This window comes from Macaca mulatta, chromosome 6, assembly GCF_049350105.2.
Source record: "Macaca mulatta isolate MMU2019108-1 chromosome 6, T2T-MMU8v2.0, whole genome shotgun sequence".
Taxonomy (NCBI): Eukaryota; Metazoa; Chordata; class Mammalia; order Primates; family Cercopithecidae; genus Macaca; species Macaca mulatta.
This window is the reverse complement of record NC_133411.1, coordinates 104,509,637-104,653,815: the sequence shown is the minus strand read 5'-3', so window position 1 is coordinate 104,653,815 and position 144,179 is coordinate 104,509,637. Positions and strand designations below refer to the sequence as shown.

General features: G+C 49.3%; 2 protein-coding genes and 1 pseudogene across 3 annotated transcripts; 1 reads left to right on the top strand and 2 right to left on the bottom strand.

Annotated features, from left to right (window-relative positions):
- Positions 1-15,735: 15,735 nt before the first annotated feature.
- Positions 15,736-18,609, bottom strand: LOC144341483 (uncharacterized). The gene is made up of 2 exons (XM_078005042.1): positions 18,450-18,609; positions 15,736-17,422 (listed from the first exon to the last, which is right to left on the bottom strand). The coding sequence occupies exons 1-2, from the start codon at positions 18,559-18,561 to the stop codon at positions 17,226-17,228; spliced, it is 309 nt and encodes a 102-aa protein (XP_077861168.1). The 5' UTR covers positions 18,562-18,609; the 3' UTR covers positions 15,736-17,225.
- A 38,156-nt stretch (positions 18,610-56,765) lies between these two features.
- LOC144341482 (SH3 domain and tetratricopeptide repeat-containing protein 1-like) lies at positions 56,766-108,870 on the bottom strand. Of its 2 annotated transcripts, XM_078005041.1 has the most exons (10): positions 108,648-108,870; positions 105,525-105,659; positions 82,687-82,736; positions 82,436-82,553; positions 67,460-67,640; positions 66,134-66,284; positions 62,011-62,133; positions 61,149-61,305; positions 59,992-60,188; positions 56,766-57,164 (listed from the first exon to the last, which is right to left on the bottom strand). In XM_078005041.1, the coding sequence occupies exons 3-6, from the start codon at positions 82,711-82,713 to the stop codon at positions 66,251-66,253; spliced, it is 360 nt and encodes a 119-aa protein (XP_077861167.1). In that variant the 5' UTR covers positions 82,714-82,736; positions 105,525-105,659; positions 108,648-108,870; the 3' UTR covers positions 56,766-57,164; positions 59,992-60,188; positions 61,149-61,305; positions 62,011-62,133; positions 66,134-66,250. The 2 variants fall into 2 exon arrangements, with proteins under 2 accessions (XP_077861167.1, XP_077861166.1); XM_078005040.1 differs by lacking the exons at positions 82,436-82,553; positions 82,687-82,736; positions 105,525-105,659; positions 108,648-108,870 and adding an exon at positions 68,163-68,495.
- LOC144341284 (uncharacterized) lies at positions 108,000-109,072 on the top strand (annotated as a pseudogene).
- The last annotated feature ends 35,107 nt before the right edge of the window (positions 109,073-144,179 follow it).

The following is a 144,179-nucleotide window of genomic DNA, read 5'->3' as shown; positions in this document are numbered from 1 at the left end:
TGATGCAGGTCGTAGTGGGCCGCTTTATGCATGACTGTTGGATGGCAGGCTCCCTAGATTGGGCTGAGGAGACCCGAGGTCTCACCTCTGTCAGCGACTTGCTGTGTGCGCTTGGCCAGGTGACTCATGGCACCTGGACGGAAACAGTGGCAAGTGGTGTGGTGATCACAGGGACGTGGTATGTGATTGAGGGAGAGGGCTGGGTCGGCTGGCATGACTGGAAGAGAAGACAGTTTCTTTCATACCGAGGAGTATGGACACTTACCAGGAGGCTTGCCTAAGATAGGAGAAGATCTTCCACCCTTCCCCAGGAGTGGGGAGTCTTTCATCTTTTTGGGGGGCATTTCTATCCTCCCAGCCCCTCCAGCTGTTCTGGAAGCCCCAGCTTTGTGCTTACAGCTACCATCGAGAATCCATCCCAAACTAGGAGAAGCAAAGACTGATCCCGGACCCTCTCCCCACTGTCGCCGGCTAGCCCACTCCAGTATTGCCCCTCCTGCAGGCCCGTGCATCGCACTACAGGAGATTATATGCACAGAAACAGGAGGCACATAGCCGATGTTGGAAGGGGTGCTGTGTTACTGAGGTGCAGTACACAAAAGCAGGAGGCACTCAGCAGGCGTTGGAAAGGGTGCTGTGTTATTTAGGTGCAGCACAGTACCGTGGGAAGGGCAGACACCAGGGTGAATCCTGGCTCTGATTCGGGCAGCTTGTTTCATCACCCTGAGCCTCAGTTTTTTCATCTGTAAATGAGGATGAGAATACCTCCCTCACAGGATTCTATGTGACATGATTAGAAAATGCCTAGCCAAAACAGAATAAAAAATTTAAAAATAAAAAAATGGAAAATACCTAGGCAGTAATAAGCACTCAAAAATATACATATATACACACACATTCTCATTTGCCTTCTTTAGGTCTTACTTTCCTTGTTTGTAGGATAAGGGACTTGGACAGGACAGTTCTGTTCTCTCCAGCTCTGAAATACTGGCTTCCCGGTATCATCTAACTTCAGGCAGAAAAGCCAGCTTTCTCAGTGTGTCGAAGATCACCATTTCACAGGCTATTTTGTCTACATTTAACTGCTCGTGTTTTTCTGGTTAACTCAGGTGACATCTGTTCCCGAGCTGTTCCTGACGGCCATGAAGCTCAGCCACGATGACAGAGGAGCCAGGTATTTACACCTGGCCAGAGAAGACACGAATAATCTGTTCAGGTACGTGGTGCATTGTAAGAACATGGTCTTGAATGTTTTATTTAAATCAAGGATGTCCAATCTTTCGGCTTCCCTGTGCCACATTAGAAGAACAACTGTCTTAAGCCACACACTAAATACACTAACACTAAGGACAGTTGACGAGCTAAAAAAAAATAAATAGAGGACCTCAATGTTTTAAGAAAGTGTAGGGATTGTGTTGGGATGCATTCCAAGCCATCCTGAGCATGCGGACTGCAGGCTGTGGGTTAGACAAGCTTGGTTTAAAGCACTGACTGTATGTTATGTGGTTTAAATATCATCTCACTAATATTTTTATTGACAGAGCATCTTGAAAAATAAGGAAAAGCTTACACGGACTTACAATCTCATCAAAATATAATTTTATATTCTGAATCAATGATTTACATTAAAGTTGGAAAACCCTGGGTTGGAGGATTGTGGTGTCAGAATGATTTCTAGTAGCCCAAGGTGATGATGCATCTGGGAACTGTGTCCACAGCACTAAGATGAACGTTTTGTATTCTAGTCATTCTCCTTCCCTAGCGTTCTGTTTCTCCCCGTCGCTGGCCTTCTGTTCCTTGTTCCTCCCCCTTCCTGGCGTGCCGTTCCTTCTTCCCTAGCGTGCAGTTCCGCACCACTCCCATGGACAGTACCGGTGTTCCTCACATTCTTGAGCATACCATCCTTTGTGGGTCTCGGAAATACCCATGCAGAGACCCTTTCTTCAAAATGTTGAACCGGTCCCTCTCCACGTTCATGAACGCCTTCACAGGTAAGACCAGCATCCTGAACAGAAAACCGTGTTTGGGTTTGCCAGGCACACTCACTGGAATTCAGTTAGTTTCTGAGAAGGGATGAGAGGAGTGGGCAATTAATGTTCTAGAATACTTTTTACCTCTCTCTACCTGAAGGACATTAGAAATTTCATCCTTCAGGAAAGCCACATGGTAGCGAGATTATAAAAACTAGCGTTTGAATAAAACGTACATGAACTTTTCCCAGAAAGGTTCAAAACAATTTTCTCTTGGGGATATCGCTACAATGCCAGGCCTCCAGAGTTACCACTAACGTTGATGTTTGACTTTTAGTAAGACTGACGCTAATGGATAGGGTGACGATGAACAGTGCACTCTGTGAAGGAGTGACATCGAAGAGCAAGTTAAATCCATGCTGCTACAGAATGAGGTCATCTTTGTAGACATGTAAAAGTCTCTGGAGACACTTGAGAGAGTTTAGATGTTCGCTGAAGAAAGACCTGGTGCCCGTCCAGTGCAGATCCTGAGATGAGATGGGAAAGCTGGCACTCAGGGTGATGAGCTGGGACAGCTGCTGAGGTCGGGGGCCAGAGCATGGAGCCACTGCCCCATCTCAAGAATAGCTACAACTTGCTGTCCTAGGACAAAGGGGAAATGAGCCTTGAGATTCAATAATTTTAGTAGAAATCTGTTAAATTTTACAATTTCACTTTTCATTTTTAACCCAGCTAGTGATTATACTCTGTATGCATTTTCCACACAAAATCCCAAGGACTTTCAGGATCTCCTCTCAGTGTATTTGGATGCCACCTTTTTCCCAGGTTTAGGTGAGCTGGATTTCTGGTATGTCATAAGTGATTAACTAGTTGATACAGACTTTAGTGTTTAAGTCACTGTCAGCTTATAATTATTTGTCCTCAGGCAAGAAGGATGGCGGCTGGAACATGAGAATCCTAGCGACCCCCAGATGCCCCTTAATGGAGTCATCTTTAATGAGTCTTTAAAGGAGACATCTTTAATGAGATGAAGGGAGCGTTTGTAAGTTTTCTTTTTTATGTTGTGTTCAGTTTACCTTACCCATGTACCGTATCATGATATAGACACATCTGGAAGATGGTTGATTTTTCTTCATTATTCGCATTATAGGTGACATGTTCTTGGATTAGCTGGGGTCAGTGCTGTGAGCAGAAGCCAGGGGGTAGCAGGGCTACTGTTCTTCCCAGCAGGTCTCAGACCATGTCTGACGACCCCCGTGTATGATCTACAGTGAGAGAAAAGCTATTTTCACACCACTATCAACACATTGTCTTTTTCACTCATTCTTGCCCAAGTACATGGTGTACTTTCTAGAGGCTGCGTGGTGACGTGTGTGATACACAGCAAGCTGGATACAGAGCAGATGGGGGAGTCCAGCTTCACCTCTGAGCCAGACACTACAGAGATTCGCAAAAAAGGCAACACAGCATCACTCTAAGTAGTCAGTGTTTTACTTTGTTATGAGAAGTATTTTTCAAACATATTTATATTAACATGTAATGATGGCTTACCTTAATGCATAAGTATTTTTTAATGCTTTAATTTTTTAATCAACTTTAATTTAGAATATAGAAAAATTATATAAACACACACAGGTACCTACACAGGCAAAAAAAAAAGCCCACATAATCAAAAGCTATTTGGGTCCTCATTAAAACCCAACTGTGCCTAGTGTTCCATTACCGGAATCCTAAGCTTGTAGGAGTCATTTATATCCTACAGCTCAAGGTTATTGCCAAGGTCTGATTTTTACAAAAAAAATTGCAACCTCAGGCATAAATGGGTTAATTTTTCAGAGTGTAAAGGAGTCTTGAGACCATTTTGGATTAAGAGCTGCTGTCCTGCGTCTGTGTCTTCATGTCCCCTTGTGACTTTGACAACCTGCCTGTGCTGGTGTCCCTGAGGCTCATGGGTGGCCTGCTCTCTGATTTCCATAGCCCCCCTCAGCTGGTGAACTATTTCTTACCTTTTCATTCTCAATTTGGTGGTCTCTTCTTCCAAGGAGTCTTCTTGAAACTCAAGTTGGGGTGACAGCTTCTCACCACTTCCCTCGTGGCTGGTAGGCAGACCTGGTGATCCCTCCGATTTACAGCCCTCGGCTATGAGTTTGTTGCAACACACATCAAAAAGTCCATTGTTCTCAATCCTTGCGTCCTGTGCAAGGGTGATGGTGATTGAATACAGTGTTAAACAATGCCTGCAGGGTGTCTCTTTTTTTTAATTTTAATACCATTAGAACAGTTTTATTTGCAAAGTATTACAGGCATATGCAACAGAATGTGATCAATTGGCTATATTGTAAGTAATGTAGCGTGTGTGTATTATTCTATATGTATATATTCTTATTTATTTACTTCACATTTCAAGACAAACAATGAGAGGATATTCTCCCAGCACCTTCAAAACAGACTTCTTCCCCTCCACACGTACTCAGTGGTCTCTGGGGATGACCCACTCTGCATCCTGGAGCTTACATGGGAGCAGCTTAAGCAATTTCATGTCACTCACTATCACCCAAGCAATGCTAGGTAATATTTTGTTGGAAAAGTTTGATGGTGGATTGTGAAAAGTTGACTTGTTTGTGTTCTTACATTTTCATGACATGGCTTCTCTCACATTTAGCGATGCTTAAGAAATGTCTAAGTGTAGGTAAAATTCTTGGCCTAAGTTTGCCTATCTTACTTGGACATTGATTTTGGACATTTACAATGATAGTCTTCAGTGGGCTCAGCATGGTGGTTACAAACACGGTGTTTAGAGAACCCCAGAGAAGGGTCCTGGTCCCCAGCTTCTTGCCTCACTTCCAGCTTTGTTGCATGGAGAGTGGGGGTGCATGGATAGTGCCCACCCCGACCCAGGGTGTGTGAAGCTTCGAGTCTGTCCTTGGCACGGAGAAGTGCTCTTCCGATAGTGGATGCAGTCACAGAACCTTAATTACATCCTCACTTTCTGATACATCGCTTGTTTCTTATGTCACTAATATAAGGTCATTATCATAATAATATAGTAATATGTATTATATAAAATACTAATAATTTCCATATAAATGCTAATGTAAAAACATATTTGCAAGATTATTTTACGTAAAAAGAATTATGAAAACTTTCAAGCATACAGAAAATTAGACTAGGATAATGAGCCCCTAAACACTTATCACATAATAGATATCCTTTTCCTTGTGAAGTTTTTGGAAGTAAATTATAAACGTCATCATCTACCCCTAAATATTTGAATTTGTGACCCTAAAACATGAGGATTATTTCTTACATGAGCTAATGCCATTTTCAGTTTTAATAGAATAAAACATACTTTCTTAAAACTGCCTATTTCTTATTCCATATTCAAATTTTCTAGTTGGCCTCAAAGTGTTTGTGGCACAGGGTCCCACAGATCACAGCTGATCAGCCCGGGTCTCTCCTGGGCACCCTCTCAGACGGCAGCGGAGTGTGCAGGCCGGGTTTCCTCCGGGCGCTCTCACTTTCCAGGTGACCTGGCTGCTTCTGTGTGGTGTTGGGTGCCATGTTCCTGTGTTTCCTGAGAACTGGAACTTAGATCCAAAGACTTAGTTTGAGTCAGGCTGTGCCTTTTGAAGCAGAGTCCCTCGTGGGGAGTTCTGCATAGATGGCCACATTCTACCATCCTGTGAGGCCTGCTTGCCTCCACTGGGGGGTCTCACGCCAGCGGGGTGCATGCTGAGACTCGGCCACTGTCTTGTGAAGATCTGCTTTCTCCCTTCAGCCACGGAGCAGCTGGTGCACTTGAGTTTCTGGTGTCCTGTGATAATGAGTTTCTCATCAACCTATTAATGGTTTTCATATTCATTGAGGATTATTGTCTGAATCATTTATTAGAGTTTGTGAAGTTTTCAAATTCTGTAATTCTTCATTCGTTTGCTGGACTTCTTCAAAGAAGAGCTCCACATCAGCTGGGGCTGTCGGGTTATCTTGAAATATGGTTCTGTGGAAAAGGCAGGGGCGGCTGCTCTCCCTGGGAAGTCCAGTTTGAGGAGGAGGGGTGGTGCAGGAACTACCTCTAATGATGACAGAAGAGGCTGTCTTTTGTTTTTTTTTTTTTTTTTTTTTTTAAAGACAGGGTCTGGTTCTGTCCCCCAGGCTGGAGTACAGTGGCATGGTCTTAGCTTACTGCAGCCTCAGCCTCCTGGGCCACCTCAGCCTCCTGAGTAGCTGGGACTACAGGTGTGCACCACCATGCCCAGCTAGTGCTTATATTTTTTTTGTAGAGACAGAGTCTCGCCGTGGTGCCCAGGCTGGTGTCGATCTCCTGAGTTCAAACAATTTGCCCACCTTGACCTCCCAAAGTGCTGAGATTACAGGCGTGACTCATTGCGCCCAACATGGAGAAGAGAGTTCTTTCTTTTCTTCTTTTCCCCCCCAGTCTTTTGTTTTGTTTTTTATTACCCCTGTGACCTCACAGAAATATTTCTGTATATGTACATATTTGAGACTATGCGATCAGATGGAATTTAGTTTTATTCCCACATTTGCCACAGCTGTTGGCCCATTTTGGTCTCACTCCTTTGGTTTCTATGCCCCCACTCCCACCTCCCTAAAGCATGCACAGCCAGGCCCTCCCTGCTCCAGAGGCTCAACTGTCTGTTTCCCAGGGAGCTCTGATTTCTGTGGCTAGTGGGGAAGGGCCTTTGGAGAGTAGCATCTGGAAACTAGGGGTGGTGACTGCTTCTGGATTCTGTCAACCCCGAGAGTGTAAAGTTTGTTTCTAAATTCTAGAATGAGAAATTTCTGAAGGTTCTTTAAGATACCAGTTCCCCAAACCTTAACCATAGCTCAGGCAACATAGTAAAGAAAAAGATAAATTCTATCATCGTAACCTTTTTCCTCTGGTTGAATAAATGTTATCTTTATTAACATGTATAACCTTGAACTTGTTGCCAAAAATTGAGTTTTGTGAAATTGTCAGTTGGATTACTCTATTACTGTACTAGGGTTATAAAGTATTTTAACAAATACCTCTTTTGGTTTTTGCCACATCTCTAGATGAAGTTTAAAATGAAAGATCAATGTTTGGCTAGGTGTGGTGGCACATGCCTGCAAATCCAAGTACTTTGGGAGGCCAAGATGGGAGGATTGCTTGAGGCCAGGAGTTTGAGACTAGCATGGGTAACAGTGAGAACCCATCTCTAAAACTTAAAAATTAGCCCAGTGGGCATGGTAGCTCATGCCTTTAATTTCAACACTTTCGGAGGCCGAGATGGGGAGATCATCTGAGGTTAGGAGTTCAAGACCAGCTTAACCAACATGGTGAAACTCTACCTCTACTAAAAATACAAAATTAGCTGGGCATGGTGGCAGGCACCTGCAGTCCCAGCTACTCAGGAGGCTGAGGCAGGAGAATGGAGTGAACCCGGGAGGAGGAGCTTGCAGTGAGTGGAGATTGCACCACCCGCACTTCAGCCTGGGTGACAGAGCGAGACACTGTCTCAGAAAAAAAAAAAAAAAGGCTGGACATGATACACAAGGTGACCCCAGGAGACTCCTGTGCAGAGTAAAAATGAACCCCAGCACTAAACTCAGTCCCTGAAGTCCCTGTGGGATTCACCCCACCTCCCACCCCTGGGTCCACCTGCACCCTCCCGGAAAGAACAGTGACATCACCCCACAGCAGGAGATCACCAGCAGTGGCCACCGCACCCTGGGTAGCTGGGCCACCCCCAGGGTTTCACAGGTGGAGAGGGAGCCTGGGAACTTGCATTTCTAGCAATTTCCAGGTGACAGGGCACCACACTTAAAAATACACAATACTGGGTCCTGAAAGGACTTCTATTCACTTGCACATTGGTGGGATGGAGCCCTACATTGCGAAGGGCTTTTCTTCACGTGTCATCCTTGAGCTCAGGGGCTGGCAGCACTTGGTGGGACCTAGTAGGGCGTCCCTTGCTGACTGCACACCCACAGCCAGAGCCCTCACCGGGATAATTCTCACAGGAAGCCCGCAGAGCTCCTGACACCTCGCTGGAGGGATGAGAAAGCTGAGGCTCTGAGGGGGATAAACTGATTACTGGAAGGTAACGACCTTAGTGAAGTGGTGAAGCTGCAGTGTAAACCATAGTCTTATTTCATTTTAACTTTCAAGACTTCCTGATTTCCTCTATTACAATGCCTGTGCCTTAGAGTCACCAATGGGAACTTGAAGGAAAATAATGCCTGCTGAGGCCAGATGCTCACTTAATTGCCTGGGGGTGGAGCCTGTGTGGTTCTAAGCCCTCCTTCTGAAATTCTGAATGGTGAGGACTGCAAATCAGCTGCCTCCTGCTGGGCCCTGCAGGGTGAAACCTGAGGAAGCCCCAGGAACATTCAGTGAGGGGTTAGGTTGGAGGAGAACATGGTTGGATGAAAAGTAAGAAGGAAATGCACCAACATTTACTGGCAGGCTCTGTCACCCACAGGACAGGGAGGAAGACATGCACACTTGCAGTGCGGGCTTTCACAGCCTGGCAATGAGTGCTTTCAGCCTCACAGGTAAACGTCACCTGTTTCACCATCTCCTTAGGGCTCTCTAGAGCCCCAGCACACAGCTATTTGGGACAAAGGGCAGTTTCAGTGTCTTTCACTCCACACTCAAGCTACAGATTGTCCTTATAGCTCAGGTATCCTGGGGATAATCCATCTCGTTTCGTTTTGGCTTTGGGAGCCCAACCCAAGAACCGAATAACTTTCCTAAGGATTTCCAGGAGAAAACATCTTCCCACCAAAGAAGAACCTTACCATTTGGAAAAACACCTCTTCGTCATTTGCAAAAACCCCAGTTTTCAGGGAAGTGATAATCTTGTCATGAGAACCAAAGATAAAGTTGGAGATAACGAGGGAGTGGTTACATAGGAAATACGTGGTCATTACTCTGACCAATTATTAAATCACTTTCTTCACATGACACACTTTTTAACAGCTTCTTACTAAACCACAGTGAGGGTAAGAGAGTCACAAGACCGCTTCTTCCTTGAGTCAGAGTCATTCACGGCCCACACCAGGGTCTAGCAAGAATGACTGAGGTCACCCTTATTTCCTGGCTACTTGGAGGAGCTGGATATCCCAGTTTACAAATCTCAGTTTCCTGGGATTCGGCTCTGATAAAATCTAAACTGTATTTAAAAAAAAAAAAAAAAAAAGGAAGGAATAGGCTGGCTGCGATGGTTCATGCCTGTAATCCCAGGGCTTTGGGAGGCCAAGGCAGGCAGATCACGAGGTCAGGAGATTGAGACCATCCTGGCTAAGAGGGTGAAACTCATCTCTACTAAAAATACAAAGAAAATTGAGCCGGGCGTGGTGGCATGCGCCTGTAGTCCCAGCTACTTGGGAGGCTTAGGCAAGAGAATCCCTTGAACCCAGGAGGCGGAGGTTACAGTGAGCCGAGATTCCACCACTGCACTCCAGCTTGGGTAACACAGCGAGATTCCGTCTAAAAAAAAAAAAAAAAAAAAAAAAAACCGAATAGATGAAATCTAATGAAATAATCCAGTTCTATCCTTTTACCTCCTCCGTTGTCTGGAGTAATAAAGCTCCCTGCCTCGCCCTCTCTCACAGCACTGAACTGCTTTTCCTGAATTTTCCCACACTACTGATCACTCACTTGTTAATTTCGATGATACATTCTTTTTGAGAAATAAAGTCAGTTTGCTGACTGCTGCCACTGGTTTGTCAGAAAATTAGCTTACACTGCGCTGATCTCACTCCTGCTGCCAAAGCTCCTTCTAGGGGTCTCTCCTTTGACAATGTAGGGATTATGTAGGCATGGGGAGGTGGGATACCAAGGGGGGATTCTGTCAACGTGCTCTTCCCCCCTCCCCACCCCCGCCGGGTCAAAGTTACCCAGCCGGGGGCCTCTCTGACTATCTGGACTGTGCAGACCACCGTGTCTTCCGGTAGGGTCAGGGGAAGGCTTGAGATAAATCTGTAGTGCCCTTCACTCAACCACCGGCTCACTGTCCACCTCAGGTGTCCCCAGCGCCACCGCTGCCAGGCGCTATGTGGATGTGTAAGTGACAAAATGGAAAGTCTCTGGTCCTGGCGGAGCTTGTTCCAATCAGGAGACACCCGAAAGCAAGAAACACAGTGAACAAATGCATGATGCCCAGTGGTGGATGGCCATAAGCACTAAGGAGAAAAATAACAAGTGGGGTGAGGGTGTTAAGAGGGTGGGGATGAGGAAAGGCTGCCATTGACAATCGGAGAGCCTGCAGACTTGCCTGAGAGTGACGTTTGGGGAAAGAAGGAAAGGGAAGAAGGGGAGGGAGGTTAGTTAAGTGGACATCTGGGAAAGAGCTCAGGCAGCAGAGGGTCTGGGGCAGGGGCGCGCTGGCAGCGTGCTGCATTCCAGGGTCCTCTGCGTGGCTGGGACGGTGTCGGCCCTCCCCTGCACATCCCTCAGGGCCTTCGCAGAAACACCCACATGGGGACCTTCTACATACAGGCAGGACACGCCACCCATCGCCGTGACCACACTGTCCCTCAGAGGAGTCGCTGGCCAAGTGCATCCCGTCCACATGGAGATGAACTTTAAGATTCTTTACACAATGGATTTCAAAGACTTAGTATGGAAAACGGTGTAAAATATTAATCAACACAATAACTGATTGTTATCAAAATAGTGGGCTGAATGCTGAATATAAAACAGTTTTGTTGTTTTTTTTTTACTTTTTTTCCTTTAGATAGGGTCTCACTCTGTTGCCCAGGCTGGAGTGAACCTGTGCAGTCACAGCTCACTGCAGCCTCCAACTCCTGGGCTCAGGCAATCCTCTCACCTCAATCTCCCACGGGGCTGGGACTGTAGGTGTGCAACGCCACATCCGACTAATTGTTTTGTATTTTTGGTAGCGACTGGGTCTCTCCATGTTGCCCAGGCTGGCCTCAAACTCCTGGGCTCAAGTGATCCACCTGCCTTGGGCTCCCAAAGTGCTGGGATTACAGGCATGAGTCATGGCACCCAGTGTCCCCCCGTCCCGGCCCGCCTTTCTTTAATGTGGCAACTAGATCATTTAAAATGGCATATATAACACAAGCCACCCACGCAGGCCCCAATCCTGGGAGATGCTCCCGTTGGAGAAATCTCCAAGAAGGGGATCTGCTTGGATTTGCAAACGGCCCCTCTGGCCCCAGGGGGATCTGCTGTGCAGAGCTGCTCTGGATTCGGCTCTTCAATACTGCCCTTGAGTGTACTGTGCATCTCTTGACTTTCGACCAGCACAAAGCTCCTTATTAAACGCTGACAATAATTCCTTCCATTCCAGGTGCCATAATGGATTCATTAATCTCCTGTTGATAGTTTTTTGCTGGTTTTCCCAGTTCCTGCTATTCTAAGCACTGCTGGGAAGACTCTCCTTTTACCCCCATCTGCCCGTGTCTGTCGCAGCTCACACGCTCTGCCTTCCGGCTGTAGTAGCTGAGTGCCCATTTACCCCACGCCCTGACACACTCAAGTCCCTGGGTCTCCTCGGCAGGGTATGTCTGTGGGCACAGGGCTGCCCTGCCACATGCCCCACCCCATAAGCTTCCATCTGTGGCCGCTCCTTGTGAGACCCTAAACTCACAACCTCCCCTCCTGTCCTCTCCTCTCTACAGAACCACCATTATCGGAGACAGTCAGTCTGCTTCCCAGTCAGTCTGCTTCCCTCCACCTGCTTCCCAGTTTCCTGAAGGCAAATCCAAAGTCCTCCTCTGGGTCACCCTCCTCTACCGACTCCTCTCTCACCATGGGGTCAGGTCAAAGGGCCCCAACTAGAGGCTCCCCTGGGCCCTTTCATAAGACAGGAGTTTTTCTTCTCAGGTCCAGCTACAGGCACATTGTACCCACGCCTCGATGCAGGAGTGAGAGCTCCAGGGGCATAAAGGGCTTGGTTCTTTTGCCTAAAGCCTGCCCTGACTCACCGAAAGCACTCCGTTAATGTGTGAAATGATTACAGAAACACAGAAATAAGGCTAGGTGTGGTGCCTCAAGCCTGTAATCCCAGCATTTTGGGAGGCCAAGGCGGGTGGATCACTTGAGGTCAGGAGTTCGAGACCAGCCTGACCAACATGGTGAAACCCCATCTCTACTAAAGATACACACACACACACACACACACACACACACACACACAAAACCCAGGTGGGCATGGTGGCGCAAGTCTGTAATCCCAACTACTTTGGAGGCTGGGACAGAAACATCGCTTGAACCCGAGAGGCACAGGTTGCAGTGAGCCCAGATCAAGCCACTGCACTCCAGGCTGGGCAACAGAGGGAGACTCCATCTCAAAAAAAATCCCCCACACACAGAAACAAAATCTTAATTGTAGTAAGACACAGCTGAAAAGATATGAAGGAATGACTCCCCAAGTCTACTGCATGCCAACCTTTCAATCATTTTCCATTCAGAAAACTTCGGATCAGATCATTTACATATGTACGTTAAGACAAGGGGTCCTATATTAATGAATCTTCTCCGTCAAAATCCTGGTCAAAGTCAGAAAACAATCCCACAGGACTCCTGGGAGCATCTCACGTTGGAGAAACCTGGAGAAGTGGAGAAGCTGATCTGCACGATTTGCAAACCACCCCTTTGGCCCCAGGGGGACCCGCAGCACCGGCGCCCTCCCCCTACCGGTGAGAGTCGGAGCCTCACTCAGACCCACACAGTCAGGATCTGTACCTCCGAAGGCTCCCCCAGGCGGCTCTGGGCACATGGAAGCTGGGAAGACAGCAAATGGGCCCTGGGGTTGGGGGACCCAGCACAGTCTAGCCTTTTCTCTTTTGCCTCCTGAAGACTTTCACTGTGGATGTGTGTTAGGGAAGAGGGGAGTGAAGAAAGAGACAGGGAGAGAAGACAGAGACCGAGTGATGCCTCCATTCTGCAGAGGAAAACACCGAGACCCTATCTCAGCACTCCAGACTGCAGGGCCAGGGCAGGACTTATAAGTCTCTGCCTCTCAGTGCTCTGGTCTGCCATGTGTCTGGCTGCCTCTTCCATCCTGAGAAGCACAATGACTAATTCCAAACAAAGGACTGGGAATTGGGGGTGAAGATGGAGAGAACCGAGGAGTGGAGAGGGAAACGGCAGCCTCTGGCAGCTACTCTCTAATACTCTCTAATAAACACAAACACAACAGCAGAAAGGGCTTGTAGAAAAGAAACACAAAAAGCAACCCAACTACTGACACATGGCCCTCTGTTCCATATTCACCCGCACGTTCTTAGCAGAAAGGCAACTGTGAACGTGCAATCTGGTATCCTGACGTTTGCCCTGACCACGTTGTTACTGTATCTTCATCTTTCTAATTTTAATTGTTTCTGATGGCCCATCCGATTGGTAGAGCTTATTTAAAGAGCCCTGATTCTCCCTGATAAAAGGTTGGAGTCCTGTATCAAAAGCTTTTAGTTTTCTGTAACCAAGAGGGAAAGCTGCTTCTTTTGAAAGATGACAAAATGTCTAGTTTCGAAGGATCCTCCGAGAATGGCACACAAAGCGGTCTGCATTCATAGAAAATGATGCCATCACATAAATCTCCCACTGTGCCATGGGGTGACACCATCACTCATCGTCTGCCTCCCAGATCCAGTAATTTCTGCAAAATCAATTACTGCACTTTACACTGAAAAGATCCCATCAAAGAATGTGTGTGCACAGGATGGTGAGGGGCGCCGTAGCTGTGTGAGGCGAAACGGCACTGTTCTCAGTTTCCCCTTCCATCCGACTGGGCTCCGAAGCATTGCTTCAGAGATTTCCATTTTATCTTATAATTAAATAATATGAACTCTACTGGGGGAAGAAAAGCAGCCCATCACATTGGTACTAAGCCTTGATATCATTTTTGCCATCTTGACTCCTATCGCTATAAAAAGTCATTTTCCGTTGCCCTCACAAAACCACCCAAGGAATATTGCTTCAGACACCAAAGGTGCCCATGTGGGGATCAAGCCTGGTGTCCAATAAATATGTATGGCATTGACCTAATGCATGTCCAGTCAATTGAAACCTCACACTTCTGACTTCGGTTTTAAGGTACTAATCTTGAAGTCTTAACAGTGTATACATATTGACCTGAGGATGTTGGGTACTTTTGATTAGAGAGGGTTGAATTCCTCTAAAGGACTTCATGAATGAAGAAGACAGCTAGAAGCCCTGGTTTCCTGCTCCTCACTGGAGATTCCAGGCGGGAGGCAGGCAGCAAACATTTGTGTTCCTGTCAAGCGCCAGGCGTGGTGCTGGGCACGGGAAAGTCACAGCGAAGACACAGCTACACGCAGCACTGAACATCCCTGCTGCAGCCACAGGGCCTGGCCACACCACGGAGCTCTGTGAACTCAGGGAAGCTGGAACACCTCGGGCATCCCTTGCTCATGTGTAAAGTGGGGATAAGTCAGTGCCCAGCATCACTGAGGGCCTGCCACATAACAGAGAGTCACTAAACGCTAGCTATTCTCACTAGGATTGGAAAGGTTGATACTCAATTTATATGAACTTTCTATAAATACTGTATTGATGTTCCTGTCACCACAGGCAAAAAGGACGCTGCTTTCGCATCCAGCCCACCCTAAGGATGCACCTGGACTTCCCAGTACACTCAGCTCCACCAGGCATCAGGCCCTGCAGAAGCCACAACCTGTGACTAAGACAATGAGTCACTCTTGGTGTGTGGCACAGCGTGACGTGGCGGTGGGCACTTAGTCATGATCAGTCCGTGATCAAGAGCTGGGGAGCTTATTTTAGATTGAGTGAAAATCAATTTAAGTTTCCAGACATGTCTTGGGACAACAGAAGATACCCAAAGAAGCAGGGGGAAACAAAAAACAAAAAATCCCACAGCCTGAGACAGAAGATACCCAAAGAAGTAGGAAAAACAAAACAAAACAAAACAACAAAAAAAAAAACCAAGCCTGAGAAATACTTTCTTCATTCAAGGCCTGGGGAGTCAGGAATACAGGAAAGAGATTTTCAATTTTACCTTATAATTAAATAATATGAACTCTACTGGGGGAAGAAAAGCAGCCCATCGCGTTGGTATTAAGCCTTAATATGATTTTTTGCCACCTTGACTCCTATCGCTATAAAAAGTTATTTTCCATTCCCCTCACAAAACCACCCAAAGAATATCTGTGTAATTTTGAGCAAGTTGGGTTTTGTTCACTTTTGAGCATTAACTAGATTAAGGAGCTTCGCCAAGAAAGTCCCATGAAAAGTATGGTGGAGGCCTGACATGATGGCTCATGTCTGTAATTCCAGCTCTTTGGGAGGCCAAGGCAGGAGGCTCACTAGAGGAGGCCAGGAGTTCAAGGCCAGTCTCAGCAGCATAGTGAGATCCTGTCTCTACAGAAATCATCATCATCATCATCATCATCATCATAACAATTAGCTGGTCATGATGGTGCATTCCTGTCTTCCTTGCTACTCAGAAGGCTGAGGCAGGAGGATCACTTGAGCCCAGGAGTTTGAGGCTGCAGTGAGCTATGATGGCACCACTACACTCCAGCCTGGGTGACAGAGCCAGACATAAGCACTCTTCATGGTCTAAGGGAGAGTACAATATTTGGAATTAGGATCTGTTTTGCTCCTACCACAATCACGTATGCCCCTCATGCCCTTACCTAAGTTATTTTTCTTTGTGAGTCTTTCTCCCCACTTCCAAAATGAGGGCATGCCTCTCTTGGGATCATGTATCTAGGCTTGGAGATAAGAATTGTAAAGCTCCTAGTATACAAAATATTTTCAACAAATGGTAGCTATGGTCATTTTAATATATGGAATTTTACCATAATTTCACATCTGACAGATAATTCCCCTGAAATTAATACTCGAATGTGAATATGTTCTCTGATCTCTAGCTACAGGCAAGTCTTCTATGTCAGGGAAAATCAAGTACTAATATAGAATCAGAATAAAATGGCAAAAAGAATGGGGGCACAACAGATAAATTCTCGAGGAATAACCTACTTACTGTAAGAATTTGTAAATCTGTGGCAGCTAAGACCAGGCCGTCTGAGCACATCTGGAGGTGAACTTCCTTAAAAGAAATGCGTCCAAATGCTCCAAAAGATTCAAGATCATATCTCGGAAGGGTAAAGCTCTTTAGAGTCTACAAAAAAATTGTGACTTCGGCTCTGCCAGGGAAAGAATGCCCAGGTGACCCGCCGTGGCGGGCTTCCCCAGGGACAGCCCAGGTGTGACCCATGTGGGCTCGAGGCCACCGTATTTGATGCCACCTGCAGAGCTGAGGGCAGCTGTCTCCCATTAAGCCAAGGCTGTACCAACCAAGCCACGTTCCCACATAATATTGGTTTCCAAAGTACCTTTTTCCCCAGAAGAGAAGAGGCGTGGACTTACTAACCTTCAATATGTGTAACTCCTCCCGGGTGGCAAAACCAGGATAACAGAGAACACCGCGATTCTGCCAATGTATCCTAATCTCACATGCCTGTACACAAACTCCCAAGCATTTTAGCAAGCTTTTGGACATGAAGCTCAAAAGAATGACCCATCAATATTTTCCAATACATACAGCATCTTAATGTGTTTTTCTTTCGTGTTTTTTTTTTTTTTTTTTTGTAGACACAGAGTCTCACTATGTTGTCCAGGCTGCTCTGGAACTCCTGGGCTCAAGCGATCCTCCTGCCTTGGCCTCCCAATGCACTGGAATGACAAGCATGAGCCACCGTGCAGGAACCACAGCACCTAAATTCCAAAATAACCTTGAACCCCTGACCTTCCACCCGCCCTGGTGACTTCCAGAGATCGGTTCCTCTTCCCGTGCCAAAGGTTTCTTGTCTTTCGCGGCCCGGGTAAAGTCACTCAAGATGTTCCCTCTGCTTCTGAAGGCCTTTGACTGAGAAGCCACTCTGGGTCCTATCCCGACCCCAGGCGGTTCCACTGGTACTTGCCCATCTCCGGGCCGGTTTAAGTCACGCTGGCCAGACTATTTCCACTTCACTCTGGTAATTTCTCCAATCCCAGCGTCTGCTGCATCACCTTTTCTTTCTCTGAGAATCCAACCCTACAGGAGGAATGCTGAGGCTGGGGGGTCCTTTTACTAGAACGCTAACGCCAGAGCACTTCCCAGGGGCGCTGGGGGTCGGGCTGCAGGGCGGAGTCTGGCGCTGCCACTGGGGTCTCCCGCGGGGGGTGCTGGGCCTGGGGAGGCTACGCTGCGGGCTCGGGGAGTGCGTGGCAGACGGATGTCCCGGCCTGGGCGCAAGGAGACTACGGGCCCGGCATCACGTAGGCGCCCGCGGCGGGCCGGGCGGGGCCCACAGCGCCCCAACCTGCAGCACCCGCGCCCGCCCCGCGCGCTCAAGGGCGAAGGGAAGGTCACCGGGGCCGTGGGCTGGGGGCCCATCCCGGCTCCATCCTTGTTCAGTGCGCGGTCCCGAAACGGGAGGAAATCCGCCATCCGGGCCTTTCCACGCATCTGCTGCAGGAGGAACCGGGAAAATAAAAATCAAAACCCAGCTCCGGGCGCGTCGCGTCTCCAGCCCGCGCGATCGCTAAGGCTCCCAGGTAGCGTTCGCCTGGGAAGCGCGGATCTACCATCCAGCGGCTGCAAGGATCGGGACGCTCCACCGTCGGGGCACTGGCGCCCCCACGTGCACCCGGGGCCTGAGGCGCACAGTCTCCACCACCTCCGGCTCGTCATTGTTAAATGTCCTCCCGGCGCGCCCGCGTCGTGGGCCCAGACTCGGGCCCCTCCTGGAGAGCCGCTTCTACATTGCAGGGAAGGGGAAGCCCAGAGCCCGCGCCCCGGCTCCGCTGACGTCCCCGAGTCCCCGCTTCCTGGTCCTTCCCGTCCGCAGAGGCTGGCGGGGAGGGCCTGGGACCCATTTTAGTTTTCGGTATCGTCACTAGCCGAAAAGCAACTAGTGCAGGAAACCCTTTTTTTTTTTTTTTTTTTAAATCCTTTTAGGAAACCCTTTTTTAAACTCTTCCAACGGAAAAGCGACATGCTGGGGGATGACGTGGGGCGGAGTTAGGGGGCGGGGGGCCACTTAGCAAGTGATCGCGCTGTACTCACGCTTCGGAGGGGAAGCCCGGCCCTGTCCTACAGCTCTGAGGGAGAACGTCCCCCAAGGGCGCTCCAGGCGACCCCCTCTGCCAGGCTCAATTTAAAACATAAACCGGAGGGGGTGGAAACCTCACTCTCTTCCGGACGGAGGTTCCTACCGCCGTGTCCCTTCCTCCTCCGCCCCACCCGGCAAGGACCCCGGGGCTGCCTTGCCGGCTCACGCCGCCCCGCAGGTACCCCTGCCGCTCCGGGTCACGGGCTTCTCTCCAGTTCTCCCCATCGCTTCCCCGCTCGTCTCCCCGGTTCTTCCCATCGCTTCCCCACCTTTCCCCGGGTCCTCCCATCGCTTCCCCCTCTTCTGCCCCGTCGCCCCATCCACTTCGCCCTGTTCTCCCTCCTCCGTCCGTCACTCCCTCGCCGCCGGGAGGGGGGCGCGCACCTTGAGCATCCCCGCCGCTGGTCAGCACGCCGATGGCCTTGCGGGCCCCGAAGAGGTGCTCCAGGAACTTCCGCAAGGAGCCCTTGGGGGCCCGGGAGTCGTCCGCGTCCATGGCGAGAAGGCGGAGGGCAGCCCCTAGTCTGGCTGCGCCGCTGGCAATGGGAACCCTGCCGGCACGCGCCCGACTCGGAACCGCCGCCAGGCCGGCGCCCCTGAGCGGACCCAGGGCCAATGGGCGGTGACGGGATGGGCCCGAGCGCACGGGAGGGGCTGCGGGGCGGGGGCGGGGGGGGGCTAGGGGCGGGGTCACGGCTAGGGGCTGGGGCAGGGGCTGGCGAGGGGGCGGGTGTGGGCAGGAGGACCTACGCGGGCGTCGTCCTAGGTGGGGGCCGCGCTAGCGGTGGGGGAGGCCGCAGAGGCGGGGGTAGAGCCACAGGTGGGCGGGGTCCCTGCGGGCGGGGCCGCGTTGCTGGTGCGCGAGCCTCGCGGGTGGGTTGGAGGACTCTGGTTGGGGGCTTTAGAGATGCCCCGAGCACCACAAGTGGGGACGGGGGCAGTGTCCTGGGGAGGGGAGACCGCAGCGGGGCGGGGTCACATCGTTTACCGGGCGCGCCAGAGCGGGGCGGGATAGAAAGCGGGGAGCATCTCCCGGGGGGTCGAGGGAGACCCTGAGTGTGCGGGAACGCCGGGGCGTGTGGAAACCCCTCACTTGCGGGGAGCGCCGATGCGGGGCGGGGTGGAATTGGGGCGCGGAGACCCCACCTGGACGCGGAGGCTCGCGCCCGGCCGCGCGCACAGCTTTTTGTTGCCGGCAGGATTCCTCTTGGGGCTGTGCTGGGAGCCTCGGGGCGCGGCTTCCTCGACCGCCGCCCCCAAGTTTTCTCTGCAGCCTGAGGTCGGGAAGGACGGACGGAGAGTGGATCCCCAAGGTGGTGAGAAAAGCTGATCGCGGCAGGCTTAGCTTTGACCAAGTTGCGATTTCCGGGGCCTACGGAGGCTGTGACGCTCCTGGGTCCCCAGCCCGGCCCTTGGGGAGAAGAAGCCTTGGGGTAGAGGAGGGTATCGGGCGCGACCCTCAGAGACCCCTGGGCGCGCGAAAGTCAGAGTGGGGCAGGAGGAGGCGCAACAGGACTGGCCTGGAGGGGAGGCGGGACGACCCTTCCTCCCCACGGACAGGCGCGCTGCTGTACGCTGTGCCGACATCGGCCGGCTTCACTGGCCAACTCCACGTGCTGAAATACGCACACCCAATGGGATGTGCGGTTGCCTATCCACAGCTTAACAGCCTGGTGCCAGGTACCCTGAGATGGGAGAGGGGGCAGCCCCGACAAAAGCACGGGCTTATGGGGCCCCGGTTCCTTCAGTGCTCACCCCACGAAGAAGGGCTCCCAAACGGCCCCACTGGACGGCTTACTGGAGGATGGTCCTGCGCAGTGGGTGTTTGTTGAACAGATAAGAGACAACTAAAGAGACTAAGAAGAGGTTTGTTCTGTGAACCGGGGAAAGTGAAGCAGTCGCAAAAGAGAGTCTCACCAAAGGGCAATCCTGGGGAAAAGATGGAGAGGCATGGATTTTTCTTTCATGTGTGCCTCATCCTGGGGCTCATCCCGCTGAGCATCAAATATTCATTGCAAAAGAGGAAAAAGAAATATGCTGCAGACAATGCTGGATGGTCTGATCTCTCCATTGGCCGGAATTAACGGGGCAGTCCCTAACCCCTCGTGGTCCTCAGAATCACCTGGCCTATGCACACCCCCACTAAACCACTGAAGTCCAGTTTCTTCGAGCGCAGCCAGGGAATGTGTATTTTTAAACAAGCCATCTAGGTTACTCTGATGAATGCAAAGTCGAAGAGCGCTGCTCTCATGCACTGAGCCTGAGCTTTATTCTATTAATAAAAAAGAAGAGGAGAATCCTGGGTGTCTTAAGGTGGCAGTTGAGTGGCCTTTGCCTTTTGGCGGGTAGGAGAGCAGACCGGGGCTCTAAGCACCCGCACCCACCGCTGGGCTCAGGATCTGTGCTGGAGAATAGAAGGGCTAATTTAATTATTCATGCCTTTTTAGAGCATATTACATGTGGAGAAGGTGGGGCACGCTGAATTGTATTTTAGCCAAATACCCCTTATCTCCTTATACACTAGATATTTGTATATTGAACATTAGGGGATGGGTCATTTGTCGTCAAATTGCCTGTAATACAGAAAACGAGAGATACAACCGAACAGTTCAACCATGACGAGTTAAATAAATGATGATAAAAATAGATGCTGCAATAATATTTAATTGCTGTTACCGCTACGAGGATAAGTGTCTACTGACATGGAAATATGTTCAGGACATACCAATAAGTGAAAAGGCAGTCCTAGACACAGTGCGAGCCTGTGCGTGTGTGTGTGTGTGTGTGTGTGTGTGTGTGTGTGAGTCTGCATACATATGTAAATGTTTCTGAGCATTTTATTTCCTTTCTTTTGCTTAGTACAGGTAATGCTATTTTTCTCTCCAATGAACAGGTATTGTTTAGGGAAAAGAAATAGTTAATTAAAAACAATAAAATTTAGAGTGTCAACACCCCCAAGGTTACGGATTATGTTGAAAAGTTTGTCTGTATGTAAGGGCTGGGGTCAGGGTGGTCACTGACAGTCCTCACACATCTGTTCTCATGAGTTTGGCCCATTGCTCAGTCAGTCAAGGAATTAGCATATATTAATATATGCCTGTAGCTAAGATGGAAGAGAATAGCTATAGCTCTCTTTTTTTTTTTTTTTTTTTTTGCACGTCATGTATTTTAATGGTGCTACAACTAGAGGTATTTTTTTTTTAATCGTTAGCCTTAGCAATGAATCTTCTAATTCAAGAGGAAGATATTACATGCCGTGCTGACCGTACAGCTTCCACCCAGTAGGACCTGAGGTGTGTGTTTGTTCTTTATTGTCCCTTAACAGGTTAGTCTAAACTGTGGCCCACACCAGCACACAGTTAAACCACAGGTATGATTACTCCTTGGGCCAGGAGTGCAGGCTTCACTGGGCCCTCTGCCCCAGGGGCTCTCCGCGGCTGCAGCAGGTGTCTGCCCAGGGCTGCCGTGTCTTCTGAAGGCTCAGGCTCATCAGCGGAGGAGATGCTTCCATGCTCGCTTCTGTGTTGCTGGCAGGATTCTGTTGCTTACAAACTTGGACTGAAGGCCCCAGTCTCTCCGTGGCATCAGCTTCAGGCCGCCCTCTGCCCTGGGCGGGTGACTGGCTTTGCCAGAACTAGCACCTATCAAGAGCCAGAGGGAGAGTTCCAGTGGACGGAACCTGCAGCCCCTCCCAATCCAATCTCAGGAGAGACCGCCACCTCTTTTGCCTGGTTCTATTCATTAGAAGTGAGCCACTGAGTCCAGCCCTCTTCGAGGGTCTGGCTGTGAACACTAGGGGCAGGGGCCAAGGGGAGCCACTTGGGAGGGGAGGTGCTGCCTGGGACCTGCCTAGGACAAAGTGAAAGAGAACATGCATAGGGACAGATGCCCTTCCCACTTCCCCTCTGTGGTGAGCGCAGGAGCTGCCGATGTGCCCTAAAGGAGTTGTGGCATCCCAGGATGGAAGCATCCTCCCAGCCATGAGGGCGCCATGACCCAGTGCCCCAGCATGTGGGGCTGCACATTCCAGGGCTACCTGAGCTGCAACCTCTTCCCCTTCCCTGCCGTCTCTGCCTGTGCATGGAGTGGGCGTCTCAAATCTGCAGGGACCGAACTGAGCTCAGGCCTCTGCACCCCCGCACAACCCCCCACCACTCAGTCTTCCTCACCTCAGCTCCTGGTGACTCCATCCTCCCAGGGACTCAGGCTGAAACCTTGCAGTGCTCCTCCACCCCGGCATCTAAGTCCCTCAGGAAAGTCCCTCTTGGCTCTTCATTGCATCTGGAGCCACAGGGGCCAAGCCACCACCTCTGACCTGGACTGGCACAGGCTCCCTCCCCATGCCCTGCTCTGCCCCCACATCCACCCCACTTCCATGCCTCGGGTGTCCTCAGCTTCAAAGTCAGGGTGCACCTATCAGGATGTAATTCAGGCATATTCTCTGCTGGCTCGGAGTCACAGGCCCCACACATGGCCCACTGGCCTGTCCTTTGGTGCCATCAGATCCTGGTGCTGCCCAGAGGCCCATGCGGGTACCCAACAACCTCAGGCCCAGCCTGCTCTTTCTTGAGGCCACGCCCTCCTCTCCCTACCCATTCTGCCCACCTTCCTCAGGTCTGTCCTGAAAGGTCTCCTGCATGGTGAGGCCTCCCCCGATCACCCTCGCAGAAATTTTGGGCTCCATGCACACTCCTGTTCCCTCCCTGCTTCTCTTAAAACATCCTCCTCAGTGTCACACATGGGGCATTTCACCTATCTGCTGAGCTTCTCGACAGGTCCCCCTGCTGAACTCTGAATGCCGTGGATTCAGAGCTCTTTGACTATTCCCTGCTGCAGGCCCAGGGCAACAGCAGAGCCCAGGACAGAGTGAACCTGTCATGGGTGCTGCTGAATGAATGAATGAAGGAGTGAGTGAGTGAGTAAAGGAGTAAATGAGTGAGTAATAGACTGAATGGGTGAGTGAGTGAGTCAGTGAATGAGTGAGTGGATAAGTGAAGGAGTAAATGAGTTAGTGAGTGGGTAAATGAATGAATGAGAGAAGGTTAGTGAGTGAGTGAATTGCTGAGTGAGGGAATGAGTGAATGAATGAATGAGTGAGTGAGTGAATGGGTGAGTGAAAAAGTAAGTCAATGAATGAGCAACTTAGTGAATGAGTGAGTGAATAAGTGAGAGTGAACAAGTGAGTGAATGAGTGAGTGAGTGAATGAGTGAGTGACTGAGGGAATAAATGAGTGATGAGTCAGTGAGTGAATGAATGAGTGAGTGAGTGAATGAATGACTTAGTGAATGAGTGAGTGGATGAATGAGTGAGTGAGCAAATGAGTGGGTGAGTGAGTGAATGGGTGAGGGAAAGAGTGAGTGAATGAGTCAGTGAGCGAACAAGTGAATGAGTGAGTGAGGAAGTGAGTGAATGAATGAACGAATGAGTGAATGAGTCAATAAATGAGTGAGTGTGTGAGTAAAGGGTGAGTGAATGAGTGAGTGAGCGAGTGAATGAGTGAGTGAAGAGGTGAATGAGTGAGTGAAAGAGTGAATGATGGAGTGAGTGAATGATTGAGTGAACAGGTGAGGAAATGAGTGAGTGAGTGAATGAGTGAGTGAATGAGTGAATGGCTGAGTGAGTGAATAAGGGAGTGAATGAGTGAGTGCATGGGTGAGTGAATGTGTGAGTGAATGGCTTAGTGAATGAGTGAATGAGAAAGTGATTGAGTGAGTGAATGGGTGAGTGAATGAGTGAGTGTGTGAGTGAGTGAATGTGTTAGTGAATGAGTGAGTGAATGAGTAAATGAATGAGTGAGTGAGTAAAAGGGTGAGTGAATGAGTAAACGACTGAGTGAATGAGTGAGTGAGCGAGTGACGGAGTGAATGAGTAAGTGAGTGAATGAGTTAACGAGTGAGTGAATGAGTGAGTGAATGACTGAGTGGGTCTCTCAGAGGAGATGAGGACCGGAGCTGCCCTCTGACTGCTACAGTAGACAGGAGCTGAGGGAGGAGTCTGAAGGGTGGGATGTGCCCACTCGGTACATATACCCTGCTCGACACATCCCCAAAGAAACCCAATCTCACCAGAGTGGTCTCTGGAGAATTATTAGTAACAACCTTTTTTTCCAATATTTCACATATGCAGGATGATTTCTTACTTTCCTTTAAAATGCCAATCGTTTTTTGGACTTGGAATTCTCCACTGCTGGTCCACGCCACTGTATTCTCCCATAGGGGCATCCCCCGACTTGGAGAAAGAGTCATTCCCAGGAATGGATAAAAGCAAGAAGGGCATCATCAGGTGGGGAAGCTTCTCCTATCATCCTCCCCTTCCTGCTTGGGTTAGCCTGAGTGACTTTGTTTGGAGGTCTACAAAATGCGGACGCATCAAATTTGGATAAAAACCTAAGCAGTTTAAGAGGTTGCAGTGCTAGCAGGAAGGTCTTTGGCTCCCAGCACCCTCCTCCCCTCCAGTCTCTGCTGGACCCAGTACTCTGACTCCACCTTCGTCCTTGGGGGTTTCCTTCCTTCCTTCCCAGTCACTGAGCCGCCTTGGGCTAATCTGCAACCTCAGAGGCGCAGCCCTCCCCCTTTCCTCCTGCCTCTTCCTCCCTTCTCACTTTCCTTCTGCTTCTTTCGGGACTTTGGAAAGTCCAAGAATAAGCAAAACCGTAGACCAGAAAACGCTGCCTTCAGCCCATTCCCCTCCCACCAGCTTCCCTTCAGACTCCTTGATCTTTCAAAATTAGTTTGCTTTGTATCTAGATGCTAAACTTTATATAGAAAACAGGTGGGGTTGGATTCTTGGCCGGGTACAGTGGCTCACACCTATAATCCCAGCGCTTTGGAGGCCAAGGCGGATGGATTGCTTGAGGTTACATGTTTGAGACTAGCCTGGGCAACACGGGGAGACCTCGTCTCTACAAAATTCAAAAAAAAGAAATTAGCCTGGAGCGATGGCACATCTGTAGTCCCAGCTACTTGGGAGGCTGAGGCAGGAGGATCACTTGAACTCAGGAGTTTGAGATTACAGCGAGATACGATTATATCACTGCACTCCACTTTGAGCAAGAGAGTGAGACACTATCTCCTAAAAAAATAAAAATAAAAAGGGCTGGAGTCCATATCCAAGCCCACCGCCAATTGCGACATGCGGATATTTTATTTTTATCATCCGCCTCTCTTGTCTAAGTGCCAAATGACACTCACATCGTGTGTAACTCCTTCCACCTTTGTCTGGCTTCTCTTTCCTTATGTATTAAGAATCAGGTTGCATAGAGTTCTGAGAAAATAAAATAATAAATCAGCTGTGTGCCATGCTCATGTGTATAATCTCAGTGCTTTAGGAGGCTGACACAAGGACAGCTTGAGACCAGGAGTTTGAGACCGGCTTTGGCCACATAGCGAGATCCTGTCTCTACAAAAAATAAGAAAATAAAAATAAAACATTTGCAGGACATGGTGGCACACCTGTAGTCTCTATATACACTACACAACACATATAACACAAAAAATGTGCGTTAACCGACTCTCTGCGTGATCACTGAGGCTTCCACCCAAGAATAGGCTATTAGTAAATTCTTTTTAGCGTAGTCAAAAGTTATTGTACGAATTTCAACTGTGTGGCGAGTTGGTGCCCCTAATATCTGCATTGTTCATGGGTCAATTGTATTGCTTAAGAGGTGGCCATTGGAACACTCCTTAGGGGCTTTTTTTTTTTTTTCTTTTGAGATGGAGTCTCGCTCTGTCGCCCAGGTTGGAGTGCAGTGGCCGGATCTCAGCTCACTGCAAGCTCCGCCTCCCGGGTTTACGCCATTCTCCTGGCTCAGCCTCCCGAGTAGCTGCGACTACAGTCGCCTGCCACCTCATCCGGCTAGTTTTTTGAATTTTTTTAGTAGAGACAGGGTTTCACCGTGTTAGGCAGCATGGTCTCGATCTTTTGACCTCGTGATCTGGCCGTCTCGGCCTCCCAAAGTGCTGGGATTAGAGGCTTGAGCCACCACGCCCGGCCCGAGGGGCTATTTTTTTGTTAAAAATTTTTTGCCACAATGGGCGACTCATTTAAGGCCCTAGGATTCCTCACTTCTGAGCTCCTGCTGCCATAGACCAAGTGCTGATCATTTTTGGTGCTCAAAATACTTGTGGCTTCCATCCATCACAGGTCTCACTCTGACCTTCCAGGAGCTGCTCCTTCCACTGCCTGTGATCCTGAGGGTCAGCACGTCCAGCCAGGCCAAGTAGCGAGATCAGTCCTCTCCTCTGCCCCAGTTCATGGATGGGCACAGGATGCGGGTGGTGGGGGTAGTCCACCCGGTTCCTGCTAATCCCACTGGATCATCAGGTGGGGAGAGTCAGCTTGCATAGTGAAACCAAAGAGAGCTGCGAGATGGAGAGTGAGAGTGAGATGCCAAGAAAGTGGGACACACACACACACACACACACAAAGAAAAAAAGAAAAAGAAAGAAATAAAGAAAGAAAGAAAGAAAGAAAGAAAGAAAGAAAGAAAGAAAGAAGGAAAGAAGGAAAGAAAGAAAGAAAGGAAGAGGGAGAGTGAGAGAGACAGAGAGAGAGACAGAAAAAGTCAGAGAAGCAGAGACACAGAGAGACATAGAAAGATGGAGAAAGAGATGAGGGGAAGAGAGAGACAGAGACACACACAGAGTCTTAAAAAGAGACAGAGAGAGACAGAGCAACCAGGAGAGAGACACAGAGAGGGAGAAACAGAGACAGACAAAGTCAGAGGCAGAGAGAGATGGAAAGAGAGATGGGGAGAGGGACAGAAAGAGAGAAGCAAAACACAACATTCCTTGAATTGCTTCTCCCTGAAGTCACCATTCTATTTCTGCACTTCCAGTTGCCACCAAGAATCTTTCTAAGTCACCTGTCCTCCTTCCTTCCCCATCTTCCTCATGCACTCTTACTGAAGCCTCCTGAAATCTGCCTTCCCAATGACAACTCCTCCTTGAAATGTCACCACTGACTTCCAAACAACCAGCAAATAAAAAAGATTTTTAAAACAATTACTTCCACCAGTTTCTCAGTTTCACTAAAAGTTATGGTGCTCTTTCTTAATACCTCTCTCGAAAATCTTTCTCTTTGTTTTTTATTTCTTTGCATGAATTAACATGAAAATAGAGCACAACATATTATAGTGAATATAGACTATAAATGATGTTTTGTGCATACCTTATTATCAGTGATAAACACTGTATAAGTAATTTATTTTTGCCATTGTTTTCTTACTATGGTTTGAAATTGTCCCCCAAATTTCAAGTGTTGGAAACTGAATCCCCCATGCAGTAGTGCTGAGGGGAGGGATCTTTAAGGAGTGATCAGGTCATGAGGGTTTCGCCCTGGTGAGTGGACTAATGTTGTTATTGGGGGAGTGGGTTCCTTATCACAAGAGTTGGTCTGTTACAAAAGTGAGTAACAATGTAGTCCAGCTCAAGACACTCTCCTGGAAAAGTTTTCAGAACACAGCCATTCCTGGGGAGCATCACAGCTTTTAGACTTCACAACAGGCACCAGAGAGCAGTCAGAAGACCATGGAATATTTTGCCTGAATTCCTTCCAGCATTGTGTTCCAGGAACCTTGAAACTCCCACCCCTGCACGCGGGTCTTAGGTTTCTCTTCCCAAACCCAAACAGACTTGTTTTTAAACAATCCCCAAGGAGACGATGTCTTACCATTACATATAATTGAATTGTAAATCTTCTAAATTCAGAAAGAAAAAGTATGGAAATAATTCAGAAGCCCTTGAGTTTTTAGCAGGAAGAATCTGCAGTGAGGGGGAGACTCTCTTTATGCTGCGAATTCCCAGCATGCTTCTTCCACACACGATCCTTGCTTGTGTGTCTCTCCAAGCCTGTCTGTAAATAACCCACTCATCCTTCCAAGCTCAACTAACACGCCATGTGAGAGAAACAGTTGCTTCAACATCCATTTCCTCCTCCGCTTCTGACCAAGGCTCTGCACTAAATGCTTCATTCCCCAGCTGTCTTTGTGCACCCACGTGGCCATGTGGGTCCATTCTGGCCTATGTGATATAAGTGGAATTGTTGAGCAGGACGTCCAAAAGGACTCCTTAAAAGGAGCCAAACTACTGAGTATGGGGTTGTTTTATTTTTTCTTTTTCCTGCTGCTTTGAATGCAGCGGTGATTGCAGGAACAAAGCTGCTATCTTGGGGCATGAGGTGATCTAGAAGATACAACCACCTTCAGTCAAAGTGCCTGAGGCAATGATAAGAGAAGCTGGGCTCTCTGATAAGATCACAGATCCAGTGCACAGGGGAGGATTGCCTGCCTTCAGATTCCTTTCATGTGAAAAGACAGGCCTTTATATGTGTGAGCCTCTGTTAGCTTGAATCTTCTGTTTTATGCAGCCAAACTTAACCCTAACTGCCATACACCGTCTACTTCTATTTTATGATGCTCTCTCTAATCTCTTAGGTAATTGTGGCCCCCCAGAAACCTATGGAGAGCTGAAGGGGTTTTAGGATCATGGAATTCACCCTCCTCCTTTGGTAAAAGAAGACAAAGGCCAGAGAGCTGTGTGATGGCTGAGGCATGCGATTGTAAACCAAAAGGTACCTGAGACCGATCTCAATCCATTTAAAAGTTAATTCTGCCAAGGTTAAGGACGTGCTTGGAAGGAAAAAACACAGGATCGTGAAACACTCTGTGGTCTATGCCTTCCTCCCAAGATGATTTTGAGGGCTTCAGTAGTTAAAGGGGAAGGGTGGGCTGAAGAGGAAGGGTGGGCTGGAGGGAAGGGTGGGCTGGAGGGGAAGGGTGGGCTGGAGAGGAAGGGTGGGCTGGAGGGGAAAGAGGGAATCTGTGGTGGTCCTCAGGTTGCAAGAGAAAGAGAGCAGATGGGGAATGATCAGTTATGTCTTCATCTCGCATGCGGTAAATCAGTCCTTTACATAAGATAAGGTGAACATAGACCAGCTTCCTGTGGAGATATGTAACCCTTTATCTGAGCTATCTGCTTAGGAACAAAAGGAAAGGCAGTTTCTTGCATGATTCAGCTTCAGTTTAATGTTTTTTCCTTTTTGGCTGTAAATTGGGGTCCTGAGGCTTTATTTTTCCCTGCACACTATATTGTATGTGAAAATTGTTGTTCAGGACCTAAAGTTGTTTACTTACTCCAGCTACGTCCCTTAGCTCAATTTCCATTTAGAGTGGCTTCTGGAAGGCTGGAATTGAAATCCACCAGTGCCCATTTCAAGGTGTTCCCAACATCACCTAGGAAAAAGGAGCCCGGATATGCTTCCCTATGGATGCAGGTCAGTCATCATAATGCGCAGAAACAGCATGGACCTCAGCCTGGAGCCATTGTCCTGAAAGGGGATTCTTCCCAGCTTCGGCCTGCGACTGATCCCTGAGAAGCGACCGCTCCATCCCTGAACCCTTCCTGCTTGTGTCTCCTCACTTCCTAGTGATCACGGCATTCAGCCTCAGAATGCCGCAGGCCTATCCCACTGGAAGCTGCCGAGGTGCCTCCTGCCACCCAGGACGCCCGGCACAGCAGCAGGATCAAGGGACCAGCAGGGAAGAAGCTGCAGTGATTTGGGGGAACAGCCTGAAAATCACCTGGAGCCTGGTGGCAGGTGGTCCCACCTCCTCCCCAATATTAGGTACCAGAGAAAATGACAATATGAGCAGCTCATGTCACCATTATTAGTAGAGTCTTTTTATTCTTTCCTTAATTTTTTGCCATGAAATTGAGCACTATAGGCCCATTTCCTTTTTTCTTTTTTTTTTTTTTTTTTCTTTTTTTTCTTTTTTCTTTTTTTAGACAGAGTCTTGCTCTGCTGCCAGGCTGGAGTGCAGTGACACAATCTCGGCTCACTGCAAGCTCCGCATCCCAGGTTCACGCCATTCTCCTGCCTCAGCCTCCTGAATACCTGGGACTGCAGGCGCCCTTCACTATGCCTGGCTAATTTTTTGTATTTTTAGTAGAGACGGGGTTTCACTGTGTTAGCCAGGATGGTCTCGATCTCCTGACCCCGTGATCTGCCCGCCTCGGCCTCCCAAAGTGATGAGATTACTGGCGTGAGCCTCCCCACCAGGCCTATAGGCTCATTTTCTGCTTTTAATGCCACCAATACATGAAATTCCAGAGCTGCTTCAGTAAAAAAGTTTCATTTTCATTATTCTATTATTCATTACATTAATTCTATTATTTTATTCTCTTTGTTTTTTTTAGAGGAACTTCAGCGTGAGAGGGGCTATCCCTGCTGCCTTGTGGCTGCAGAAGGAGAGAGAAGGAACTTCTCCAAAAAGGGGTTTCATGAAAGCCCTGAGGCGAGATACTCACTTCAGAAGGTTCAGGACAAGGACACTCACTTTGTTCTGTGCGGTGTGGAGACACGGGTGAGCGTTCCTCAGTGGCACCAACTGTTTCCCTCTTGTCCTCAGCTGCCAGTGCCCTGGGATATGTCATTTGGACAGAACACTTTTCCATGTCCTGCCATCCATTCCACGGAGGCAGGAGAAAGGGGTCTGGAGGCAGGAACATAAGGCCGATTCACCCTGACTTCAGAGAACTAATCAAATGGAAACTCTTGGGCTATGACAGGAAATATCCTCTCCATTTACACAGGGCGTACACTGAGAACATGACTTTGTAATTGTACTTCCTCCTCTTCATTTACATAGGGTGCACACCAAGTAACCGATGGAAACCTCTAGAGGGGATTTAAACCCCAGAAACTTCAGTAACGGGCTCCCTCTGCTCAGGCGTTCCCACCCTGTAGAGTGTGCTTTCATTTTCCGTCAATCTCTGCTTTGCTGCTTCATTCTTTCCTTGCTCCACTTTTGCATTGTGTCCAAGTCTTGGTTCAAGGCACCAAGAAGCTGGACACCTTTAACCAGTAACATTATCTTAATATCTTGTTTCAAAACTGAATTCAGTTTTTCATCTGTTCACCTAGCTTTTAGAAAATTACAGTGAAATACAACTTGGAACTTCCACAGCTTAATGCGAGGGTCACTATGAGCTATACAACAGGTTTGATGTTTAAAAGTTTGTAACATTTTTTGCTGCTCTTTCATTTACAAACTACAGTAAATATTTTATTTCTTATGTTTAATTATGAAATATATGACACGTAAGAGTCTACAAAATTTGGGTGGGCACGGTGGTTCATGCCTGTAATCCCAGCACTTTCGGAGGCTGAGGCAGGTGGATCATTTGAGGTCAGTTGTTCAAGACCAGCCTGGCCAACATGGTGAAAACCGTCTCTACTAAAAAAATACAAAAAGTTGTCTGAGCATCATGGCAGGCACCTGTGATCCCAGCTACTCGGGAGGCTGAGGTGAGAGAGTTGTTTGAACCCAGGAGACAGAAGTTGCAGTGAGCCGAGATCATGCCATTACACTCTAGCCTGGGCTACATGAGCAAAACTCTGCCTCAAAAACAAACAAACAAACAAAATTGAATGTATAATCCGATAGATTAATAATTGCACTGATGTCATCATCCATTAGCATCGAGTGTCTTGAAAGGCTACAATATGCCCTTCCTTGATCACCTGGGTCTCCCTTCCTCACCCAGACATAGGACTGATGTGTTAATGTTTGTCTTGCTTTTCATAAGGTTTATCATTTCTGTGTATATTATTAAGCAATGTCATACATTATGGTTTGTGAACTGTATATGGAATAGCAGCGTATTTTTCAGTAATTTCCTTTGTTCACTGTAATTTTTCATTGTTGATACTTCTAACTGCAGTTCATTTTCACAGCTGTATCATATTCCACAATGTGACTGTGCCAGCTTTTTTCCTTGATAGAGGTGTGTTCGGATGGCTTTCAGGTGTTTTCTATTTCTTCAATCACTGCCTAAATATTCTTGCCCCGTATGTGTCTCTTGAAGACAGTGCAAGGGCATTTCTGGGGCAGACATGCCTGAGAAGGCAAGTGTGAGGCCACAGAGGGGCGTGTCTAGCTTTTTGTGAAATACAGTCTCTTAACAGGAGCAACAGCAGTGCATACTTTGCCAGCAGTTGATCTTTTCCACCTTTTGGATTTTTGTGGCTCTACTGAATGTGTTTCTTGAATTATTGGATGTATCCGCAGTACTTTGTTTACTTAAGTTTTGTAACTTTTTGCACGTGGACTTATCTTCCTTGGAATTTTATGTGGGGAGATATTTTGAGGACAGGGTTGCATTGTTTCAGCAAAGATGTTCACTCACATGGGGTAGAGGTGAAGTGAGCAGCCGCGTGGTGCCACGTCGATTTCACCCATGCTCTCAAGGTCTTCCAGCACAAACTCCTGGAGGACTGTTTCTCATCGGTTCCCAGGGTCAGTGGTTTTCCCTCCACCCAGCACCAATGCAGGGACAGCTGCTCTCCTTGCTGCTCCTGCTCTGAGGTGGGCTTTTATTTTAAGTCTAAGATGTCAGATTTCTGGCCTCATTTTGGAGAGACATACAGTTTTGTTTCTGATGCCACATCCTCTGTGCAACTGTCTAAACTGAAAAAAAAATTCCACTTTGGTTCCCGCCAATTCTTTATTGACTGCTGTGGATTCCATCCTTCAATGCGAGCTCAGTAATGCACTTACAAAGATGCATTTTTGTAGGTTTTACCCAACATCTCAGTTTTTGTTGGGAAAGCTATTTAGTGTCCCTTATGTTGAAAGTTGGAAGTGCCTGGCTGACACCATAGGTGAGAGAGCGGCTCTTATCCCTTTTCATCATCTTCCTGCTGGGTCCAGGCCTTCTTTTCCTCTGTGATTAAGCTGCCACAATGGGCCGGGTACGGTGGCTCATGCCTGTAATCTTAGCACTTTAGGAGGGCAAGGTGGGTGAATCATCCGAGGCCAGAGGTTCAGGACCAACCTTGCCAACATTGTGAAACTCCGTCTCTACTAAAAGTACAAAAAATTAGCCCAGCATGGTGGTGCATGCCTGTAATCTCAGCTATTCGGGAGGCTGAGGCAGGAGAATTTCTTGAACCAGGACCCGGCAGGTGGAGGTTGCAGTGAGCCGAGATCATGCCGCTGTACTCCAGTGCGGGCTACAGAGTGAGACTTCGTCTCAAAAAAAATAAATAAATTTTATATATACATATATATATATGTATATGTATATGTATATTTGAAGTATTATCCAATGAGAGCAGGTGTTCCGGAAGACCTTATCTAAATACAGAATCTGAATGGGGGTCCATGTCACACCTGCCATTTTTTCATCTTCGCAGCTGGGCTTTTCGCCTCTTCTCTGCTGGACTGTGCTGTTTCCCACAAGGTGTTCAGAGAGTCTGCCCTGAATCGTACAACCAGGAGATGAGAAGCCCAGAGTGACACCAGCAGGAGAACATAAAGATGCGGTGACAGTTATCCTCCTCCTGCAGAGTCCATAGCAGTGCACTCCTACCGCTGGTGCCCTAGCTAAGCCTGGGGGCCAGCATGCCCGATGATAGTCTGGGTGTGCTGCAGTCAGGGTCCCCACAATGGGCACCCAGCCTGTGCCCTTGCAGTCTGCATGAGCGTGGCCATTGTCACCTCAGAGCCCCTGGGTACAGATCAATGCATCCTACCAGAGCTGCATGTGAGGAAGGACCATGTGAGTCCCGGGAAAGAGCTGAGGCCCTGCAGGGGGAGGTGGCCATGACCGAGACCTGATGCCTGTCTGGAGAATTGTCTGTGGGTGTGAGTGGCACTGTGGGGTCAGTGCCCAGGTTCTGCTGCTCCCCCTTCTCAAAGATCAGGGCCTGAGCAGGGGCTGGGGTGTGTGTGGCACCCGGAACTGCAGGGCCACCACCCATGTGTGAGGCCGTCATGGGGACCTGAACACGGTGTCGTGTGCAGACCCCACCCATCCATTGGCCCCAATTCCTGGCCAGCTTCTACCAAGGTGAGAGGGTGGAATTTGGAAGGTGGGTGTAAGCTGAAGCCTGTCCCCCAGTGGCTGACATACAGTGGTGACACTCTGTGTGGGGGAAAGAAAGAGAGATCAGACTGTTATTGTGTCTGTGGAGAAAGACGAAGACATAAGAAAGTCCATTTTGATCTCTGTACTAGGAAAAATTCTTCTGCCTTGAGATGCTGTTAATCTGTAACCCCAGCTCCAACCCTGTGCTCACAGAGCATGTGCTGTATTGCCTCAAGTTTTAATGGATTTAGGGCTGTGCAGGATGTGTCTTAGTAAAAATGTGTTTGCACCTCCTGGGCTCCAGGCTGCCAGCTGCCTGCCCAGGGTCTGAATGTCCTATTGTGACCTGTTTCCTCACCTGGCCCAGAGGACAGATAGGGAAGGCTTGTTTTGAGGATTGGGCAGGGTAATCCCAGTCAGCCCTCATTAGCTTGCCTATCCTCCAGGTCTTTTTGATTTCTTTTTACTCTTCTTTGTTATGAAACTCTGGAGAACTGTCCTCCAGCATGTCTTCAGCTGGGGAGGTGGAAAGGCTGGACCATGCCCTTGGCTTCAGGGCCCCTTCTGGGTGCCCTCTCCTCCTAGGGTTTTTAAAAGCATATACTTAGCAACATACCCTGTACCTTAGGGAGCTGCAGAGAATGTCCTGCGTGTCATAACCAGTTCCCTGACCCCAGGCCATCATCACACCCCAAAGCCCAAATAATTTCACGTGGCCAGCTTCAGACGAGAGTCTGAACTCAATGCTTGTTTTCTGGGGTCTACACAGCCCCGTAAGATGGGGCTACCTCCATTCTACCCCGTGGCTGCCCCAATCCATTAGGGACCTCAACTCCAGTGATTCCTAACTGGGAGTAAGGTTCCCCAGGCAAGGAATGCAGCCCTCCCCAGGATGCTGGCCTGGCCAAGTCCCAATGGACATCAGTCCTGGAGCAAGAGGTCCAAGGCAGGGAGTTTCACCCACCATTTCAGCAGGTGTGGTGATCTTCCTGGGTTCCTAGCCTTCAAGATGGAATTTTTACACTGTGCCACAGTGGGGGTAACAGAGGCACAGGGCCGGTGAGCAGTAAAGAAAGAAAACCTCTGTGACTAGGAAACGTGTCCCTTGCCCAGCACAGCCGCTCCAGGATAGCACCCTTTGGGATGTACCGCTGAGCTGTTCCTGGCACATGGCATGGCACTGGGGTGGAGGTCAGCAGCTTGTGGAGTTGGGGGAGGGGGTGCTGGCAGGAGCAGGTAATTTTGGTCCCACCATGGGGAGGAAGAGGACATTGCCCCTTTCCCCACACCTTGGGCACAGCAGCAATTTTCTTCTCTGATGTGTGTGGGCACCAATGCCTATGTGGGTGTGGGTGCGTCCTCCCGTTTTGTTGACGAAGAACCTTCTTGCAGCCATCGGTGTGGGTATGGGCACCACACGTGCCTGGCAGCAGGGTGGTGCCTACGGAGGCTTGGCTACTATATGTCTCACTGCCACCTCCCCAGGGGAAGCAGACCCTGTGCCCTAGTGCCCCTCATACCCAGTCCCTCACATTCTTCACTTGGCATTTCCCTGCCAGATTCTCCCAACTCAGCCCCTGCCAGGTTTCTCCAGGCACTGTGGGCCCTGGGATGGGCTCAAAGGAGGCAGCAACTGTGCTGTCTGCCTCTGCCTGAAGTCAGGGATCCCTGGCCACTACTGGCCTCTGGTGAGCAGGGTAGGTGGGGAGGTCAGGGGTCAGCTTTTCCACTCCCTAGCCTGCACTGGTGAAGTCACCACGTGTAACTGGCCTGGAGGCTGATCTGTGTCCTCCACAGTCCCTTGATGCATTATATTGAAGCCAATCCTTGTGTGAATGACTTGACCTGTTGTTACTGCCCAGATCAAACCAGAACCGAAAGACTCTTGCACTCGGGCCCAGAGCCTGGGGCTGAGGCCGCCATGACCACCCTGTTCTCTTCCTTCTGGGGTCCCTAGGAAGCTCCCAGGACTGAATGATCCCCACAAAACACAGTGTCCAGGATGGGAGGGCTGGAGGTCAACTCCCCCCCACCTCTACCACCACAACCAAGAGGCCCCATGGAGGTTGGCCCTGAGCTGTGGGTCCCTGTCGGATGCAGGTTTCCACGGATACTTCAGGGGGTGAGCATGGGTCCTCCTGGCTGACAGGAGTCTGGTGGGCACTGGGTGTGTGGGGCCTGTGTAGGTGGGTTGGACAGCACTAGCCAGGGAGCCGGGGACTGGTGTGGCCAAAGTGGGCAGCAATATGTTGCCAGAACAAAACTACAGTGCAACCAGCACAGCTGATAGGGAGAAGGAGGCCTGCCTAGCAGGACCATCCACCCCTGTCCTGGCCCCAAGCCCAGACTGCCTGCCTGTACTGGACATTGCGTGGTCCAGGAGGCCTGGGCATGAGGGTCAGGTGGTGTGTCCCTGGGTTCCAGACTTTGGTGGTCTCTTGGGAGCTGAGCATCCTCTGGACAGGAGGAGGACTCGCGGTCCACTGTTTGTATCGGCCCCTGGGGGTGTGCCCCCACCCCAGCTTCTGAGCCTACACAGGGACGTGGCCAGCGCTCCTCCCCTGCTCTGTGGCTCCAGCTCTGAAGAGCTCACTGGTGACTCTGACAGCTTTCTCCCCAAAGCTTGGGTCCTCGTCTGTGGTAATGGGGTGTCCCAGGCCCCCTGCAGGCAGGAACCCACCCCCAGCTCCTCTGGTGGGCCCTCCTGGGCTTTCTTACCTACTGGCTTGTGGGACCCGGCTGACCAAACTTGGTGTCCTATTTTTATTTTGGCCTTTTTCTTAGTGTGTGTTTTCTTTAACTACTGCTGTGTAGATCTTCTATTGGAGTTTTAGGTAGAGAATCTTGCCCATCCAGAGGGCCTCCACCCCAGAGACCCTCCACTATGGCTCCCCCATCCGCTGGTCCTGCCTGTGCTCCGCTTGGTGTGAATGTTGAGTGTGATGGAACCACACGGCTGCTTGACCCTGCATCTCCTTACTTCTTGTTGCTGAGGCCAGTTCTGTTCTCTCTTTCAATAATGTTATCCTCTACCCCCGGCTATTAGGAATAACATCATAGAGGGGTGTACACTTTCTTCGATGTTAGGAGTAATATCCTCTCCCCGCCGGATATCAGGAACAAGTCTATTAATTACTAATATTAATAAATATAATAAAAATTAATAATCATCAATATTAATAATCATAATAAAGACAGTAAAAATTAATATTGGTTAAAAATGTTAACGATTAGTATTAATAATGAATAGTAATATCACTATTAATAATAAAATAATGATATCGGCAATTAATGTTGTTTAAGTAAATACTAAGAGATGTTGGTAATAAAAAAAGATTAATATTAAGAATTAATAATATTGTTAAATGACATTAATATTAATAATTAATTTTAAATGTGCGTAATTCTATATGTAAAATAATTATCCATAATTAATAATGTATCCTATTAATTAAGTGTCATTAATAATTATTAAAATCGATCATTGATGTTTAATAATTAACCATATTATTACTCCTAATACCACAAGGGGTGTACACCTACCTGTGATGTCGTTCCTAATATCCAGGGACAGAGAGCATGATATTAGTTTTAATATCGTAGCTGGTGTACACTCCCGCTGTGACACTGATCCTGATATCTAGGGGGATAGAATATGACATGACTCCCAACATAGCAACGAATGGACAGCCACCTGGTGATATTGCTCCTAATATTCACGGAAGAAGCGTATGATATCACTCCCCATATCGCAGGGAGGGTACAGCTCTTCTGTGATATGGATCCTAGTATCCGGAGGGGGAGAGGATGATAATAATTCCAGTATCGCAGGCTGTGTTCACCCGCCCTGTGATAGTGTTATTAATATCGTGGAAGGGAGAGGATGATATGACTCCCCATAGAGCAGGAAGCGTACACCCAGCCTGGGATATTGTTCCCAATATGCATGGAGGGGAGAGGCTGATATTACCCCAATGTGGCAGGGGGTGTACATCCACCCTGTGATATTCTTCTTAATATCTCAAAGCCGAGAGGTTCATATTACTCCCAGTATGGCAGACACTGTACACTCCCGCGTGATACCCTTCCTGATATCAGGACGAGGAGAAGATGGTATTAATCCCCATATCGCAGGAGGTGAACACCCACTTGTGATATCTTTCCTAATTTGCAGGGGGAGAGAGGATCATTTCATTCCCAATATTGCAAAAGATGTACACGCTCACCGCGTGATATTGTCATTAATATTCCAAGGCACAGAAGATTATGTTACTCCAAATATCGCAGAAAGTGTACACCCCCCAGTGATGTTGTTCCCATGATCCGGGAGGGAAGAGGATGATATTACTTTCAATGTCGCCGAGGGTGTACATGCCACCGGTGATACTGTTCCTAATTTCCACCTGGGAGAGGATGATATTACTCAGATATCTCAGGGGTTATAAACACTCCTTTGATATGGTTCCTAATATCCAGGCGGGAAGTGGATGATATTCCTCCCTACATTGGAGAGGGTGAACACCCGTCTATGATACTGCTCGTAATGTCTACAGGGGGAGATGACATTACTCGCAAAATCTTAAACACGCTGTGTGTCCATCGTGGATCCTAATACACAGGAATAGATATAACACCTCAAGTCGCGGCGAGTGTCTACCCTGACTGTCACATTGTATCCTATACCTAGTGAGGAGAGGATGATTTCGCGACCAATATCCAGGAAGTTAACACGCCCCCTGTGATATGGTTCCTAATATCCACGTTGGCAGAGGATGATAAGACTGTCAATATGAAAGGGGTTGTCCAACTCGCCTGAGATATTTTCTCTACTATCCAGAAGAAGAGAGAATGATAATACTCACAATAGTGCTGGGTGTATCTTCCGCCATGTGACATTGTTCTCAACAGCTAAAGTGAGTGAAGATAATAACATGCATTGTACTGCAGGGGGTGTAAAAAAACAGTGACATCCTCGCAGGGGGGTGAGCCACCCCCCGCGAGGTGGGGACCAATAGCCACCCCCTCTCCCCCCCTTGGCTATTGGGAGCCACCCCGCAGGGGGGTGAGCCACCCCCCGCGAGGTGGGGACCAATAGCCACCCCCTCTCCCCCCCTTGGCTATTGGGAGCCACCCCGCAGGGGGGTGAGCCACCCCCCGCGAGGTGGGGACCAATAGCCACCCCCTCTCCCCCCCTTGGCTATTGGGAGCCACCCCGCAGGGGGGTGAGCCACCCCCCGCGAGGTGGGGACCAATAGCCACCCCCTCTCCCCCCCTTGGCTATTGGGAGCCACCCCGCAGGGGGGTGAGCCACCCCCCGCGAGGTGGGGACCAATAGCCACCCCCTCTCCCCCCCTTGGCTATTGGGAGCCACCCCGCAGGGGGGTGAGCCACCCCCCGCGAGGTGGGGACCAATAGCCACCCCCTCTCCCCCCCTTGGCTATTGGGAGCCACCCCGCAGGGGGGTGAGCCACCCCCCGCGAGGTGGGGACCAATAGCCACCCCCTCTCCCCCCCTTGGCTATTGGGAGCCACCCCGCAGGGGGGTGAGCCACCCCCCGCGAGGTGGGGACCAATAGCCACCCCCTCTCCCCCCCTTGGCTATTGGGAGCCACCCCGCAGGGGGGTGAGCCACCCCCCGCGAGGTGGGGACCAATAGCCACCCCCTCTCCCCCCCTTGGCTATTGGGAGCCACCCCGCAGGGGGGTGAGCCACCCCCCGCGAGGTGGGGACCAATAGCCACCCCCTCTCCCCCCCTTGGCTATTGGGAGCCACCCCGCAGGGGGGTGAGCCACCCCCCGCGAGGTGGGGACCAATAGCCACCCCCTCTCCCCCCCTTGGCTATTGGGAGCCACCCCGCAGGGGGGTGAGCCACCCCCCGCGAGGTGGGGACCAATAGCCACCCCCTCTCCCCCCCTTGGCTATTGGGAGCCACCCCGCAGGGGGGTGAGCCACCCCCCGCGAGGTGGGGACCAATAGCCACCCCCTCTCCCCCCCTTGGCTATTGGGAGCCACCCCGCAGGGGGGTGAGCCACCCCCCGCGAGGTGGGGACCAATAGCCACCCCGTCTCCCCCCCTTGGCTATTGGGAGGCACCCCGCAGGGGGGTGAGCCACCCCCCGCGAGGTGGGGACCAATAGCCACCCCGTCTCCCCCCCTTGGCTATTGGGAGGCACCCCGCAGGGGGGTGAGCCACCCCCCGCGAGGTGGGGACCAATAGCCACCCCGTCTCCCCCCCTTGGCTATTGGGAGGCACCCCGCAGGGGGGTGAGCCACCCCCCGCGAGGTGGGGACCAATAGCCACCCCGTCTCCCCCCCTTGGCTATTGGGAGGCACCCCGCAGGGGGGTGAGCCACCCCCCGCGAGGTGGGGACCAATAGCCACCCCGTCTCCCCCCCTTGGCTATTGGGAGGCACCCCGCAGGGGGGTGAGCCACCCCCCGCGAGGTGGGGACCAATAGCCACCCCGTCTCCCCCCCTTGGCTATTGGGAGGCACCCCGCAGGGGGGTGAGCCACCCCCCGCGAGGTGGGGACCAATAGCCACCCCGTCTCCCCCCCTTGGCTATTGGGAGGCACCCCGCAGGGGGGTGAGCCACCCCCCGCGAGGTGGGGACCAATAGCCACCCCGTCTCCCCCCCTTGGCTATTGGGAGGCACCCCGCAGGGGGGTGAGCCACCCCCCGCGAGGTGGGGACCAATAGCCACCCCGTCTCCCCCCCTTGGCTATTGGGAGGCACCCCGCAGGGGGGTGAGCCACCCCCCGCGAGGTGGGGACCAATAGCCACCCCGTCTCCCCCCCTTGGCTATTGGGAGGCACCCCGCAGGGGGGTGAGCCACCCCCCGCGAGGTGGGGACCAATAGCCACCCCGTCTCCCCCCCTTGGCTATTGGGAGGCACCCCGCAGGGGGGTGAGCCACCCCCCGCGAGGTGGGGACCAATAGCCACCCCGTCTCCCCCCCTTGGCTATTGGGAGGCACCCCGCAGGGGGGTGAGCCACCCCCCGCGAGGTGGGGACCAATAGCCACCCCGTCTCCCCCCCTTGGCTATTGGGAGGCACCCCGCAGGGGGGTGAGCCACCCCCCGCGAGGTGGGGACCAATAGCCACCCCGTCTCCCCCCCTTGGCTATTGGGAGGCACCCCGCAGGGGGGTGAGCCACCCCCCGCGAGGTGGGGACCAATAGCCACCCCGTCTCCCCCCCTTGGCTATTGGGAGGCACCCCGCAGGGGGGTGAGCCACCCCCCGCGAGGTGGGGACCAATAGCCACCCCGTCTCCCCCCCTTGGCTATTGGGAGGCACCCCGCAGGGGGGTGAGCCACCCCCCGCGAGGTGGGGACCAATAGCCACCCCGTCTCCCCCCCTTGGCTATTGGGAGGCACCCCGCAGGGGGGTGAGCCACCCCCCGCGAGGTGGGGACCAATAGCCACCCCGTCTCCCCCCCTTGGCTATTGGGAGGCACCCCGCAGGGGGGTGAGCCACCCCCCGCGAGGTGGGGACCAATAGCCACCCCGTCTCCCCCCCTTGGCTATTGGGAGGCACCCCGCAGGGGGGTGAGCCACCCCCCGCGAGGTGGGGACCAATAGCCACCCCGTCTCCCCCCCTTGGCTATTGGGAGGCACCCCGCAGGGGGGTGAGCCACCCCCCGCGAGGTGGGGACCAATAGCCACCCCGTCTCCCCCCCTTGGCTATTGGGAGGCACCCCGCAGGGGGGTGAGCCACCCCCCGCGAGGTGGGGACCAATAGCCACCCCGTCTCCCCCCCTTGGCTATTGGGAGGCACCCCGCAGGGGGGTGAGCCACCCCCCGCGAGGTGGGGACCAATAGCCACCCCGTCTCCCCCCCTTGGCTATTGGGAGGCACCCCGCAGGGGGGTGAGCCACCCCCCGCGAGGTGGGGACCAATAGCCACCCCGTCTCCCCCCCTTGGCTATTGGGAGGCACCCCGCAGGGGGGTGAGCCACCCCCCGCGAGGTGGGGACCAATAGCCACCCCGTCTCCCCCCCTTGGCTATTGGGAGGCACCCCGCAGGGGGGTGAGCCACCCCCCGCGAGGTGGGGACCAATAGCCACCCCGTCTCCCCCCCTTGGCTATTGGGAGCCACCCCGCAGGGGGGTGAGCCACCCCCCGCGAGGTGGGGACCAATAGCCACCCCGTCTCCCCCCCTTGGCTATTGGGAGCCACCCCGCAGGGGGGTGAGCCACCCCCCGCGAGGTGGGGACCAATAGCCACCCCGTCTCCCCCCCTTGGCTATTGGGAGCCACCCCGCAGGGGGGTGAGCCACCCCCCGCGAGGTGGGGACCAATAGCCACCCCGTCTCCCCCCCTTGGCTATTGGGAGCCACCCCGCAGGGGGGTGAGCCACCCCCCGCGAGGTGGGGACCAATAGCCACCCCGTCTCCCCCCCTTGGCTATTGGGAGCCACCCCGCAGGGGGGTGAGCCACCCCCCGCGAGGTGGGGACCAATAGCCACCCCGTCTCCCCCCCTTGGCTATTGGGAGCCACCCCGCAGGGGGGTGAGCCACCCCCCGCGAGGTGGGGACCAATAGCCACCCCGTCTCCCCCCCTTGGCTATTGGGAGCCACCCCGCAGGGGGGTGAGCCACCCCCCGCGAGGTGGGGACCAATAGCCACCCCGTCTCCCCCCCTTGGCTATTGGGAGCCACCCCGCAGGGGGGTGAGCCACCCCCCGCGAGGTGGGGACCAATAGCCACCCCGTCTCCCCCCCTTGGCTATTGGGAGCCACCCCGCAGGGGGGTGAGCCACCCCCCGCGAGGTGGGGACCAATAGCCACCCCGTCTCCCCCCCTTGGCTATTGGGAGCCACCCCGCAGGGGGGTGAGCCACCCCCCGCGAGGTGGGGACCAATAGCCACCCCGTCTCCCCCCCTTGGCTATTGGGAGCCACCCCGCAGGGGGGTGAGCCACCCCCCGCGAGGTGGGGACCAATAGCCACCCCGTCTCCCCCCCTTGGCTATTGGGAGCCACCCCGCAGGGGGGTGAGCCACCCCCCGCGAGGTGGGGACCAATAGCCACCCCGTCTCCCCCCCTTGGCTATTGGGAGCCACCCCGCAGGGGGGTGAGCCACCCCCCGCGAGGTGGGGACCAATAGCCACCCCGTCTCCCCCCCTTGGCTATTGGGAGCCACCCCGCAGGGGGGTGAGCCACCCCCCGCGAGGTGGGGACCAATAGCCACCCCGTCTCCCCCCCTTGGCTATTGGGAGCCACCCCGCAGGGGGGTGAGCCACCCCCCGCGAGGTGGGGACCAATAGCCACCCCGTCTCCCCCCCTTGGCTATTGGGAGCCACCCCGCAGGGGGGTGAGCCACCCCCCGCGAGGTGGGGACCAATAGCCACCCCGTCTCCCCCCCTTGGCTATTGGGAGCCACCCCGCAGGGGGGTGAGCCACCCCCCGCGAGGTGGGGACCAATAGCCACCCCGTCTCCCCCCCTTGGCTATTGGGAGCCACCCCGCAGGGGGGTGAGCCACCCCCCGCGAGGTGGGGACCAATAGCCACCCCGTCTCCCCCCCTTGGCTATTGGGAGCCACCCCGCAGGGGGGTGAGCCACCCCCCGCGAGGTGGGGACCAATAGCCACCCCGTCTCCCCCCCTTGGCTATTGGGAGCCACCCCGCAGGGGGGTGAGCCACCCCCCGCGAGGTGGGGACCAATAGCCACCCCGTCTCCCCCCCTTGGCTATTGGGAGCCACCCCGCAGGGGGGTGAGCCACCCCCCGCGAGGTGGGGACCAATAGCCACCCCGTCTCCCCCCCTTGGCTATTGGGAGCCACCCCGCAGGGGGGTGAGCCACCCCCCGCGAGGTGGGGACCAATAGCCACCCCGTCTCCCCCCCTTGGCTATTGGGAGCCACCCCGCAGGGGGGTGAGCCACCCCCCGCGAGGTGGGGACCAATAGCCACCCCGTCTCCCCCCCTTGGCTATTGGGAGCCACCCCGCAGGGGGGTGAGCCACCCCCCGCGAGGTGGGGACCAATAGCCACCCCGTCTCCCCCCCTTGGCTATTGGGAGCCACCCCGCAGGGGGGTGAGCCACCCCCCGCGAGGTGGGGACCAATAGCCACCCCGTCTCCCCCCCTTGGCTATTGGGAGCCACCCCGCAGGGGGGTGAGCCACCCCCCGCGAGGTGGGGACCAATAGCCACCCCGTCTCCCCCCCTTGGCTATTGGGAGCCACCCCGCAGGGGGGTGAGCCACCCCCCGCGAGGTGGGGACCAATAGCCACCCCGTCTCCCCCCCTTGGCTATTGGGAGCCACCCCGCAGGGGGGTGAGCCACCCCCCGCGAGGTGGGGACCAATAGCCACCCCGTCTCCCCCCCTTGGCTATTGGGAGCCACCCCGCAGGGGGGTGAGCCACCCCCCGCGAGGTGGGGACCAATAGCCACCCCGTCTCCCCCCCTTGGCTATTGGGAGCCACCCCGCAGGGGGGTGAGCCACCCCCCGCGAGGTGGGGACCAATAGCCACCCCGTCTCCCCCCCTTGGCTATTGGGAGCCACCCCGCAGGGGGGTGAGCCACCCCCCGCGAGGTGGGGACCAATAGCCACCCCGTCTCCCCCCCTTGGCTATTGGGAGCCACCCCGCAGGGGGGTGAGCCACCCCCCGCGAGGTGGGGACCAATAGCCACCCCGTCTCCCCCCCTTGGCTATTGGGAGCCACCCCGCAGGGGGGTGAGCCACCCCCCGCGAGGTGGGGACCAATAGCCACCCCGTCTCCCCCCCTTGGCTATTGGGAGCCACCCCGCAGGGGGGTGAGCCACCCCCCGCGAGGTGGGGACCAATAGCCACCCCGTCTCCCCCCCTTGGCTATTGGGAGCCACCCCGCAGGGGGGTGAGCCACCCCCCGCGAGGTGGGGACCAATAGCCACCCCGTCTCCCCCCCTTGGCTATTGGGAGCCACCCCGCAGGGGGGTGAGCCACCCCCCGCGAGGTGGGGACCAATAGCCACCCCGTCTCCCCCCCTTGGCTATTGGGAGCCACCCCGCAGGGGGGTGAGCCACCCCCCGCGAGGTGGGGACCAATAGCCACCCCGTCTCCCCCCCTTGGCTATTGGGAGCCACCCCGCAGGGGGGTGAGCCACCCCCCGCGAGGTGGGGACCAATAGCCACCCCGTCTCCCCCCCTTGGCTATTGGGAGCCACCCCGCAGGGGGGTGAGCCACCCCCCGCGAGGTGGGGACCAATAGCCACCCCGTCTCCCCCCCTTGGCTATTGGGAGCCACCCCGCAGGGGGGTGAGCCACCCCCCGCGAGGTGGGGACCAATAGCCACCCCGTCTCCCCCCCTTGGCTATTGGGAGCCACCCCGCAGGGGGGTGAGCCACCCCCCGCGAGGTGGGGACCAATAGCCACCCCGTCTCCCCCCCTTGGCTATTGGGAGCCACCCCGCAGGGGGGTGAGCCACCCCCCGCGAGGTGGGGACCAATAGCCACCCCGTCTCCCCCCCTTGGCTATTGGGAGCCACCCCGCAGGGGGGTGAGCCACCCCCCGCGAGGTGGGGACCAATAGCCACCCCGTCTCCCCCCCTTGGCTATTGGGAGCCACCCCGCAGGGGGGTGAGCCACCCCCCGCGAGGTGGGGACCAATAGCCACCCCGTCTCCCCCCCTTGGCTATTGGGAGCCACCCCGCAGGGGGGTGAGCCACCCCCCGCGAGGTGGGGACCAATAGCCACCCCGTCTCCCCCCCTTGGCTATTGGGAGCCACCCCGCAGGGGGGTGAGCCACCCCCCGCGAGGTGGGGACCAATAGCCACCCCGTCTCCCCCCCTTGGCTATTGGGAGCCACCCCGCAGGGGGGTGAGCCACCCCCCGCGAGGTGGGGACCAATAGCCACCCCGTCTCCCCCCCTTGGCTATTGGGAGCCACCCCGCAGGGGGGTGAGCCACCCCCCGCGAGGTGGGGACCAATAGCCACCCCCTCTCCCCCCCTTGGCTATTGGGAGCCACCCCGCAGGGGGGTGAGCCACCCCCCGCGAGGTGGGGACCAATAGCCACCCCCTCTCCCCCCCTTGGCTATTGGGAGCCACCCCGCAGGGGGGTGAGCCACCCCCCGCGAGGTGGGGACCAATAGCCACCCCCTCTCCCCCCCTTGGCTATTGGGAGCCACCCCGCAGGGGGGTGAGCCACCCCCCGCGAGGTGGGGACCAATAGCCACCCCCTCTCCCCCCCTTGGCTATTGGGAGCCACCCCGCAGGGGGGTGAGCCACCCCCCGCGAGGTGGGGACCAATAGCCACCCCCTCTCCCCCCCTTGGCTATTGGGAGCCACCCCGCAGGGGGGTGAGCCACCCCCCGCGAGGTGGGGACCAATAGCCACCCCCTCTCCCCCCTTGGCTATTGGGAGCCACCCCGCAGGGGGGTGAGCCACCCCCCGCGAGGTGGGGACCAATAGCCACCCCCTCTCCCCCCCTTGGCTATTGGGAGCCACCCCGCAGGGGGGTGAGCCACCCCCCGCGAGGTGGGGACCAATAGCCACCCCCTCTCCCCCCCTTGGCTATTGGGAGCCACCCCGCAGGGGGGTGAGCCACCCCCCGCGAGGTGGGGACCAATAGCCACCCCCTCTCCCCCCCTTGGCTATTGGGAGCCACCCCGCAGGGGGGTGAGCCACCCCCCGCGAGGTGGGGACCAATAGCCACCCCCTCTCCCCCCCTTGGCTATTGGGAGCCACCCCGCAGGGGGGTGAGCCACCCCCCGCGAGGTGGGGACCAATAGCCACCCCCTCTCCCCCCCTTGGCTATTGGGAGCCACCCCGCAGGGGGGTGAGCCACCCCCCGCGAGGTGGGGACCAATAGCCACCCCCTCTCCCCCCCTTGGCTATTGGGAGCCACCCCGCAGGGGGGTGAGCCACCCCCCGCGAGGTGGGGACCAATAGCCACCCCCTCTCCCCCCCTTGGCTATTGGGAGCCACCCCGCAGGGGGGTGAGCCACCCCCCGCGAGGTGGGGACCAATAGCCACCCCCTCTCCCCCCCTTGGCTATTGGGAGCCACCCCGCAGGGGGGTGAGCCACCCCCCGCGAGGTGGGGACCAATAGCCACCCCCTCTCCCCCCCTTGGCTATTGGGAGCCACCCCGCAGGGGGGTGAGCCACCCCCCGCGAGGTGGGGACCAATAGCCACCCCCTCTCCCCCCCTTGGCTATTGGGAGCCACCCCGCAGGGGGGTGAGCCACCCCCCGCGAGGTGGGGACCAATAGCCACCCCCTCTCCCCCCCTTGGCTATTGGGAGCCACCCCGCAGGGGGGTGAGCCACCCCCCGCGAGGTGGGGACCAATAGCCACCCCCTCTCCCCCCCTTGGCTATTGGGAGCCACCCCGCAGGGGGGTGAGCCACCCCCCGCGAGGTGGGGACCAATAGCCACCCCCTCTCCCCCCCTTGGCTATTGGGAGCCACCCCGCAGGGGGGTGAGCCACCCCCCGCGAGGTGGGGACCAATAGCCACCCCCTCTCCCCCCCTTGGCTATTGGGAGCCACCCCGCAGGGGGGTGAGCCACCCCCCGCGAGGTGGGGACCAATAGCCACCCCCTCTCCCCCCCTTGGCTATTGGGAGCCACCCCGCAGGGGGGTGAGCCACCCCCCGCGAGGTGGGGACCAATAGCCACCCCCTCTCCCCCCCTTGGCTATTGGGAGCCACCCCGCAGGGGGGTGAGCCACCCCCCGCGAGGTGGGGACCAATAGCCACCCCCTCTCCCCCCCTTGGCTATTGGGAGCCACCCCGCAGGGGGGTGAGCCACCCCCCGCGAGGTGGGGACCAATAGCCACCCCCTCTCCCCCCCTTGGCTATTGGGAGCCACCCCGCAGGGGGGTGAGCCACCCCCCGCGAGGTGGGGACCAATAGCCACCCCCTCTCCCCCCCTTGGCTATTGGGAGCCACCCCGCAGGGGGGTGAGCCACCCCCCGCGAGGTGGGGACCAATAGCCACCCCCTCTCCCCCCCTTGGCTATTGGGAGCCACCCCGCAGGGGGGTGAGCCACCCCCCGCGAGGTGGGGACCAATAGCCACCCCCTCTCCCCCCCTTGGCTATTGGGAGCCACCCCGCAGGGGGGTGAGCCACCCCCCGCGAGGTGGGGACCAATAGCCACCCCCTCTCCCCCCCTTGGCTATTGGGAGCCACCCCGCAGGGGGGTGAGCCACCCCCCGCGAGGTGGGGACCAATAGCCACCCCCTCTCCCCCCCTTGGCTATTGGGAGCCACCCCGCAGGGGGGTGAGCCACCCCCCGCGAGGTGGGGACCAATAGCCACCCCCTCTCCCCCCCTTGGCTATTGGGAGCCACCCCGCAGGGGGGTGAGCCACCCCCCGCGAGGTGGGGACCAATAGCCACCCCCTCTCCCCCCCTTGGCTATTGGGAGCCACCCCGCAGGGGGGTGAGCCACCCCCCGCGAGGTGGGGACCAATAGCCACCCCCTCTCCCCCCCTTGGCTATTGGGAGCCACCCCGCAGGGGGGTGAGCCACCCCCCGCGAGGTGGGGACCAATAGCCACCCCCTCTCCCCCCCTTGGCTATTGGGAGCCACCCCGCAGGGGGGTGAGCCACCCCCCGCGAGGTGGGGACCAATAGCCACCCCCTCTCCCCCCCTTGGCTATTGGGAGCCACCCCGCAGGGGGGTGAGCCACCCCCCGCGAGGTGGGGACCAATAGCCACCCCCTCTCCCCCCCTTGGCTATTGGGAGCCACCCCGCAGGGGGGTGAGCCACCCCCCGCGAGGTGGGGACCAATAGCCACCCCCTCTCCCCCCCTTGGCTATTGGGAGCCACCCCGCAGGGGGGTGAGCCACCCCCCGCGAGGTGGGGACCAATAGCCACCCCCTCTCCCCCCCTTGGCTATTGGGAGCCACCCCGCAGGGGGGTGAGCCACCCCCCGCGAGGTGGGGACCAATAGCCACCCCCTCTCCCCCCCTTGGCTATTGGGAGCCACCCCGCAGGGGGGTGAGCCACCCCCCGCGAGGTGGGGACCAATAGCCACCCCCTCTCCCCCCCTTGGCTATTGGGAGCCACCCCGCAGGGGGGTGAGCCACCCCCCGCGAGGTGGGGACCAATAGCCACCCCCTCTCCCCCCCTTGGCTATTGGGAGCCACCCCGCAGGGGGGTGAGCCACCCCCCGCGAGGTGGGGACCAATAGCCACCCCCTCTCCCCCCCTTGGCTATTGGGAGCCACCCCGCAGGGGGGTGAGCCACCCCCCGCGAGGTGGGGACCAATAGCCACCCCCTCTCCCCCCCTTGGCTATTGGGAGCCACCCCGCAGGGGGGTGAGCCACCCCCCGCGAGGTGGGGACCAATAGCCACCCCCTCTCCCCCCCTTGGCTATTGGGAGCCACCCCGCAGGGGGGTGAGCCACCCCCCGCGAGGTGGGGACCAATAGCCACCCCCTCTCCCCCCCTTGGCTATTGGGAGCCACCCCGCAGGGGGGTGAGCCACCCCCCGCGAGGTGGGGACCAATAGCCACCCCCTCTCCCCCCCTTGGCTATTGGGAGCCACCCCGCAGGGGGGTGAGCCACCCCCCGCGAGGTGGGGACCAATAGCCACCCCCTCTCCCCCCCTTGGCTATTGGGAGCCACCCCGCAGGGGGGTGAGCCACCCCCCGCGAGGTGGGGACCAATAGCCACCCCCTCTCCCCCCCTTGGCTATTGGGAGCCACCCCGCAGGGGGGTGAGCCACCCCCCGCGAGGTGGGGACCAATAGCCACCCCCTCTCCCCCCCTTGGCTATTGGGAGCCACCCCGCAGGGGGGTGAGCCACCCCCCGCGAGGTGGGGACCAATAGCCACCCCCTCTCCCCCCCTTGGCTATTGGGAGCCACCCCGCAGGGGGGTGAGCCACCCCCCGCGAGGTGGGGACCAATAGCCACCCCCTCTCCCCCCCTTGGCTATTGGGAGCCACCCCGCAGGGGGGTGAGCCACCCCCCGCGAGGTGGGGACCAATAGCCACCCCCTCTCCCCCCCTTGGCTATTGGGAGCCACCCCGCAGGGGGGTGAGCCACCCCCCGCGAGGTGGGGACCAATAGCCACCCCCTCTCCCCCCCTTGGCTATTGGGAGCCACCCCGCAGGGGGGTGAGCCACCCCCCGCGAGGTGGGGACCAATAGCCACCCCCTCTCCCCCCCTTGGCTATTGGGAGCCACCCCGCAGGGGGGTGAGCCACCCCCCGCGAGGTGGGGACCAATAGCCACCCCCTCTCCCCCCCTTGGCTATTGGGAGCCACCCCGCAGGGGGGTGAGCCACCCCCCGCGAGGTGGGGACCAATAGCCACCCCCTCTCCCCCCCTTGGCTATTGGGAGCCACCCCGCAGGGGGGTGAGCCACCCCCCGCGAGGTGGGGACCAATAGCCACCCCCTCTCCCCCCCTTGGCTATTGGGAGCCACCCCGCAGGGGGGTGAGCCACCCCCCGCGAGGTGGGGACCAATAGCCACCCCCTCTCCCCCCCTTGGCTATTGGGAGCCACCCCGCAGGGGGGTGAGCCACCCCCCGCGAGGTGGGGACCAATAGCCACCCCCTCTCCCCCCCTTGGCTATTGGGAGCCACCCCGCAGGGGGGTGAGCCACCCCCCGCGAGGTGGGGACCAATAGCCACCCCCTCTCCCCCCCTTGGCTATTGGGAGCCACCCCGCAGGGGGGTGAGCCACCCCCCGCGAGGTGGGGACCAATAGCCACCCCCTCTCCCCCCCTTGGCTATTGGGAGCCACCCCGCAGGGGGGTGAGCCACCCCCCGCGAGGTGGGGACCAATAGCCACCCCCTCTCCCCCCCTTGGCTATTGGGAGCCACCCCGCAGGGGGGTGAGCCACCCCCCGCGAGGTGGGGACCAATAGCCACCCCCTCTCCCCCCCTTGGCTATTGGGAGCCACCCCGCAGGGGGGTGAGCCACCCCCCGCGAGGTGGGGACCAATAGCCACCCCCTCTCCCCCCCTTGGCTATTGGGAGCCACCCCGCAGGGGGGTGAGCCACCCCCCGCGAGGTGGGGACCAATAGCCACCCCCTCTCCCCCCCTTGGCTATTGGGAGCCACCCCGCAGGGGGGTGAGCCACCCCCCGCGAGGTGGGGACCAATAGCCACCCCCTCTCCCCCCCTTGGCTATTGGGAGCCACCCCGCAGGGGGGTGAGCCACCCCCCGCGAGGTGGGGACCAATAGCCACCCCCTCTCCCCCCCTTGGCTATTGGGAGCCACCCCGCAGGGGGGTGAGCCACCCCCCGCGAGGTGGGGACCAATAGCCACCCCCTCTCCCCCCCTTGGCTATTGGGAGCCATGGTGGACTCATAGCCTGGTTCCTATATTTTGAGTAGTATCATCTGCCTCTCTGGAAATAATGTACTGTTTCACAAACGGGTGTACACCCTCAGTGTATTGCTCTAGGAGCAATAATATAATTAATTATTATGCATCAATGATCGATTTTAATAATTATCAGTAATACTATCAATTAATAATTTTCTATTAATTACTGATAATTGTTTGAAATAGATTATGATCTACTCCAAGAATTATTGTTTAATATTAATGTCATTTATCAATATTATTATTTCTTAATATTAATTATTAATTTTTTGCCAACATCCCTTAGTATTGATTTAAGTCACATTAGTTGTTGATATCATTATTTTATTATTAATTGTGTTAATATTATTAATTATTAATACTAATCGTTAACATTTTTCACCAGTGTTTATAGTATCTTAATTGTGATTTTAAATATCTGTGATTAATATTAATTTTTATATTTATTAATATTAATAATTAATAATCTTGTTTCTGATATCCTGCCAGGAGAGGATTATATTACTCCCAGTGTCGCAGAAATTGTAAACCCCTCTATGATGTTATTCCTAGTAGCCAGGGGGTAAAGCATGACATTATTGAAACTACCGCAGTGTGTGTACATGCCGTCGGTCAGCTTTTTCCTTCTATCCAGGGTGGGAGAGGTTTATATGACTCCCAATATCACCGTGGGCGTGGACCTCCACCGTGTTATTTTCCCTGACATCCAAAGGTGGAGAGGGTGATGTTTCTTCCGATTTCGCTTGGGTTGTACACCACCCCTGTTATATGATTCCTACTATCCAGCTGGCGAGAGGATGATATCAGTCTCAATATTGCAGGAGGTGTACACTCCTTGGTGATATTGTTCCTAATATCCAGGGACGGAGAGGATGATATCACTCCCATTAAAGCAGGGGGTGTACACCTCTTCTGTGACGTTGTTCCTAATAGCCAGCCAGGGAGAGGAAGATATTACCGCCAATATCGCAGGGGTGTACACCCCCTTATGATATTGTTCCTTATATCCTGGGAGAGAGACGATGATACTAGTGGCAATGTCGCAGGGGTTGTACACACCCACTGTGCTATTGTTCCGAATAACACGATATGACTCCCAATATCACAGGGGGGAGGTACCTCCTCCTGTGATATTGTTTCTTATATTCAGGGGGAGAGGATGATATGACTCCCAATATCACAGGGGTTGTACACACCTCCTACAATATTGTTCCTAATATCCCGAAGGGGAGAGCATAATATTACTCTCAATATCTCAGGGGGTGTACACCTCCTTTGTAATATTTTTCTTCATATCCATGATAGGAGAGGATGATAAGACTCCCAGTATGGCAAGAAGTGTACAGCCGGCTGTGATATAGTTCCTTATATCCAGGTAGGGAGAGGATGATGTTGCTGCCCATATCGTACAAAGTGTAAAACCCCTTCCATATTTTGCCTACAATCCTGAGGGGAGAGGATGATATTACTCCCAAAATCGAAGAAGGTGTACACCCCCCTGGGACACTGCGCCCAATATTCACGTTGGGAGACGATGACAATATGCCCAATATCGCAGGGGATGTACACCCACCCTAGGATATTGTTCCTATATCAAGTGTGGGAGAAGACGCTATTACTCCCAATAACGGAGGGGCTGTGGCTGTACACCCCTCCTGTGATATTGTTCTTTATATCCTAGGGAAAAGAGGATGATATTACACCCAATACTGCAGGGGGTGTACACCCACTCAGTGATGTTGTTCTTAATGTACTCCACCTCCCACCACCAGGGATATCGTTCCTAATATCCAGGGGAAGAGAGGATAACATTATGCCCAATATTGCTGGGGAGTATACACACCCTCTGTGATGTTGTTCCTAGTATCCAAAGGTAGAGACGATGATATTACTGGCCATTTCGCAGGGGGTGTACACCCTTCTGTGATATCGTTTTTGACATTCAGTTGGGGGAGACGATCACATTAATCCCAATATCGCAGAAGGTGTACAGACCCCTGTGATGTGGTTCCTAATGTACAGCGGAAAGAGAAGAATATTATTCTCAATATCGCAGGGTATGTAACCACCCTATCCCCTGTATATTGTCCCTAATATGCAGAGGGGTGGAGGCTGACAGTACTCCCAATATCCCAGAAGGTGCACACACACCTGTGATATAGTTTCTAATATCCAGCGGGAAAGAGGCTGATTTTACTTTCGATATCACAGTGGGTGTACACCGTCCCCAACCCCGGGGTATCGTTCCTAATATCCAGGCGGGAAGAAGATGACATTGCTGACAATATCGAAGGGGGTGGACAACTCTTCTGTGATATGGTTCCTGATATCCAGGGGGTGAGTGGATGATGTGTACACCCCGCCTGTGATATGAATCCTAAAACCTAGAAGAAGAGAGAATGACATTGCTTCCAAAAACACACGGGGTGTACACCCCCCGCTGTGATATTGTTCCTCATAACTTGTAGGGGAGAGCGTGATATTACTTCCAATATGACAGTGGCTTGACACCCAGTCTGTGATATTGGTTCTGCACACCAACTCTGTGCCCCTCTTTTCCATGCGTTCTCTCCTCACTGTTGGAACCTCGGGGGAGGCTTTATCTCTGGTTACAGATGAAGAGACGAGGGGTCTGAGAGGTTAAGCAAGTTTGTTACTGGAAAGGGGTCCCGATCCAGACTCCAAGAGAGGTTTCTTGGATCTCACAGAAGAAAGAATTCGGGGCGAGTCCATCAAGTGAAAGCAACTTTATGAGGAAAGAAAAGGAATAAAAGAATGGCTACTCTGGCCGGGCGCAGCGGCTCACTCCTGTAATCCTAGAACTTTGGGATGCCGAGGCAGGTGGATCACCTGAGGTGAGAAGTTCGAGACCAGCCTGGTCCAACATGGCAAAACCCTGTCTCCACTAAAATACAAAACATTAACGGTGTGGTGGCAGGTGCCTGTAATCCCAGCTACTAGGAAGGCTGAGGCAGGAGAATCGTTTAACCCAGGAGGCGGAGGTTGTAGTGAGCCAAGATCATGCCATTGCATTCTAGTTCGGCCAACAGAGCAAGACTCCATCTCAAAAAAAAAAAAAAGAAAAAAAAAGAATGGCTGCTCCACAGGCAGAGTGGCCCCAAAAGCTGCTGGTTGCCCATTTTCATGGTTATTTCTTGATCATACGCTAAACAAGGGTTGGACGATTCATGAGTGTTCCAGGAAAGGGGTGGGCAATTCCCAGAACTGAGAGTTTCTGCCTTCCCTTCTGAGACCGTGTAGGGCAACCTCCAGATGTTGCCATGGCATCTGTAAACTGTCGTGGCGCTGGTGGGAGTGTCTTGTAGCAGTTAAGGCATTATAATTAGCACATAATGAGCTGTGAGGGCAATCAGAGGTCACTCTCGTGGCCATCTTGGGTTTGGGGCTTTGACCGACTTCTTTACTGCAACCTGCTTTATCAGCAAGGTCTTTATGACCTGTATCTTGTGGGGACCTCCTATCTCATCCTGTGACGAAGAATGCCTAGCCTACTGGGAATGCGGCCCAGCAGGTCTCAGCCTCCTTTTACCCAGCCCCCATTCAAGATGGAGTCGCTCTGGTTCACGTGCCTCTGACAAGCTGGCCTGGGTTGAGTGTCCCCTAGTGTGTGGTTGTTGGAGCTGTTCCTAGGAGTAAGAGGGATTGTCAGTAGGAAACAGGCCTCGGTTAGCCCTGGGGCTGGCACTCTGCCCCAGTATGTCGGTCTCATTTTAGTGGTGACAAAACTGGGGCTCAGAGACATCAACTCCCTCACCCCGAACCCCCAGACTGTGCGTGGTGGGCTGGGGTTTGAATGTGGGGCTTGAAGACCCATCATCTCCTCTGGTCCCCCAGTCTCTGCTGCCCAGGAGAAACAGGATCCCAGGATCCAGGCCCCTCATGGCACCAGCCAGGGTGGGTGGAGATGAGGAGGCACAGTTCCAAAGACCCCCGGACTCTGAGGCAGGTCGGGGGCCGAGAGCAACCCGGACCTGCGGACCCCACCCCGAGAAGAATGGCTGCAGGCCCGGCCCAGCGGGCAGGAGGTCTGTGTCCTCAGTCAACTTGACGGCGCTTCCCGCTCCTCCAGCCAGGCCGTGCCGTCTTCACGTTTCCAGTCATGCGGCCTCCTCTCCAATTCCCAAGCCCAACCCACAGAGACAACGATCTGGGGTCAACGTGAGGTTTGTCAGCAGCTCTGACCCGCTGCTTCCCGCCAGCCCCGCGGCCCGTTCTGGAAAACTCTCTGCTGTCCCCTGGTGGGGAGGCTCGGGGCAGGGCTCTGGTTGCAAGCATGGGGTCCCAGAACCTCCTGGCTCTGTCACCTCTGCTGGGTGGCAAACCAACCCAGGACTGAACCAGTGACACCTGTGGCGCTCCCAGAACCTCCTGGCTCTGTCACCTCTGCTCGGTGGAACACCAACCCAGGACTGAAGCAGCAGATGGGTGCCTGATTCCTTATTATCAGAGCTCCGCCCACTGGCAAGTCCCTCTCCGGGCCTCAGTTTCCCCTTCCATTAAACAAGGGGCTTGGGGGATACAAAGGAGAGGTAACAGCTTAGTGAGGATGGGAGGTTTCTTCTGGGGAGATGAATACATTTATGAAACTTGATGGCGTGAGTGGTTGCACAGGACTGTGAATGCACAAATGCCACATTATTTGCGTTGAAATAGTTCATTGCATGCGATGTGAAAGTCACCTCATTTAAAGTGTTTAAAAGAGGGGCCTGGGAGAGTGCAGTGTATGTGAGAATCACGTGGGACACCCACAGTCTCTAACCTCGGTTTCCTTGCCGTAAACTGGCAGAGACCGTGTGAGCTGTGTTCCTTGGGCCAAGATTCCAAGAAGGAAAACCTGGGTTTCCAGGGACTGGGATGAGGGCCGGAGGCTGGAAGGGGAGGGGTATGTGGGGACGGCTGGGGGGCAGCCCAGATAAGGCTTTCAATACTGGGTAGCAGCGTCTACACAGGCGGAGATCCCCGCATCTCACTTCCCGCAGGGCTGACCAGTGGTCAGAGGTGGGACTGGCCAGGCCCGGCCCAACCAAGTCTGGGAGCAGAGGACACTGAGTGAGGGATCCCTGGGGCCACCCTCACTGGCCTGTGGCTCTCCTGACACCACAAGAGAGGTCCAGGAGCTGACCTTGGGTCCTAATGGGGGACATCTTCCTGGCTGCAGGCTGGCAGGGTGGTGTGGTGGTCAGTGTACTGGGCTCTGCGTCTCCGCCCCTACCTGCTGTGTGACGGTGGGCCAGACACCTAACCTCTCTGTGCCTCTATTTCTTCAATGGCGAACAGGGACACTAGCAGCCCCCACATCCAGGCACAGTGGCCTGAAGGTTAAAGGCAAGGGCGGCACGAGACCTACAGCAAGAGCTCTGAGCAGGGAGAGCAAGGAGCTGCCCAGAGTTCCACCACCATCTCCCCTCTGGCCGCCGAGGAAACCGAGGCTCATGATGACCTGGCCCAGGTCTGTTGGACTCACAGTTGTTCTCATCCCCAAGATCAGCGGGCTGCCACCAGGGAAGGAGATGGCCCCCAGACACAGCCCAGGAAGCACACAGGGAAGGATGCCCTGGGGACTTCGGTATGTTATTGCAAAAAAAAAACCATTTATTGCTATTTGAACCCTGCTTTCATGCCTCCATTTCCCAGAAAATGAGCCACGGGAGACACCAGGAGAGGGAGGAGACCATCCTCCTTGCACAAAACCCACTCCCTCGGATGCTGTCCTCAGCGAGGGTGGCTGGGGGCCAACCAGGGGGCCCACCCGCAGAGTGGCAGAGGAGGCAGGTTGACCCTGCGGATGTTGAGCTCTGTGGCGAAGGTCCTGGCCTTCTGGTAGAAGAGGAGCGACTTCTCACGGTCCAGGAGGAAGTTGTGGGAGATGGTGGCCGGCCGCGTGTAGATCTTCAGCTGTGCCTTCTTGTTGCCCAGGTCCACGGCGGCTGCCAGTGCCAGCTGGTAGTACCCGGCTGCATCAAACGGGTCCTGAAGGGGACAGGTCATGCTCAGCAAAAGGGGGACTCGGAGCCCGTCTTCCCAGAGGCCGTTCCTGTCTCCAGGTCATTCCACATGTCCAGCCAATGCTGGCTCACCCCATGATCCCTGAAGCCTGTGACACTGCTGTGGTCTCAGCTGCAGGAGGTGGGGATGACCCTGACACCCCTGGAAGCCTTCCTGACTGCCCCTACGCCCCACTCACCCCAAGTCTCCTGCCCCAGTGCCACCCTCTCTGCAGGCAGTGGCTGCTTTCCCCATGGGCTGAGGTCAGGGCAGATCCTGCCTGCTCTGAGAGTTCCATGCAGGGCCCGTGGCTCCAAGCCACAGCAGGGGCACAGCGTTGAGTGACCCAGGCTCCCCTCTGGCCCCTGTCCATGCTGACCATTTCCAGGCCCTCCACGGGACAGGCCAGGTACAAAACCATCTCACAGGTGTTCTCTCTGGCAATGTTCCCTGAAATATTGACGGAGTGTGACTCCCCAGACATCCACTCCCATTTTCAATGCATCTTTGGCTCAAACTCACCATCCCTGGGTTGGGATGCCGTCTCCCAGACCTCCTCCTTGACCCTCCCATCCCCCACCCGGCTTCTCCCCAGGCGCCTCCTCCACATGGGGTCACCCAAGGGACCTCTCTAAGACCCATGCCTAGCCTGTCCCTCTTTACCATCTCAAGATGACTCCCAGGGCCAAGGACAAAGTCCAAGATGCAGCAGTCCATTCCCCCACTGCCCCGCCCCACACACGGCGCAGGGGCGTGAGAAGGCCCCGAGTCACCGCCACTGCTCATCCAATGCCCCCCGGCCCAGCCGAACACTGGACTCTGTGCTGGGTACGTGGCTGAGCCTAATGTCCTTGCTCCCAGTCTGAGGGACCTGGGAGTGAACACTGACCACACAGGGTGGCCCGGGCTGTGGCAGAGGGAAGCCCAGGAGCCTGTGGGGGGCCCAGGAGGCCCCAGACTCAGCCAGGGGTGGAAGGCAAAGGCTTCCTGAAGGGGTGGGGGCATCCCAACTAAACAGGAAGGAGCCAGCCAATGCATATGTCTCTGCGTGTGCCTGTGCATGTGTCTGTGCATATTTGGGTGCCTGTGTGTCTGTGCGTGTTTGTGTGCCTGTGTGCATGCCTGTGTGTGTGTGCGTGTCTGTGTGTGCGCGCCTGTGTGTGCGTGTGCCTGTGCCCGTGTGCATTTGCGTGTGCATTTCCATGTGCCTGTAGTGTGTGCAGCAGCTAGTGAGTGGCAGGCTGAGCCAGGACACACCTAATCCTACCTATTCCAGGGCTCGCTCTCACGTGTAGACTAAAGGGGACCCCTTTTTAGAGGCAATCGGCAAAGATGCCCATTTACCCCTGCCTCTCTGCCAGCCTTCCAGGCCCCATGCAGCCCGGCTTTTTCTCCTACTCCTCTGGGCCCTGGGTCCAGAGCCTACTACACAAGGAGGAGGGTGTAGCCTTGGAAAGACAGCCGCCCTTGGGGAATTCCAGGGGGGCCTCCCTGTGGGAAGCTGGCCTGCGCTGACAGCATAGTCACGATGAGGCCCAGAGGGCTGTGCATGGGAAGGAAGACTGTGCATGGGAAGGAGGGCTGTGCATGGGAAGGAGGTGAAGGAGGCCTCTGCCCCTCAACCCCAACCGTGGACTTTGGCCTCTCAGGTACTACTTGGCCCTTTCCTTCCTCCTGGGCAGGCGGAGTGGGCGGCAGGCTTGACCAAAACAGAGAAAGGCCTCTTCTGGGAGGCCCGTCCACCTGGGTCCCAGGCGAGCCCCTGAGCGGTGAGCAGCGTCCCTCTAGGTCTGACACTTGGCACCTCCCTGTCTGGCTGGGACTTGGGAGGCCACAGGGACCACTTCTGACCACCAGGTGTCGTCAGCACTGGGCGGGGGCCTTCCGGGCAGCCCCAGGCCTGCGGTGGGGGATATGCGGCGGGGTCTTAGGGCTGCCCCAGCTCCTCATGTTGTTCTAAGGCCCCCAAGATCTCGGCCGCAGGACTGGAGTGCCCTGGCCCCTCAGCCCATAAGGAGCACTGACGCGGTGCCGGTGCGATGCTGAGGAGGGGCGGTGCCTGCTGGGCAGAGGGGTGGAGACACCCCAGGTCTGAGTCTGACAGTCCCAGCTCTCCACCCCTGCAGGGCTGGGGGCAGAGGGAGCACAGCACCTCCCCTCGAGACAGACCCGACCCAGCAAGGCCTCAGCCTGGCTGGCTGGGGCCCCGCCCCACCGCACCTGCCCTGAGCTGGGGTTTCCCTGTCTGTGAACCCAATGGTAAGACACTGGTCCCACCCCACCCTTCCTGGGTGATGTGAAAATTCAAGGTGTCTTGGAACTCCAGGAAGGAGTTGCTCAGTGCAGGCTGGCACCCTGGGCAGGCTTCCTAGACGAGGCGCCAGGATTTGGGTTGGATCTTGCAACGTTGATTCAATGTGAGGATGATGCCGTCCTCCGAAATGTCCTTCTCCCGACCCTGTTTTCTTTGTTAAATGCAACTTGACACTTGACTGTCAAGAATCAGCTTTGGTGTCATCTCCTCCAGGAGGGCCCCCCGACTGCAATCCTCCTTCTTTATCCAGAGGACACCATTGCCTACTCATGTGTCAGCCTCCCTGGCTGAGACTGAGTTCTTGAGGGTGGGGCCTGGCCAGCTTGGGAGCTAGGTTGTATCTGCTGACCTTGCCGGCTCCTCCAGCCACTTGCAGAGCTCCATGGAGGCCACTGGGCCATTCCTAAGGAAGGCTGGAACCCAGGCCTCTGGGGTCTGGGTGGAGATCCCACTCCAAGGGGGCCGGGAACACCCCAAGCCCTGCCCCTCCCCACCCACCTTCAGGTCGTAGAAGATGATGTCACCGAGCACCTGGTACACATTCACGTAGTGGAGGGTCTCCTCGTCGAACTCCAGCGGCGAGTTGCAGAGCTATAGGGCCTTGAGGTAGAAGTGCTCTGCCAGCTTGCCATGACCCAGCTGATGGTGCAGGGCGGCCAGCCGGTGGTAGGCCATGCGCTCATTCAGCTGGTCCCCTGGGGTGGAGGCCAAAGGGGCAGGTGTGAGGATGTGGCTCCCTGGGGCAGGGAGGGCACAGGCCCCTCTGGAGCAGGTATGCAGACCCCAGGCAGTACACCTGGCTTGCCTGCAGGCACCTGCGGTCACCTGGGCAGCTCTGGCCGGTCCCTTCTGGGTTCCCAGACTCACTTTCCCATCTGCAAAGCAGAATTAATAAGGCCTGCCCCTGTCTACTGTGAGGCTTTGGCAAAGTCGGACTTGGATGGCCCAGCTCTGTGCCTACACATAGCCACCTGCCTATGCTCACTGGTTTTAACCAGGGGAGCCCAAAAGCCATGCAGTCCAGGTGCTCCCAGGCACCCCGGCTCCAGGCAACCCACAGACATAACATCCGACTCCTCCTGGGTGTGTCACAATCGGAGCCCCCTACTTTGGGGAGTCAGCTGCACACCTACTGTGTACTGGGCCACAGGGCACAAGGCGCTGGGGCATGCGGCCTGCCTAGGGTTCCCTGTCTCTGGAGGGGGACAGACGACCCTGGCACAGCACCAGGGGATGCCCGGCCTTAAGGGGCAGACTGTTGGAAGGGGAATTGGGATTTTATCAGCCAGAGAGCTGGGTGGTTGATGAGGGTGGGAAGGGTACAAGAGAAAGGGAATATGCCACTCAGCCTGGCACATACAGGGACCAACGAGATGCCTGGCATGTCTGGAAGGCAGAGGGCACACTGGGCGGCCCTTGTGGTCAGCAGCGGGAACAGGCAGAGGAAACAGAGCTCAGTCAGGCAGGGAGCTCTGCACTGCGTGAGACCTCGGGCTGTGCCGCACAGCTGGACGGGGAAGCCAGTTGGGCAGATCTGCCTGCCAGGACAGGAGACCAGGAAAATCCAGCAGCTGTTTCAGCTCCTGCCCTGCAGTCCTGGAGGCTGGGCTCTGGCAAAGTGTGGGTCCTGGCAGGGTGGGGCTCAGGGGACTTACCCAGAGTGATGCTGAGTGCTAGGGCCACGTAGGCAAACTCCAAGCACTCCTGGGGATTTTCCAGTGTGGCCAGCAGTGCCACCAGCTTGTTGCACAGCTGTAGCTGCAGCTCCGCCTTGCGGTTGCCTGTAGTCATTGCCAGGGCCAGGACCCGGTCCTACCACACAGGCAGGTGGGGTCAGGTTTCCCGTAGCACCCACCTTGCCCAGCGCCCTCCTCAGAGCTCAAACATGTGCTTGGAGCTTCCCACACCCCAGCTACACCTGTACCTCCACACAGCTCTGTGCTCTGGGATAACACACAGTTCAGACACCCAAGTTGGGGGCTGAAGAGTCACCTGAGGCCCATCCAGCTACACCCGGCAGCCTCAGACCCGTATTTCCCACCTGGTCACCGGGGGTCTGACTCGGGGGAGCCAGCACTCCTCTCTGCTCTAAAAACACCACATTTATCTGTGCCCAGGGCTGAGCCACACCGTGAGCTCAGAGGAAGGGAGAAGCCGTCCCACTTCGGGGTGCATGCAGACCCGGGCCTCCCACTGACATGCTGTGTGTCCTCTGACATGTCCCTGTGCCTCTCTGAGCCTCAGTTTCCTCATCTGAAAGATGGGGACAGAACTTCCCGCTCATGGTTGCTTGAGATCATCAGGTACAAGGGTAGAGCCATTGTCACATCCAGGCCCCGAGCGTTTGTCCCGGGCAGGGGCACGGTCAATATCATGCCCGGTGAGACCACTTGGAAACTAGCATGTGCATGGGTGGCCCTGCCTCCAGGTGGGAGGCCTCTGCCCTGCCACACCTGTGCCTCAGCCCTCCAGGTGCCCCCCTGAGGCCCACCCACATCAGCCCACAGGCCAGCTCACCCAGTAGAAGGACACAGCTTTCTCCTGCTCCCAGGCCCCACTGAAGAAGATGTCTCCAGCTGCCTCAAACAGCTCCGGCCCCAGGTTGGGGTCACCTGTGTACAGGACCACATTCTGTGCCACCTGAAAGGAGACAGAAGTTCCCTCAAGACCCACACCTGGTGAGGTGGCCATGCCCACCTTTTCCAGCCTCCTTCCTCTCACACACTACAGGTACACCTGAGCATTTTTCAGACCCTGTGCATTAGGGCTGCCCCCACCACTGGCATGAGGACAATGAACTGATGCACCTGAGTGCCAGGAGATGACTGAGCAGCTGCAGCCCAGGAGCCCGACACCTGTGAATCCTACCACCAGGGCTAGCCCTAGCCCACTCCCCCTGCACTCAAACCAGTCTCCGTGGCCCCCAGATTGCTGGGAGCCCATCCCCTGGCTCCTTTCTGCGTTGCCACATCCCTGCCACATCAACAGTGTTTGTGGGTGGGCCTGGTCCCCTCTTGGCCATGAGCTCTTGATCCCTCTCCTCAGCTCAAGGAGGTATACAGCAGGTGCTCAGTAATGAAAGCTTCACCAGGCTCGTGGGCTTCACAATTTGTTCCGGACCACACTGTGTTTGGGAAAGCCTCTGAAAACAGCCACTATGATAGATTCATTTTGTAAGGAGATGTGCCACGTGTTGCTTGGAGCAAGTTCTTCTGTGTGTTAACTGAGTGGTCACATTATTTGAGCATGTGCTGTATTTGAGCAGGTGCTGGGCACTGTGAGGGGCTGCGCCTCTGCCCTCAGGGAGAAGATGCTGGCCACTGGGGGAGGATATGAGGGAACCAGTTGGAGGGAGGAAAAAGGCACACAACAGGTGCTCAGCAGTGGCTTAGGAATGAGTGGATGGATGGATGAATGGATGAGGAGATGTAGACACATGGATGGATGGATGAGTGTGTGGATAGATTAATGCTGGGATGGATGGATGGACGGATGGATGGATGGATGGATGAATGGATGGATGGATGGATGGATGGATGGATGGATGGATGGATGGATGGATGGATGGACGGACGGATGGACGGACGGGTGGGTGGATGGATGGGTGGATGGGTGGATGGTTGGATGGGTGGATGAGTGGATGGATGGATGGATGGATGGATGGATGGATGGATGGATGGATGGATGGATGGCTGGCTGGCTGGGTGGAATGATGTGTGTATGTCTGTATGTATGTATGGGTGGGTAGATAATGTATGGATGGGTGGAGGGTAGATGATGTATGTGCATATGGATGGATAGATGGTAGATGAATGTATGGATAAACAAATTGACAGATAGATGAATGGAGGGATGGATTAATAGGTAGATTGGTGGGTGGATGGATGAATGATGGATGGATGGACGAACAGTGAATGGATGGATGGGAGAAAGGATGGATGGAAGGATGGATGGATGGATGAATGGATGGGTGAATGGATGATGGATGGATGGAAGGATGAACAGGAGGATGGATGGATGATGGAAGCATGGATGGATGATGGAAGCATGGATGGATGATGGATGGATGGATGAATGGATAAAAGGATATGTGGATGGATGATGGATGGATGGAAGGATAAACTGGTGATTGGATGGATGATGGAAGGATGAACGGACAGATGGATGGAACAACAGGTGAATGGATGGATAGACGGGAGAATGGATGGATAAAAGGATGGGTGAATGATGGATGGGTGAATGATGGATGGATGAATGGACAGATGGATGAATGGACAGATGGATGGATGAATGGACAGATGGATGGATGATGGATGGATGGATGGATGGATGGATGGATGGATGATGGATGGATGGATGAACAAATGAATGGATGGATGATGGAAGGATGGATGGATGAATGGATAAATGGATAGATGGATGAATGATGGATGGATGGATGAACAGGAGGTGAGTGGATGGTCGATGGAAGGATGGATGGATGACAGATGGATATATGGATGAATGGATAAATGGATGAATGGATAAATGGATGAATGGATGAATGATGGATGGATGAATGGTGGATGGATGAATGATAGATGGATGGAAGGATGAACAGGTGGATGGATGGAAGGATGGAAGGATGAACAGGTGAATGGATGGTTGATGGAAGGATGAATGGACGGATGGATGGATGAACAGGTGAATGGATGGATAGACGGGTAAATGGATGTATGATAAAAGGATGGATGATAAAAGGATGGATGGATGAATGGACAGATGGATGGATGAATGGACAGATGGATGGATGATGGATGGATGGATGGATGGATGATGGATGGATGGATGAACAGATGAATGGATGGATGATGGAAGGATGGATGGATGAATGGATAAATGGATAGATGGATGAATGATGGATGGATGGATGAACAGGAGGTGAGTGGATGGTTGATGGAAGGATGAATGGATGATAGATGGATATATGGATGAATGGATAAATGGATGAATGGATAAATGGATGAATGGATGAATGATGGATGGATGAATGGTGGATGGATGAATGGTAGATGGATGGAAGGATGAACAGGTGGGTGGATGGAAGGATGAACAGGTGAATGGATGGTTGATGGAAGGATGAATGGACGGATGGATGGATGAACAGGTGAATGGATGGATAGACGGGTGAATGGATGGATGATAAATGGATGTATGATAAAAGGATGGATGATAAAAGGATGGATAGATGAATGGACAGATGGATGGATGATGGCTGGATGGATGATGGATGGATGGATAAATGGATGGATGGATGGATGATGGATAGATGGAAGGATGAACAGATGAATGGATGGATGATGGAAGGATAGATGATGGAAAGATGGGTGGATGATGGAAGGATGGATGGATGGATGAATGGATAAATGGATGGATGGAAGGATGAACAGGAGGTGAGTGGATGGATGATGGAAGGATAGATGGATGATAGATGGATGGATGAATAAATGGATGAATGGATAAAATGGATGGATGGATGGATGAATGATGGATGGATGGAAGGACGAACAGGTGAATGGATGGATGATGGAAGGATGGATGGATGAATGGACGAACAGGTGGATGGATGGTGGCTGAATGAATGGATGATAAAAGAATGGATGAATGATGGATGGATGAATGGATGGATGGATGGACGATACATGGATGAATGGAAGGATGAACAGGTGAATGGAAGGATGAACAGGTGAATGGATGTATGATAGAAGGATGGATGGATGGATGGATGGAAGGATGAGCAGGCGAGTGGATGAATGATGGAAGGATGGATGGATGATGGATGGATGGAAGAATGAACAGGTGAATGGATGATGGAAGGATGGAAGAATGGACAGAGAGATGGATGAACAGCTCAATGGATGGATGGATGATAAAAGGATGGATGATGAATGAATGGATGGATGGATGGACAGCTGAATGAAAGCATCATGGATGGATGGAAGACGGTTGGATGGATAATGGAAAGATGGATGGAAGGATGGATGGAAGGATGGACGAACAGGTGAATGGATGGACGAAGAGGTGAACAGAAGCATGATGGATGGACAGATGGATAGAAGGATGAACAGTTGGATGGATGATGGAAAGATAGATGGAAGGATGGATGGATGGACGAACAGGTGAATGGATGGATGGACAGGTGAATGGATGGATGATAAAAGGATGGATGGATGATAGATGGATGGATGGACGGAGGGATGGATGGATGGACGGAGGGATGGATGATGGATGGATGGATGGATGCGTGGAAAGACAAACAGGTGAATGGATGGATGATGGAAGGATGGAAGGATGGATGGATGGATGATAGATGGATAGATGGAAGGACCCACAGGTATATGGGAAGATGATGGAAGAATGGATGGATGATGGATGGATGGATGGAAGGATGAGCAGGTAAACAGATAGATGATGGAAGGATGAATGGATGGGTGGATGGACAGGTGAATGGATGGATAGATGGGTGAATAGATGGATGAGAAAAGGATGGATGAATGATGGATGGATGGATGGACAGATGGATGGATGGACAGATGAATGGATGGGTGGATGGACAGAGAGTGAACAGCACAGGGGTCCTCCTGCATCCCTTGCCACTCACCTGGATGTACAGGTCCACCAGCTCGCTCTGCTGCAGGCTGTAGTAGATCTTCCCTGCTTGCAGGCAGGCACGCGCCTCCTTCTCTTTCTTCTGAAGATCAATGAAAATCCCCAGACTTCATTTAGTGTAGTCCAGAGTGGATTTGTAGGCCCTGGAATCAGACACAGGTGTCAGAACAAGGGCTTTCATCCTCCTGGAACCAGTCTGCCTCCTCCTGTGGGTCTGGTGACAGATGAATCTGGAATGTGCGGACTGGGAACGGCCCTCTTGTGTGTGCAGTGTTCTGCCCTTCCCAGGCTACTGGGAGGGCCAGGGTGAACACACACAGCATGGAAAAGATGAAGGATATCCTTCTGAGGGAATTGAGCATCATGCTGCCCTGTGGCAGGAGGAGTGTGCTAGTCCATCTCCCCTGCCTTCCAGACATGGCCTGTGTCTTCTCCAGACGCACCAGGAGCCGTTAGTGTTCAGAGGCTATCTGGGCCGATGGTTCTCAAGGTGTGCAGGTATCACAGTCACCCGGAGGCCTGTCCCTATAGCTTGCTGGCCCTGCCCACAGAGCTTCCGGCTCCACAGGCCTGGGGCAGGCCCTAGAACTCCCACTTGCCACAGGCTCCTAGGTGACATGGATCCTGCTCTGCTGGTCCAGGGACTACACTTTGAGAAGCATGGCTCTAGCACACTGGCCCATTTTCCTTCTGTGAACCTGAGGCCAAGACTGGAGCCAGTCTCCCAGGTCCCCATGGAATCTGGCTCCTTCCCTGCTCTCTCAGTAAGTCTGACACTCGAGGGGGTGTGACTGCAGCAATGTCACTGGGCCCTGTGGGTGGAGTGGCCAGGGCCATGGTTACCCCACCAGGTCAGGATGCTTGGGGGAAGCCGAGTAGGCCACATATGGGATGTGAGACCTTGAAACCCTGCCCCAGGGAAGCAGGTGACACAACTGGCTCTGTCTTCTGTGGGAGAGAAGCCACAGGTGGCTGCTGTGGTCACATTTAAGGGGACAGATGAAGGCCAGGAGTAAAGATTCGGGGCAGTCAGAGGTCAGATGACAAAAGCCACCATAGTAGGAAGAACAGCCCGAGTGCACGTACTGCCTCTGCTGGGGTGGAGATGACCTTTGACCCAACAAGGGAGGCTCAAGCTGGGACTCACGGGCCAGCAGCAGCCCTGGAACGACCCCAGGCCCACCAGCTCAAAGCATCTGATGCCAAGGAACCAAATGATCAAAAGGAGAGGGGCTGCTGGGGTCCTGGGCCAGATTTCTTGTGCCCCCCTCCCTGCCCTGCCCGTCCCCACCTCCACCACTGCAAAGCCAGCCCTTACCGCTCGGTACCCAGGGACAGGTAGAGCTGACTGATGGTCTCCAGGAGCTGCCCCTCCAGCACCTTGTCGGCCACCTTGCGGGCCAGGGAGAGCTGGAGCTCATGGTAGATGACACACTGGGCCTCACTGGGCATGACAGTGCCGTAGAAGTAGCACAGCCGCTGGAAGGACCGCAGCTGGCCTGGGCAGAAGACAAAATGGAAGACGTTAGTCTCCCAGCATTGAAGCGAGGCTGGCTGGGCTCGGAGGACCCTGCGCCATGCTTGCCTCTTTCACACCTCTGTGAGCCTGGGCCCCATAGGTGGGGAGACTGAGCACAGACAGGCCATGCACCCATTTCAGGACAGATTCCGAACACACAGTTACATGGGCACACCTTGGTGCAGATGCTCATGGTAGAGGCCGGCCTTCTTTACAACTCCCAGGGCTGAGGTCCTGGCCAGGCTCGGCCCCTGCACCAGGCCATCTATTTCTGCTTCACAAAGCCTCTCTGGCCAGGACCAGGGCCGCCTTCAGCCTGAGCTGATGAGGCCAGGGGCACAAGTAGCCCCTGTCGCAGATGGAACCCTGAGAGAGCAAAGCCAAGAATCATGTCTGCCACATACGGCATCATGTTGGGGGAACGGGGTTCAAAACTGGGCCCTGGCGTTCCCACACATGCTTCTCTCATGCAACCAGGCTCCCAAGCCACAGGCTCACTGACCTCTCCCAAAGCCAGGGCGCTGGGAACAGTGGAAAGCTTCTGATTTTCTAGTGCCAGAAACATTCCGGAGATTAACACAGGAAACCAGGTACGCCAAATGGACAGCTGTTACACACACCACCCAACAACAGCTGAATACACAGGCCTCTCGAGCACCCATGGGACATTCCCCATGACAGACCATGTGCCAGGCCACAAAATGAGCCTCAGTGAATGGAGAAGGTCTGAGACCAAAGCAGAGGTGTTCTTCAGCTGTACTGGCATGAAACTGGAAATCAACAGTGAAGGAAATGTGAGAAATTCAAAAATATGTGGAAATTACACACTCCTAAACAACCAGTGAGTCAAAGAGACCATCAGGGAAACTGAAAACTAATTTGAGAAGAATGCAAACAAATGCACAGCCCGGGCCAGCGCGGTGGCTCACGCCTGTCATCCCAGCACTGTGGGAGGCTGAGGCGGGAGGATCGCTTGAGTCCAGGAGTTTGAGAACAGCCTGGGAAACATGGTGAAATCCCGTCTCTATAAAAAAAAAAATATAAAAATTAGCCGGGTAGGGTGGTGCATGTCTGTAATCCCAGCTACTCGGGAGGCTGAGGCATGAGAATGGCTTGAACCTGGGTAGAAGTTGCAGTGAGCCAAGATTACACCACTGCACCCCACCCTGGGCAATAGAGCAAAACTCTGTCTTTAAAAAAAAAAAAAAAAAAAAAGCACAGTGTATCAAAAATTCCAACATGCAGCTAAGGCAGTGCTGAAAGGGAAATTTATAACTGTAAATGTCTACATTCAAAGACGAAGAAAAATCTCAAATCAAAAACCTAACCTTCCACCTTGAGAAACTAGAAAAAGAATGAACTAAACCCAAAGCAAATAAAAGGAAGAAAATAATAAATATGAGAGTGGAAATGGGAAGTAAAAATACAGAGAATGGAAAAACAAAAGAGATAATCAACAGAACCAAAAGTGGGTTTTTTGAAAATAATAACAAAATTGACAAATCTTTCACCAGACTGACCAAGAAAAGAAAGAGGGACACAAATGACCGAAATCAGAGACTGAGCACCATGGCTCACGCCTGTCATCCCAGCGCTTTGTGAGGCCGAGGTGGAAGGATCGCTGAGGCCAGCATTCAAGACTAGCCTGGGGGAACATGATGAGACCCCATCTCTAATAAAAAGAAATAAATAAAAAATTAAAAACCCAAGTTTCTAAAATGAGAAATGAAAGAGGAAACATTATTGCCAACCTGACAGAAATAAAAGGATTCCATGAAAACACTACGAACAACTCTACACCAACAAATCAGACCATCTAGACACAACAGCCAAACTCCTAAAATGACACAAACTACCAAAAGTGACTCAAAAATGACCCCAAGTAAGCATGTGGGGTATCAGCGCCGCCCTCGGTCTCCTTGACCATTCAGGGCAGGGTAGGGAGATAGGGAGGCATGATCCCCGTTCCCTGGCCTGCATTTCCAAGTCTGAATCCCCCAGCACCCTGGGGAGGGCCTCGTAGGAGGAGGTGCCACAGGCTATTGTGCCAGGAGCCACGGGAGGCTGCAGTGGGGGTTGGGGCGCTGGATTCCTGGAGGGTCTCCTTCCAGTCAGAGAATGCCCCTGGGGAAGAAGCCTGGGTCTGAACCCCCCACCCCTCCTTGGGCAGATATGTGGGACCGGGGCCCCTTCACATGGTCCTTCCCAAAATCTCATCCCTCCTAGGGCCAGGAGTGGGTGCCAGGCCTGTGCTGGGAAATGGGCAGATTTGGCCACAGCCCCTGGGGCTCTGGTCCAGGCCACAGGAGGCAGCTCTGAGTGCTCTCACTATGCCATGACAAAGCACTGCAAGGCAGAGGGGACCCACAACAGTATCCCTTGTCTCGGCCATTTCCCTGGACTCAACTTCCTCATCTATCCTCTGCGGCCTAGATTTCGGACAGCCCTGCCCACCTACTGTCCATTCACTGCTCAGTCTGCAGTGACTGTTGGATAGCACTCCATGGCTCCCCAGTGCTCTTGGGGAAAAGGCCAAGCCACAGCCTGAGGCCCCAGGCCCTGCTTAGCTCTCCAGAAGAGCTTCTCACCATCCAGCACCCAACCCACGCACTCCTAACTCTGCACCTCCCTGCATAAGCCCTGCTCACTCACCCCCGCTCACACCCCACTTATCCCCGCTCACACTTCCGCTCACTCACCCCAATCACACCTCCGCTCACTCACCCCCACTCAGTCATCCCCGCTCACACTCCCACTCACTCACCCCATCACACCTCCGCTCACTCACCCCCACTCACTCATCTCCACTCACACTCCCGCTCACTCATCCCCACTCACTCACCACCGCACCCCACTCATCCCGGCTCACACTCCTGATCACTCACTCCCATCACACCTCTGCTCACTCACCCCCACTCATCCCCGCTCACTGACCATCACACCTCCGCTCACTCACCACCACTCACTCATCCCCGCTCACTCACCCCCACTCAATCACCCCCACTCACTCACCGCCCCTCACACCCCCTTTGTCCCCGCTCACTCACCCCCACTCGCTCACCCCTGCTCACACCCCACTCATCCCCGCTCACACTCCCACTCACCCCCATCACACCTCCACTCACTCACCCCCACTCACTCATCCCCGCTCACTCACCCCCACTCACTCACCACCACTCACCCCCACTAGCTTATCCCTGGTCCTTCACACAGGCTACACCACCAGCCCCTCCACCACCACCTATTACTTGACTAAATCCTCTCAACCCTCTGGTCCCAGACTAAGAGGCTTCCCTAACCCGGGGCCAAGTGCTGCCCCGCCATCACGCCACTCACCCTTTTGTGGCTTCTCTGGCCTAAAACTCACATTCCCACGCTCAGTCCCTGCCACCCGAGGACCCCACAAGCCCCATTTATGGGTGGGGCCTGGCACACACTGCACAACGAGCTGCTTTTGCATGAACTGCTCTGTGGCTTCGGGCAATCACCCGCCCCGTGTCCTTTGTGAAGTGGGATGACAGGTGCGCAGCCTGCCAACACACCAAGCAGATAAGACGGGCACAAGAACCGGCGTTCAGGGCCTGGCTCATGGAGGGGCCCCAAGTCCCAGCTCAGCAGAGCCTGTCTTGATCCCAGGGTTATGGCTAGGGATTCCCAGCACGCAGGACTTTCCGTGCTCAAGGCAGCATGGTCCCTGGGCAAACTGGGAAGAGCTGGCTGCCCCAGTAGGGCAGAGGGCCTGGCCTTGCATGGGAACCGCCTGTCTCCAGGGCGCTTGCCAACATCTGCTGCTGGCCATGACTCAGCACTTTCGATGGTGGAAAAACCACCACTTGTTTCTGAATCACAAACCCCAGGTGTGCCCTGATGCGAGTGGCCCCGGAAGGTGCACAGGAGGAACCGGGGCACTCACTCTCCACATGGCCCATCTCCACAGCGACTGGAAGGGCCCACTCATAGTAGCCCTTGCCCTGCTGGGCCGGACCCTGGTGGGTGCAGAGGTGGCCCAGCTGCAGGAGCACGTGGGTGAAGTCCCGGCCACACTCCCTGCAGGGCAGCCTTGAGAACAGCCGCACGGCCTCCAGGAGGTGGTGCTGGGCCAGCCTGCTGGCACCCGCGTGCAGGCACAGGGTCCCGAAGTTGGCCAGCACCACTGCCTGGTTCCTCCGCTGGCCCAGGTCCTGAGCCGCCCGCAGGGTGCGGTAGTAGCCCTAGGCTGCCTGTCTCATCCGGCCCAGCAGGGCAAGGGCTACTATGCCTTCAGAGCCACGTCTCTCTCTTGTCATCTAACCCATTTAAACTCTCCTTTCAAACTATATGCCAGACCTAACCACTTCTCACCTTTCTCATCATTTCCAACCAGGTCCAGCCCTCATCACAGCGCTCTGGGTTACTGCAAAAGCCTCCCAATCGCCAGGCACAGTGGCTCATGCTTGTAATCCCAGTACTTTGGTAGGCCAAGGCAGGTGGATCATCAGAGGTCAGGAGTTCAAGACCAGCCTGGCCAACATGGTGAAACCCCTCTACTAAAAATACAAAAAATTAGCCAAGCATGGTGGTGGGTGCCTGTAATCCCAGCTATTCGGGAGGCTGAAGCAGGAGAATCACTTGAACACAGAAGGCAGAGGTTACAGTGAGCCGAGATCGTGCCATTGCACTCCAGCCTGGGTGACAAGAGCGAAACTCCATCTCAGAAGGTTTAAAAAAAAAAAAAAAAAGCCTCCCAACCTACCTCTCTCCTTCCACCTTTCACCCTACCCTGCATTCTACCTTCCACTCTCAAACATTTCAGAAAAAAAAAAAAAATTATATCCACAGAGAGAGAAAGAGAAAGTACAAATGGGGTGAAATGTTTGGGGAATCTGAGGGAAGAGTATATGGGAATTCTCTGTACTATTTTTGCAACTTTTCCATAAGTCTGGATTATTTTGAATTCAAGAGTTAAACAAAGAAAAAACAAAAACCAAAACAAAAACAAAACACTATCTCCATTTGTGAATCCATCCTGTCTTTCCCCTGGCAACTGAAGGATGCTCTCAACTAAGCACATCTATTTTTTCATGAACACTAAAAGAATCCTTGCCTAGTTTTGACTTTCTGTGCTTGGCAGTAGAATTTCATATATGTGTGTGTGTACATATATGTGTGTGGTGTGTGTGTATATACAGAAAGGGAGAAATATATATGTGTGTATATATATAAATATATTGTAAATTTATAATGGTAATGTGTATATATATAAATATATGTGTGTGTTTAGATATATATAATACATACCCCATAGGCTGTCCTTAACCAGTTCTAAACTTAGTCAGAAAAACACATACCTAAGCAGAGAATTTCAAAATAATAAGATGAATATTTTGATAGAGGGATGTGTTGCTATGGAACATGCTGCTAAGACACAAAACCTCCTAGATGGGGCAAAGAATGAACGAAGTTTTGCACCTATAGGCACCCCCTCTGATATCCCCTCAAACGTTTATATTTATATGCATTTGCTTCCCCCAGGACCCCCGTTTCATAAGGGTTAGTCCTAGAGCCTAGCAAGTTCCTACTACAGCTGGCACACATATGCCATTCAAGAAACAGTGGCTGAGTGAATGACGAGTTAAGAACCATTTGTCAGCCAGTGCTCAGTAATACAAAATGCACTGGTATGCAAACTATATTTTTGTTGAAAGCAAGGGCAGGTTCACAAATTATCTTTCCAGAGAAACCAAACCTCAAAAGCTTCTTTACCCTACTAAAGCACGTTATAAGAAGCTCCCCTTACATAAAAGAAAACCTCCTCATTCGTTATCAATGGCATGGAAACCTAATAAGCCTTCACCTCTGATGACATCTCTTCCATCCCCAGGGCTAGAAGAAGGAGGTTCTGGAAACCCTGGTAGTTGTGAAGGTGGCTCCCAGCTCTGACAGTCTTGAACCCTGCGGGTGCGGAGGTCACACAGCAGAAGAACAACAGAGGGAAGCATCATCAGGCTTTGAATATGTTTGAACCAGAGATGGCAAATAGGCTGCAGCCAACTGAAAACACCAGAGATTCATGGTGGCCACCTGAGGGGTTGTGCTCTTAAAAAACAAAAATAAAAATTAAAAATTAAAAAATTAAAAAAGGAAGGGGTCAAGAATCCATCAGGTCTGACTGAGATGTGTATCAGTGACTAACACCTCATATGGCAAAAGTACTCCGGTGCGCTTTGGGTACTCACAGCTTCAGCAGTATTCAAAGGCGTGTGCTTCCCTAAGACTAAGCCACGGGAATACCCCCAGCAACAATGCCAGGAGAAACGTCTAACATGGATTTGGCTAGAAATACAGTTGTCTTTAACAAATTAACACTGAATAAATCCTGACTTATTAGAGCCTGCGAGAATGACATTCTCAATAACAGTTATCACTACAATCTCCAAACATCTGCAATCCTGCAAGGAGGAACTGTGACAGCGCAGGCCACGTGTCCAGACGGCTTCCCAGACTGCCTGTCACAGAATAAAAGAAATGAAACCCCCCCTAAGAATGTCTTCACTCTCATTTAGCCAGTTGTTCCTTTGTGTGCATCTCTTTGCTAAAATGGCCATTCTTCCCCACAGCCTGAAGTCATACACTAAAATAAATGAGACTCACATGAAGCCAGAAACGTGCAGATGCCAAGGAAACCAACACAAACGAAATGGGCTGGAGAGTGTGGCCAGGAGGATGGTACTTCCCAGGAAGCAATTACTTCATCTCTGCCCATGAAGCAGGCAGCTGTCACTGTCCCCCAGGCCCACGCCAGCCACTCGAAGTAGGTTCTAACCAAACTACCTCCAACAATCAACATAAATACACCACACAATTGGCTTCTGAAAGGACACCTTGCAACCAACAAGAAACTGCTAGCACAGCTTTGAAAAACTGTGCAACTAAAATCCTTGGAAAGGGATCAACACTGCCACATTTTGACTCAAATACTGTTTCGTGGTAGCACTGCAATAATTCACTGAAACAAAAGAATGAATGAGGAACATTATATAAATGAATATAAAAGAATGAATGAAGAATGAACATTATATAAATGAATGTTTATATAGGAATCAGAGGAAGCATGACTAATCATTTAAAGAAATAGGTCAAGAAACTGCTAGGTTCAGATGCTACCGTGAGACACTGTCAGGGCCTTAGGCAAATTCACTTCTCTTGGTCCTGTTTCTAGGTTCATCAAAAATCAGCTTCGGATTAGGGAATCTGTTGCTTTCCAATGCCTTCCTTCTGCGATTCCAGCCCAGATTTTAGGACTGCTCTCCCACTTGGTATATGAAAGCACTTTCTATGTACAATAGCAAGAGTACATTTCTGTGTTGAATGCGGTTTGGGACCTACTCTATGAGGCAGAATATCATCATGTAATTTTAAGCATGACAACAAGGCACACTCTAGATAAGGATAACACATAAGGCATGGCCATACACCTGTGTGTGCCTGGCAGGGAGATGGGGAAGTCTCATTTAATGAAGCCGGGGTGCCTGTTGCACCTTAACATCCTCAGTCCACATCAAGTTCACAACGTCCTTCTGACATCAAACCACAGGTATCACATACTTTTCCATACTTTCCACCCAAGATTAAAATATGCAGAGCACACCGTGATAAAGACGCCTCCATCCCCAGCATGTGGGCTCACATTCTGTAGAATTACATACTTTCAGGGCAAAATGGTGACCAGGTTGTAGTGGCAAGCAAGACTGGGCCCCGTGGGGACAGCAGGCCCTGCAGCAGCCACCACTCCAGTTGCCACAGTCTGATGCAGCTGCAGAGAAGCTGTGGCTGAGGCCATTCACTTTGTGAGAGAACCGCACAGGAGGGAAAAGGTAGGGAAGGTAGGGAAGAGGGCAATGTCAGGCTTCTGAGCCCAAGCCAAGCCATCGCATCCCCTGTGACTTGCACATATATGCCCAGATGGCCTGAAGTAACTGAAGAATCACAAAAGAAGTGCAAATGCCCTGTCCGGCCTTAACTGATGACATTCCACCACAAAAGAAGTGAAAATGGCCGGTTCTTGCCTTAAGTGATGATATTATCTTGTGAAATTCCTTTTCCTGGCTCATCCTGGCTCAAAAAGCTCCCACACTGAGCACCTTGTGACCCCCACTCCTGCCCACCAGAGAACAACCCCCCTTTGACTGTAATTTTCCTTTACCTACCCAAATCCTATAAAATGGCCCCACCCTTATCTCCCTCCACTGACTCTCTTTTAGGACTCAGCCCGCCTGCACCCAGGTGATTAAAAAGCTTTATTGCTCACACAAAGCCTGTTTGGTGGTCTCTTCACACGGACGTACATGACAGGCAGGTGCAGAGCCAGGGAAGGATCTGTGATGAGACCAGAAAGGAATGCGCCTCCCTGTACACACACTCGGAGTTTATGACAATGTGGGTAGGGGGCTGAACTGGATGCCTGAGAACATTCCTCCAAGTTCCTTTGCTGATTTTCTAAATATTGGTGTAAACTCTGAACTCAGAAAATTTTTTTAAATCACTTCAATCAACATCTTTGTCTGGTGCTCAGCATCATCATGTCTACATGATTATCTAGAAAACCAACTTCAGTTCTAAGGCTCACGTCCTCCTACAGTGTCCCAGGGATTTTACAAGGGAATGCACCTCTCATTCGCATCAAGAACACACACAACTACCATTAAATAAATGCTTAATTTGCTTACACAATTTTTTAAACACCCAGATTTGAAATACAATAGAGAAGACAACTTTTTGATAGCTCTGCTTGCCAACTGGAGAAAATAACCTGCCATGATTTCTAACCAGTCAACCACCTGTCTTCCCTGGCTGCAGTAGGAGCAATCTTTCTGAGCTCAGGATGAAAAAGAACCTAGCTGGTTAAGGGACAGATAATCATCAGTTCTCAGCAGGCCTCCTGGGTCCCAAATCCCCATGTGATACGTGGAAGTAAAAAGCTATCAATGACCAAGCATCTGGACGCTTATCCCACCTTGCCATCTGCTTCTCCTGCCATGCAAATATAAAATTAATAAGCCTGCTATTAGAGAACAGAGTTGGTGCTGCATCTGTCTTCCTAAAATTACGGATAATTACCAGCCCACAATGGCTTCTAATCAGATTTGAGTGGTCCCTTAGACAGGAAGCTAAAGTGCCTCAGCCCTAAACTGAGAAGAAAACAGAAACTGGAATGTTCTAGGTTTGATTTTTTTCGCCCTTGTTCTAAAGTTGCTGTCCCCAAATCTCCTTCTACTGTCTTGTTTATAAAATGTATGAGAAACAGGGAAATTTAAAGACACTATAGAAATGGCCACTTTTTCTAGGTACAAACTTCGTCAACATGATTTTCAGCTGCTGGGCTTTTTCTCCACAAACTGTGAGCCTGGAGTACATTTTTCTCCCTCGTGGTTACACATTCAGAGTCAGGGAAAGTGGCTTTAGCAGTAAAGAGGGGAGTGCAGTGAGAAGTGACCGGGCACTGAGAAGGGCAGACAGGGACTCTACCTCGGTGGCCTGCAGCATTCCTGGGCCTCGGCCTTTACTTTTCTATCTGTACAAGGGATCTAAAGGCCCGTGATTCTAGGCCACGACAGCTCTTCATACACACATACGCAAATATCACACGCCTATGTGAAAAGCTGTGACACTTGGCTGATTTCCTGAAGAAGTTATCTTGTATCATTTCTACTCAAGTACTCCACCTCCTTCCAGACAAGTATCTGAGGATGATGGGCGATCCCACAGCAATGTGTGTAACCTCTCCTGCTTATGATCCCTGTTCACATAGCATTTTCCAAAAGCATTTGGTGTGAAGTGCCAGAAGAAAGAAGAAGAAGGTTCTTTTAGCCCATTCATTCATTCAACAAATATTGACTGACTAACTACGTGCCAGGCACTGGTGATATAACAAGGAACATACATATTTTTGTAGGTAGAGACAGACAACCAAAAAGTATGTTAAAGAGTGATCAATGCTGTAGAGGAAAATACACCAGGAAACAGGAAAGAAGAATACCCCTAGCCACCCTACACTGGGGTGATGCTAGCGTTACAAAATGGAAACAGCGGCCGGGCACGGTGGCTCACACCTGTAATCTCAGCTCTTTGGGAGACTGAGGCAGGCAGATCATCTGAGTTCAGGAGTTCAAGATCAGCCTGACCAATACGGCGAAACTCTGTCTCTACTAAAAACATAAAAATTAGCTGGACGTGGTGGCACACACCTGTAATCCCAGTTACTCAGGAAGATGAGGCACAAGAATCACTTGAACCTGGGAGGCAGAGGTTGGAGTGAGCCGAGGTCGTGCCACTGCACTCCAGCCTGGGTGACAGAGCAAGACTCTGTCTCAAAAAAAGTAAAAATAAAAATAAAATGTAAACAGAGAATAAGATACCAAAAGAAAGAACGTGAACGATTAATTGTAACAAAAGCCTTTGTAAGCTGATACTTTCCTTCCTGGATCCTTTTACCTTACAAATGGAAAAAAACGGTGGGTAGGGGTAGCATCAAAATTATGGTGATGTTTTAAGATGGCTTTGGGTTTCAGATATCTGACAGCCATACTCATGTACTTCAAGGAGAAAGCTCTAGCTCTGTAAGCCATCTGGGCAATGGTTTAATGTCTTTTTTTTTTTTTTTTTTTTTTCCCAGAGGATTTTTAAAGTACAGGAAAACGTGTGTGTTTATTTGGCTGCTCTGTGCCCGCACACGTGCAAACTGTGCTAACAGGTTTTTCCATGTTTTGCTGAATTTGCCAGCTTGCCATAAACAGGCTTCCATGTCTTAATTGTCTATAAATAGCACGAACACACAAAAATGCAAATCAAGACAAGCTGTCCCTTCAACTGCTGCTGCCATGATGACAGCGAGCGACAATTGGCCAAATCAATACATGGAGACTGAAGCTGTCCGGCAGAGAGCACAGGGCCGACTGCTTTTCCCATAGCATTTAAAGAAACAAGCGGAAACAGCTCTCCACACAGGACAGACACGTCCTTTGTTCTTTGAATAAATGCTGCCAATGCCCAAAATACTTTCTCCATCACACTATCTATATGGAATTCAAGTTCCTTCCAATACCATGAGTAACACCAGTGATAGACTATGTTTAGCCATAATGACCCATTAGCATTCTTTTTCCTCTAAAATGTTGAAATAATAACATTGAGTGTGCACTCACGAGGTGCCAGGCTCTGAGTTTGATCTCGTTTAGTTCTCATTGAAATCCGGTAAGATCAGTACCATATTCTCTCATTTTTCATAGATGAGGAAACTGAGTCATAGAAAGGCTAAGTAAGTTGTCCATGGTCACAGGTTATTTAGGAACTTTTCTCCAAACTTTCAAAAGTTAACTACTGCCACTATTACTAATGGGTTTCTGTTTGTTTGTTTTTCTTTTTTTTTTTTTTGAGACAGGGTCTTGCTCTGACCAGACTGGAGTGCAGTGGCGTAATGATGTTTCACTGCAGCCTCGACTTCCCGGGCTCAAGTGATTCTCGCACCTCAGCCTCTCCAGTAGCTGGGATTACAGGCATGAGCCACCACACCTGGCTAATTTTTTAATTTTTATTTTTTGTAGGGATGGGGTTTCACCATGTTGCCCAGACTGGTTCCGAACTCTGGGCTCAAGAGATCCTCCCAGGTCGGCCTCCCAAAGTGCTGGGATTACAGGTGTAAACCACTGTGCACAGCCCTACAAATGCGACTTGTACAAAGTCAGAGCAGTGAGCAGGAAGAGAACAGAGACTTCAGTGAGTCTCCTGGCTGTTGCAACACCATATCCCTCCTCCATACCGTAATGTGTCTACACCCACCAAGCTCCTAGATGTTGAAGGCAGGCCAGCTCAGAGCCGAAACAGCAGTAAAGAAAGAGAAGATGCAGACATGCGTCTTGATTTCAGTTCGAGCGTGCGTCTCTCCCCTGCAGCTGCACAGGCAGAAACCAGGGGCCTGAGTCTGAGGCAGTGTGTTTGGTTCCTGGCAGGTAATCTTTTGGGAGACCATCCCATACAATTAGTGTTACACTTCTCAAAAAGGAAGTGAGACTTTTATAGAAAAATCGATTCCATTTGGGAGAAAGGTCTAATAAAACTACAAAAGGATAATACAACAACAAATTAAATTCATCTGTCCAAACTGAAATCCCAAAGCCCTCTGGGCACACAGCTGCTTTTCTGAGCTGAAATTCAGCTCCAGCTAAGAAACAGGTCAACTTTTCTAAAAAGATTCTTTTTCACAAGCCTTCAATAAAAATTCCTTTCCCTCACTTGTCATTTTCCAGATTTAATGGCTCCGTTGGCCTTCCTCTTATTTAGGCCATGAGCACTGACTGCATGTCTGCTATGGCTGGGACTCCAAGGGAGGCACCCTAGGGAACACAGATGACGGCAGCACAGCGACACCCTCAAGGAGCACACACGGGGAAGGCAAGATGATACCATGGCAGCCTTCAAACAGAAAAGAACTTGGCCTCCATACCCCGTCTCATTTCTAGAAAACAACGATGCTGAGTCAGTAACATTTACCGAACAGCCTGCAGTGTGAAGGCAGGCACGAGGGGGCTCCATGCGGGGAAGAGCACCTTCAGAAGGGGGCATGCAAGCAACGTGCAGGCAGGAGACACTCCCACTCACAAGGGCCAGCCTGGGGGCCTGCAGAAATGCCCATGCATCTGGGAGGAGGGAGAGAGGACAAGATACTTAAATGCTCCAAAATGAATAGAAGCATCCCAAGAACCTCCCCCAAAATGGGGCAGGGATTTACGAAAGACCAAACCGAGCATGCGCAGTTACCTGAGCATAGCGCCACCAGAGCGAGCTATCAAGGAAGAAACAGGGTCACTAGAAGCCTGAGCCTCTACTCCCAGCTCTGCAACTCATTCACCCTATGACCTTGGTGAAGGCTCTTAGCTTCTGTGAGCCACAAGAGAATCACGGGAAAACAGAAGATATGAAAACTGCTCTGCCTTTTTCACAGAACTGCTGAGGGAATAAAATCAGATAATGGATTTTTAAATTCTCTGTGAATTACGAAGCAAAATACAAACGTATGAAATCATTCTTACCATTAATAACAGCACTGTAAAATTAAGAGCAGAGTTAAGACCACAGCATTTTCCACCCCCCGACTCCCGAGAGAAATAGTGAGTCCAGCTGATGTATTTGGGCAACCCCAGTATCTAGGCTTTGAGAGCCTCAAACAGCTCAGGAACTCTGACAGTATCACTCCAGCCCAGTGCTCATTAAGTTCTCCAAGACAGCCACTGACATAAAATACTACAGCTTTTTCAGCTGGGCTTGAAGCCCTCCTCCAAGCTCACAGCACAGCTAAACAATGAAGAAGAGGCTTTCTGCTACTAGGCTCAAAAGCTGGCTTTTGTAGATTCCCATAGAAAGAACATTCAAGGCCAGGCGTGGTGGCTCATGCCTGTAATCCCAGCAATTTGGGAAGCCGAGGCAGGAGGATCACCTGAGGTCAGAAGATCAAGAACAGCCTGGCCAATATGGCGAAGCCCCGTCTGTACTAAAAATACAAAAATTAGCCGGGCATGCTGGCGGGCACCTGTAATCCCAGCTACTCGGGAGGCTGAGGCAGGAAAATCGCTTGAACTCAGGAGGCCGAGGTTGCAGTGAGCTGAGATCACGCCACTGCACTCCAGCCTGAGGGACAAGAGCGAAACTCCATCTCTAAGAAAAAAAAAATAAAGAAAGAGCATTCTTTTTTGCTGATGTTTAATTTCCTGTGCTTAATACAGAGAAATCATACAACACTGAAATCCTGAAAAACATATCATAAAAAGCATTTAGTGACTGAAAAGACATTCAATATAACCTGTAACAGTGAGTTCCCCTCCTCTTTCCAGCGAGCTCCACTAATGCTGTGACCCTTAACAATGCTTTCACTAACACAGAGAAAATTTAATAGGACCGCTTACCCCTCTCAGCTGACAGCTAAACCAGTGCTTCTCCCTGGGCTCACTAAAGATTGCCTTTACCTACAACCAGGCTGCAATGACCCTGTAGATGTTGACTAACAATTTCAAAATTCCCATATTCTTTGTCCACTCCTAAGGAAGGTGAACTGAAGCCAGGTGTCTCCAAGTCAGAACTAACAGAGGCCTTAAACATCAATGGCCCATCCCCTTCTTTGACAACCAGGGGATCTAAAGCTGAGATTATGGAAGAAAACAGCCTGCTTAGGAACAAAGCGGAAACCAAAGCCTAGTCACTTAACCTCTGGTCCAGAAATCCTGTGACAATCCAGCACCCATATAGGATGAGTCTCCCTAACCAGAAACTCCGAAATCCACAACTTTTTGAGTGCCGACGTGACGCTCAAAGAAATGTTCATTGGAGCAGCTCAGATTCTGGATTTTTGAATTCAGGATGCTCAACCAGCAAGTGCAATACAAATATTCAAAAATCCAAAAATGCAAAAAAATCTGAGACACTTCTGATTCCAAGCAGTTTGGATGAGGGATATTCAACCTGCATTTTTTTTTTTCCTCTAATGAAGGAAATTAAAAATGAGGACCGAGCAAAGTCATTCAACCCATACTAAAGTCATTCAATAGTTTAATTAGTACCCATTTAAAGTTAAGTGCTACCCGCAGATATTTAAAAGGATGAACACATACATGCCTATAATCCCAGAACTTTGGAAGGCCGAGATGGGAGGATCACCTGATGTCAGGAGTTCAAGACCAGCACGGCTAGCATGGTGAAACTCCATCTCTACTAAAAATGCAAAAATTAACCAGGCATGGTGGTGCACACCTGTTATCCCAGCTACTCGGGGGGCTGAAGCACGAGAATCGCTTGAACCTGGGGGGAGCACGTTGCAGTGAGCCAAGATCACACCACTGTACTCCAGCCTGGATGACAAAGCAAGACTCTGTCCAAAAAAAAAAAAAGAAAAAAGAAAATTAATTTAAATTGTGTTTTCACATGCAGCCCATGTTCCCAGAACACAAGCCCTGCTCTGTGCTCCAAGGGCACACAGGGTGCCCCTTTATCTTAATACTCACCATATTCCATGGCAGCCATTGGCACATGTCTGTCCATCACACTAGACTTCCTGTGCATGAGGCAGGGATCATATATTATTACCTTTCTGTCCCCAATGTCTGGCCTAGAAGACACTCAGTAAATGATTACTGAACTAAGTCAGTTACTAAGACATGTTAAACTTGTATTAACAAAAATGTCTGGCCTAGAAGACACTCAGTAAATGATTACTGAACTGAGTCAGTTACTGAGACATGTTAAACTTGTATTAACAAAAATGTCTGGCCTAGAAGACACTCAGTAAATGATTACTGAACTAAGTCAGTTACTAAGACATGTTAAACTTGTATTAACAAAATTAATTCAATAAGTTTGCCAATGCAGCGTTCATACCACACAGCTTAAATCTCAACCTGCGGATTTATCTTGTGTTCTGCTAGATTATCACCTATTAACATTCAGGAGGCACCTAGTATGTGCTAGGCATTACTAATTGCTGGGGACCTAGCAGTGACAAAACAACATTCCTTGTTCGAAGAGGAGTTCTAATAGAAAGAGGAATAGAAGGAACAGGCTAGATTGATGAGAGAGCTAAGAAAAGGACAGGCTGCCATGGGAAGCACCTGGTCTTGTCTGGATGGTACATAGTTAACGACGTCTGAGTGCTTCATATGGCATAAGATCATCTCCTCCAAAGAAGCGAATGAAGCTTTGATTCCCCAGTACCGGAAGTCACCATAAAGATGCACACAGCCACATGCTTAGTGTAGGAAGTGAAACCAACCAACCAAACAAAGCTCCAACTTCCAGAGGCAACAGTCCAATTATGAAATCCTCTGGCTACGTTCAATTGAAATTCAAGGTATTCAAGAGGCTAATATTTAAGTGATAAATTAACCCAACCACTTAAAACTAAACTAGTCTTTGGTTCAAGGCGTAAGGGTATATACTACCTTTACAAATTTATTAGCTCTTAATATTTACATTTAAATATGATGATGATGGTGTAATAATAACTTTACTGAGTAGTTACTATGTGTTAGGCACCAAACTAAGCACTTTACACACACATTTGCACAATCCTGTGAGATGATAATGACTCCTTGTCATCCCATTTCATAGCTGAAAGTCAGGTTTATATAAGCTTAAAAACTTGCCCCAGATGACACAGCTAGTTAGCAAGACGCAGGCAGCCTGACTCCATAGGCCTTGTTTAAAGAAGGAATATTTATAAACTGTCCAGCACAGCAGTGGTACAAACAAGAGTTCAATAAATGCCTAAAGAGTACTTCATACCCAAAATTGTTTCCCGCCAATCAAACTACACTTACTCTGGTTCTGCATAACCAACTGTCAAATCATTGTTCCATGAAGAAAAGGTGGAACGGGTAGAGATCAGAATAGAGTGAATAACTGGTAAATATACTTCATGGCAGGTAGTAACAGGAGGTGGCATTTAGGCTATTTCCACATTTGTTTGCATAACACTTTTTTTCACAGTTCTAAAGCACAAGAACCATTCTAAGCTGGTGAAAGCATAAGGCATGTCTATGATCCAGGACTCCAATTCACTGTGGATCAGTGGATCTCAACCTTTATGGTATATCAGTTTTTAACAGCACTATAGCTGCCCAGGCTCCATTCCTGCAGATTCTATTTCAACTGGTCTGGAGTAAGCACGCATGCTTTTTTCACAGCCCCCCAGATGCAGCTAGGTTTGCAAACCACTATCCAAGATGTTCTCACACTTCCGCTCAGTTCAACACACACTCACTGAGATTCTAAGCACTACGAATCGGGCTAAGTTAACAAGTCAGGCTCGACTCCCTAATAATATTGGCAAAGAAACCAATATCAGAGATTTATTCCAGTCCAAACCAAATAAATTGCCGGGTGAAAAAAATGCCCAGGCAAAGTTTGCCACACAAAACAACTTCCTGTATCTTCCCGGTCCGTAGCCTAGAGACTGACTCTGAGCCATGAGAATTCAGAATCAGGGGAAAATGCCAGTCTGAGGCATCTGCCACACTCCTAACACACCCCCAAAAGTGCCCAGCTACATTTCACATCCACTGTCCTAACAGGGGTCGAAATAGGGAAGAGCAGTGCAATACAGAAAACAGAGCCTGCTGGGTGCCAAAAGGCTGAGGAATTCCAGTCCTAGCCCTGCTACCAATCGGTCTGGTCACTTCTCTCTGGTCCTGGTGTGGCCAACAGTTACGCGAGAGGGTGAGGCATAAAACCACAGATGTCAGGCAAGCTCCAGCATCCAAAATACATAGAAATTAAAAAGCATTAAGGTGATATCAAGGAATATATGCCATCAACCAGAAAAGTAACTGAAGTATTCCTTTTCCCATTCATAAGAAATCAAATGTGGAAGCAGAAAACTGAGCAATCAGCCTACCAAGTTGACTGGGGCAACAGAATACACTCACGGATTCTGTTCAAAACAGCGGGGGTGACAGGCCAAAAGGAGAATGGCAGAGCGTCCCTCTCTCCTCTGTCCACCCATGCCACCAGCACGTGAGTGCGTCCACACGCAGCGCCCAGTCTCCTGTTCCACTGACGCCAGCGTCCACTCATCGCAAGCCTACTAAGTGCCACATCTGCTATGATGCTCCCTCATCTCATCACCATAGACATCCCTGCTGGAGGTGAGTATGTGACAGACGAAAATCACGGAGGCCTAGGGAGGTTGAGACCTGCATTCCCACTGCGGTGAGGGCGTGCTTGAGAGGGACCCCACGGCTGGGCTCTCCATGCTGCTCTCCTCAGTAACCACTCCCAGAGCAGAGCAGCGAGGGGGAATTTTCTTCCTCTCACTATTTTCAGCCCCTTGGCTGACCCAGCATTCCCCCAGAAAGCTATCGAGTCCTGACAGCTCTGAGGCCACAAAGCCATAAACGCAGGGGACACACAGCCCATCTGTCTCTAACGGGTCTTTTACTTGTCATGCTGGTCATTTCTAAGAGCAGATGGGTTAAGAAAGACGTGGCAGGTTACCACGAAATGACCCCTCCACTCCTCCCTGGGGGAAGGCTGACTAGCGAGCAGTCAGGCCGGCTTTCTCCCCCCCACTCCCTGCATTCCTGTCCCTAGGGAACCACAGACAATTCCACCAAATATAGGCAGGAGACAGCCACCTCCTTCCTACAGCTGGAGGGGGGAAGGGTCCTCTCGGGCCTTTCTAACTGCATGAAAACCAAACTGTGAGCCGTACTGACCCGGGCCTCACTCATGTTGCAGGCATGTACAACACAGGTGCCCAGTGGTATCATCAGGCAGAAATATGAATGTGCTTTCCATCGTTTTCATACAGTGATTCCAGAACCGCTATTCACACAGCTCCACTTCTCACACATATAACGGGCTTCATGGATTACACAGCATTTTCACCAAGCCCCTCATCCGCTCCTCCCAGCAGCCTTGTGTGATCCCTTCAGTAAGCTTCCTCATCTCCATTTCTTAAGAAATGGAGTTTCTGAGGTTATGAAACCAAAACTTTCCCAAGAACATCCAGCTGGTGTTAGAACCAGGATATGAGGGCTTCTGATTCTACAACCAGTATTTGTGCCAATATTCCACATGGGCCCCTCCAGGGATTTCTGCCTGATCTTAAAATGCAGACAGCAAATCCGTCTCTCTAGAGTTCTGGGGTTCCCTATAGACAAGAAGTAAAACTTCTAACAGAAAGCTTATACTTATTTGGAAGGCTACGTGGGATATTCCTTTAAGTTAGTTTGTTCATGTTTTGGAAAGATTGTTCCAATGACAATGCGGGGCATCAAGTGTAGAAAGGATTCCATGATGAGGCAGAGAAACAATTCAGTGGCTCTTACAATAGTTCAAATGAGGCATGAGGCGCAACCAGAAAGGACAGAGGGAAAATGCATTGGAAAGAAATGCAAAATGAAGTCCACTCAGACCCAGGATGGAAAAAAGGGGATTAAGCATGATAGTGGTTTCTAGTTTGAAAGACTGATGAACAACGATGTCATTAACTACTGCAGAGTGGTATCTGGGGCCTGGGTGCACCAGTTTGTTTAACCATTCACCTGCTGAGCAGTTTCCAGGCTGTTTCCAGTTTCTAGCCTTTATAAATAATGCTGCTATGAACAGATACATAAAGGCTTTTGTGTGAACATAAGTCTTCATTTCTCTGGGATAACTGCCCATGAATGTGACTGCTGCATCCTATGGCAATTGCACATTTAGTTTTTTCAGAAACTGTCAGCTGTTTTCCAGAATGGCTGTACCATCTTCCATTCCCACCAGCCAAGTGTGAGTGATCCCATTTCCTTGCATCCTCACCAGCATTGGTCTTGTTACTACCTTTTATTTTAGGCATTCTGATAGGTGTATAGTGATGTGGCTTTAGTGTGCATTTTTCTGATGGCTCATGATGTTGAACATCTTTTCCTGTGCTTATATGTTATCTGAAATGCCTCTTCAGGTCTTTTATTCATTTTCAAAGTAGATGATTTGGTTTCACTGCTGAATTTTGATAGTTCTTTATATATTATAGATATGAGTCCTTTATCAGACATCTGGTTTGCAAATAGTTTCTCCCAGTCTCTAGCTCCTCTTTTCATCTTTATTTTGCACTGTACATTTTAGTCCATGATCCATTTTGAGTTAATTTTTGTACGAGGTATAAGGTTTAGATCAGAGTTCAGGTTTTTTTCCTATGAATAATCAGGTAGCCATTAACATTTTTTAAGAGACAAGGTCTCACTCTGTCACCCAGGCTGGAATGCAATGACAAGAACAGAGCTCACTGCAGCTTTGACTCCTGGGCTCAAGTTATCCTCCTGCCTCAGCCTCCTGGAGTAGCTGGGACCACAGGCAGGTACCACCACGACCAGTTAATTTTTTTAGTTCTTGTAGAGACAGGGTCTTGAGCCATGTTCCCAGGCTGGTGTGGAACTCCTAGGCTAAAGTCATCATCCCACTTATATGCGGCCAGGCAGTGGCACATGACTGTAATCACAACACTTTGGGAGAATGAAGCAGGAGAATCACTTGAACCCAGGAATTCCAGACCAGCCTGAGCAACAGAGGGAGGCCCTGTCTCTGAAAAAAATTTTAAACATTAGCTGGGCATGGTGTTGTACACCTGTGGTCCCAGCTACTTGAGAGGCTGAGGTGGGAGGATCTCTCGAGCCTATGAGGCTGAGGCTGTAGTGAGCCATGATTGCACCACTACATTCCAGCCTGGGAGAAAGTGAGACACTGTCTCCACAAAAAAAAAAAAAAAAAAAGAAAAAAGAAAGAAACAAACAAACAAACAAAACATGCTAGAGCATCACCCATATGAGACAGGTATTGTCTTTTTGAAAATTTAATTACAGTTATATAATAGACATGTAAAATGTCCACTTTGAAAGCTTGAAAAATATATAACTCTAAGTATTCTTACCTTAAAATTCTGATTCCTACCTAAGATATCACATACTGTTTACATAAGTATCACAATGCCTGGACAACAACTAAAAATGTGTACGAGGGAGAAAAATGAGCATGTATGCCTATTAATTAAGGTATATTTCCCCCTCATTACACAAAAAGTCATCACGGCAAACCCCTGTGACTGTATCTAAAGCAAGCCTACAGTTTTACTTCTCTGTATAATAAAATGCAAGGCTAAAATTCAAATACTAAACATTTCCTGAAGCCAAGGGTAGTTTACTTAAAATAAATGCCCCGGGTCTATATCAAAAATATGAAAAAGCTAGCTACTTAGCCATTGCAATCTAAGTTCAGCTTTTTCTTTTTAAATTGACACATAATTGTGCACTCTACATATGTATGGAGTACACATAGTGATGTTATATTACATGTAATTTATGTGATCAGCGTAATTAGCATATCCACCATCTCAAACATTTATCATTTCTTTGTGTTGGTAACGTTCAATACCCTTCCTCCAATTATCTGGAACTATATATTCTTTTTTTTTTTTTTTGTGAGACAAAGTCTTGCTCTGTTGCCCAGGCTGGAGTGCAGTGGTGTGATCTCAGCTTACTGCAACATCTGCTTCCCAGGTTCAAGCTATTCTCCTGCCTCGGCCTCCCTGGTAGCTGGGGTTACAGGCACCCACCACTATGCCCGGCTAATTTTTGTATTTTTAGTAGAGATGGGGTTTCACCACATTGGCCAGGCTGCTCTCAAACTCCTGACTTCAGGTGATCCACCCACCTCAGCCTCCCAAAGTGCTAGGATTACATACATGAGCCATGGTGCCCAGCCTGAAACTATATATTCTTGTTAACTATAGTCATCCTATGTTATAAAACACTAGAACTTACTCCTATCCAGCTATAATTTTGCATCCTTTAACAAATTTCTCCCTATCTCCCTCTTCCCCCACCCTTCCAATGCTCTAGGATCCTCTGTCTACTTTCAACTTCCATGAGATCCACTCCTTTTGCCTTCCACATAAGAGAACATATGCTGTGTAACTTTCTGTCCCTGGCTTATTTCACATAATATCTTCCAGTTCCATCCACATTGTTGAGAATAACAGGACTTCATCCTGTGTTATGGCTGACTAGTACTCCACTGTGTATAAAGACCACATTTTCTCTATCCATCATCTGCTGTTGGACACCGAGGCTGATTCCATACCTTGGCTATGGTGAACAGTGCTGCAGGAAACACAGAGGTGTGGATGCCCCTCCAACACTGATTTCCTTTTCTTTGGGTATCTACACTGTAGTGGGACTGCTGGATCACACTGTAATTTCATTTGCAGTTTTCTGAGGGACTTCCATACTGTTTGCCATAGTGGGTGCCCTAGCTTACTCTTACTCTTTTTCATTTTTCTCTTTGAGACAGAGTCTCACTGTTGCCCAAGCTGGAGTATAGTGGTGCAATCTCGGCTCGCTCACTGTAGCATCCGCCTCCCGGGTTCCAGTGGTTCTCATGCCTCGGCCTCCTGAGTAGCGGGGATTACAGGCGCCTGCCACTGCACCTGGCAAATTTTTGTATTTTTTAGTAGAGATGCGGTTTCACCACGTTGGCCAGGCTGGTCTTGAACTCCTGGCCTCAAGTGATCCGCCCACCTCAGTCGCCCAACAGTGCTGGGATTACAGGTGTGATCCACCATGCCCAGATAATTTTTGTGTTTTTAGTAGAGACGGGGTTTCACCATGTTGGCCAAGCTGGTTTCAAACTCCTGACATCAGGTGATCTGCCCATCTCGGCCTCCCAAAGTGCTGGGATGTCCGCGTGCACCCCGCGCCCAGCCAGCTGCTCTAGTTTACACCCCCCTACACCCTGTAAGAGCTCCCTTGTCTCCATATCCTTGCCAGCACTTGTTATTTTTTGTCTTTTTGATAATACCCATCCTAATCGGTGAGATGATACCTCACTGCGGTTTTGATTTGCATTTCTCTGATTGTAAGTGATACTGAACATTTTTTTCACATATTTTTTGGCCATTTGTATGTCTTCTTTCAAGAAATGTCTGTTCGGTTGGGTGTGGTGACACAAACCTGTAAGCCCAGCACTCAGAACGCTAAGGCAGGAGGACAGCTTGAGCCTAGACCAGCCTAGGCAGCAGAGCAAAACCCTAGCTCAAAAAGAAAAAAAAAAAAAAAAAAAAAAAAGAAATATCTGTGTCTGTTCAGCTTTTTGACCTCCAAAAATTAAGAGCCCATTTTGGAATCGGACGACCTGCCTGATTCAGAGACAATCTGTGTTTGGTTCTACTCTGCTACTTCCTATGTGACTTTGGGAAGTTCCCTTAGCCACTTTGAGCTCAACTTCCTCAACATTAACCAGGAATAAGTACCACCTGCCTCTGCTGGTTAACGCTGAGGACTGAAAGGAGAACCTCAACGCCACTTGACGATGCTGCCTGGCGGAAGCCCCTCAATGCGGGACTGGTAGGATCATCTGAAGCTAAGTACAACTTTCCTTTCCACTGTCCTAGGCTCACTCTGCATGCGATTAGAAAGGAATAGCGAATAAAGGAAACCAAAATAATTGCTTAATTTTTAATAAGAAATTTTTAAAAAGTGGGGGTGGTGGCAAAATAGGAGGGAGAGGAGGGGAAGGAAAAAGCAGCCAGTCCCAAATTCTAGTCCAGGGCTCATCCCCGGCCTCCTCACTCAGGCAATCACCAGTCCCCACCTCCTGGGGAGGGGTACTTTCTCCGCTGGATTCACCTACAGGGAAGGCACTGCCACAGGTGTTCAGAAACCAGGAGCACCTTGAAATGGGCAATGTGCTTTGGGTAGGAGACCTACAATTTACCCAAAGAAACCACGGCACAAAAGTGACCCACATAGGAGGGACCAATGGCTGTAAATACTTGGTGGCAAAAACTGATGTCATACCGTCTGTAAAGGAGACACACACCCAAATAAAATTTGCCAAAATAGCATGAAAAAAATTCAGCAGACATCCAGTGCCATTCTGTTACTGAAATATGTATATCCCAAAGCCAGGGACCTCTCTGGAACACTGTCTTTATTTCCACGTTTCATGGAAGATGTTTGAGTGCACTCACGTGTGTCTCAACAAACCTCCAGTCCCTGCTCTAAACCCTGTGACTCCTCAGCAAAACCCAAAAACAAGTATCAGTTTTCCTTCCAAATGGGAAATTTCCTGACCTAGCGAAACCAGCATCAAATCCACTTATTATGAGATAGCTGATTACAGGCAAAGCCCTCTAGTCCAGGATGACTCCCCTCCTGCAGGAGCGGGAAGGATGGGCATAGCACTGGCCTTCCAGACCACATCTCCAGGCAGTTTGAAACCATGGCTGCTCAGGTGAGCCATGATAAAAATCAAAACCAAGTATCTCTGAAAAGTGTACATGTCAAGACCCAGACCTCGGACCAGACTCAGCAGAAATGGATGTTGCAAGGTTTGTTCAGAGACCTCCTCTCCATACCCCCTCTCCCCGGGACCTCCCTCCTTGCACTAGCGGTCCAGGGCCAATGGACCGCTCCCTTACCTCTAGCCCAGTGCATTTTCAGGACCAGCTCCCAGACTGTACCAGACCCTGAAATGTATTCGCTGAATGCACTATTTCTTGAAATGATCATAAATCACCTGATTATAGCAACAATTGTTTTAAAAGTGTTCTCTCTCTCTCAGGAATCATGCCATGAGTTTGAGCAAGCAGCTTTGCTTCTCTCTACTGCAATTCTATCATTTGCAAAATGTTAACAATTACTGTGTTCACCCATAGCATTGTTGTAAAAAGCCTTAAGACCCACTTCATGTAGCCTGCCCGGAGCACAGACCCTGTCACATGGTAAATGCCCACTGAAGGTGAGTTATCTGTAGCTATTATTACCTGCCCCTCCAGCGAACAAAAGGAGTCGATCAGGTCTCATCGTATCACCATGAAAGGATGTCCATGTAGACTGTGCAGTGGGAGTAGGGGAACTCAATGTTTATCAGGTACTATTTTGTTTTTTACAAAGTGTACATATATATTTGTAGGTACACTGGAAAAGATCTGGAAGGAAATACACCCAGTGTTAATAGTGACTACCCCAAAGACACATTCATCCAAACACACAACAGAAAAACACTCACTATCTTTCTGTCTTCCATATCATTTGAACTATTTTCAATAAGCATCTATGGCTTTTGTAAAGTTTTTGAAAGCAATTTATTGCATTTTTTTCTGGAGAAACAAGCAGGAGCACGAAAAAGGTGGAAACAGAAGGTAAAATGGAATGGGACTCAATGGAATTGAGTCCCAGCCAGGCTCAGCAGGCACACGAACCACACACCTCTCACTACAACTCAACACCAGCTCTCTCTTCTCTTGGTCCAATGGCCCAAGACTTAGAGATAAAATGTTTATTGTGATCACATCAATCACACCAAGGAACTTGGAACCACCCTTTCAAACTCCTCTCGTTGTGTGTACCTGCCCAGGGCTGTTAGCTTTCCTCCTGTGTCTTTGGCTGGCCTGTAATCCCCTAGCAGTGGAAATGCATCCTGACACTTAGCCATCATCCCCACAACACTCAGCACCGCATAGAGACCAGGGCAGTGATGCCCACTCGGACTGCGATTCACTTATAAAGCAAAGGACCAGGGGCCAGATGCGACTTGTCTTTGGTAACTCACCAGCTGTTGCTTGAACCAGAACAAAGCCAGGTCTCCTGATGCCCAGAAAAGAGCTAGTGCCTGTACCGCTAGAAAAGTGGTGAAAATGTTTTGCTTGCTGTGAAAAGACGCACTACTGGAGAAGATGGGTGCAACTTCTCATGGAGCCACTCAGCCCAGATCACCAGGAAACAGGGCTGCCGGATGACACACTAAGCCCAGATCACCAGGAAACAGGACTGCCATATGAGACACTAAGCCCATCCACTGGAAAGGAAATCTGGCTGGGCAGTAGAAGGAAATTCACACAGGTTACCCCAGCCCAACGGCAGGAACAACATGAAGAAAGCAAAAAATAACTGACTGGAAAGCCATAGCCTGGCTAGCAAATTCAAAACAGAGCCACAATCCTAGCAGCACATATCACTGCAACACAGAGCTTCAGTCAGTGTGCTCACACTTTAAGTAGAAAGGTAAAAATGTCCATGTTTTTGGAACAAAGGGCTATTTTTATGTGTGTGTGTGATGTCAGAACAAACTGTTGGCAAGGAAATAGAAATAGGCGCCCTTACACATTGACAGTGAGATAACAGTATGGCCCTAACAGAAGGGAATCGAGCAACACCCATCAACATTTAAAATGTGCAGAACCCTGAATCCCACAATTCCATTTCTAGCAATGCATCCTATGAACATATTGATGCAAATATGGAAGAATTACGTACAACTCAGCATTGATTAATCCAAACGGTTGGGAATAACCTAAATATTTACCAGTGGGGAACTGATGGAGAACACTGTTTATCTTATGCCAACATCTGTGTTTTAAAAAGAAGATACATAGGCTGGGTGCAGTCGCTCACACATGTAATCCCAGCACCTTGAGAGGCTGAGGCAGGTGGATCAAGAAGCCAAGATATCCAGACCATCCTGGCCAACACGGTGAAACCCCGTCTCTACTAAAAATACAAAAATAATCTGGGCATAGTGGCGCGCGCCTGTAGTCCCAGCCACTCAGGAGGTTGAGGCAGGAGAATCGCTTGAACCCAGGAGGTGGAGGTTGCAGTGAGCTGAGATCACGCCAGCCTGGTGACAGAGCAAGACTCCATCTTGGAAAAACAAACAAGCAAACAAACAAACAAAACTGGCAACAGTGGTCACAGAGCAGTGATGGGAGTAGGACTGCCTTTCACTCTCCAGGACCTTTTGAATGTCGCTCATATTACATACTCAAAATATATGACTACAGTAAATATTTTCAGAGTAACTATGAAAAACTGGGGAAATAATAATATCTAACACACAGGACTGCTGCATAATTAAAGGATGAAAAACATTAATCACTATCAGAGTTCAAAGGAAGAAAGATTAATTCTAGCTTGGATGTCAGAGCGGGGATCATGTAAAGGAAGTGAGTATTTCAAGTCTTGAAGGATGGAGAAGATTTAAAGAGGCAGAAGTGTGGAGATGATGTCCCAGATGGAGATAAGAACATAGGCGAAGACGATGTCCCAGACGGAAATAAGAACACAGGTGAAGACGATGTCCCAGATGGAGATAAGTACATAGGCAAAGACGATGTCCCAGACGGAAATAAGAACACAGGTGAAGACGATGTCCCAGATGGAGATAAGAACATAGGCAAAGAAGATGAAGAGATGAGAAGGTATAAATTCTAAATGCAGCTCTCAGGCTGGGCTTCAGAACAGCGCTTAGGCAACAAGTTGGAATGCAAGGCTGATGGCGGGAATGGAAACACTGAAACCCAACTTGCATATCACGCCCAGATCATGAGCCTTGAATGCCAAGCCAGGGAACCCGTCCTTGATCTTAACAACAAAAAATCACTGGGCTGGGCGTGTGGCTCACGCCTGTAATCCAGTGCTTTGAGAGGCTGAGGTGAGAGGACTGCTTGAGGCCAGGAGTTTGAAACCACTCTGGACAACACAGCAAGACTCTGACCTTACAAAAAATTTAAAAATTAGCTAGGCAGTGCTGGGATTACAGGTGTGAGCCACCACACCCGGCCTGGTTTCTCTACTTCTAAGGGCACTAATCCTGTCAGACCAGGGCCCACGCTCATGACCTCATCTAACCCTAATCACCTCTCAAAGGTCCTATCCCCTAATACCATCACACTGGCAGTTAGGGTTCCAGTACAAGAATCTGGAGGGGACATTAACATTCAGTTTATAACAATGTCTTTTCAATCCTGTTGAAAAAAACAACCAAATGAGTAGGCAAAGAAGTACCTTATATGTAAACAAGTCAGAACTTTTCATATTTCTGCGAACACATTAAGGTCAATTTAAAATGTCTGATAACAAGAGTCAGAAGCAGAGATAAATGAAAGTTAGTTACTCTGCATTTTAGGCCCACCTTGAGTTGTCTTCCAATGACATTGTGGCACAAAGAACACTGCTTTCTATTCCTGGTTTTGCCACCAAAGAAGCTGGAACATTTCCCTGTATTTCTGTTTATCTTGAAAATCACTGGGCTGACCTAGCAGACCTCCAAGGTCCCTTCCATTCACAAATTCCACAAATAACTTCCTACCAACAGAGGCTACACAAATAAACTACACTGACGAAGGGGAAAGCTAACACTAGCAAACAATGAGATGCACACAAGACAAGACGTATAGAGAAGTGGATCAACCACAAACTGGTGGACGATGAGCCGGCGGGGGATAAAAACACATTCCCTAACGATGGACAGACAGGAAATGGCGCTGAGGTAGTATTGTTGAAGATTTCCTATTTTACAACTTCAAGATAAATGGCCCAATTGTTTATATTCATTCTGATTAAATGTGAACGTGAAAACTTCCTCCAGGGGACACAGACATCTAAAAAGTTCCCAATGTATCCAATTTGTCATTTGATATTTTTACTGACAAGAAAAATGAGGGACTGAATATACAAACAGAACATGCCTGATCATATGTATAAAGACAGAACTCAGACCACAACCTGTAGCTGCCCACCCAGGAAACCAATCCCCTATCTACAGTAAACAGCTAGGAGGCCAGCCAGGCTAGCACATGAGACAGGAAGCCAGACTGCTCTCTCTCCACAACCCAGAAACTAAACCACGATTCTGTCCGTGGCCAGGACTTGACTCAAAACTGACAGCCACCCTAATTTTGGCCCCTATTTCCATTTAGGATAATTCAAAGAAAGCCAAATACACCCCTAACGAATCACATAGGACACCCCACTTCTGCACAGCCGCCTCCAGCCCCCACAACAGCCTCCACTGAGAGCCATTCTTTTCCATCCTGAAGCTTCCCCACTCCTCATCTGCCACTCACTTGCATGTCAGTCTCTGCCACACGCAAGTGATGGTGCCGACTCCCTTGCCACAGCAGCTCTGAGAAAGTCATCTCTGCCTGTCTCATGTGGGCGGCCTTCCTTTATTTCCCCCAAAGAATAAGTCTTAAATGAGGGGCTTCTCTCTATATGGCCCAGCTACACAATTCAGAAGCCCAGCATGGCAATTCCAAGCCTGGAAAGACCATACACCCCTCAGGTCTTCTTTCCACAAAACACAACTTCCTTGAGTTCTTCAGTCACTCCCCACTAACCGGGGAAGGAACCATGTGTTATGGAAAGATCAAGGGCTTTGAAGTCAAACTTCTGAGTTCATCAAGTACTTCATCTTTCCACTTAAATTACATGGCCCTGCCCAGGCGTGGTGGCTCACACCTGTAATCCCAGCACTTTGGGAGGCCGAGTTGGGCGGATCACCCAAGGTTGGGAGTTCAAGACCAGCCTAACCAACATGGAAAAACCCCGTCCCTACTAAAAATATGAAATCAGCCTGGTGTGGTGGCTCATGCCTGTCATCCCAGCTACTCGGGAGGCTGAGGCAGGAGAATCACTTGAACTTGGGAAGCAGAGGTTGTGGTGAGCCAAGATCACGCCATTGCACTCCAGCCTAGACAAGAAGAGCAAAACTCTGTCTCAAAAAAAAAAAAAAAAAAAAAAAAAAAAAAAAAAAAAAACAAATGACGTGACCTTGAACAATTTTCTTAACTTCTCTAAGCTTCTATCTTCATCTTCAATAAAATAATTTTACCTCTAAGATTGCATTAAATGGAATCCCACATGTAAAACAGCTGACAAATATTAGGGGCCCAACAGCTGTGTGCTCCTACTGCCGCCCCACTTTACCCCAAGGGAGAAGTGCAAGATGTCCAGAAAAAGCCTGTTGATCCCTACACCTCAGCATCCTGTGTTCACACAAGGCGCAGTGGCATCCAGACTTACCTGGGTCACCCAAAGACAAGCCATGTTTTGATTTGTCAACTTAGGTACACATGGCTTCTAACGTTCACCATATATGATCCATAATTTAGAAGAGATTTTCCTACACTACCCCGCGGTTCTATTTTAGCAGACTTAGATGTGCCATAATAGCTCACTCTCTTAAGCCCTCTTCAGTATCAAAAACAAAACTTTAATCTGTAACACAGTTATCAGCCGTGAAAGTGGAAAAGGTACCTATGAGTCAAAATGACCCTCTGCCCCGCTCCACCCCACCCTACAAAAAGCTGTTCAGGAGTATTTGGGCTGCTTATGAGAATGCTGTCTGTATTCCCAGGAACAGACAAACGCCTACCCTGGTTAGAAGCTGCACTGCTCAGCCTCCAGGGTAGAAAGCTCCCCACACCCTCTACCCAAGGAGAAGAGAAGCAAATGGGGTGGCCAGGCTCCAGGACGTGGACTGTTTAGTGTGGTTTCTGCAGTCCAGGTCACCGCCATGGGTGAAGCTTTTCCTTCCTTCTTTTCCAACCAAGTGGCCAAGGTCCTACGGCTGCTGTAGGGCCTCTTCCCCAGGATGAGACAGCCCAGCCATTCCCCTTCCCTCTTTTTTTTTTTTTTTTTTTGAGATGGAGTCTCACTCTGTCACCCAATCTGCACTGCAGTGGTGCAATCTTAGCTCACTGCCACCTCTGCCTCCCGGGTTCAAACAATTCTGCCTCAGCCTCCCTGGTAGCTGGAGTTACAGGCGCCCAGCACCACGCCCAGTTAATTTTTATATTTTTAGTACAGATGGAGTTTCAACTTGTTGGCCAGGCTGCTCTCGAACTCCCGACCTCAGGTGATCCACCTGCCTCGGCCTCCCAAAGTGCTGGGATTACAGGCATGAGCCACCGCATCTGGCCGAGTCAGCCCAGCCATCTTGACTTTTTGTTCTGGCAAAATTACTCTCTTCCACGTCTGCCTTCCAAGTAGCTAAATCAGAGATCTGGCCTTGGGGCAGGCTTGAAGAACCCCTGTTTTTTGGTCCTCAAGAGCTCCTACCAGGGTCTGGGACAATTCCAAGACTTGTGTTCTTAAAGAGGAAAGAAACCTCACATACACGGCTCTCGCAGAGCTCAGGCAGAGCTCAGGCAAGGCTTGGGAGGTGGCCCTAAGGTTTGGGTGTGCCATCTATGATCACAGCTAAGAGATCTGAAGCCAGCTGTCTGGGTTCCAACCTCAATTCCAACAGCACTGGCTGTGTGATGTTAGACAACGTCCCCAGCCTCTCTGTGGTTCAGTTTCCTCACTGTAAAAGGGACACAACAATAGAGCTTCTCTAAAAATTAAGTGAATTGGTGCATATAAGGTATTCAGAACAATGCTTGGCACATGGGGGAGTTCAATAGACACGTAATGAACAGAGTAACTTAGCAATTAGTAAATATACTCATCCAGGACAGGCGCGGTGGCTCACGCCTGTAATTCCAAAACTTTGGGAGGCTGAGGCGAGAGGATCACTTGAGCCCAGGAGTTTGAGACTAGCATGGGCAACACAGCAATATTCCATCTCTAAAAATGTGTTTCTGTAACATATATGTATATATAGACTCATATATTCACAGTGTATTTATAATACACAAAATAGCGGAATACAGACTTAACTGTTCACAATGGTTACTTCTAGAGAAGGGGAAATGCAAATTTCAGCTTTTTATGCTACACATATATTCTTGTATCATCTGAAATATTTAAGCAAATTGTATGTATAAATTTGCCCCAAAACACATAGCAGAACAATGTAGTTTTGACTCAAAAATCTTCAAATCATGATGGAATTGTCCTGTGAAAGTAAAGTTATAGAGATGAAAAGTCTCCCTCCAGCCTAAATGCTCTTTCATATGACCTATATTACACACACCAATGCAGACGCCCCAATCCTTTCCCCACGGTCATAAGAATTTTTCAGTGAACTGTATTCCCCTTTACAAACTAGATGATAGTTAGAGTTACCAGGCAAGAACGTGGATCCAGTTCTGCTTTTTCAAAGCCCAATGTTCCTCACATAATAGCAATGCATTCTTCAACCGGTCAACTGCCCCCAACACCTGAGCTCTCTGTTGTACACAACTCAGCGAGGCCTGGGAGAAAGCAGGTGCAAATTTCACTTACTCAGTAACAACACATCCCACCTGATTCCTCTGCTGGGCTAGTTCTCAAGTCATCTTTTTCTAAGCTTTCATTCGGCTCTACCACATGTACCTAGGCTGGGTAAAATACTTTACCAGGTTTTTTTTTTTTTTGAGATGGAGTTTCACTCTCTAGCCCAGGCTGGAGTGCAGTGACACCATCTCGGCTCACTGTAACCTCCACCTCCCGGGTTCAAACGATTCTCCTGCTTCAGCCTCTCAAGTAGCTGGGACTACAGGCACACCCAGGACTACCACCACACCCAGCTAATTTTTGTATTTTTAGCAAAGATGGGGTTTCGCCATATTGGCCAGGCTGGTCTCAAACTCCTGACCTCATGATCCGTCCGCCTTGGCCTCCCAAAGTGCTGGGAATACAGGCGTAAGTCACCGCACCTGGCCTACTTTACCAGTTTTATTCCTGAATTAAACCTGTTATTACTATCAATAACGTCAATCAGTGCCATTTCATTCACCGTATGACACACACACACAAAGCACTCCATACTCGCTCCACCTATCTGCTTTTCTGCAATGGCCACAGTGTTCCCCATCTTACATGAGAGGCACACACAAAGACAATGACTTCTCCAAGGTTTTGTAATTCACAATCAGTGGCAGAACCAACATGACCAACCACGTCTGGCCGAGGCCTGTGTTTCAGCCACACCATCTGGTTGCTGCCCCAAGGCTCAATGGGCAAGTAACAGATCACTCCGATTGCAGAGGCTTCAGAAATGCCTTCCACCATGGTACAATGGACGGTTCGCTCTCAGAAGGGGAGGCAGGGGTGGAATCAGCACACAGTTCTGCTAGGTTTCTCATGCAGGGCACAGACTATGTGTATTTTGTGCCTTGCTTTGCAGTTGAAATGTCTCCTGCCCCCTGTACAACAGCTTTCTTTGTCCTCTCCACATAAAAGTACAACTGAGGTCCTCAGGGGAAGGCAGTGATCACTGCCCTGTGCCACACCTGACTGATGTCCAAACAAGTGGACACACAGGCTCTTCTCTTATGGCCCAGGCTGCCCCCATCTGCTAAGCATCAACAACTACACATAGGATTTGCAGAACATGAATGACATGGAGGTGACTGCTTTATCTCTGTTGAAAACTTACTGCACTCTCTTAAAAAAGGGAATTCAGGAAAAACTGAACATTTGAGGCTGGCTGGCTGTAATCTTCAGCTGCTGAGAAAGCCTCAGCTGCTCGGTTCCACTGTGGAAATCCAACTCCTCCCTCAAAGTCCAACTCAAGTACACCTCCTCTGCGGTGACTGCCCCTTCCTCCCTTTCACAAGCATGTGTTCTCTCTGCAGTCCCAGAGCATTCTATCGCCACCTCTGGAGCCACACTGTCCCAGCCTACAGCCAGCTCAGCGCACAGCTGCCTCTCCCTTTGTGTACCTGCAGGCCCCACCTGGGCTGGAAGGCTGCCTCCTTCTCCTCCGCACAGAGGCGGCACTCAGGAACTACTGAATGAGGGAGGGAGTGGATGAGCAAGATCAGCCAAGGGCTACAGGGAGTGACCTGCAGCTCCCAGCAGGAACAGCCCCTGCCCTGCCAATCCGGAGGTGCTGGCTCTGTTCTCAGCAGGGCCGCTAAAAGCTCCCTTATAACAGCTCTAGGCCACAACGGTCAACTTGGTGTCAGGCCCTAGAGACACCGAAACTCCTAACAAATAAAGAGGCCGCGTATGCAGCATGCTCGTTAAAAGCACAGGCTTCGGAGTCAGAGCTTGAATTCCGCTTATTATGTGACCTTGAGCAAGTTACTCAATGCATCAGTCTCATTTTGTCACCGGCAAAATGAGGACATTATCTGCCACACAGTGTTGCTGAAAAAGTAAGAGAGGTGACAGACGCAAAGTGCTTGGCACTTACTTACTCTTATTGGTTTATTACAAAGAAGAGAACACGGGAACGGCCAAATGCAAGAGAGGCACAGGGCACACCACGGGGCAGAGAGGTCGAGGCTCCCATGCCTGGAAGTGCCACCTCCCCAGCACCAAATGAGTTCACCAAACCAGAAGCTCCCCAAACCCAGTATTTAGAGGGTTTTATGGAGTTTTAATAACATCAACATGATTAAGTCACTGGCTACCCGTGACTAGCTCAATCTCCAGCCTGTCTCATCTCCCCTCCCAGAGGTAGGTGTGGGGCTGACATGTCCAACTCTATAATCATGACTCATCTTTCTGGCAACCAGCCCTGATCCTGAACCTGTCTAGGGGCCGAAGCCCCCTGTCATCTCATTATCATACAAAAGACACTCCTATCGCCCCAGAGATTCCCAAAGTCTTAGAAGCTCTTGTGTCAGGTATTGAAACCTAAGACCAAATATTATAACCAATGATGTTCCTATCACTCAGGAAATTACAAGGGTTTTAGAAGCTGTGGGCCAAAAACCAGGAAGAATACTAAATATATACACTATTATACTATGTATCCCACTATCACAATAATTTTTTTTGAGACAGAGTCTACCTCTGTTGCCCAGGTTGGAGTGCAGTGGTGCAATCTCAGCTTATGGTGCGATCTCAGCTCACTGCAACCTCCACCTCTCAGGTTCAAGCAATTCTTGTGCCTTATCCTCCTGAGTAGCTGGAACTACAGGTGTGCAACACTACAACTGACTAATTTTTGTATTTTTTAGTAGAGACGGGGTTTCACTGTGTTGGCCAGGCTGGCCTTCAACTCCTGGCCTCAAGTGATCTGCCCACCTCGGCCTCCCAAAAATCTGGGATAAGTCACGAGCCACCGTGCCTGGCCTCACTATCACAATAATTATACTGAGAGGATGGGGGAGAAAAACGTGGGCAACAGGAGGAGCGGGGAAGGTAAGCAGCCTGAATCCTTGTCTTCCATAGTAGGACACCTCCCTGTCTTTCACACAATCTAGAAGAACGAGCTAAAACATAAACACAGTAACCTCCAAGGAGCAGGGATCAGAGTGGAGAAGGGTAAGGTGGGGGATTGCTGGGTTTTGTCCTAAGCCTTGTTAATTTCTGACTCTTAGAACTGTAGGCCTGTACAACTTTGCTAAAAATGAGTATTTACCTGTAATCCCAGCACTTTGGGAAGCCAACGTGGGCGGATCACGAGGTCAGGAGATCGAGACCATCCTGGCTAACACGGTGAAACCCCGTCTCTACTAAAAATACAAAATACTAGCCAGGCGTGCTGGCAGGCGCCTGTAGTCCCAGCTACTCAGGAGGTTGAGGCAGGAGAATGGTGTGAACCCAGGAGGCGGAGCTTGCAGTGAGCTGAGACTATGCCACTGCACTCCAGCCTGGGCGACAGAGCGAGACTCCATCTCAAAAAAAAAAAAAAAGAGTATTTAGTTTTTAAACAAAATCTGATATTTGACCAACAACAATAGTATATTAAGTGATATGGTTTTTTGTTTTTGTTTGAGAGAGGGTCTTGCTCTGTTGCCTGGGCTGGAGTGCGGTGGTATAATTCTAACTTACTACAGCCTCAAATTATTGGGATCAGGTGATCAACCTCTCGAGCAGCTAGAACCACAGGTGTGCACCACCATGCCCAGCATTCTTTCTCTCTTTTTTTTTTTTTTTTGGTAGAGGTGGAGGTCTTGCTATGTTGCTGGTCTTAAATTGCTGACCTCAGTGGATCCTACTGCCTCAGCCTCCCTAAGTTCTGGGATTACAGGTGTGAGCCACCACACCAGGCCAAAGTGGTGTATTCTAAAATTTTTTGGAATCCAACCACTTTGAAAAAGTATGGAGAGCTATAAATCATCTCCCCATAAACACACATGGATGCAGATACACAAAATTGTTGCACAGGATTTTGGGGACTTCATAAAGTCCTGAAAGCCAGGTTAAAAACCTTAGGACTATACATTCTGGTTTCTTTTTTTTTCTTTTTTTTTTTTTTTGAGACAGTCTTGCTTTGTCATTCAGGCTGGAGTGCAGTGGCGTGATCTCCGCTCACTGCAAGGTCTGCCTCCCAGGTTCACGCCATTCTCCTGCCTCAGCCTCCCGAGGACCTGGGACTACAGGCGCCCGCCACCATGCCCGGCTAATTTTTTGTATTTTTAGTAGAGGCAGGGTTTCACCATAGCCAGGATGGTCTCAATCTCCTGACCTCGTGATCCACCCTCCTCGGTCTCCCAAAGTCTGGGATTACAGGCGTGAACCACCGCGCCCGGCCCTAGATTCTGGTTTATTAAAGGAAATGCATTTCAAGTCAGAGTTTGTCATTTATTGCACAGGAAAATAAAAACTTAGTTAAGAAAATCAAAAACACCCACATGATAAAATGAGGTCCTACTTGGTTTTAAACTACTTGGTGACCACCATCAGCTGTTGCTTGACCACAGGATGCACCTAATTCCTAACTATGAATAAAGGTACAAACATTGTTTATTGGGCTTTTGGCTTCAGCCTTGAAACAATCAGATTCTCTCAAACTCAGGAATGTGAATCGCTGTTGGGTTGATGCAGCTGTTTCCATTCTAGAAATGGACCTGGAATCATGTACTTTTCGCCCATGAAGAGTCCTTTGTGCAAAACTTGAAAAGGGAAGGTCCCAAATTCCCCATATGGTATTTCTTCCAGTAGAGGAATTACTCTAATGACTTCTTAGCAAAACTTACATGATCAGGGCAGGCCATCAAAATACTCCAGAAAACAAAGTTTAGCTCCATTTCTGATGGACCTGTCTCCACTGCTATCAGTCTCACCAACAGCCTCACATCAAGTCAGAGGAACGGTTTTTTCATTTAAGAAGGATCTTCATGGCTGGGTGTGGTCGCTCACGCCTGTAATCCCAGCACTTTGGGAGGCCAAGTTGGGTGGATCACGAGGTCAGGATTTGGTGACCAGCCTGGCCAACATACTGAAACCCCGTCTGTACTAAAAATACAAAAATTAGCCAGGCTTGGTGGCACGTGCCTGTGGTCCCAGCTACTTAGGAGGCTGAGGCAGGAGAACTGCTTGAACCTGGGAGGTGGAAGTTGTGGTGAGCCAAGACTGCACCACTGCACTTCAGCCCGGGCAAGAGAATGAGACTCCGTCTCAAAAGAAAAAAAAAAAAAAAAAAGGACCTTCATGTTCCTGCCAATTTGCAAAAAAATTAAATAAATAAATAAATAAATAATTGATATCTGTTAACCAGAGGTGACAAAAAGCACCTCCCAGGCTGCTGTAGTAAGTGGATCCGTAACTGTGGTGGGAGATTCCAACCCCCGAGACCTGTGACTATGTCGTGCAGCAAAAGGGCTTGGCCACAGGCCTTAGGAAGAGTATCCTGGGCTATCCAGGGAGGTCCAATCTAATCCCATGAGCCTCTAAGAGCATAGAACTGGCCAGGCGCGGTGGCTCACACCCGTAATCTCCACACTTTGGAAGGCTAAGGCAGGCAGATCACGAGATCAAGAGATGGAGACCATCCTGGCTAAAATGGTGAAACCCATCTCTACTAAAAATACAAAAATTAGTTGGGTGTCATCGCGGGCAACTGTAGTCCCAGCTACTCAGGAGGCTGAAGCAGGGGAATCACTTGAACCCAGGAGGTAGAGGTTGCAGTGAGCTGAGTTCATGCTACTGCACTCCAGCCTGGGCAACAGTGCGAGATTCCATCTCAAAAAAATATTTTAAAATAGGGAATAGAACTTTCTCCGAGTGCAAGAAGAGAAATGCACAAAGGGGAACGGGAGAGCCTGACCAGGTCCCTGGCCTACCTAGTCCTGAGCTGATGGGACCACGTACAAAGACCAGATAGAGGCCTCAGGAGCTGAGGGCAGCTCCCAACAGATGGAGAGCAAGGGAACAGACACCTCAGTCCTGCAACCACAAGGAACTATATTTGGCCAAAAGCACTTGGAAACAATTCTCCAGTGAGGAATGCAGCCCAGCCCACATGGTGATTTTTGCCCAGTCACATCCACGTCAGTCTTCTGCCCCATAGAACTGTGAGATGATACAATTTCAATTGTTTTAAGCCACTAAATTTGTGGAAATGTGGTAAAGCAGCAACAGAAATGAATACAGTGATTCACGTGGAAACCCCTAGAAGAGTTCCTGGCACAGTGTTGACACCTGACAAGCGTTTCCTGATTTCCTTACATCGCAAGGCAGGGCTGGCCACACTCCATCCAAAACAATAAATGATAGACTTGTTCTGACAAAACAGATTCAGTGAATTATAAATGGCCCAGAACACCTACAAATTTTAGGTTTCAGGTAAGTGATTGCCTTTCTTTTCACTTAGAAACCTCCCAATGCTCATCTTACTGATAAACTCTAAGTACCAGGCAGGAGACTAAACACCAGACAAACCCAGCCCCAGATGCCCCAAGGGAGCCCATCCCAGCACTCACTCTCCGCTGCACTGAAATGATGTCCAGGTCAGTTTATCCCACTAGACCAAGAACTCCAGCTCTCCACGTGTGAGTCACCAGTGCTGCCTCTTCATCTCTGCTTCTAGGATGGTGCTTCTGCACTTCACAGGAAATCTGTATCAATGTTTGTCAACACTATATATGACAGTGTCACTTAATATCTGCACAGAAAACATAAATTCTTTGAGGACCAGGGCTGGGTTTATTAGCCTTTGTAATCCCACTGCCACTGTCTGAGACATCAGAGGCACTCGGTAGAAGTTGGTGAAGAGAAAGAAAAGGCAAAGGAGAGACAGGAAAGCAGGACCAACACCGCAGACACAGATTCTGAGGTGGCCGGAGGAGAGGCAGGGCAGAGAAACTTCCTGGATGCTGGAATGGGGTTCACTGTGATATCTGCTGCTGGATTTCAAATGTCAAAGGTGACGCTTTGCTGACCTTGACCTCTGACTGCCCTTTAGCTTTCCCAACCTCAACACAGGGCACTTAGAAACTGCAATGTCAAGAAATTATGCTTCATTAAAGCATGGGAATGTTATTTACATGGACGTTCATTACTGAATTTTTTACATGGGAATGTAAATAATTGAAGAGATTGTTAAAGATTAAATCATGCACATTCAATAACTTTGTAAAATATTAATGATAACTGAAACACAAATTTTGATGTTCCCCAAAAATGCTAAAATATAAAAAAATACTGGCCAATTAAAGATAGAAAACAATCCTAATGCAGCTCCCCAACAGACACATTAAAACTTCTCTATACATTAAATATTTCGGATTTCAAAGGAAAACCCAGATTCATTCCATTCTTAATATGGCGTTAAAAACAAAAAATCTTAGGTAATACAATATTTCATTTAAAATTTACAAAATTCCATTACATTCATTATTTCATTGGATCCTCAAAACAATCTCCTGAGTTAGGCAGAACAGGTATTATTAACAACTAACTCCATTTTACAGGTAAGGGAACTGAAGTTCAGCAAGTACTTGGGCTTAACAAAAGCTTTAATAGGGCCACATATCAAAACCAAATCCTCTGCTCAAAAGAACTAGAATAAGTTATCTTTTACATATTATTCATACTTATATCCTGTCAATATCCAAAAATGTTTTCAGGTAGCCTGCAATAATAGACACCTATCCAATAAAAACATTAAAACGAAAAACAGGGGGAAAAAAAACAGCAGGTGACATGGGAGACAGACGAAGGTAGATAGCAAAGACTGAGACTTATAATCTAAGAAAACTTCATCTCTGACCTTCCAGTTCCAGGGAGATAACGCTAAAGGAAACAAGATGGTTTATAGACTCATAAACTGACAAAAGAGAGGTTGCATCAGTTCTTAACTCTGAAACACTCCTAGCAGCCACAGCAAATCTCTAGGACAACATACCAATGGCATCAAAGCAAGAGTATACTTCGGGATAGAGTGAATTAAGTTCCCTGTTTGGGACCCAGGCCAGGGCTAGAGAAAAGAACTCTGAAATGTAGAGCTCAAAAATACATCCTCTGTCGGCCAGGCGCAGTGGCTCACACCTGTAATCCCCAGCACTCTGGAAGGCCGAGGCGGGCAGATCACGAAGTCAGGAGATGGAGACCATCCTGCCTAGCACAGTGAAATCCTGTTTCTACTAAAAATACAAAAAATTAGCCGGGCATGGTGGCAGGCGCCTATAGTCCCAGCTGCTTGGGAGGCTGAGGTAGGAGAATGGAGTGAAGCCAGGAGGCGGAGCTTGCAGTGGGCCAAGATCCTGCCACTGCACTCCAGCATGGGCAACAGAGCAAAACTCCGTCACCAAAAAAAAAAAAAAAAACCATATATATATATATACATATACCCTCTGTCTTCTCCATACCCATGTGTCCCCTTCTGTGAGAGACTTCCTTACACCATTGCGGGGAAGAGAATTTTTCTCTGCTATATTTGCTTGAAAGAATTAAAGGTGTAGGGCAAAAATTCTTGGAAATTATGTAGTTTACGATCCTCAAAAGTGAGAAAAATGAAGCCCAGAAGAGAAGGCCTTCCAGGAAAATTCCAGAGCCAGAGGTAGACCCAGTACATTGTTTTTGTTTTTGTTTTGAGAGGAAGTCTCACTCTATGGCCCAGGCTGGAGTGCAGTGCAGCCATTTCACTCACTGCCACCTCCGCCTCCTGGGTTCAAGCTATTCTCCTGCCTCAGCCTCCTGAGGAGCTGCGATTACAGGCGCCCACCACCACACCCAACTAATTTTTGTATTTTTAGTAGAGACAGGGTTTCACCATGTTGGCCAGGTTGGTCTCCAACTCCTGACCTCAAGTGATCCGCCTGCCTAGACCTCCCAAAGTCCTCGGATTACAGGCGTGAGCCACCGTACCAGGCAGACCTGTTAAGTTTTAATCAAGTACTCTGAACTATGCAACAAACCTAGGAAGTAATAGAAAAAAAATTAATCTAAAAACCCTCTGGAGAGTCAAAGAATTGCAGATTTAAAATAGCACGAATACTTGGATTCACGGTATTGAAAAAGGACCTCGCATTTACCCACGCGCGCGGGTCCACGCAGCCACCTATATAGGTGACAAAACACTCAGGAAGCCCTCATGCGGGGCCGGGAAAGAGCCCCCACGCAGAGTCACGGACTCCCTCGTCCGAAGGTCCGCGCAGTCCCCTCGGTGAGTCTAGGGAAGCAGTCTCGCTGCGAGGGAGGGCGAGGAGGGCGGCGGAGTCTCCCTCTCGCGGTGGCCCGGACCCCGCCCCACGAGTGGGCCCTCGCAGGGCCCCCTCTGCTGCACGCGGGGACCAGCCACGCTGCGGGGAACCGGGCAGAAGCCAGCGCCTGGGTCCATGCAGTCCCCTCCGCGGCAGACGCGGGGAGCCGGGGAGCAGTAGGGACCGGCCCTCACCCGCAGGGCGACCAGGACACCCCGCGGGCCCACGAGGTACCGCAGCAGGCGCTAAGCCCCCGGTGCCGCCCAAGGCCGAGACAAAGCCCTGGAGCAAGGACCCCGGATCCCAACCTCAGACCCTGCGGAGCCCAGCTCGGAGCCGCCAGGCGCGGGGCAGAGACCCCCGCCCGGTCCGGAGACCCCGTCGCCCGTCGCGCCCTCTCACCTCAGGCTGCCGCCTCGCAGCGCTCGCTCCTCGCCGCGGCGCCTGGGCCGACTGGAGCGCAGCTGAGCAGCCGACAGAGCCGCGGCAGCCTCAACAATGGAGCCCCGGTGCGGGGCCGCCGCCGCCGCTTCAGCCCGTGTTCCCCGCTCAGGATCCGGCTCGGATCAAGGAGCTGCAGCTGGCGCGGGGTTGCGGCCGGGAAACACACCGCGCAGGTGCACACGGCCCAGCCCGCCGCCCGCAGCCCCGCCCCCAGCGGAGCCGGGCGCCCAGGGCCCGCCCCCCGGGCAATGGGGAGCGAGCTGCGCGGAGAGGGCGGGGCCTGGGGGAACAAAGGCAGGTTGGGCGGGGCGGCGCTGGGACTGGGCGTGCGGTGTCCCGCGGGAGGACCGGACCCAAGAGCTGGCCGGATCCTGGCCTCCTAGAAGACCCAGCTCAACGTCCACCTGCAGTCTGCCCTACAGGACGCGCTCATCTCAAGCCCAGAACTCAGGCTTTTAGGGCAGAGAGCGAGAGACAGGCTTGCTTTACAAAAAAGGAAACTGAGGTTCAAGGAATAGGATTGCCTGCTGCCCGAAGTCACGTAGTCCCATTCATTCGTTCACCTTGTCATTCAGCAAACATTTGGAAGCACGTATGGTGGGCGTTAGGAGTGAAGTAGGGCCAGGCGCGGTGGCTCGCTCCTGTAATCCCAGCAGTTTGTGGGACGGAGGCAGGTGGATCACTTGAGGCCAGGAGTTCGAAACCAGCCTGGCCAACAAGATGAAACCCCATCTCTGCTAAAAATAAAAAAACTTAGCCGATCGTGGTGACGCGTCCCTATGGTCCCAGTTACTGGGAAGACTGAGGCAGGAGAATCGTTTGAGCCCGGGAGGTGGAGGTTGCAGTGAGCTGAGATGGTGCCACTGCATGCGCTCCAGCCTGGGCGACAGAATGAGACTCTGTCTCCAAAAAAAAAAAAAAAAAAAAAAAAAAAAAAAAAAAAAATTAATAGAGGGGAAGTAAAAACGAACTTAGGCCTTCCCTGAAGGAGCTCGGCCAAGGAGTACCTGAAATGTCTCTGCATCTCTTTAAGGTCTGATAAAGGAACCAGGAGCAAGCGCTAATCACTTCCCTTTCCTACCTCAGAACTTTCATGTGTTTGCTGTTCCCCGCCTGAAATGCCAAGTACCAATGGTATTTATTTATTTATTTATAGAAATGAGGTCTCCCTATGTTGCCCAGGCTGGTCTCAAACTCCTGGCCTCAAGCTATCCTCTCGTCTCAGCCTCCCAAAGTATTGGGATTGCAGGCATGAACCACTGTCCCAGCCCTGATCGTCTTTAAAACGTCTTTCCTCATCTTATTTGAGTTTCCTGCTCCATGTGACCCCACACCCTTGGTTTCCCTGTACTTCCATAGCTGCTCCTCGGTGGGTCCTGGGGACCCACCCCCTTCTCTGCCCAACTTGTATATGTCTGGACTCAGGCCAAATGCCCTTCCATTTGCAGTGGGCACTGCCACAAGAAATCTCATGCCTTTCCAGGCTTCACAAACCATCCACATGCTCTGCTGCCTGCCAGAGACATCCATCCCAGTCAGATGCCCAGCCCTGACCTTTCCCAAAGGCCCAGCTGGACACAGGGAAACATCTCAAATTTTCCGCGGGCCAAACAGAGTGCTTTATTAGTGCCCTAACCTGCTCATCCACATTCTTGTGATTCTCAGTGAACAGCCCCTCCATCCACCCAGCTGCTCAGGTGAAAATCTCAAATCCTCCTCCAGTCCTTCCTCCTGGAACCTCTCATGCAGCCCTCTGCCTTCCTAGGACACTGAGCACGCCTCACTCCCAGTGCCAGCTGGGGTGCTGTCTGAGTGGCTGCCACCCACTTGGCATGAAGTGTGACCTCTCGCCCGGTGTGGTGGCTTATGCCTGTAGTCACAGCACTTTGGGAGGCTGATGTGGGCAGATCGCTTGAGGCCAGGAGACTGGGACCAGCCGGGCCAATATGGTGAAACTAAAATACAACAATTAGCCAGGCATGGTAATGTATGCCTATCATCCCAGCTACCCTACCCAGGAGGCTGAGGCAGGAAAATTGCTTGAACCTGGGAGGCAGAGGTTGCAGTGAGCCAAGGTCACACCACAGCACTCCAGCCTGGGCAACAGAGCGGGACTCTGTCACAAATTTTAAAAAAGAAGAAGGAGGAGAAGAAGAAGAAGAAGAAGAAGAAGTGTGACCTCTCTAAGGCAAGGCAGTGTCCCACTCTGATTCACTTCCATGTGTAAAACAGGACCTGCGCCCTGAAGGCACTCACTCAGGAAGGCTGCTGGGATGGGTGGATGCACAGTTAAGGTCTTCATGGTGGCTGGGGCTGACCCCATCCCCATCGCTCTTCGCACACACACCTGCACACTCATCACTCCCACGCTCACACCCACCACTGAAAGCCTGGCCCCTAATCTGATTTGCCTAACAAGGTCCCTGGATGAACAACACATGCTTCCCTACCTCTCCCCTGCTAGGGCCCCACCGTGTTCTGGGATGTACTCAGGGATCAGGAGAACAAAACCTCAGGGAGTGAAAGGACATTCCAGGGTGCAGGCCTCTGCATCCCCCTCCATGCCCTCACCCCTGCCTGACACACCCTCACCCCTGTACCTGGCCAGCTCCTACCAACCCTTAAAGTCTCACCAAGTTCAGTGGTGGCAGCCACACCCTAAAGTGACTGACCCCCCCAATGACCTATGCCGTTGCATAGTCTTCCTGACCTTGGGTACGAGCAAAACCGGTGACTGGCTTCTAACCCATAGAGCCTGGCAAAAGCAATGGGATGTCATTGTCACAGTGCATCACCTTCGCACACTAGAGAGAAAGGTTCCGCCTGCAGGCGCTACAGGAGGGAGATGCTGTGCTGAGAAAGGACCTTCGGAGGGGCCCTGTAGGCAAGGAAGCAAAAAACTGGGTCCTTGCCAAGCGGGTCCGAGGAAATGAATTATGCCAGTAACCTCGGCGGACCTGGAAATGGATTCTGCCCTGGTGGAGCCTCAGATGAGGATGCAGCCCAGCTGCTTAGCGTGAGATCCCAAGCACAGGACCCGCTAAAATGAGCTCAACTCCTAGCTTGCCAAAATTGGCTTAAAGGTGTGTGTTGTTTTAAGCTTCTAAGTGTTTAGTTATTGCCTATGAAAGTGGTAAAATATGAGACAATAACTTAGGTCCCCTCCCCATCACACACATTCTTCTTTCTGGCATTCATCACAATTATACTTATTGATTTAAAATCTCCCTTTTGACTGGGTGCAGTGGCTCAGGATTTCCAGACCAGCCTGGCCAACATGGTGAATCCCCATCTCTACTAAAAATACAAAAATTAGCTAGATGTGGTGGTGCAATCCTGTAATCCCAGCTACTCAGAAGGCTGAGGCAGGAGAATTGCTTGAATCCAGGAGGCAGAGGTTGCAGTGAGCCGAGATTACACCATTGCACTACAGCCTGAGTGACAAGAACAAAACTGTCTCAAAAAAAAAAAAAGAATTGTCTCTTGCCACTAGCATGAAGGTCCCATGAGAAGAAAAATGGAAACTCTTGCTCATAACAGTGCCCCAAATGCCCAGCACGGTGTAGCTCTAGGGCAGTTAGTCGATGGTGGACGCTGCTGGTTGGAGGGCCCTGCTGGCCCTCCCAACTGCCTTCTCTCTGGTCACATTCCATTAGAGAGAACAGAATAGTTTCTTGCCTTTCCAGAGTCCCTCTTAGTGGGGATTGGCCAAGTGACATTGTCCTGCCCCGGGAGACATAAGTGGAAGTTGGCCGAAAGGTTTCTAGCCTTGGTGTGCTGGGACAATTTGAACCAGGACATGACAGCTGACCGTCCATTGTTCGGGAATTCTGCAAGTTGGTTGTTCAACACATTCGGTACTTCAAAATATTAAATAATATAAACTTGCAAATTAAAAAATGCATTAGACCAGATGCAGTGGCCCACGTCTAACACATGGGAAGCCTGAAGCAGGGAGATCACTTGAGCCCAGGAGTTCAAGACCAGCTTAGGCAAAAAAGGAAGACCCTGTCTCTACAAAAAATTTTAAAATTAGCTAGGCATGGTGGTGTGTGCATGCAATCCTAGCCACTCAGGAGGCTGAGGTGGGAGGATCGCTTGAGCCATCTGTTCAAGGCTCCAATGAGCTATGATAGTGTCACTGCACTCCAGCCTGGGTGACAGAGCCAGACCCTGTCTCAGAAATAAATATATTTCATATATTAATAAATTTATAATAAATGTATATATATACACATTTATGTATTATAATTATATATTTTGACATAAATATCTATTTCTTGTTTTATTTATTTATTTATTTTGAGATGGAGTTTAACCCTTGTCACCCAGGCTGGAGTGCAATGACACAATCTGGGCTCACCGCAACCTCCACCTCTTGGGTTCAAGTGATTTTCCTGCTTCAATCTCCTGAGTAGCTGGGATTACAGGCACGCACCACCACGCCTGGCTAATTTTTGTATCTATAGTAGAGATGGGATTTCTCCAAGTTGGTCAGTCTAGTCTCGAACTCCTGACCTCAGGTGATCTGCCACCTCAGCCTCCCAAATTGCTGGGATTACAGGTGTAAGCCACTGTGCACAGCCTATATGATATATTTATATATTATAATTATGTATATTAATTTTATATAATATATACAAATATAAATATGAAAACTTTCCTTGCCTTCTCTTGTTTCTATCTACAGTCAGTCCCATGACTTCAAATACTATCTACATGTAATAATTTTAAATGTATATTTTATATATATTTATAATTTTGTTGTTGTTGTTGTTGTTGTTGAGACGGAGTCTCGCCCTGTCGCCAGGCTGGAGTGCAATGGCACAGTCTCAGTTCACTACAACCTCTGACTCCCAAGTTCAAGCGATTCTCCTGCTTCAGCCTCCCAAGTAGCTGGGCTTATAAGCGCCCACCACCACGTCCAGCTAATTTTTGTATTTTTAGTAGAGACACGGTTTTGCCATGTTGGTTAGGTTGGTTTCGAACTCCTGATCTTAACTGATCGCCCACCTCAGCCACCTAAAGCTCTGGGAATACAGGCGTGAGCCACCGTGGCCAAACTATTTTTCTGTTTCCAAACATTTTACATGAGAGGAAAGCAGAGAATAAATCATCTAACACTCTACTGTAAAAAAAATCTTTGTGCCTCTCTTCTTTTCATCTTTCCTAAGTGTACATATTACCAAAATGTCTTTAGGTTGAGGTCCCCCCGTGAAAACTCTACAGGGTGTTGTGTCCTCAGCCACCCTCCTGTCTTTTCCTAGTCCTGGCATTTTAGAACTGTCTGGGGATGACCCAGGATACGCATTGTGGCCATGTCTATTGGAGGGTCTAGTGAGTATCAGCCCCGGGATCATCTCATCCCCAAGGACAGCCTGAGGTAGGGGGTAGTGTCTCTCAGGAGAGCAGCTGGATGCTCTTGGCCTTAGAGGAATCTCCTGGTATAGTTTCATCTAAAATGGTGACCCCTTAGGGTTATTAAAATTTTAGGACATTAAAATGAATGGACAATACAACGTAATGTCATTAAAGCTAGGTCATTAAAGCTGTTCCTCCAGCCGGAGCTTTTATTCCTCGGAGACACATTGACGGTCTGCCAATGGAATACTGATATTGAGAGGAAAAGGCAGAAATGATTTCAGCTCTCTAGATTGTCTCAGACTTGTGAAGAGAGAAAAACTGTCCCAAAGAACAAGGAAAACCCACCCCAGAGAGGATGTGCAAGAACCTGAATATGAAGATGCTTTTAAGGCACACAGGAGGACAAAGAGCAGTGCCAGTGCCTCCTAGGTGGTGACTGAGTGCTTTACTGAACAGGATGGGTGTCCCGAGGGATAGAATGGAATGCCGTGACACTTAGAAAGGTCTGTGTTGGGGTCAGCACTGCCTCTCCCTGAGTTTGTTATCTTGAAAAGGCTTGTCCGCTTATTTGAGTTTCAGTTTTTCATTGACTGTAAGATACATTTTGTCAGTACAGCTTGAAAGATAAAAATACTATTTCCAAAGAGGCAAGCTAAAATGATGCATTTTATTTGCTAAAAATTCATATTTATTTCTTCCTCAGAGTGAGTGTAGTAGGTTTTAAAGGTCTGTTCTTTTTAAGGGTAATTTCAAACGGAATTGTAGGACTTAGCTTTGTCAGTGCTACTGGTGAAATAAAAGTGTGATAGATAAATTGATGATTTACAAAGATTCACCAAAATGTCAGTTCCCCTCTTGTAGCATGGTGAAGAATTTATGAAAGTGGACACATCTGCATCCTTTATCTGGATATCTGGGGTTTTCGTTTGTTTGTTTGTTTTTTCGGAGACACTGTCTTGCTCTGTAGCCCGGCTGGAGTGCAGTGGCGCCATCTCTGCTTACTGCAACCTCTGCCTCCCGGGTTCAAGTGATTCTCCTGTGTCAGCCTCAGAGTTACTGGGATTATAGGCCCACCACCACACCCAGCTAATTTTTGTATTTTTAGTAAACACGGGGTTTTAGGCCTGGCACGGTGGCTCATTCCTGTAATCCCAGCACTTTGGGAGGCCAAGGTGGGTGGATCACAAGGTCAGGAGTTCCAGAGCTGCCTGGCCAACACGGTGAAAAACTGTCTCTACCACAAATACAAAAAAATTAGCTGAGCCTGGTGGCAGGCACCTGTAATCCCAGCTACTCGGGAGGCTGAGGCAAGAGAATTGCTTGAACCAGGGAGGTGAAGTTTGCAGTGAGCCAAGATCTTGCCACTGCACCCCAGCCCAAACGACAATGGAAGACTTCATCTCAAAAAACAAACAACAGCAAAAAGGCGGGGTTTTGCCATGTTGGCCAGGCTGGTCTCAACCTCCGGACCTCAGGTGATCACCCGTCTCAGCCTCCCAAGGTGCTGGGATTACAGGCCTGAGCCACCACGCCTGGCCCACTCTATTTTCTTTTTAGTCCCTAAATTTTAACATGTTTGAGTTTGTCTGTTCCTTTATCACTGTTTTCTTACACAAAAGAAATTCTGCCTAATCCTTCGTAAAAAAAAAAATCTTCCTGTGACTTCTGAAAGTGTTCTGGTTTTGTCTTTCATATTTGAATATATAATAAGTTGATTATGGTTCATGGAATAGAGAAGAATGCAATGCATTTTCCCAAGTAGATGCCAGCCTGGTTTGCCTCATATTTTAAAGTGCATGTGATTTCTTTTTCTATTCTACAGTGCCTAGTCTATCATTCATCACCTTTCCATATAAATGCTGGGTCATTAAGACTTTTCTTCCCCTTGGTCTGCTTGCTCATCTCTCTGCTAATACTGTGCTGTCCTGAGTATTTTCATTTGAAAATCTTAGAAGTATGTTAGACAAGCTATCACTCTTTTTTTAAGTGACAAAAAAGCATTAGATATTTGTCATTTTTACTACGTATGAAAAAGTAGTTTTTCTTGCCTAAAACAACCTGATTTGGGAATTTATGTGATTTCATAGGAATAGCATCTGGAAGTGGTGACATTAATGTCATTTTAAAAACCATGTGTCATATTTCCTCTTATTCCTTTCTGCCTTGACATTGTGCAATAGAAATTTTAAAAATTGTTGTATTAATGTTGTTAAATACCAATTATTGGTTTTATTTATTACTCAATTAAATTTAATAAGCATACTCTGTCTTGGTGTAATCACATGGAATGGGCTCAACTCCCCAGTTAACAAGTGACAGCACATGTAAAATATTGTCTACCAGGGAAACTCATTGAACACTTAGTGTTCAGACTGTGTTTTGGTGTCTGGTTCCCTAAGCACCACTGCAGTGACACAAAATAATAGACCTTCAGCAGAAAAAGTTTTGGCAAATATATTGCATAAGCCATTTAGATGCAGTGGGTCATTCTTATTACTTGGGTTGGTGGAATCCCTTTCAAAATGTAAGTTACTAATACAAAGATGGAACTTTGCCAGCAGGTGTTTTTAAGAATCAGTAGTCTCAGGACTGATAATATTAACTCCCTTATGCACATCAGGTAGGACTTTATTATGACAGATACTAGAAATGTACAAAGTGAAGTTAAAAGGTAACTCCTAGCAGCACATCTTACTCCCTGGATTCTCTAATGAGATGGGTGTTTCTACTTTGCTGTTACCTTTTTGAATAGTTCAATTCCAGCATTAATACTGCTGTGTGGGAGGGAGTATGTGTGAACAGAGTAAGAGTTGTGACAATCACGTCATAGAAGAAATGCTTGAAAATTTTAGAATCATGTAAAGAGCTTATGGATTGAGTATAAATTCCCAGTGCTGTCAGTCTCACCCGTCCTTCTATCCACATGTGTGGAATGTTCTAGGACTCCATGGCTTTTGAGGATGTGGCTGTAAACTTTACCCAGGAGGAATGGGCTTTCTTAAATTCTTCTCAGAAGAATCTCTAGAGAGAAGTGATGCAGGAAACCTGCAGGAACCTGGCTTCTGTAGGTAAGAATGACAACACATTTCACTTAATTACAGAAGTATTTCCCTATCATCAGTGCTATTTGTGATTTGGAATGTGGCAAGGGAATGATTTGGTGAAGAAATCAGGCATGGGCACTGTGTACAATGAACATAAATCTAGTAACGTTTCTATAGTTTTTAATAATTCGTGATAATTTTGTGGGTCTGCATTTTAGGAAACTAATGGAAAGACCAGAATATTGAAGATCACTTTGAAAAACCTGGGAAAGATATAAGATAACTTGCACTGAGAAGAGGAAATAAAGTCCTTTGAAGGAATCTTAGCAAGTCATATGAACTTAAAAACAAGTAATCAAAACAAATAAGAGTCACTTGAAATTTATTTTGTTTTAGAAAAATTTCACCCAAATGTAACGTACTTCAGTGTAGCAGTCAGTGTTTGGAAAACAGTTTACTTGAAAATAGCACTACAAAATTGTGTATATGAATGTTACTAATTTCGTCATAGTCACGTAGGTGGTAGCTGTGTTTTCAGTGGTAACCCATTTACTTTCAAATAATTCAATCATGGCCAAAAAAAAAATAATAATAATGCATTTTCCTTGGTATTGGTAGCAGTGTAAGTCCAAGACCTATTAATAAGTATAAAGTTATTAAACCAACCAATAATAATGTGCTTGTCATTTTCTTTTTACAGAAATCATGTGTTACAGAGACTGTGTGAAAGCAAAAAAGGTAGACAGTATGGACAAGTTGTCAGCCAAATTCCAAATCTTGATCTGAATGAGAACGTTTCTACTGGATTAAAACAACGTGAATGCAGTGTTTGTGGAAAAGTCTTTATATATCATTCCCTCCTTAATAGGCACATCCTAGCTCACTCAGGATACAAACCATATGGAGAGAAGCAATATAAATGTGAACAATGTGGGAAATTCTTCGTTTCTGTTCCAGGTGTTAGAAGACACATGATAATGCACAGTGGAAATCCAGTTATAAATGTACGATATGTGAGAAAGCGTTTTATTTTCTCAATTCATTTGAAAGACATCAGAGAACTCACACAGGAGACAAACCCTGTAAATGTAAAGAATGTGGTGAAGCGTTCACTGTTTCCAGTTGTTGTGTAATACATGAACGAACTCACACTGGAGAGAAATCCTAGGAATGTAAGGAATGTGGGAAAACATTCAGATTTTCTTGTTATTTTAAGACGCGTGAAAGGACTCACACTGGAGAAAGACCCTATAAAGGCACCAAATGTGATAAAGCCTTTGGCTGTTCCACTTCCCTTCGTTGTCATGGAAGCATTCATACTGGAGAGAAACCCTATGAATGTAAACATTGTGGCAAAGTCTTTAGTCCTTTGAGTTCCCTTTGTAACCATACTGGAGAGAAACCCTATGAATGTAAACAATGTGACCAAGCCTTCAGTCGTCTCAGTTCCCTTCACCTCCACGAAAGAATTCATACTGGAGAAAAACCCTATGAATGTAAGAGATGCGGTAAAGGCTACACTCGTTCCAGTCACCTTACTCACCATGAAAGAAGTCATGATATAGAGGCTGGGTGTAGTGACTCAGCCTATAATCCCAGCACTTTGGGAGGCAAAAGTGTGTGTATTGCTTGAGCCCAGGAGTTCATAACTAGCCCGGATTAAAACAATGTGAAACAACCTGGGCAACATGGTGAAACCCTGTCTCTAGAAAAATAAAATAATGCCGGGCACGTTGGCTTACGCCAGCTACTCGGGAGGCTGAGGCAGGAGAAGGGTGTGAACCTGGGAGGCGGAGCTTGCAGTGAGCTGAGATAGCCCCACTGCATGCCAGCCTGGGCGACAGAGCGAGACTCCATCTCAAAAAAAAAAAAAAAGAAAGAAAATAATTAACTGGGCATGGTGGCACATTTCAGTTGTCTTAGTTCTTTTTCAAGGACATAAAAAGCCACGGGGGATTGGGGGAAAGCCCTGTGCATGCGGATCACAAAGTCAGGAGATCGAGACCATCCTGGCCAACATGGTGAAACTTCGTCTCTACTGAAAATACAAAAATTAGCTGGGTGTGGTAGCATATGGTTGTAATCCTAGCTACTCAGGAGACTGAGGCAGGAGAATCGCTTGAACCCAGGACGTGGAAGTTGCAGTGAGCCGAGATTGTGCCACTACACTCCAGCCTGGTGACAGAGTGAGACTCCCTCTCAAAATTAAAGAAAATAAACAAACAAATAAATAAAGCCCCTTGAATGTAAGAAATGTGGTAAAACATTTACTCTTTCCCATTCCCTCATAAACATGAAAAGGCTCACACTGCATAGAAACCATAAGAATGTTAGGAAATGTGGTCAAGCCTTCAGATTTTCCTGTTTTTGAAGATTTGGGAGGACTCAGAGTGGAGAAAAGCCTTTTGAATCTAAATTTGTAGTAAGGACTTCAGTTGTGTTAGTTCCATTTGAAGACATCAGCTCATTCCTGAGAAAAACCCTATGAATGTCCAGAATGTGGGAATGTTTCATTGCTCTCATACCCACTCAAGGACATATGAAAATGCACACTGTAGCTCCCTGGACCTTGTAAATACAAGAACGTACACAGGATTAAAACTCTAATAGTTTAGAAACTGCAAAAATATTTTCAGTTTTAACATTTATTTGAAAAGTCATGTTAAAATTCCCACAGGAAAGAAGTTCTGTAAGTGAAGCTTTTCTAATTTGAAAAGCCTGATGCAAATTAATTATGGTGCAGTGCTTGAAAAAAATGTATGAAATGTTACACAAGTTACAAGTATATTGTTTTTATCAGTGGCTCATTCTTAAAGAGTCTTGAGTATGCATTTCACCTTGTTTTGCAGGGAAACCTTGAGGTGAGAGTTCTGTAAATGCTCTTTAAGCAGTAGTACTTGAGTTTCATAGATAATGATACTAAGTTTGTTGGTAGAATTTTTGTCTATTCATTTGATAATGTGCTGGATTCATGGTTGAATTTTAATGTTTTTCTAAAATGTAGGTAAGTTTAATTTTTTTTATTTCATTATTATTATTATTATTTTTGAGATGGAATCTCACTCTGTTGCCCAGGCTGGAGTGCAGTGGTGCAATCTCGGCTCACTGCAACCTCCGCCTCCTGGGTTTAAGTGATTCTCCTGCCTGAGCCTCCCGTGTAGCTGGGACTACAGGTGCCCACCACTACGTCCAGCTAATTCTTTGTATTTTTAGTAGAGACAGGTTTCGCCATGTTGGCTAGGCTGGTCTTGAACTCCTGGCCTCATGATTTGCCCACCTCAGCCTCCCAACGTGCTGGGATTACAGACATGAGCCACTGCACGCGGTCAGTAAGTTTCATTTGTATGTATTGTCCTGTGATTAACTGACCAGTGAATAATGATTGTGAATTGTTGGGATTGTCTTACTAGCCTCATTTGGCAAATTTTGATTATCCCTTGTTCATTATACACATTCCACCTTTCTTTATTAAAGGAAAAACTACTCTTGATATAAAGATGTTTACTTTTTGCTAATAATGAGTTGGTATTAATTCCTAAGTACATAAATTTTACCATAGAGTATCATCTCGTGAGTTCTTTGCATTTGTTGCCTTTATTCTTTATTATTTCTGTCTATTATTTGGATCATTCACTTTGAATGAAAGAGAGAGGACTGTGATAGGACAATATGTTGTAACTAATCTGAGGGAGGAAGCATTCAATCTCTCAGTCACGTATGATAGCGTTGGGCTTTTCATCGATGCCTTTCTTATTGTAGTAGATAGTATTGCACCATTATGATACGACAGCTTATATATTGTATTTTAGAGTATTACAGTCTTACCACTCAGTGTCACATGATTCAGTTCCCTACCAGCCAATAGACAAACCAATCACATACTCCTGTAGGAAGAAAGGAACATCCTGGGCCGGGTGCAGTGGATCACGCCTGTAATCCCAGCACTTAGGGTGGCCGAGGCCGGTGAATCATGAGGTCGGGAGATCGAGACCATCCTGGCTAACACCGTGAAACCCCATCTCTACTAAAAATACAAAAAATTAGCCACGCGTGGTGGTGGGTGCCAGTAGTCCCAGCTTCTAGAGAGGCTGAGGCAGGAGAATGGTGTGAACCCGGGAGATGGAGCCTGCAGTGAGCCAAAATCACACCACTGCACTCCAGGAAGGGTGACAGAGCGAGATTCTGTCTCAAAAAAAAAAAAAAAAAAAAAAAAAAAGGAACATCCTCACCTTTTTAATGCTATACCACTCTCTGCTCCTAAATTAATCCCTGTTTGGGCCTGTGGGAGCTTACACCATCCTCCTATATGTAATTAATAACTGATGTCTGGCTTATCTGTTTAGTAATAGATGTTATGTGTTTCACGGTGCCAGTAAACGTAGGGTGCTCATTCCTTCCTTACCAGTGGGCTGCATGAGACGCTATTGAAACAATTGGCAACACAAGTGGAATGGACCAACCCTCATGAAGGACACCTGCTCAACTTGACCTACCTGCTGTCGGCTGACGGTTCCGTAACACATTAGCAGCCGCCTGAGTCAGAACCGTGAGCTGACGATGGGCCTTCCCTTTGGTCTACACAACGTTTTGTGGTCTTCAGGTGTTGTCATCTTCTCCCACACTAAACTGCTCTCATCTCCTACACATGAATATTTACTTGCACCCCCGCATGACATTTGGCCTGTGCTTAGCAGGCAGTTTTGAGGCCCTGGCTTATTAATGCACAAAAGGGCAGCACATAAGCCGACACTTAAGTCCTAATTAGCAAGGATCAGGCTGTATCTCTGTAGTCCCTGCATCTACTCTGGTCACCATCTCTGTATGCTCAGGGCAGCCATGTGAACATTATTAATTATTGTACACTCCAAGACAATAGTTATTATGTAGGCAGAAGTAGTGGCCTTGTCTGTTTCTTGTGCTGCTGCTCCCCTTGCCACTGTCCCCTACACCCTCCTGATGAGGTGTACATCTATGGTGCCTCATGGTTCAGTCACGGATGAGTAAAGAAAATGGGAAGAAAGAGTTGTTCTAATAATCACCATTCTGACGGATGTGAGAAGTATCTCATTGTAGTTTTTATTTGCATTTCTCTAGTGGTTAGACTCAGATAAATCCAAGATTCCATGGATTCTTTTCGATTTGGCAACGGCTTCTCCGAAAAATAAGTATGTTCAAGACATTAGGAGTTATGTGTGAAGTCACAGCACAGTAGTTGTCACTGTTATCTCCGGAGGTTTATCTGTTATCTCTCTAAAACTCCATTTTTTTTCTGAGGTTTCCCAGAAAAGGCCTGGAAGAGAGCCTTCCTCTGCGGGTCTTGTTGCCTACAGAAGAGAAAAAGTTCAGGCCATGCACCCAGTTTTCCCCAGGAGACAGGAAGAATCCAGTCTCTGGCCCAGTCCTGTTCTCTGTTTTGTGGTAAATAAACGGAACTCTTGTGCCCTTTCCACCTCTGCACCTTCCCTCATGTGCCAATCTTCCCATCCTCCCAGTGGCCTTCTAGGCTTCCCAAGTAAGGACCAGCATTTGGATTCCGTCGCTATTCCCCCTGTCATGGGGAACCTGCACGAAGCTTCACCACCTGACATCGTCCTCCCCCAGCTTAATATCAGGAACAAGTCTGTTGTTTATTATTATTATTAAATATAATATAAATTAATAGTAATCATCGATAATAATAGTCACAATAAAGATAATAAAAATTAATACTGGTTAAAAATGTTAACGATTAGTATTAATAATAGCAATATCACTATTAGTAATTAAATAATCATATCAGCAATTAATGTTACTTAAGTCAATACTAAGTGATGTTGGTAATAAAATAATGATTAATATTATGACTAGCATTGCTAAATGACATGAATATTAATAATTAATTTTAAGCATGCATAAAAATATATTTAAAATAATTATCCATAATTAATAATGGTATCCTATTAAATATTAGTGTCATCGATAATTGTTAAAATCAGTCATTGATGTGTAATAATTAATCATATTATTATTCCTAATTCTGCAGTGTGTGTACAGCTACCTGTGATGTCGTTCCTAATATCCAGGGAGGGAGAGGATGGTTTTAGTTTTCATATCACAAAAAGTGTACACTCATCCTGTGACACAGATCCTAATATCCAGTGTAGTAGAGTATGACATGTCTCCCAATATAGCAATTAATAGGTAGCTACCCAGTGATATAGTTTCTAAAATTCACGGAAGGTGCATATGATATTAATCCCAATATCACAGGGAGGGTAGAGCTCTTCTGTGTTATGATTCCTAATATCCAGAGGGGGAGAGGATGATAATAATTCCAGTGTCACAGGCTGTGTTCACCGGCCCTGTGACATTGTTATTAATGTCTTGGAAGGGAGAGGATATTACTCCCAACATGGCAGGGGGTGTACATCCACCCTGGGATATTCTTCTTTATATTCCAAGGCCGAGAGGTTGATATTACTCCTAGTATCACAGACACTGTACACCCCCATGTTTTTAATCCCTGTGATATTGGGAGTAGTATCATCTTCTCCCGGGTGGAAATTAGGAACAGTATCTCCGGGGGCGTGTACACCCCCTGTGATATTGAATGTAATATCATCCTCTTCCCTCCTGGATCATGGGAACAACATCACTGGGGGGTGTACACTTTCTGTGATATTGGAAGTAACATCATCTTCTGTGCCTTGGATTATTAAGGACAATATCATGGAGGGACATGTGTACATCTTCTACAATATTGGGAATAATATTATCCTCTCTCCCCCTGCATATTAGGAAAGATATCACAGAGTGGGTGTTCACCTCCTGCGATATGGTGATGAATGCCATCTTCTCCCCTTCCAGATATCAGGAAGAGTATCACATGGGGGTGTACAGTGTCTGTGATACTGGGAGTAATATCAATCTCTCGGCCTTGGAATATTAAGAAGAATATCACAGGGTGGATGTACACCCCCTGCCATATTGGAATTAATATCAGCCTCTCCTCTCCATGGATATTAGAAACAATATCCCAGGCTGTGTGTACGCCTCCTGCTCTATGGGGAGTCATATCATCCTCTCCCTTCCAGGATATTAATAACAATATCACAGGGCGGGTGAACACAGCCTGTGATACTGGAATTATTATCATCCTCTCCCCCTCTGGATACTAGGAAACATATCACAGAAGAGCTGTACCCTCCCTGCGATATTGGGAGTAATATCATATGCTTCTTCTGTGAATATTAAGAGCAATATCACCGGGTGGCTTTCCATTCATTGCTATGTTGTGAGTCATGTCATACTCTACCACCTAGATATTAGCATCAGTGGCACAGGGTGAGTGCACACCTACTGCGATATTAAAACTAAAATCATGCTCTCCGTCCCTGGATATTAGGAACAACATCCCAGGTAGGTGTACAGCCCCTGCGGTATTAGGAGTAATAATATGATTAATTACTAAACATCTATGTCGATTTCAATAATTATCAATGGTACTATTAATTAATAGGATACCATTATTAATTATGGATACTCATTTTAAATATATGATTATGCACACTTGAAAATAATTAGTAATATTAATGTCATTTAACAATATTATTAGTCCTTAATATTAATTATTTTATTACCAACATTGCTTAGTATTGATTTAAGTAACATTAATTGCTAATATCATTATTTTATTGTTAATAATGATATTATGATTAATTGTTATACTAATCGTTAACATTTTTTACCAGTATTAATTTATACTATCTTTATTGTGATTATTAATATCAATGATTGCTATTAATTTTTACTATATGTATTAATATTAATAATTAATAGACTTATTCCTGATATCCAGCTGAGAGAGAATGATATTACTCCCAATATCGAAGAAAGTGAACACCCCTCTATGATGTTATTCCTAATAGCCAAGGGGTAGAGGATGACATTATTGAAACTATCACAGTGGGTGTCCATCCCTTCGGTCATCTTGTTCCTTATATCCTGAGTGGGAGAGGATGATATGACTCCCAATATCGCAAGAAGTGTACAACCGCCTGTAATATAGTTCCTAACATCTAGGTGGGGAGAGGATGATATTGCTGCCCATATCGCACGAGTTGTAAAACCCCTTCAATATTTTGCCTATGATCCTGAGGGGAGAGGATGATATTACTCCCAATATCGAAGAATGCGTACACCCCCCTGTGACACTATGCCCAATATCCACGTTGGGAGACAATGACATTACGCCCAATATCCCAGGGGATGTACACCCACCTTGGGATTTTGTTCCTTATATCGAGAGGGGGAGAAGATGCTATTACTCCCAATAATGCAGGCGCTGGGGCTGTACACCCCTCCTGTGTTATTGTTCTTAATATCCTAGGGAAGAGAGGATGATGCTACACCCAATATCGCAGGGGGTGTACACCCACCCAGTGATGTTGTTCTTAATATGCTCCACCTCCCACCACCAGGGATATCGTTCCTAATATCCAGGGGAAGAGACGATAACATTATGCCCAATATCGCAGGGGAGTGTACACACCCTCTGTGATGTTGTTCCTAGTATCCAAAGGTAGATACGATGATGTTACTGGCCATATCGCAGGGGGTGTACACCCTTTTGTGATATTGTTTTTGACATTCAGTGAGGGACAGGATAACATTAATCCCAATATTGCACAAGGCATACAGACCTGTGATGTGGTTCCTAATGTACAGGGGAAAGAGAAGAATATTGCTCTCAATATTGCAGGGGGTGTAACCACCCTGCCTCCCGTATATTGTTCCTAATATGCAGCGAGGTGGAGGCTGAGAGTACTACCAATATCCCAGAAGGTGCACACACACCTGTGATATAGTTCCTAATATCTAGCGGGAAAGAGGCTGATTTTACTTTCGATATCGCAGTGGGTGTACACCGCCCGCAACCCCGGGGTATCATTCCTAATACCCAGGCGGGAAGAAGATGATATGGCTGACAATTTCGAAGGTGGTGGACACCTCTTCTCTGATATGGTTCCTGATATCCAGAGGGTGAGTGGATGATATTACTCCCAATAAAGTAGGAACCGTACAGCCACCCTGGGATTTTGTCCTTAATAACCACAGGGGAGAGGTGATATTACTACCAATATTGCAAGGAGCGTACATCCTCCTGTGATATGGTTTCTCATATCCATGAAAGGAGAAGATGGTATTAGTACCAATATTGAAGGGATGGACAGCCCCCATGTGATATTGTTCTAAAGATACAGGTTGAAAGAGGATGAGATTCCATCCAATATAACAAGGGATGTACACCCCACCTGTGATATGAATCATAAAACCTAGAAGAAGAGAATGAAATTGCTTCCAAAAACACACGGGTTGTACACCCACCCTGTGATATTGTTCCTGTCATCTAAAGGAAGAGATGATGATACTACTCCCAGTACCGGAGAAGGTACACACACCCCTGTGATATTGTTCCTCATAACTTGTGGGGGAGAGCATGATATTACTTCCAGTATGACAGTGGCTTGACACCCAGTCTGTGATATTGCTCCTAATTTCCAGTAGGTAAAGTATGATGTTCCTGCCAAGAGAGTAGTGGGTGTACAGCCACCCTGTGATATTCCTTCGAATATTCAGGGAAACACAGGATGACATTATCCCAAATCTCCCAGAAAGTGTACACCCATTGTGTGATATGGTTGCTAATATCCGGAGGTGCAGAGGATGGTATTCGTTCTCCTGTCGCAGGCTGTTTACACACAACCTGTGAAATTGTTCCTAATATCCTGAACAAAAGAGACTGCTAATAATGGACACATATTGCAGGGGGGAGTAATTGGCTATTACGATCCACATCGCAGGGGGTGAGGCACTCCCCATGATATAGGGAGTAATAGCAACCCCCTCTCCCCCCTGGCTATTACGATCCACATTGCAGGGCGGTTCAGGACACCAGCCCTGCCCCAACCTTGACCGAGACAGTGGGTGTCCTGGGACCACCTCAGGGTGGGTGGCAGCTCAGCTTGAAGATATCCCTGCTGCCAAAGACCAACTGTTCCTGCTAGATTGAATCTGGCCACAGGGTCTCTGTTGGTGAGACAGATGACCATGAGGCAGATACCCTGAAATCTAGCACGACAGAGCTCAATGTCCCCATGAGAGACACCATAGCACGCAGACTTTGCAGACATACTAGCGAAGGCCACAGCAGGCCCTGAGTGAGGAACAAGCTGACCAAGATCCTGGGGTTCTGCCATGCAGCCCTTAAACCAGGGACTGGAAACCGTTTCCCTAAAGAGCCAGGAGTCAGTATTTTCAGCTTTGCCAACTGATCTTTGTCTCAAGGATGCAACTCTGCCAATGGCTACACCAGCGCAACCTTCTGCAGGTGGCCTGTGAAGAGATGGGCATGACTGCACCCCCATAAAACTCTACTTATGGATGGAAACTTCTCAGTGTCATGAAGTGTTATTTTTTTATTTGTTCAACCATTTGGAAATGTAAAATCCATTCTTGATTCATGAGCCACAAGAGTAGGCGGGGACAGGCCGCCCCTTGAAAACCTCTGGAATGAGCTTAGAGAAGGAAATGACAGGCTGGGCCAGCGCAGCCTCCTCACAGCAGATTCGCTGCAGGAGGGTCCTTCGTAGCAACCACTTCTCATTCTTCATCTTGGCTTCAAGCGCAGTTCAGGTGGAGAAAGAGAGAGCAGAACCGGCCTCAGCAACAAGAAGGAAGGAGATGCAGGGTCAAGCAGCCGTGTGGATCCATCACACTTAACATTCACACCAAGCGGAGCACAGGCAGGACCAGCCCGGGGGGTGGGGGCACGAAGTGGAGGCTCTCTGGGGTGGGGGGCCTCTCGGTGGGCAAGATTCTCTACCAAAAACTCAAATAGAAGATCTACACAGCAGTAGTTACAGAAAACACACACTAAGAAAAATGCCAAAATAAAAATAGGACACAAAGTTTGGCCAACCGGGTCTCACAAGCCAGTAGGTAAGAAAGCCCAGGAGGGCCCACCAGAGGAGCTGGGGGTGGGTTCCTGCCTGCAGGGGGCCTTGGACACCCCATTCCCACAGATGAGGACCCAAGCTTTGGGAAGGAAGCTGTCAGAGTCACCCAGTGAGCTGTTCAGAGCTGGAGCCACAGAGCAGGTGAGGAGCCCTGGCCACGTCCCCGTGTGCACTGAGAAGCTGGGGTGGGGTCATACCCCCAGCGGCCAATGCAAACAGTGGACCGCGGGCCCTCCTTCTGCCTAGAGGATGCTTAGCTCCCAAGGGACCACCAAGGCCTGGAACCCAGGGACGTACGACCTGACCATCATGCCCAGGCCTCCTGGACCAGGCAATGTCCAGTACAGGCAGGCAGTCTGGACTTGGGGCCAGGACAGGGGTGGATGGTCCTGCTAGGCAGACCTCCTTCTCCCTACCAGCTGGGCTGGTTGCACTGTAGTTTTGGTTCTGGCAACATATTTTTGCCCACTTTGGCCACACCAGTCCCCAGCTCCCTGGCTAGGCCCAGTGCTGTCCAACCTACCTACACAGGCCCCACATACCCAGTGCCCACTAGGCTCTGTCAGCCAGGAGGACCCATGCTCATCCCCTGAAGTTTCCGTGGGAGCCTGCATCCCACAGGGACCCACAGCTCAGGGCCAACCTCCATGGGGTCTTGGTCGTGGTGGCAGTTGTGGGGGGTAGTTGAGCTCCAGCCCTCCCATCCTGGCCACTGTATTTTGTGGTGATCGTTCAGTCCTGGGAGCTTCCTGGGGACCCCAGAAGGAAGAGAACAGGGTGGTCATGGTAGCCTCAGCCCCAGGCTCTGGGCCCAAGTGCAACAGAAGGTAGAGAACAGGGTGGTCATGGCAGCCTCAGCCCCAGGCTCTGGGCCAGAAGTTGATAACGACCAATTGAGAGCAACCACTGAATTCGATCCTCTTACAGATACACGAGAAGTTGGTGAAGAACTGAATGTCGACCATTCTATGGTCAACCAGCATTTGAAGCCAATTGGAAAGCTGAAAAATCTTGATAAGTGGGTGCCTCATGAGCTGACCAAATATTTTAAAAAGCATCCTTTTGAAGTGTCATCTTCTCTTATTCTATGAAACAACATTGAACCATTTCTTGATCAGATTGTGACATGCCACGAAAAGTGGATTTCATACTATAGCCAGCTCACTGGTTGGACAGAGAAGAAGCTCCAAACCACTTCCCAAAGTCAAACTTGTACCAAAAAAGGTCACGATCACTGTTTGGTGCTCAGCTGCCGGTCTTCTGATCCACTACAGTTTTTGAATCCTGGTGAAATCATTACATCTGAGAAGTATGCCAAGTTAATCGATGAGACGCATGGAAAACTGCAGCACTGGGAACCGGCACTGGTCATCATGAAGGGCCCAGTTCTCCACAGTGCATGACTACATGTCCTACAACCAGGGCTTTAAAAGTTGAATAAACTGGGCTATGAAGTTTTGTCTCATCTGCCATATTCATCTGACCTCTCACCAACCAACTACCACTTAAGCATCTTCACAACTTTTTGCAGAGAAAACACTTACACAACCAGCAGAATGCAGAAAATGCTTTCCAAGAATTCATCGAACCCTGAAAGCATGGAATAAACAGGTTTATTTCTCATTGGCAAAAATGTGTTCAATGTAATGGTTTCCTTTTGTTTTTTAAGACTGAGTCTCACTCTGTCGCCCAGGCCAGAGTGCAAAGGTACAATCTCGACTCACTGCAACCTCTGCCTCCTGGGTTCAAGAGATTCTCCTGCCTCAGCCTCTTGAGTAGCTGGGATTACAGGCACATGATACCACACGCGGCTACTTTTTGTATTTTTAGTAGAGATGGGATCTCACCATGTTGGTCAGGCTGGTCTCAAACTCCCGACCTCCTGATTCACCCACCTCAGCCTCCCAAAGTGCTGAGATTACAAGTGTGAGCCACTGTGCCCAGTCCATTGTAATGGGTTCTATTTTGATTAATAAAGATGTGTTGCAGTCTAATTATAAAAATTTAAAATTCACAGTCCAAAACCACAATTACTTTGGCACCAACCTAATAATAGAAGAATTAAAAGAGGCCTTTATGTTAGAGAGCCCATGGATGATAAAATAATAAAGAATATTACAATCTCCATAACCCATAAACTTGGTAACTTAGACCAACTGGATGAATTAAAAGACACAATCTATTAATACTAAAACAGAGGAGAAATAGGTAATCTAAATACAATGATATCTATTTTAAAAATGAAATCAATACCTAATAACCTTAGAGAAAACCTGTATATTCCAAAAATCTGACATTCTGTCATGTTGTTCTAACTGGTGGGATTCAGGGATTTCCATTTTGATAAGAACATAGGTGAGTCGCACACACTTACTTTCAGTGCTCATTGGTCTGGAAACCTATGTCCACTATAGGATACTGCAGAGCGATGCGTTTTGGAGAATGTAGGCAAGATAATATTATTTTCAGATTTAAAGGAAGACAACTTGTTTTATGTACAGTAATTCCTCATAATATCGCAGGGGATACCATATTTAAACTTTGGGGTATCCCTAGATACAATTCTTATTTGAGCCACATGTGAATTTCAGACACGGAGGCTGCCGAACTTTGGTGGCTTTCAACAGATGTGGAAGGTAATTCACAACCTACTTTGTGAAGGCATAAAATTCAATGAGCCCTCATTTAGCATTTTATTTTAAATATTATTTTTGTAAACTTTGCATTTCCAATTAGGTGAAATTTTAAACCTGTTTCAGTTCTTATCCACTTTTTTTTTTTTCCCCCTGAGACGGAGTCTTGCCCTGTCACCCAGGCTGGAGTGCAGTGGCATGGTCTTGACTCACTTCAACCTTTGCCTCCCAGGTTCAAGCAATTCTCCTGCATCAGCCTCCCAAGTGGCTGGGATTACAGGTGCCCACTACCATGCCCGGCTAATTTTTGTAGTTTTAGTAGAGATGTGGCTTCCCCATGTTGGTCAGGCTGGTCTTGAACCCCTGACATTGTGATCTGCCCACCTCAGCCTCCCAGAGTGCTCGGATTATAGGCCTGAGCCACCGTGCCTGGCCTCTCCACTCTTTTTAGGCAGAGGGGAGTAAGGGTTGCTTTAAGTTAGGAGGGACTCCTGTGTACCCAACCCATTTGTGTAAATTTCTTCCTTCAGAGTTCTTCAAATCAGCATCACCATTGTTAAAGGCCTCCCACATGGTAATAATTGTGCTACAGGGTTTTACACACATGAAGTTGATGTTTGGCTGAATGAACCTCCTTGCTGTGTTACAAGGGGGGCATAGGTGTTTTCACCAATTATGAAGCAGGTTCACTGTGCAATGGCTACCAACTTTTCTGAGTACAATGAGACCAAACACATTCATACATAAATTCCATGAAGTGAATTTATTACTTACAAATAGCAAACAAAAGACAACAGAAGTCTAGGATTCTATATGAACCGCTACCCCAAGATCAGGAAGGCTACCCAGAGCAGATGGATGGAGTTTTGATGTAAACGCTACACTTGCACTACAACTGAGGGACCCCAGAAAGCAGCCCACGATGTGGTTTGCTAGACACAAGCGTTAAAGGCCATTCTGTTTCGAGCAGGGATTATAACAGAGCCTGGGCTGTTCTGACCAATGTCACCTGATTATCAGGATATTGCCTTCCCAGCATATCATACAGTTATCTTGAGAACTACCAGTAAGAAAGGGAGGAAAATGGCCCTGCACCCTTAAAATTGAAGGATCAGGATATTTGTTGTGACAGAAGCACAGACAGTAGCGACAGAGTGTTCTTGTGAGCCATCTACTAGTTCTCTTGAATGGAGCATGGCACCTAACTGCCTTTCTCTTTCCTTTCAATGGAAACTGTTTCAGAATATTTTGAATATTTTGAGTTTCTACATCTACAGAGTTGAGGCACAGGATCGCTGGCAGTGTAGACTCTCTGCATCGTTACAGGAAAGAGTTCAGGAGCCCATCAAGCCACATTGGAGGAGACCACCTAATCCTCCAGAGACTGTCACTCCATCTTCCTGGGGTTAGCTCCACATGCAGTAAGGGCATTATGTCTAAGGCCGGCAAGACTTGCAGTCCGAAGATTCGACTTTTGACATGCTGATAAGCAGCAGTGATAAGAGAAGCCCACACACTCGCTAGGAGTTTTTCAATGAGAGCAGCTGAGACTCTTCTTCATCTGCTTTGATAGGGGCTAATATCAAACTCTTTCTTCCCATTTTCTTTACTCATCCGTGACTGAACCATGAGGCACCATAGATGTACACCTCATCAGGAGGGTGTAGGGGACAGTGGCAAGGGGAGCAGCAGCACAAGAAACAGACAAGGCCACTACCTCTGCCTACATAATAACTATTGTCTTGGAGTGTACAATAATTAATAATGTTCACATGGCTGCCCTGAGCATACAGAGATGGTGACCAGAGTAGATGCAGGGACTACAGAGATACAGCCTGATCCTTGCTAATTAGGACTTAAGTGTCGGCTTATGTGCTGCCCTTTTGTGCATTAATAAGCCAGGGCCTCAAAACTGCCTGCTAAGCACAGGCCAAATGTCATGCGGGGGTGCAAGTAAATATTCATGTGTAGGAGATGAGAGCAGTTTAGTGTGGGAGAAGATGACAACACCTGAAGACCACAAAACGTTGTGTAGACCAAAGGGAAGGCCCATCGTCAGCTCACGGTTCTGACTCAGGCGGCTGCTAATGTGTTACGGAACCGTCAGCCGACAGCAGGTAGGTCAAGTTGAGCAGGTGTCCTTCATGAGGGTTGGTCCATTCCACTTGTGTTGCCAATTGTTTCAATAGCGTCTCATGCAGCCCACTGGTAAGGAAGGAATGAGCACCCTACGTTTACTGGCACCGTGAAACACATAACATCTATTACTAAACAGATAAGCCAGACATCAGTTATTAATTACATATAGGAGGATGGTGTAAGCTCCCACAGGCCCAAACAGGGATTAATTTAGGAGCAGAGAGTGGTATAGCATTAAAAAGGTGAGGATGTTCCTTTTTTTTTTTTTTTTTTTTTTTTTTTTGAGACAGAATCTCGCTCTGTCACCCTTCCTGGAGTGCAGTGGTGTGATTTTGGCTCACTGCAGGCTCCATCTCCCGGGTTCACACCATTCTCCTGCCTCAGCCTCTCTAGAAGCTGGGACTACTGGCACCCACCACCACGCGTGGCTAATTTTTTGTATTTTTAGTAGAGATGGGGTTTCACGGTGTTAGCCAGGATGGTCTCGATCTCCCGACCTCATGATTCACCGGCCTCGGCCACCCTAAGTGCTGGGATTACAGGCGTGATCCACTGCACCCGGCCCAGGATGTTCCTTTCTTCCTACAGGAGTATGTGATTGGTTTGTCTATTGGCTGGTAGGGAACTGAATCATGTGACACTGAGTGGTAAGACTGTAATACTCTAAAATACAATATATAAGCTGTCGTATCATAATGGTGCAATACTATCTACTACAATAAGAAAGGCATCGATGAAAAGCCCAACGCTATCATACGTGACTGAGAGATTGAATGCTTCCTCCCTCAGATTAGTTACAACATATTGTCCTATCACAGTCCTCTCTCTTTCATTCAAAGTGAATGATCCAAATAATAGACAGAAATAATAAAGAATAAAGGCAACAAATGCAAAGAACTCACGAGATGATACTCTATGGTAAAATTTATGTACTTAGGAATTAATACCAACTCATTATTAGCAAAAAGTAAACATCTTTATATCAAGAGTAGTTTTTCCTTTAATAAAGAAAGGTGGAATGTGTATAATGAACAAGGGATAATCAAAATTTGCCAAATGAGGCTAGTAAGACAATCCCAACAATTCACAATCATTATTCACTGGTCAGTTAATCACAGGACAATACATACAAATGAAACTTACTGACCGCGTGCAGTGGCTCATGTCTGTAATCCCAGCACGTTGGGAGGCTGAGGTGGGCAAATCATGAGGCCAGGAGTTCAAGACCAGCCTAGCCAACATGGCGAAACCTGTCTCTACTAAAAATACAAAGAATTAGCTGGACGTAGTGGTGGGCACCTGTAGTCCCAGCTACACGGGAGGCTCAGGCAGGAGAATCACTTAAACCCAGGAGGCGGAGGTTGCAGTGAGCCGAGATTGCACCACTGCACTCCAGCCTGGGCAACAGAGTGAGATTCCATCTCAAAAATAATAATAATAATAATGAAATAAAAAAAATTAAACTTACCTACATTTTAGAAAAACATTAAAATTCAACCATGAATCCAGCACATTATCAAATGAATAGACAAAAATTCTACCAACAAACTTAGTATCATTATCTATGAAACTCAAGTACTACTGCTTAAAGAGCATTTACAGAACTCTCACCTCAAGGTTTCCCTGCAAAACAAGGTGAAATGCATACTCAAGACTCTTTAAGAATGAGCCACTGATAAAAACAATATACTTGTAACTTGTGTAACATTTCATACATTTTTTTCAAGCACTGCACCATAATTAATTTGCATCAGGCTTTTCAAATTAGAAAAGCTTCACTTACAGAACTTCTTTCCTGTGGGAATTTTAACATGACTTTTCAAATAAATGTTAAAACTGAAAATATTTTTGCAGTTTCTAAACTATTAGAGTTTTAATCCTGTGTACGTTCTTGTATTTACAAGGTCCAGGGAGCTACAGTGTGCATTTTCATATGTCCTTGAGTGGGTATGAGAGCAATGAAACATTCCCACATTCTGGACATTCATAGGGTTTTTCTCAGGAATGAGCTGATGTCTTCAAATGGAACTAACACAACTGAAGTCCTTACTACAAATTTAGATTCAAAAGGCTTTTCTCCACTCTGAGTCCTCCCAAATCTTCAAAAACAGGAAAATCTGAAGGCTTGACCACATTTCCTAACATTCTTATGGTTTCTATGCAGTGTGAGCCTTTTCATGTTTATGAGGGAATGGGAAAGAGTAAATGTTTTACCACATTTCTTACATTCAAGGGGCTTTATTTATTTGTTTGTTTATTTTCTTTAATTTTGAGAGGGAGTCTCACTCTGTCACCAGGCTGGAGTGTAGTGGCACAATCTCGGCTCACTGCAACTTCCACGTCCTGGGTTCAAGCGATTCTCCTGCCTCAGTCTCCTGAGTAGCTAGGATTACAACCATATGCTACCACACCCAGCTAATTTTTGTATTTTCAGTAGAGACGAAGTTTCACCATGTTGGCCAGGATGGTCTCGATCTCCTGACTTTGTGATCCGCATGCACAGGGCTTTCCCCCAATCCCCCGTGGCTTTTTATGTCCTTGAAAAAGAACTAAGACAACTGAAATGTGCCACCATGCCCAGTTAATTATTTTCTTTCTTTTTTTTTTTTTTTGAGATGGAGTCTCGCTCTGTCGCCCAGGCTGGCATGCAGTGGGGCTATCTCAGCTCACTGCAAGCTCCGCCTCCCAGGTTCACACCCTTCTCCTGCCTCAGCCTCCCGAGTAGCTGGCGTAAGCCAACGTGCCCGGCATTATTTTATTTTTCTAGAGACAGGGTTTCACCATGTTGCCCAGGTTGTTTCACATTGTTTTAATCCGGGCTAGTTATGAACTCCTGGGCTCAAGCAATACACACACTTTTGCCTCCCAAAGTGCTGGGATTATAGGCTGAGTCACTACACCCAGCCTCTATATCATGACTTCTTTCATGGTGAGTAAGGTGACTGGAACGAGTGTAGCCTTTACCGCATCTCTTACATTCATAGGGTTTTTCTCCAGTATGAATTCTTTCGTGGAGGTGAAGGGAACTGAGACGACTGAAGGCTTGGTCACATTGTTTACATTCATAGGGTTTCTCTCCAGTATGGTTACAAAGGGAACTCAAAGGACTAAAGACTTTGCCACAATGTTTACATTCATAGGGTTTCTCTCCAGTATGAATGCTTCCATGACAACGAAGGGAAGTGGAACAGCCAAAGGCTTTATCACATTTGGTGCCTTTATAGGGTCTTTCTCCAGTGTGAGTCCTTTCACGCGTCTTAAAATAACAAGAAAATCTGAATGTTTTCCCACATTCCTTACATTCCTAGGATTTCTCTCCAGTGTGAGTTCGTTCATGTATTACACAACAACTGGAAACAGTGAACGCTTCACCACATTCTTTACATTTACAGGGTTTGTCTCCTGTGTGAGTTCTCTGATGTCTTTCAAATGAATTGAGAAAATAAAACGCTTTCTCACATATCGTACATTTATAACTGGATTTCCACTGTGCATTATCATGTGTCTTCTAACACCTGGAACAGAAACGAAGAATTTCCCACATTGTTCACATTTATATTGCTTCTCTCCATATGGTTTGTATCCTGAGTGAGCTAGGATGTGCCTATTAAGGAGGGAATGATATATAAAGACTTTTCCACAAACACTGCATTCACGTTGTTTTAATCCAGTAGAAACGTTCTCATTCAGATCAAGATTTGGAATTTGGCTGACAACTTGTCCATACTGTCTACCTTTTTTGCTTTCACACAGTCTCTGTAACACATGATTTCTGTAAAAAGAAAATGACAAGCACATTATTATTGGTTGGTTTAATAACTTTATACTTATTAATAGGTCTTGGACTTACACTGCTACCAATACCAAGGAAAATGCATTATTATTATTTTTTTTTGGCCATGATTGAATTATTTGAAAGTAAATGGGTTACCACTGAAAACACAGCTACCACCTACGTGACTATGATGAAATTAGTAACATTCATATACACAATTTTGTAGTGCTATTTTCAAGTAAACTGTTTTCCAAACACTGACTGCTACACTGAAGTACGTTACATTTGGGTGAAATTTTTCTAAAACAAAATAAATTTCAAGTGACTCTTATTTGTTTTGATTACTTGTTTTTAAGTTCATATGACTTGCTAAGATTCCTTCAAAGGACTTTATTTCCTCTTCTCAGTGCAAGTTATCTTATATCTTTCCCAGGTTTTTCAAAGTGATCTTCAATATTCTGGTCTTTCCATTAGTTTCCTAAAATGCAGACCCACAAAATTATCACGAATTATTAAAAACTATAGAAACGTTACTAGATTTATGTTCATTGTACACAGTGCCCATGCCTGATTTCTTCACCAAATCATTCCCTTGCCACATTCCAAATCACAAATAGCACTGATGATAGGGAAATACTTCTGTAATTAAGTGAAATGTGTTGTCATTCTTACCTACAGAAGCCAGGTTCCTGCAGGTTTCCTGCATCACTTCTCTCTAGAGATTCTTCTGAGAAGAATTTAAGAAAGCCCATTCCTCCTGGGTAAAGTTTACAGCCACATCCTCAAAAGCCATGGAGTCCTAGAACATTCCACACATGTGGATAGAAGGACGGGTGAGACTGACAGCACTGGGAATTTATACTCAATCCATAAGCTCTTTACATGATTCTAAAATTTTCAAGCATTTCTTCTATGACGTGATTGTCACAACTCTTACTCTGTTCACACATACTCCCTCCCACACAGCAGTATTAATGCTGGAATTGAACTATTCAAAAAGGTAACAGCAAAGTAGAAACACCCATCTCATTAGAGAATCCAGGGAGTAAGATGTGCTGCTAGGAGTTACCTTTTAACTTCACTTTGTACATTTCTAGTATCTGTCATAATAAAGTCCTACCTGATGTGCATAAGGGAGTTAATATTATCAGTCCTGAGACTACTGATTCTTAAAAACACCTGCTGGCAAAGTTCCATCTTTGTATTAGTAACTTACATTTTGAAAGGGATTCCACCAACCCAAGTAATAAGAATGACCCACTGCATCTAAATGGCTTATGCAATATATTTGCCAAAACTTTTTCTGCTGAAGGTCTATTATTTTGTGTCACTGCAGTGGTGCTTAGGGAACCAGACACCAAAACACAGTCTGAACACTAAGTGTTCAATGAGTTTCCCTGGTAGACAATATTTTACATGTGCTGTCACTTGTTAACTGGGGAGTTGAGCCCATTCCATGTGATTACACCAAGACAGAGTATGCTTATTAAATTTAATTGAGTAATAAATAAAACCAATAATTGGTATTTAACAACATTAATACAACAATTTTTAAAATTTCTATTGCACAATGTCAAGGCAGAAAGGAATAAGAGGAAATATGACACATGGTTTTTAAAATGACATTAATGTCACCACTTCCAGATGCTATTCCTATGAAATCACATAAATTCCCAAATCAGGTTGTTTTAGGCAAGAAAAACTACTTTTTCATACGTAGTAAAAATGACAAATATCTAATGCTTTTTTGTCACTTAAAAAAAGAGTGATAGCTTGTCTAACATACTTCTAAGATTTTCAAATGAAAATACTCAGGACAGCACAGTATTAGCAGAGAGATGAGCAAGCAGACCAAGGGGAAGAAAAGTCTTAATGACCCAGCATTTATATGGAAAGGTGATGAATGATAGACTAGGCACTGTAGAATAGAAAAAGAAATCACATGCACTTTAAAATATGAGGCAAACCAGGCTGGCATCTACTTGGGAAAATGCATTGCATTCTTCTCTATTCCATGAACCATAATCAACTTATTATATATTCAAATATGAAAGACAAAACCAGAACACTTTCAGAAGTCACAGGAAGATTTTTTTTTTTACGAAGGATTAGGCAGAATTTCTTTTGTGTAAGAAAACAGTGATAAAGGAACAGACAAACTCAAACATGTTAAAATTTAGGGACTAAAAAGAAAATAGAGTGGGCCAGGCGTGGTGGCTCAGGCCTGTAATCCCAGCACCTTGGGAGGCTGAGACGGGTGATCACCTGAGGTCCGGAGGTTGAGACCAGCCTGGCCAACATGGCAAAACCCCGCCTTTTTGCTGTTGTTTGTTTTTTGAGATGAAGTCTTCCATTGTCGTTTGGGCTGGGGTGCAGTGGCAAGATCTTGGCTCACTGCAAACTTCACCTCCCTGGTTCAAGCAATTCTCTTGCCTCAGCCTCCCGAGTAGCTGGGATTACAGGTGCCTGCCACCAGGCTCAGCTAATTTTTTTGTATTTGTGGTAGAGACAGTTTTTCACCGTGTTGGCCAGGCAGCTCTGGAACTCCTGACCTTGTGATCCACCCACCTTGGCCTCCCAAAGTGCTGGGATTACAGGAATGAGCCACCGTGCCAGGCCTAAAACCCCGTGTTTACTAAAAATACAAAAATTAGCTGGGTGTGGTGGTGGGCCTATAATCCCAGTAACTCTGAGGCTGACACAGGAGAATCACTTGAACCCGGGAGGCAGAGGTTGCAGTAAGCAGAGATGGCGCCACTGCACTCCAGCCGGGCTACAGAGCAAGACAGTGTCTCCGAAAAAACAAACAAACAAACGAAAACCCCAGATATCCAGATAAAGGATGCAGATGTGTCCACTTTCATAAATTCTTCACCATGCTACAAGAGGGGAACTGACATTTTGGTGAATCTTTGTAAATCATCAATTTATCTATCACACTTTTATTTCACCAGTAGCACTGACAAAGCTAAGTCCTACAATTCCGTTTGAAATTACCCTTAAAAAGAACAGACCTTTAAAACCTACTACACTCACTCTGAGGAAGAAATAAATATGAATTTTTAGCAAATAAAATGCATCATTTTAGCTTGCCTCTTTGGAAATAGTATTTTTATCTTTCAAGCTGTACTGACAAAATGTATCTTACAGTCAATGAAAAACTGAAACTCAAATAAGCGGACAAGCCTTTTCAAGATAACAAACTCAGGGAGAGGCAGTGCTGACCCCAACACAGACCTTTCTAAGTGTCACGGCATTCCATTCTATCCCTCGGGACACCCATCCTGTTCAGTAAAGCACTCAGTCACCACCTAGGAGGCACTGGCACTGCTCTTTGTCCTCCTGTGTGCCTTAAAAGCATCTTCATATTCAGGTTCTTGCACATCCTCTCTGGGGTGGGTTTTCCTTGTTCTTTGGGACAGTTTTTCTCTCTTCACAAGTCTGAGACAATCTAGAGAGCTGAAATCATTTCTGCCTTTTCCTCTCAATATCAGTATTCCATTGGCAGACCGTCAATGTGTCTCCGAGGAATAAAAGCTCCGGCTGGAGGAACAGCTTTAATGACCTAGCTTTAATGACATTACGTTGTATTGTCCATTCATTTTAATGTCCTAAAATTTTAATAACCCTAAGGGGTCACCATTTTAGATGAAACTATACCAGGAGATTCCTCTAAGGCCAAGAGCATCCAGCTGCTCTCCTGAGAGACACTACCCCCTACCTCAGGCTGTCCTTGGGGATGAGATGATCCCGGGGCTGATACTCACTAGACCCTCCAATAGACATGGCCACAATGCGTATCCTGGGTCATCCCCAGACAGTTCTAAAATGCCAGGACTAGGAAAAGACAGGAGGGTGGCTGAGGACACAACACCCTGTAGAGTTTTCACGGGGGGACCTCAACCTAAAGACATTTTGGTAATATGTACACTTAGGAAAGATGAAAAGAAGAGAGGCACAAAGATTTTTTTTACAGTAGAGTGTTAGATGATTTATTCTCTGCTTTCCTCTCATGTAAAATGTTTGGAAACAGAAAAATAGTTTGGCCACGGTGGCTCACGCCTGTATTCCCAGAGCTTTAGGTGGCTGAGGTGGGCGATCAGTTAAGATCAGGAGTTCGAAACCAACCTAACCAACATGGCAAAACCGTGTCTCTACTAAAAATACAAAAATTAGCTGGACGTGGTGGTGGGCGCTTATAAGCCCAGCTACTTGGGAGGCTGAAGCAGGAGAATCGCTTGAACTTGGGAGTCAGAGGTTGTAGTGAACTGAGACTGTGCCATTGCACTCCAGCCTGGCGACAGGGCGAGACTCCGTCTCAACAACAACAACAACAACAACAAAATTATAAATATATATAAAATATACATTTAAAATTATTACATGTAGATAGTATTTGAAGTCATGGGACTGACTGTAGATAGAAACAAGAGAAGGCAAGGAAAGTTTTCATATTTATATTTGTATATATTATATAAAATTAATATACATAATTATAATATATAAATATATCATATAGGCTGTGCACAGTGGCTTACACCTGTAATCCCAGCAATTTGGGAGGCTGAGGTGGCAGATCACCTGAGGTCAGGAGTTCGAGACTAGACTGACCAACTTGGAGAAATCCCATCTCTACTATAGATACAAAAATTAGCCAGGCGTGGTGGTGCGTGCCTGTAATCCCAGCTACTCAGGAGATTGAAGCAGGAAAATCACTTGAACCCAAGAGGTGGAGGTTGCGGTGAGCCCAGATTGTGTCATTGCACTCCAGCCTGGGTGACAAGGGTTAAACTCCATCTCAAAATAAATAAATAAATAAAACAAGAAATAGATATTTATGTCAAAATATATAATTATAATACATAAATGTGTATATATATACATTTATTATAAATTTATTAATATATGAAATATATTTATTTCTGAGACAGGGTCTGGCTCTGTCACCCAGGCTGGAGTGCAGTGACACTATCATAGCTCATTGGAGCCTTGAACAGATGGCTCAAGCGATCCTCCCACCTCAGCCTCCTGAGTGGCTAGGATTGCATGCACACACCACCATGCCTAGCTAATTTTAAAATTTTTTGTAGAGACAGGGTCTTCCTTTTTTGCCTAAGCTGGTCTTGAACTCCTGGGCTCAAGTGATCTCCCTGCTTCAGGCTTCCCATGTGTTAGACGTGGGCCACTGCATCTGGTCTAATGCATTTTTTAATTTGCAAGTTTATATTATTTAATATTTTGAAGTACCGAATGTGTTGAACAACCAACTTGCAGAATTCCCGAACAATGGACGGTCAGCTGTCATGTCCTGGTTCAAATTGTCCCAGCACACCAAGGCTAGAAACCTTTCGGCCAACTTCCACTTATGTCTCCCGGGGCAGGACAATGTCACTTGGCCAATCCCCACTAAGAGGGACTCTGGAAAGGCAAGAAACTATTCTGTTCTCTCTAATGGAATGTGACCAGAGAGAAGGCAGTTGGGAGGGCCAGCAGGGCCCTCCAACCAGCAGCGTCCACCATCGACTAACTGCCCTAGAGCTACACCGTGCTGGGCATTTGGGGCACTGTTATGAGCAAGAGTTTCCATTTTTCTTCTCATGGGACCTTCATGCTAGTGGCAAGAGACAATTCTTTTTTTTTTTTTGAGACAGTTTTGTTCTTGTCACTCAGGCTGTAGTGCAATGGTGTAATCTCGGCTCACTGCAACCTCTGCCTCCTGGATTCAAGCAATTCTCCTGCCTCAGCCTTCTGAGTAGCTGGGATTACAGGATTGCACCACCACATCTAGCTAATTTTTGTATTTTTAGTAGAGATGGGGATTCACCATGTTGGCCAGGCTGGTCTGGAAATCCTGAGCCACTGCACCCAGTCAAAAGGGAGATTTTAAATCAATAAGTATAATTGTGATGAATGCCAGAAAGAAGAATGTGTGTGATGGGGAGGGGACCTAAGTTATTGTCTCATATTTTACCACTTTCATAGGCAATAACTAAACACTTAGAAGCTTAAAACAACACACACCTTTAAGCCAATTTTGGCAAGCTAGGAGTTGAGCTCATTTTAGCGGGTCCTGTGCTTGGGATCTCACGCTAAGCAGCTGGGCTGCATCCTCATCTGAGGCTCCACCAGGGCAGAATCCATTTCCAGGTCCGCCGAGGTTACTGGCATAATTCATTTCCTCGGACCCGCTTGGCAAGGACCCAGTTTTTTGCTTCCTTGCCTACAGGGCCCCTCCGAAGGTCATTTCTCAGCACAGCATCTCCCTCCTGTAGCGCCTGCAGGCGGAACCTTTCTCTCTAGTGTGCGAAGGTGATGCACTGTGACAATGACATCCCATTGCTTTTGCCAGGCTCTATGGGTTAGAAGCCAGTCACCGGTTTTGCTCGTACCCAAGGTCAGGAAGACTATGCAACGGCATAGGTCATTGGGGGGTCAGTCACTTTAGGGTGTGGCTGCCACCACTGAACTTGGTGAGACTTTAAGGGTTGGTAGGAGCTGGCCAGGTACAGGGGTGAGGGTGTGTCAGGCAGGGGTGAGGGCATGGAGGGGGATGCAGAGGCCTGCACCCTGGAATGTCCTTTCACTCCCTGAGGTTTTGTTCTCCTGATCCCTGAGTACATCCCAGAACACGGTGGGGCCCTAGCAGGGGAGAGGTAGGGAAGCATGTGTTGTTCATCCAGGGACCTTGTTAGGCAAATCAGATTAGGGGCCAGGCTTTCAGTGGTGGGTGTGAGCGTGGGAGTGATGAGTGTGCAGGTGTGTGTGCGAAGAGCGATGGGGATGGGGTCAGCCCCAGCCACCATGAAGACCTTAACTGTGCATCCACCCATCCCAGCAGCCTTCCTGAGTGAGTGCCTTCAGGGCGCAGGTCCTGTTTTACACATGGAAGTGAATCAGAGTGGGACACTGCCTTGCCTTAGAGAGGTCACACTTCTTCTTCTTCTTCTTCTTCTTCTCCTCCTTCTTCTTTTTTAAAATTTGTGACAGAGTCCCGCTCTGTTGCCCAGGCTGGAGTGCTGTGGTGTGACCTTGGCTCACTGCAACCTCTGCCTCCCAGGTTCAAGCAATTTTCCTGCCTCAGCCTCCTGGGTAGGGTAGCTGGGATGATAGGCATACATTACCATGCCTGGCTAATTGTTGTATTTTAGTTTCACCATATTGGCCCGGCTGGTCCCAGTCTCCTGGCCTCAAGCGATCTGCCCACATCAGCCTCCCAAAGTGCTGTGACTACAGGCATAAGCCACCACACCGGGCGAGAGGTCACACTTCATGCCAAGTGGGTGGCAGCCACTCAGACAGCACCCCAGCTGGCACTGGGAGTGAGGCGTGCTCAGTGTCCTAGGAAGGCAGAGGGCTGCATGAGAGGTTCCAGGAGGAAGGACTGGAGGAGGATTTGAGATTTTCACCTGAGCAGCTGGGTGGATGGAGGGGCTGTTCACTGAGAATCACAAGAATGTGGATGAGCAGGTTAGGGCACTAATAAAGCACTCTGTTTGGCCCGCGGAAAATTTGAGATGTTTCCCTGTGTCCAGCTGGGC

What these genes read in the sequence shown, in the direction of transcription:
- LOC144341483 (XM_078005042.1), bottom strand. Translation starts at nt 18,561, where the DNA reads ATGGACGCGGACGACTCCCGGGCCCCCAAGGGCTCCTTGCGGAAGTTC. An exon ending in CAGCGGCGGGGATGCTCAAG is followed by an intron (nt 17,423 to 18,449) that starts GTGCGCGCCCCC and finishes TTCCTCCTGCAG; the next exon opens with CAGATGCGTGGAAAGGCCCG.
- LOC144341482 (XM_078005040.1), bottom strand. Translation starts at nt 68,346, where the DNA reads ATGGTCTGTCATGGGGAATGTCCCATGGGTGCTCGAGAGGCCTGTGTA. An exon ending in GCGCCCTGGCTTTGGGAGAG is followed by an intron (nt 67,641 to 68,162) that starts GTCAGTGAGCCT and finishes TCTTCTGCCCAG; the next exon opens with GCCAGCTGCGGTCCTTCCAG. An exon ending in CTGTCCCTGGGTACCGAGCG is followed by an intron (nt 66,285 to 67,459) that starts GTAAGGGCTGGC and finishes GTCTGATTCCAG; the next exon opens with GGCCTACAAATCCACTCTGG.